The sequence below is a fragment of the Lemur catta genome, chromosome 1 (assembly GCF_020740605.2).
Source record: "Lemur catta isolate mLemCat1 chromosome 1, mLemCat1.pri, whole genome shotgun sequence".
Lineage (NCBI taxonomy): Eukaryota > Metazoa > Chordata > Mammalia > Primates > Lemuridae > Lemur > Lemur catta.
In genome coordinates, this window is record NC_059128.1 from 278,700,931 (window position 1) to 278,845,109 (window position 144,179).

The 144,179-nt window shown below is 40.4% G+C and overlaps 3 protein-coding genes and 1 non-coding gene across 4 annotated transcripts in view; 2 read left to right on the forward strand and 2 right to left on the reverse strand.

The window, feature by feature from the left end:
- Window positions 1-17,778: 17,778 nt before the first annotated feature.
- VPS26C (VPS26 endosomal protein sorting factor C) lies at window positions 17,779-67,794 on the reverse strand. The gene is made up of 8 exons (XM_045540658.1): window positions 67,454-67,794; window positions 35,878-36,021; window positions 34,430-34,579; window positions 29,207-29,287; window positions 28,174-28,248; window positions 23,447-23,597; window positions 23,038-23,190; window positions 17,779-19,312 (listed from the first exon to the last, which is right to left on the reverse strand). The coding sequence occupies exons 1-8, from the start codon at window positions 67,508-67,510 to the stop codon at window positions 19,230-19,232; spliced, it is 894 nt and encodes a 297-aa protein (XP_045396614.1). The 5' UTR covers window positions 67,511-67,794; the 3' UTR covers window positions 17,779-19,229.
- LOC123630736 (histone H3.3A-like) lies at window positions 24,052-24,841 on the forward strand. Its single transcript, XM_045540659.1, has one exon. It carries the CDS (start codon window positions 24,116-24,118, stop codon window positions 24,524-24,526), a length of 411 nt encoding a protein of 136 aa, XP_045396615.1. The 5' UTR covers window positions 24,052-24,115; the 3' UTR covers window positions 24,527-24,841.
- A 56,358-nt stretch (window positions 67,795-124,152) lies between the features above and the next one.
- On the reverse strand, window positions 124,153-124,280 carry LOC123630872. Its single transcript, XR_006732813.1, has one exon. It is a non-coding gene; the product is annotated as a small nucleolar RNA SNORA42/SNORA80 family (small nucleolar RNA).
- Window positions 124,281-143,329: 19,049 nt separating this feature from the next.
- Window positions 143,330-144,179, forward strand: part of DYRK1A (dual specificity tyrosine phosphorylation regulated kinase 1A) — a 119,398-nt gene continuing 118,548 nt past the window's right edge. Inside the window, exon 1 of the mRNA XM_045525750.1 lies at window positions 143,330-143,559. The gene's annotated coding sequence lies outside the window, so the exon portion shown is untranslated. The remainder of the gene's footprint in view (window positions 143,560-144,179) is intronic.

Genomic DNA, 144,179 nt, shown 5'->3' on the forward strand with positions numbered 1-144,179 from the left:
CCATGATAATCCAGGATAAAAAATCTCATCTCAAGGTCCTGAATTTAATCACATCTGCAAAGACTTTTTCTTTCCCCAAATAAGGTAATATTTATAGGTTTCAGGTATTAGGATCTGATATCTTTGGGGGCATTATTGAACCTACTCCAGGGGCCAGTGAGAAAAGTCAGAAGGAGGAAGTGTGTTCAACAGGACATAAGTGGGCTAAGACCTAGACCCCCGACCCACAGTGGGACCTGCCATATAGTAGAGGATCCTTGGAAAGGGCCTGGGAGGTTCCTCCGTGGACCTGAGTCTATGTGACTAGTGGGGAGATTTGAAACACTGTCAAAGAAGAAAGCAATCTGGGGGCAAACTCAGGGTATGAGAGTCCCCAAGAAATTGAGGGCTGCAGAAGCATGTGTGAGGCTTCGAGTTGTGAGAGGAGGTTGAGAACTGGATGGGGCCAGACCCTGGCGGGCCCTGGGAAAAGGAGCTGGTTGTCACCCTGTAGGGCAGTGTTTCTCAACATGTATGGTGCTGCACTCTGTGTCCCCTGGAGTGGGTGTTTTGGAGGTATGTGAGGGTGTCTGGGGCTGGCACAATGACGGGGAGTGAGGCAGAGGGCCAGTGATGGGGGATATTGTGCAATGAGCCTAGCAGTCCTATAGAGTGAAGACTGGTTCCTGGCCCAGTAAGATTTTCCAAAGTCTCACCAAACTCAGCCTACATCAGTGCTGCTGCCCAGTAATACAAGCCATATATAAAATTTTAAGATTTCTAATAACTACATTTAAAAAATGAAAATAAACTAGGATTTTAGCAATATATTTTATTTAATCTAATGTCTAAAACATTATTTGAATGTAAAATCAATATAAAAATTATTAATGAGGCATATTACCTTCATTTTCATCCCAGGTTTTTAGCCACATTTTCAATTGCTCTATTTGTATCTGCCTCTTCATTTCACATTTTGAGAGAATAATGGCCACCATTTGCCCAGCACTTTTTATGGGCCCAGCCCTGTGCCAGGTGTTTGAATCCTTACAGCAACCCTTTGGGGCGGGAGTTATTGTCCATGCTTTACAGATGAGGAAAGATTTATCTTTCTACTTGCCACAAAGGCAGGCCTGGTGATTTACATGCAATCATTTACTAAATATGGGTTGAGCTAATTTAGGTTTTAACCTCATCTGTTTTTCAAAACAATGGCCAATTCAACTGTACTAACCACAGGCTGGTGATCTCATTAGCTCTTCTCCAGGCTCTGCTTCTCATTCTGCTTATTCGACAAACATTTGTTGAGCACCTGCCCTGTGAAAGGCCCAGAGCCAGGAAGCATACAGAAGCCACTCATGCTCTGCAATGGGAGGTGGGCCCATGGGGGAGAGGAGGGAAACCTTGTTCCCCCCAAAGTATTGCTCCACATTTTAGGGTGAAGTTATCAAGCTGGTCAGAAAGCACCGTCCTCAGTGACTGAAGCTCCAAGGCTGCACACTGTGATCACCTGGGGAGCACTGAAGTTCTGGAGTAGCTGCTCAGGTTGTGGCCCCGCGGGCTTGTAAAAGCCCCACCCCAGGTACTTCCAACACACGGCCGAGGTTGAGAACCAGGGCGCCTGTGGGTTGCTGATGTTTGCCAGGCAGACAACTGATGAATCATGTGCACACCAGGCCTGAAAGGTGCTTCTTTAAGAAGTGCTCTGGTGACTTCTCCCTGAAGTCAGGGGTCTATGTGGGGAGTAGTAGGGGCTGGGAGCATGAGCTCCAACACACCACTGGGTAAACTTGGGCAAGTTACCCTCACCTCTCCATGCCTCAGTCTTCTCATCTGTGAGATGGGGGCACAACAGTACGTCCTTCACAGGGTTGTTGTGAGATTTAAATGTGTTAATAGGTGTAATGCTAGAGCAGTGCCTGGCACACACACACACGCTCTAGACTTTCCAGCCTCCAGAACTATTAGGAAACGTCTGTTCTCTATAAATAATTCCTGTTCATTATAAACTTCTGTTTGAATTATCTGGGTAATAGTAAAGGTTTTTTTGTCTCACGTATTTTGCCAGGGCAGCAGAAGTGGACTAAGATAACAGCCTTCCTTATTCATCCTGCTGGCCTCAATGGCTTCATCTGGGCACAGATGTTCCTGACCAGTGTGGACAGGGACCAGTGGTCATGGACATAAGTGTGACAGGGAAGCCTAAGCACTTGAAGGCCATCTTCCCTTGGACTCTCTGAGTTAAACAATCTCTTCTTCACAGGTCTCATTTTTTTGTTCTTGGTTTTCTAAGTTCTCTCAGTCTATGCTGTTTTCTTTGTTTCAAACAGGTTTATGTTAATCCCAGGATGAACTGTGTATGCTGGTAAAGCTTTAATGTCATATGTAATACGAAAATGATCATAGCATACTTTATCTTCAAAAACATTTTTGTAGGCTGGCTGTGGTGGCTCATGCCTGTAATCTTAGGACTCTTGGAGGCCAGGGCAGGAGGATTGCTTGAGGTCAGGAGTTTGAGATCAGCCTGAGCAAGAGCAAGACCCCATCTCTACCAAAAATAGAAAAAATTAGCAGGGTATGGTGGCATGTGCCACAGTCCCAGCTACCTAAGAAGCTGAGGCAGGAGGATCACCTGAACCTGGGAGTTTGAGGTTGCAGTGAGCTATGATGAGGCCACTGCACTCCAGCTGGGACAAGAGAGTGAGATCTTGTCTTAAAAAAGAAAAAAAAATTTGGAGATTCCTTTTTCCTTAATCTGTATGTATATTTGTATGTATGTATAGACATATGTACATATGTCTATATATGCCAGTGTACAGTCCTATCAGTGATAGTACATGAGAACACATGGCATTTTTTAAAATTTAAAATTGTTTTAAAAATGAAAAAATACATGCTTAGGGTAAAAATTCAAATAGTACACAAAATAAAAAAAAACCAAAACCAAAATTATTTCTCTGTATCCCTCTACTCTTGCCCCTTCCCTAGAGGAAACCACTTGTAAAAGCTCATTGTGAATACTTCCATATCCCAGTTCACTGTGTAGCTATTTCATATATGGATATGATGTGCTTTCTCTTCAAAATTCACAAATGAGACCAATATATAGGTATTATTTATATACCTTTCTCACTTTATACTATACCTGACCTTTCCATATTAGCACATTCAGATAAATTTATCTGATTTAACAACTATCTAGCATAACATTGTATTGATATTGATAACATAATTTGTTTTAATTTTCAAATTTGGAAAAATTTGCCATTTAAGTATTTTTCTACCCTGACCCAACACTTTTTAAATTTATTTTTCTTTTTCAGAGATGGAGTCTCACTCTGTTACCTAGGCTAGAATGCAGTGGTGCAATCATATATCCTAGGCTCAGGCAACCCTCCCACTTCAACCTCCCGAGTTGCTGGGATTACAGGCATGAGCCACTGCACCTGGCCCAACACTTTTTCTGGCACTTCAGTTTTATGTGTGTTAGACTACTTGACATCACCCCGCAGGTCACTGAGTCTTTGTCCATTCATTTTAGTCCTTTGTTCCCCTGCTCTGTGTTTCAGTCTGGATCATTTCAGTTGCTTTCTTTCAAATTCACTCTTTTACTCAGTAGAGTCGATTTGTTATTAAGCCAATCCATTTTTCATTTCAGAATTTTTGTATCTAGAACTCTGGCTTTTAAAAATATATTCATTTTCTCATCATGTTCCATGTTTTGCCATAAATCTGGACATGTTTTCAACAGCTGTTTTAAATTCCTTGTCTGCTAATTGGACCATTTCTGGATATGTTTCCTTTTACTGATTTTTCTCCTTTTTATGGATCATATTCTCCTGCTTCTTGAGAGTGGCTAGTAACTTTGATTGGATGCTAGACATTATATATTATGCTCTTGAGTGTCTGGATTTTGTGGCTTCCTTTAAAGAGTGTTGAGTTTGCTTCAGCTGGCAGCTAAACTGCTTGCAGATCAACTTGATCCTTTCAAGGCTAGAGTGGCCTTTATTCTAGGACTATTTTAGGCCTGTTACTTAAGTGTGACCCTTCTGGAATCCTTACTGAATACCTCAGGTGTTCAGTGAAGTCTCTTCACTCTGGCTGGCTGGAATTCAAATGTCTCCTGGCACTGTGTTAGCTCTGGGAACTATACAGTTTACAGATACCTGGTATTTCCTCCCCATCTGGAGTTCTGTCCTACATAAATACAACTAAGTTTTTAGCAAGATTCTAGGGGACCCCTTTCTGAAGAAATTTCTGGAGCTCTTTCTCTATTTAGATTTCTCTTGTCAGTATTCTGGCTCTGAAACTCCAATCTCTGACTTAGCAAACTGATGAGCTTTGTTTGGCTCCCCTTCCAGGTGCTGTGGCCCAGACTGTGCATCCAGGCACAAGCCTGGGTACTGACAAGGCTTATCTTGTTTGTTTCCCTTTTTCCAGGGATCTTAGTCCTGCACTAATTGTTGCAATGTCTAAATGCAGGTGTTTTAATCATTTTTCACAGATCTAGAAAAAAATAATTCTACCCTTCATATGGAACCAGAGAAGACCCCCTATAGCAAAAGCAGTCTTAAATAAAAAGAACAAATTGGGAGGCATCAATTTACCAGACTTCAAGCTCTACTACAAGGCTATAGTAACTAAAACAGCACAGTACTGGCACAAGAACAGAGAAATGGACCAATGGAACAGAACTGAGAACACAGATATAAAACCATCCTCATATAGCCATATAATCTTTGACAAAGCACACAAAAACATACACTGGGGAAAAGAATCCTTATTCAATAAATGGTGCTGGGAAAACTGGATAGCCACATGTAGAAGACTGAAACAGGATCCACACCTTTCACCTGTCACAAAAATCAACTCATGGTGGGTAACAGACTTAAATCTAAGGCATGAAACTATAAGAATTCTAGAAGAAAATTTTGGAAAACTCTTACAGACATTGGCCTAAGCAAAGAATTTATGAAAAAGGCCCCAAAGGCAATCACAGCAACAACAAAAAATAAATAAATGGGACCTGATCAAATTAAAAAGCTTCTGCACAGCCAAGGAAACTATCACGAGAGCAAACAGACAACCTACAGAATGGGAGAAAATATTCACATGTTACACACCCAATAAAGGGCTGATAACTAGAATCTATATAGAACTTAGGCAAATCAGCAAGAAAAAATCAAACAACCCTATCAAAAGTGGGCAAAGGACATGAACAGAAACTTTTCAAAATAAGATAGACTAATGGCTAACAAACATATGAAAAAATGCTCAACATCTCTAATAATCAGGGAAATGCAAATCAAAACCACAATGAGATATCACTTATCTCCAGTGAGAATGGCCTTTATCAAAAAGTCCCAAAACAATAAAGGTTGGCATGGATGCAGAGATAGGAACACTCACACACTGCTGGTGAGACTGCAAACTACTACAACTCCTGTGGAAAGCAATACGGAGATATTTCAAAGAGATACAAGCAATCCCATTTGATCCAGCAATCCCATTACTGGACATCTACCCAAAAGAACAAAAGACATTCTATAAAAAAGACATCTGCACTAGAATGTTTATAGCAGCACAATTCACAATTTCAAAGATGTGGAAACTACCCAAGTGCCCATCAATACATGAGTGGATTAAGAAAATGTAGTATATGTATACCATGGAGTTCTACTCAGTCACAAAAAACAATGGTGATCTAGCACCTCTTGTATTATCCTGGATAGAGCTGGAGCCCATTCTACTAAGTGAAGTATCCCAAGAATGGAAAAACAAGCACCACAAGCACCATCAAATTGGTATTAACTGATCAACACTTAAGCGTGCATATAATAACAACATTCTTCGGGTGTCGGGCAGATGGGAGAGGGGAGGAGGAGATGGGTATATACACACCTAATGGGTGTGGTGTGCCCCATCTGGGGGATGGACATGCTTGAAGCTCTGACTTGGGTTGGGCAAGGGCAATACACATAACCTAAACATTTGTACTCTCGTAATATGCAGAAATAAAAAAAAAATTAAATAAATGCAAATGTTTTAGATATTTTGTCTCGTTTTCTAGTTATTTATCATAAGAAAGCAAGTCTGATACCAGTTACTCCTCCATGGCTAGAATCAGAAGTTCCTAAAGACAACTTTTAAAATTTGTACCTTTCGTTCTCTATAATTATAAACTCTATGAGGACATAAATTGTTGAGCCTAAGAATGCTGATTTATAGAAATACCCCCCGTATTATTAGAGACAGGTATGATTTCAGAAGTCAAGCAAGGCTTTGCCTTAAAGGAAAATGTAAACATGTTAGTTTGCATATCAAAAGCTGCCTTGCCTCAGGAAGGTATCTCAATGGTCAGTAGCAGTTACTTTCCAAGGTGACACTGCTATCTGGGTTATGGCTCTCACCTGTTTTGAAAGACAAAGCAGGTCTTGCCTAGAGCCATAGGTTGCCAGAGCTGATCAGCAAAGACAGGCCGCAGGAGATGAGAGCTGATCAAATAGATATGCTACTGCCCAAGCCAGGCCCAGACGAACTATGCGTTTAAAGTAAATAAAATAAGGCACAGCTCATGTTGACTTCTAAAATCTCTGTTCTAACTCAAAACAACCAGAGCCATGATGTCTCTGTTTTTGCTAAATAATAGGCATATCATAAACCTAGAAGTTTACCCTAAGAAGATTTACCTCATTGTTTACCTAGGTAGAGTTAGTTGAATGATCTGCAGTAGCCTTTTAGAAGACTTTTGACCCTGAACCAAACTATCTATCATTATGTAAATCCTGTTGCCCTTCGCAACCGAGAGCCTGTATCTGCCTTATAAGTACCTGTGTAAAAGTTCAGTCTTTGTTGCATTTCCGCGGGAAGAGATTGTAACCATCCGGGCACCCTCCTTTGTCTATCTTCATAAATCTTTACTTTATAAACTATATCTTTGGCTCTGCGTATTATTATTTTTTTATTTCTGTTTCCTACTATTTTTTCATCCTTTGCGACGACCCCTGCCTGAGGGACCCGCAACCCTTTGCGGGGAGCGTAGCTAACTCCCCGCAATAAATGTTTATCTGTAAAGGTCAGGTTGTGTTTATGCTTAGAAAGTACAGAAAACACTAATTCTTTAATAATATGTCTATTATACTTTTTGTATCAGGGAGATAATAAATCATAGAAGCTATCTCCCAAACTAGAAACGTAATGGAAAACACAGAAAGCAAGAGGAAAGATGTGATTTCATTTATATGTAAAAATAATAGGCCTTAACTTGTAAGTGAACATTATTTAAATTTTTTAAATTAAAAATTAAAATCCATGTTCCATCAAGCAATTCATTTGAACCTAGAGGTTGACGAATACATTACATGTGGTTAAAGATTGTCTAGATTAAAATATTTAGCAGAAAGAGAATACTTTGTTTTTCTTTCATCTAATTAAATGATGAAAGAAAATGATTTATTTATTTTGTATTACTGATTAGCAAAAAGACACACAACAGAATTTGATGCTTATGATGGAGCAAAGCCAGGAATTAGGTTTAGTGTTCTTTGCTTGTCTCAATGGGATTCATTGGCAACAGGTTCTTTATCTTCTTGAGTCATAAATATTTTGTATCCTTTTGTTTCTGTTGTGAGCAGAGAACAGAAATTTGTAACATAGAGCCTGAACAAGGATTAGGCCATGTGATCTGCATTCTCACATTTCTGATTTCCTACAGTTCTGAATCAAAGAAAAGCCTTATAAATTTTGTTCCTACATTTCCCTTAATAAAGAGAACTTACCTTTCAATTTCATAGAAACCATGCTTTTTACTCCATCACTGGGTATCCATGAGCAGTGGCAGATAAATAGTATTGCTTGATAAGCATGTTTGTATATATGAGGAGATTAAAGATAACTTTTTTCACGTGTTTACTGACTTTGTGCTTTCCTTTTTCTTTTGTGAATTGCCTATTAACATCTCAACTTTTCTTTTGGAATGTTCATATTTTTCTTATTGATTTGTAAGAATACTTATATGTTAATGATACACATTGTGTGTCATTATGTCAAAAATATTTCCCCAATTTTTCTTTTCACTTTTAAATTATGTATTGAAAATTTTTACTTTTTCCAGCAATATTTTTTCTTGATGACTTTTGTCCTTGGTGTCATTCTGAAAGTTTCACCATCTAACAGCTATGTATTATCTATATCTTTTGGTATGGTGTCATTATTTACTTCTATGTCTTTATACCTTTGGAATTGAAGGTGAACACTGGCAATAACACAACTTACCAATTTTTCAACTAATTTGAAATGTCATTTTACAATACACTAAATTCTTACATATACACCCTATAGATTTTATATTTAACTGACTTGTCTCTTCTGGCACCACTACCACACTTTTAATTTTTTGTATCTTTTTAATACTATCTAATATCTGGATTGGTACTACCTTTTAATTCAAAATGTTAATGAAATTCTGACATATTCTTATACATGAACTTTACATCCAAAGAAAATATTACATTAGGATTTTGTACAGAATAAGGTTAAATGTTAAAATTTTTAAATTTGGGAATTGGTATCTTTATAATTGAGTCTTTCTACATAATAACACTGGATTTATTTCAATTTTAAAAGTGGTTCTAAATAATATTTTAGAGATTTCTTCAAATAGGTCTTGCACATATCTTATTAACAAGTTTGTTAAAATTATTCCTTGTATTTTACACTTTTGTCTCTATTGTGAGCAGAAACATCAATAAAATTAAATGATTTCATGTCTTTTGCAATGTGCATACCTAGTACAAGGAGCAGAAACTCAGATTAGCTTAGGTGGAAAACAAAGTATAGTTGACCTTTGAACAACATGAGTTTGAACTGCACAGGTCCACTTATATGTGGAGTTTTTCAATAAATACAGTCAGCCTTCCATATCTAAGAGTTCTACATCTGCATCCAAACGCAGATCCAAAATACAGCATCATGGGATGCAAAGCTTGCATATACAGAGGGCTGACTTTTAGTATCCATGGGTTCTGCAGGGCTGACTGCAGGACTTGAGTATGTGCGTGGATTTTGGTATCTGCATGGGTCCTTGAACCAATACCCTGAGGATACTGAGGGAAGACTGTAGTTTGTAAGGATACATTTAGACAGGAAGAAAAGCTGTCTGGTACCCAATTAAAGTCCAGAGACTTCATTTACCCGCTTTCACAGTCCCCGTAACCTCATGCATGGTGTGCAGGTAGATCTACATCCCTTTCCCTAATCATCAACTCATGAAAAGGTTCTGGGTGTCAGGTCGAACTACCCTGCCAGGCTATACTAGTTTATGTACCTGGTCCAATCAGTTAAATCCGGATTAAGAGCATTTGTTTTGTTAAAAACACACATAACCATCACTATGAGATCTCCTAGTCCATTTAACGAATCCTTCTCTTTTCTTATCTTAATGCATTGGCAAAGACTTCAAAGGCAAGTCTGAATAATTATTTAAGGAGCAGATACCCCTTAGCTCTCAAAATTAACAAGATATACCTAATATTTTATTAGGCAGGGTTATGTTTCCTATCAATTTTTATAAGTCTATTATTTAAGGTATTTAAAGTTTAAAAATGCTGTATTTTTCTTCTTTAGTGAATTATTAAATTAATAGATGCCTCGACCAATTGCTTTTTTGAATATAGATGCAAAAATCCTCAACAAAATACTAATAAACCAAATCTTCCAACATATACTATTGCTAAATGAGATTTATACCAGGAATGCAAACTTGACTTAATATGTAAAAATCAACTAACGTATCCTATTAGGAGTAAATGGCAAAAGTCACACGGTAATCTCAATAGTGGCAGAGAAAGCATATGACAAAATACACCCTTTCACGATTAAAATGCTCAGCAAACTAGGAATAGAAAGGAACTTCCTCAACCTTATAATAACATATATCATACGTAATACTGAAAGACTGAAATCGCTCACCCAAGATCAGAACAAGACAAGGATGTTCGCCCTTACCACTTCAATAAAATAATGGGTAAAGGGTCCAAAAAGATATTTCTCCAGAAATGATATACAAATGGCCAAGAAGCACATGAAAAGATGCTCAATATCATTAGTCATTAGGAAAGCACAAATCAAGATCACAAGGAGATACTGCGTCATACCCACTTTTTTTTTAATAATAAAAAAGATGGACAGTAACAGTGGTGATGAGGATGTGGAAAACCAAAACCATCATGTATTGCTGTTGGGTGCAGATGCTTTGGAAAACATTTTGGCAGTTCTGTTCTATTCTTAGATGTATATCTAAGAGAAAGAAAAACACGTCCACACAAAAACTTGTATATGAATGTTCATAGCAGCATTTCTTAACAGCCAAAAAGTGGAAGCAATTCAAATTTCTGTTAACTAATGAATGTATAAACACAGTATGATATATTGATACAATGAAATGTTATTTGGCAATAAAAAGTAATAAGGTACTGATACATGTTACAATATGGATGAACCTTAATACACTACACTAAGTCAAAGAAGCCAGTCCCAGAAGACCACATAACATATGACTCCATTCATATGAATAGGCAAACCTATGGAGACAAAGCAAATCAGTAGTTGCTTAGGGATAAAAGGAGAAGAGGGGTATTGAGACTGACTGCTAATGGATTCAGTGTTTCTTTTTGGGGTGAAAAAAATGTTTTAAACTTAGATTGTAGTGATGGTTATACAACTTTGAATATACTAAAAGCCACTGTACACTTTAAATGGGTGAATTTATGATCCATGAATTATATCTCAAAGATGGCAACAAAACAGAATAGATGTCTTTTGGGTATGACATCATCTATATGATTCTTTCTGTGTATGTTTGAAATCTCCAAAATATAAGTTAAAAGAATACATACTTTATGGCATCCATCAAGATGATCATGTGTGTTCTCCTTTAACTCATTAATGTGGTAAGTTATAGTAACAGATTTCCTAGTATTGAACTGTCCTTGCATACCTGGAATAAACCTTCCTTTTTGGTCATGATATATGAAGGGACTTCAAAGAGTTCATGGAAAAATGGAATTAAAAGTAAAAAAATAGAAACTATTTCTCAACTTAAGCTCCATCAAGTTCAAGACACTTTTGTAAATGATGATAGCAGCCATTTAGTCCATCTCTAAAGAACTGAGGGTCTTGGGAATTTAACCATGTCAATGCAGTCTTTTTTACATTATTAATTGGAAAAAAAAAGGGTACCTTTTAAAGTTTTTTGGCTTTTTTGTTTTGATTTGTTTTTTTATTTTTTGAGACAGTCTCACTCTGTCACCCAGGCTAGAGTGTGGTGGCTTAATCGTAGCTCACTGTAACCAGAAATTCCTGGGCTCAAGCAATCCTCCTGCCTCAGCCTCCTGACTCCCTGGGACTACAGGCACAAGCCACCACACCCAACTAAATTTAAAATTTTTTTTGTAGAGATGGGGTGTTGCTATGTTGCCCAGGCTGGTTTAAAGATTTTTTAAAATTGGGAAACAAAAAGAAGTCAGAAGGAGTCAAATTAGCACTGTGAGGTGGGTGCTAATGATTTTCCCACTGAAACTCTCACAAAATTGCCTTTGTTTGATGAGAGGAAGGAGCAGGAGCATTGTTATGGGAGAGAATGATTCTCTGGTAAAGCTTTCCTGAGTGTTTTTCTGCTAAGGCTTTGGCTAACTTTCTGAAAACACTCTAATAATAAGCAGATGTAATCATTCTGTGGCCCTCCAGAAAGTCAACAAGCAAAATGTCTTGAGCATCCCAAAAAACTGTTGCCATGACTTTTGCACTTCACTGGTCCTTTTGCTTTGACTGGACCACTTCCACCTCTTGCTAGCAATTGCTTTCATTGTGCTTTGTCTTCAGGATTGTGCTGGTAAAGCCGTGTTTCATCTCCTGTTACAATTCTGTGAAGAAATGCTTCAGGATCTTGATCCCACCAATTTAAAATTTCCATTGGAAGCTCTGCTCTTGTCTGCAACTGATCTGGGCACAATGGTTTTGGTACCCATTGAGTGGAAAGTTTGGTCAACTTCAATTTCTCAGTCAGAATTCTGTTAAAGTGAAACCATAGAGATGTCTATGATGTCGTCTATTGTTTCTGCCATTAATCATCAGTCCTCTTCAATTAGGGCATGAACAAAATTAATTTTTCCCTCAAATTGATGTGGATGATCTGCCACTGTGGCCTTCATCTTCATCATCATCTTATCCCTTCTTAAAACGAGTTATCTATTTGCAAACTGCCGATTTCTTTAGGGTTACCATCCCCATAAACTTTTTGTTAAGCATCAGTGGTTTCACCATTCTTCCACCCAAGCTTCATCATAAATTTGATGTTTCTTCTTGCTTCACTTTTATTAATAGCAGAATTCATGTTGCTCTGATAGGGACCTTTTCCAAACTGATGACTTACCCTTCTTAGTGGCTCAAACTAGATCCTGTTCGGACATGTTATAACAAGCTAGTGTGAGTTTATTTTGGTACAAAAAATTTTTGAAATCCATGTATAGTTTTTCCATAATGCACATTTTCCACGAATTTTGAAGATCCCTTGTATTGATCTTTTAATACACTGAAAAATCAACTTGCTAATATTTTTTTAGGATTACTGCACCCACACTGGTGATGTAAGTCTGTAGTTTTTCTACCTTATTAATATGGCAATGCTGCTGGTTTTCAGTTTTCCCCTTTTTCTCAAACCTCTGCTTTCTTCTTTTCTTTTAGGCACATGACAACACTGAATAAATACAATGCTTCTATGCAGCAATGTGTGGCCATGTCAGTAGTAAGTTCCTGATTACAGGATATAGGCTGATATGTTAGCTTCTGAAAACCTTCCTTAATAGAGAGCTGGTGCCTGGCCTTTGCTTCCCCCGCATCCTGCTGCCCAGAATGCAGATGTGATTACCAGAATTAGCCGCTACTATCCTAGACCATGAAGACAACGGCCAGACCTCAAGAAAAGGTGGCACAGTGAGCTGTAAGTAGCCTAGGTCACTAATGACGTCATGGGTGTAAGTTGACAAGCTAGCTCCCTACCTGTGGACTCCCTACCTGTGGACTTTCACGTGACTCTTACTGAAGCCACTCTGTGTGTCTCCCTTATTCACAGCTAAACCTAATCCCAACTTATAGGTCAGGTTTTGATATGAGGGCTATGCTGGCTTCACAAAATAAACTGGGAGGCTTTTCATCTTTTTCCATAACCTGTAACAGTTTAAAGAGCAGAGGAACTATCTGATTCTAGAAGGTTTGACAGAAACTTGCTGTAAAACCATCTGGGCTTGGCACCTTTTTTAGTAATATGTCTTTGATAATTTTCTCAATTTCTTCCATAGGCTATCATTTTATTCTGGTAGTCTACCTTTCCTAGAGTAACTGTGCATTTTATTGATGTTCCCAAATTTATTAATAGAGATGGTACATACTATACCATAATTTTCATCAGGCTCCTTTCTATCTGAAATTGTTCCTAGAGTTATATACTTTTCTCTTTGCATTTTGTTTCATTCTATTAAAGATCTGCCAACTGAAGTAAACTTTTCAAAGTATTATATTAATACCAACTCATGGCTTTATTTATAAATTTTCCAGTGTTTTTGCTTTCATATCCATTTAATTCTTTTTACTGTTATTCTTTCCTCTTTATTTTGTTCTTGTTTTTCTAGACTTTTAATCTGAATGTTTTACTCATTAGTTTTCATTTTTTCTGGTGCAATAATAAACATATTTAAGGCTATGAATTTTCCTCTGTGCACAGTGGCTAGCCATACTGCATACCTTTTGCTATATAGTATATTAATGTTCATTAAATTTTAAAGTTCTAGTTTTCTCTATGAAAAATGTTATGAAACTTATGAGTGGTCATAAGAAATTTGATTTTTTCTTTTGGTATTTCTAATTTTATTACACTATAGTAGAGTATGTGGCTTGGGCAATTTCTACTTAATTTTATTGGGATTTTCTTTTTGGCAGTATAATTGATTTTTACAAAACTTCCATGGATATGTATTTGTTATAAGATATAAAGGACCATGGTGGTGAAAATATACTCATTTCTTACACTTGCCTCATTTTTTTTATATATATATGGGATTTTTAGATTTGACTTTTGGTTTTCTTAATACATATTGATGTTGAAAACTGTTTTAAAACACAAGTGAATAAGATTTTAATTTTTTGCTCTTTTCTACCACCTTCCCACAGCTAAGTTTGAGTGCATCCTTTTCTTGGTATATCATGCAGCAGTATATCTGGGTGACTGGCCCAGCCTCCAGGTGACCTCATGAGTGACTACACATCTGCAGACAGAAAAGGTGGTCCCCTTCAAGACCCAGAGGTTGTGGTCTAGTTCTTGAAGTCTAGTCCTTGACCCAAGTGGGAGACAGTGACTCCCGAGAAAGGAAGTGACCATATCCCATCTTACAGTGCCTTTGCTAAACAAACCCAACGTCAGTAATCCTTTTCTCTTGAGCTGCTTTCTCCATAAGCCTTCATACTTAGCCTACCACAGCTGGATGTATGTAAAGGGAACCAAACAGAGCCATCTTCTCAGGAGATGACAGTAGATGCAGGTCACTGGCAAACCAAACACTGTGACATTATCCTAACCCTTGGTATTTCCCAAGCTGTCGCCCCCCAGAATCAGACAAGATGTTGCAGACAAGGGCACAAATTATGTCTTTGTATTTTTCTAAGTACTTAAAACCTCCACAGTATATTTTTTGTATGTTATATGCAAGGTTTTAGAGGGACTGGCTGGGTGTGGATATGAAAAACCCTATAAAGTCAGAATCATGCCCACCTCAACAGAGCTGGGGGCGGGTGGGGTCTGAGGCATTCCCATTTTACCAGCAAAATTCACAGAAAAACATAATGAGGCATCAGGGATCCTTGCTGAGTACCTCAGTCTGCCTTTTCCTCCTTTCTTTTGAATGATACACTCTAACAATTTGACTGCATTTTATACGAGTATAGTTGGACCAGCTTTGATTCTACAAATTAGGTGCCTTTATGTTTCTTAGTAAAGTCACATTTTCTGAACAGCCACTTTGATAGTCTGAAATATAAATAGCTTTTGGTGGCCAGAGTGGAAAATATATTGACCCAGGAGACTTATTCTCACCTCCATCTCTTAGACCCACATAAATGACTTTTCCCCCTACCAAAGTGGCTAGTTTTGACAACCTTGGGATTATAGAATTATTTAGATACTTAAGAAGGTCTTATCTTCATACAGAGTTTTCCCAGGCAATTTCTTCATCTTTACTCTTATTCAGAGCTCAAAAATGAGTTAGCTTGGATAAATCTCATAAGGAAAACAAATTTCTTTGCATAAACCTTTATTCCACCTTTTTGAAAACCAGCTGGAAATTAGGAAGAATGGCTTCAATAGTAGTGGTTCATGAAGAACTGACTGTGGCCCCATGAATAAGATCACACCCACACTACAGCAATGGCTATCTACTATAATCCTCTCTTGGTTGGAGTAAGTGGGTGTGGGGTGGGGGTGAGGGCGGGGATATTAGACCAGGAATCAACAGAGCTCTGTGGCTTAGGCAGGCCACAGCTTATTGGTGCCTCAGCTTGCTTAACTCTGAGGTGAGAATAATAAAACCTCCCTCAGAAGGCTACTGTGAGGTCATTTTACTAAAGGACATTTTAGTGCTTTGATACCCTGATATTTTTACTCTACATAAAGGAAATCCGGGACTGAATGTAATTTAGCTTGGACTTTCTGGTCATTTAATTACTCACCTCATTCTTAACTGAATCCAGCTGCAAAAGATTTCCTTAGTCTCAGGACTTCCTTTTCATTTAATTCAGCTGATCAAAACTGAGGCAATTACAACCACAAAAGAAGGCTGCAGAGCCCTTGGCTCATCTCAACATATGTAGTGACACAGCTAATAACTAACGTGTGACACACAAACAGGCAAATACATAGAAAAGCATGTCAACGCCATGGCAAAGGGAAACTCAAATGAATCAAGGTGAGGGGGGAATGGGCTTCATCGCAGGTAACACTGGACCACGTTAAAGGGACTGCTTTCCTGGTATGGGAGTGGTGTGTGAGGGGTCATGAAGAGGCGCCTGGCTCTCCCTGGACTACAATTCCCTCATTTGCAAAATGGGGCTAATAACAGTTCCCTCCTCACAAGGTCACTAGAACAAATAAGGTAACACACAGCACTTAGAACAGAGCCTGATCCAGAGTAACACTAACGTTCACACAGCTATTACTCTCACTAGACCAAAACCCTTACTGGCATCTCTTGGCACTTCGGCCACGGAAGACTCCCAGGGTTGAGCTCCGCTGAGCAGAGCAACGTGCATCCCGACCCTCCCCCCAAGTGGCACCTCAGAAGGCTCCCAGGGGTGGCCCTAGACAGCCCACAGCGTGCGCGGTCGCCCTGCCGCAGCTCTCCTCCCAAACCTCAGCTGAAAGGGAGAGGTGCGGACGTTGCCAAACCAGGTATCTTTGTTACTAAGCTGACACCTTTCTCTGGGAAAGCCGTAACTCACTCTCGTCTATCAGCTTAATGAAAGGCAACAGCGAAACCGGCCCGGTTTCCTCCCTCCCTGGTCAGAGTTTTGTTGGGAAGGGCTGGGCTAGGGCAGCGCCAGGAGTGCGTGGAGCACACCCTGCCCCGGAACTTGAGCACCGCCGAGGCCACCGCAGCCCGGGGCTGGCTCAGGGGCTGGGCAGGAAGACGAACGAGCCGTCGTTTGCACAACTCACGCGCGCCGCGGGCTCCGCGCGAGGCCCGGCGGGAGCGGGGATTCCTTCCCCGTCACCAGCGCCAGGCGGGGCGGGCTGTGTAACCCGGGCCCCCACCAAACAGCGGCGTAAACAGGAGTCACCTACCGGCTGTACCCGCCGCCCTCGTGCCAGGTCACCAGCTCGGCGAACTTGCAGCCCACTCACCTCCCGCTGCCGTCGCTAAGGACGCTGGCCCTCTGCGCATGCTCCGCAGGCGTGGCCCGCCCCATCACGTGCCACCGGGCTCAGTCACGTGACCACGCCTAGCTGCAGAAGTGCCCGAGAGACACCGAGGCCGCGGGGTCTGGGAAAATGCAGCCGTATTTCAGAGAAGGGAGGGGGAATCTGCTGCAGCACTCGAGTGACAGCAAATGGAGGCAATCTCAGCCCCCCAATTTTTAAAAAGGTAATTCAGACTGAATTACGGTGAGCTCAGGCAGAAACGGACCGGAAGGTTCCCCTTGCCCAGCAAGCTGCCAGAGCAGGTGGGCCCCTGAGCCCTGCTGTGGATGAAGCCCTCGCAGCTGAGTCGGAGCCAGGCCGCATTTCTGCTGCAGCCATCACAGCCGGGAGCCAACGTATATGTTCCTGCCAAAACGGCATTTCCAAGACAGCATGTTGTTTTAGATTCACCGTTCACAGCCTCTTCCCTTCATCTCCCCCTTCCTTTCTTCACCTCTTGCTCTAATTGGAGAACTTGACAACAATGAGCCTCCAACAATGGCCACCACCGACTCCAGCCAGGGCAATATTGGGACTGCTGCTGTCCAAGACTGCCAGACATCTGAGTTTTGTTTAATAATTGATCATGGAGATGTCAGGCCAAGAAGTGGAAAGAAATGGCCAGTGTGAGGCCCTTATCTGGGCCTCTCAGGGTTGAAGGAATTGATAAAGGAAGTCAGGCTGGCTGGCAGCTAGCTCTTCAGGTAATAATTATTCTCTCAGGAGAGCACTCATCATATTTGTATCTATATAATCAGTTTACTAAAGAAATAACATGGCAATATACATCACAAACCTTTTCTCAAAAGTGTCATTAGCTTTTTTATTCATTAAACATTTTGTTTTATTAAAAATGATTTCTTAAAAATTTCCTAGAAAGTATGGCCCCTTTATTTTCTGTTACTCAGTTTAAACACATCATTAAAGACATAATTATTAATGTCATGTGAACATAAGCGGAGATTTATAAACCAAAAATGTATTTTCTGGGAACCAACTGTCAAATGACTCAGATAATAAATTTTATCAGTTTCACTGGTGAAGCCGTAGGATAAAGCAGTGCCTAACTCAGGATTGATTACCTACAGCATTACAAGTCACCTGTCACTGTTACAGGACAATAGAAGTACAGCCCAGGAAGCCTTCAGCACTAGCTGACCTTGCCCAGGCCTGCCCAGAAGAACTATGACAGAAGGGCAGTTAGTGTGCAAAGTAGCATGGGTTATTTTAAGGTTCCATTAATTGTGAGCAGGATTTGAAGGAAGAAATGTATTGCAACAGACTCACCATATACTTCAAATCACAAAGGGAGACTGAGGAAAAACTGGCTTCAAGACAAAAAAACCCCTGGCTCAAAACACAGGTCCCTCACGTGGGTCAGATGCAGGCCAAGTTTATCAATTCAAGGACATTTTCCTGGCACCACCCCTGGGAGAGAGGCCTTCACCAACAAACCTTGGGGATGGGTCTCCTGTCGTTCAGAATACACCCAATAACAACAGGAGCAACCATATATTTCCCCCCCCCTACGTAACCTTCATTTAAATATATTCAAGAAATATGGTAGCACGAGACTTTTATGCCAGTTCTTGAGACTGCAGGAATACTCCAGCACCAGCCAAATCCCTTCAGTTCTGTGAGACCAAGAACCACTTTTTTCCAGTTGCCTAAAAATTCTGAAGTTATAGTGAAAAATATAAAAAGAACTACAGATTAGAGTGAAAGAAACAAAAAAACCTCTGCACTCCTCTCCTCCTTGGAGGGTATCTACAAACTTCCTAAGTAACAAATATGCTTATAGCTGTCCTGGATGCGGTCTGGCCACAGATCCTTTGCTGTGGGGCGTTCCAGGCTACGTTAGCCAGTTGGAGAGAGGTTTCCTGTTATCCCCATGATTTCATTTTTCTAGGAAAGCACAAATTGTTGTCACAACTGTTTCACTGTGCCTAAAAAGGAACAGGTAAGTCAGGAGCCATAGGAAATGTTTTCTGTGAAATGATCTTGCAAACAGCATTAAGAAATCCTGTTAAATTTCAAAGAGAATGTCTGATTAAGAGGCTCCTGGTGGAAGCAGAAGTCTCAAGGAAATGAAGAAAAGTAACTGTAATTTAAGGAGTCCATTTCATTTCTGATACAGAATAATCATGAAAACAAGTACATGCTGCTGGTTGTAGCTCCCTGAAAAAGTCAGAGCCCAGCTGGATTTCCACGCGGCCATGCTTGTTTTCTGTGCTTCCCTCCACCCGGGCTATATCCTGCAGAGCTTCAACGGGAAGTTCTCCGTGATGAGGTGATCAGCATGAAGGAGCACAACAATGTTAACCTCAAATTCTGCGAAGAGAGGAGAGAGGGTTTATGCTTACACTGAGCAGTGGAAACCAGACACCAACTCCTCTACAGCACAGCAAGCTCTATCAGTGAGGGGCGCCTGGGTGCTGCTTGGGTGTCTGTATCATGTCCCATGCAGTGTCACTGTGAACTTTCAGCAAAACCAGTGAAGACTACGACACTGATGTCTGACTGCCTTTGTAAACTTTCTCTAAGTAAATTTCTGACTTCTCATCTTGGAACAGTATGTCATCAGGCTTCTTCAACTACACTTTCCTTGTACTTTTTCTTTACTAAAGAGAATAGAATCCTTTCAACTCATTAGTATTCTTTTGCCTTATTTTTACATTTCCTTCAGTTCTTAATGGACTAGCAGACTCTGAACTGGCCTGGAGCTATCTGAATACATGTCTCCAATCCTCACGTGAGAAACCATCTTCAGAAACAGCATACAGTTTAACTGTTCCTTTGGACATTGGTAATTTATCTGAAACACCTGTTTAAACATTCACCAGTTACCTTTAGCAAACAGCTCTTTAGCTGCTATGGGTAAGCTCTGTTGATCAGAAGAGGGGTGTGTGTGTAGAGGGAGCTCCCTGAAGACAGGCCCCAGGTCCTTGCCCAGTGTGAAGGGGGTACTCTGTGTGACAGAGGGGCATGTGCCAAAGGAGAACGCCACACACCACGCTGCAGAAGCTCAGCTGTGGGAAGGGTTTTGGGGTCAATGCCCCACCTGGGACTGCGGCCCTCAGGACAACATCCCCATGGTGGGGCTGGGGCTGGGGGGACAGCTCAACTCAAACATAAACAGTGACAGGAGCTGTGCACCAGCAGCGCCCATCCCATTTCTTTCCTTCCTTCGTTGCACTACACTACAGCGGTCCTCTGGGCCCTTCCCGCCACCATTCCCTTCAACCGTTCCTCCACCCATCTTGGAAGGCAGGAGGCTGTGGCAGGAGAGGACAGAGAGCAGGCAAGTTACAGAGCTGGCGCTGGTTTTCCTTTTCAGCAGAAAACACTTGGCAGAGCAGCTGTGTCAGAACGGCCGTTCTACCAGGCGCTCGTTATGCTCCGAGTGAGTTCCCAGCCCAGGCCTGACCACGTATCTAAGGTCACTTGTGGCCAGCACCAACACAGCTGATGGAGGCTCATGCAGAGATCCTGCTCTCAATGCAGGATGCAGTGCTCGCTCCCGACCTCCCAACCTAGAGGAACCTGAGCCTTTTCGAATCACTGTCCACCTCCCTGAGAACTGGAGCCTAACCTCAGCCAGCCACACCTGCTCTCAGCAGGTGCACGAGGGCAATGCAGTGCTGGGATGCCACAGCTGCCCTTTCTCCAGACTGCCCTCCGCAGCCAATGGGAACAGCAACCCCAGAGCCTAACAGAGACCGCAGCCATTCAAACAGTGAGTACAGGTCACCTCTTTTCTGTAGAGACCTCCCCAACTACCAGCATCTGTCGTTTTTCAAGTCCTAAACCATACTACACTCAGCCACAAGGACAAGAGTATTGTTGATTCTCAAATGGTGGAATGGGGCATTATTTAGATGGCAGAATCAGAGGTACTATAAAAAGTGTTATTATTACAACTTATAATAACAACACACTAAGTGTTGTAAGTTATGGACACTTTATCAGATTTGCTGCCTCTGTAAAATTCTGATGAATCTAATACAAATAACATGCAAAATTTAGGTACTTAACATTTAGTACAGCAGACAAAAATAATTTTTTGTACCTTTTTGAAGTTTATGTAGGAAAACCAAGCTGAGAAATCAGTAGATAAGATCCTCCTCCTAAACTTAAAGTTAAGGTAGTCTGTGCTAAAAAACCACAAACTTCAGAGTAACATGCAGTGTGCCACGGAGAATAAAGGGGAAACCGGCCTGACGCCTGTCACAGTGGGGAGCAGCTCCAGGACGGCACATGGGGGGATGGGGGGCTGGTGGGAGGGGCTGTGGCTGGGTGTGGAGACTGGGTTGAGGGACAGGGTACCTTTGGGTTCTATACTGTGGGCATATACTACCTATTTGATAGTAATTGTACACGTGTTTTTCGAGAAAAATCATGGCACCTGAGCTTGAGTCAAGTTTGACTCTCTATGGTATCTCTCAGCAGACCTTTTATGTGTTTGGTGAACAGCTGAGTCTCTTGCCTTCTTTGCTCCTGACATAGGTGTCCTGACTCTAGTAGGCTTTTGCTGCGATGTAACATTTCACATAAAGGACCGAAAGAACTCCACAAATACTAAATTGTGCCTCTACCCCACTGGGCCAGCTGTGCTCTAGGACTCCCAGGCAACCGCAGAGGCACAGAAAAGTCAAAGCAGCACTCAGTGATTTAGTGGCAGATGCGACGAAACTTCCCTCTTGTAAAACAAACGTGGGTGATGAAAATGTACTTATGCTTTGAATTACATTATTTAGAATTATTTAATGTAAAATCATGGCATAATTAAAAAAACAGATTCTCACTGGACTAATAATAATGCACCCAGATTTGGGGGAATATGGCATTAATAGAAATGCATCAGCCTTGGGGCTAAGTTCCCATTTCTTAATGAAGCACTACCATGGCAGAAGCAACTACCAAAACCCCCTATGGCATATGATTTACTAGAGAGCTTCAGGCACAGCCAAAAAGATGTCCCAGGAAACTCTTTTTATGGTCTTTTCTTTCTCTCTCTCTCTTTTTTTTTTTTTTTTTTTGAGACAGAGGCTTGCTGTGTCACCCTGGGTAGAGTGCAGTGGTGTCTTTGTAGTTCACTGAAACCTCAAACTCCTGGGCTCAAGCCATCCTCCTGCCTCAGCCTCCCACGTAGCTGAGACTATAGGCATGTGCCACCATGCCAGGATAATTTTTCTATATTTTGTAGAAATGGGGTCTCACTGTTGCTCAGGTTGGTCTTGCACTCCTGACCTCAAGTGGTCCTCCTGCCTCAGCCTCCCAGAGTGCTAGGATTACAGGTGTGAGCCATCGTGCCCAGCCTGTGGTCTTTTCAGTCAGTCTGCAGAAGACCATGTCAGTTAGGGCTGAAGTCACACACCATCCCTTCCTACTGTGTCTTTGTTCCACTTTCTTGTACTGTGGGGTGATCTCCTAATTGAACCTCATTAACATGATGATTCTTATTAAGATGGATGTACCATTAAAATATTTTATAGGAATATTTAAAAAATGCAGAAATGTTCATGATATGATGTTGAGGGGGAAAAAAGCAGGATATAAAACTGACATGATTCAGATCTTGTGGTTAAAGTTCTTACACACAGATTCATGGAAAATGACTCGAGCCACCCTAAACTGGCGAGCTCAAAGCCTTCATGATGCTGAATGTTCACTTTGGGATTTTCACACATTCTGGGTCTGCGCTCCAAGGCCACCCCCTCTGTGACGCCGACCCTGCACTCCAGTCACACCACCCTGCCACTCCCGTGCCTCTCACTCATGTTAGTTTTCTCCGCAGGGCTCGGTGTTACCTGCCCCAGTCCACACTGATGTGGGTACTGTCTGTGTCACTACATTCCACAAGAGCCAGGACTGCAGCTGGCTCTCTCCTTGGGGTCGGCAGGACAACTCTCCATGAGGTTTTGTTGAGCAACTGAAGTAGGAATGTTCTGAGCTGTGTGACCGCAGCAGACCCTGGTGCCCAGCGGCCTGTGCCGTGGGCCCCGCCCTCCGCAGAAGCCCAGCAGGCCGAGAGGGTGAAGGTGGACGCGGCTTACCCACTTTGAAGTTGGTGGTCTCCAGTGTGGGGCAGGTGAACAGCCTGGGGAAGACCATGTATATGGGGACAGAGAGGCTCCTACAAACATCCCCATCCGCGATCTGGATGTTCTGAATCTCTGTGGCATCGCGGGCATAGCCTTCTGCACACCCTGGAGGAGACGGGGAACGTCGCAAGGTCAGGGAACAGCAACAGTCGGAGCGAGCCAACACTGAGAACCTGCATCAACACACTCACCTACTTTTCCATTTTGGTTACAAGATTCTAGAGAGTTCCTTCCCTTTCCACATTTCGCTTTCCCCAGATAAATATTTATTGCGCTGGAGAGCCACGCTCTCGCTCCTGTTTCCCCCACGCCCTCTCCACTGCTGACCGCAGGAAGGGGGCAGGCGGCGCAGGTCTCTTACCGCAGGTCTCCACACGCACCAGCTGCAGCTCGATGCTCCTGATGGCCGCCTCCGAGCTCTCCACCACCAGCTCGCCCGTGAGCGGCTGCGTGATGACGCAGTTGGTTGAGTTGAGATGGCCTCTGATGAGAAATTTGGGGAGCAAGGCTCTCTGAAACAGAATGCAAACAAATACACCAGGAACAGAGGGAAAAAGGAGAAATTACTTAACAGTACTTTGGTACAAATAAAAACTGGAAACAAAGTTGTGTAATTGTTACATGAATATAATCCGCTGGGACCCCCGTTTTATAAAATGGGAAGAAAGAAACAAAAGTACTTACATCTTGTTTCTGGACATTAACAGACTGGATTATTCAACTCGGTACATACGTGAGGCACCTACCTGACACTTCCTACACAGAATGACCAGATTATCTGGGAGAATTATCCTAATTTGACTCAGATCTGGAAAGCTCCTTCTTACTAAGCAATAAGGCATTGAAAAATAAAGTCTGAGGAAGTTGCTGTGGGTGTTCAAGGACAGTCACACATACAAAAGGTTTTAAAAATATTATCAATTTAAAGATGTTGTTTTTTTCAATTGTGTTCGCAGCTGCCGCCGCGCCGCCTCTCGCTCACCGAGATCCAGCCGAAGGAGAAGAGGGTAAGTGAGGAGCTCTTGCTGCCATGGCTCGTACAAAGCAGACTGCCCGCAAATCCACCAGTGGTAAAGCACCCAGGAAGCAACTGGCTACAAAAGCCGCTCGCAAGAGTGCGCCCTCTACTGGAGGGGTGAAGAAACCTCATCGCTACAGGCCTGGTACAGTGGCACTCCGTGAAATTAGGCGTTATCAGAAGTCCACTGAACTTCTGATTCGCAAACTTCCTTTCCAGCATCTGGTGCGAGAAATTGCTCAGGACTTCAAAACAGATCTGCGCTTCCAGAGCGCAGCTATTGGTGCTTTGCAGGAGGCAAGTGAGGCCGGTCTGGTTGGCCTCTTTGAAGACACCAATCTGTGTGCTACCCATGCCAAACGTGTAACAATTATGCCAAAAGACATCCAGCTAGCACACCGCATACGTGGAGAACGTGCTTAAGCATCCACTATGATGGGAAAACATTTCATTCTCAAAAAAAAAAAAAAAATTCTCTTCTTCCTGTTATTGGTAGTTCTGAACGTTAGATTTTTTTTTCCCCCCATGGGGTCAAAAGGCACCTAAGTATATGATTGCGAGTGGAAAAATAAGGGACAGAAATCAGGTATTGGCAGTTTTTCCATTTTCATTTGTGTGTGAATTTTTAATATAAATGCAGGGATGTGAAGCATTAATGCAAGTCAAATGTTTCAGTGAACAAGTTTCAGCAGTTCAACTTTATAACAATTATAAATAAACCTGTTAAATTTTTCTGGACAATGCCAGCATTTGGATTTTTTTTAAAACAAATAAATTTCTTATTGACGGCAACTAAATGGTGTTTGTAGCATTTTTAGCATACAGTAGATTCCATCCATTCACTATACTTTTCTAACTGAGTTGTCCTACATGCAAGTACATATTTTTAATATTGTCTGTCTTCTGTGCTGTTCCTGTAAGTTTGCTATTAAAATACATTAAACAAAACAACAAAAAAAGATGTTCCCAATTATGCAATTTTGAAAAAACAGGACATTCATTTCAAGGAAATTTAAAAAATAAAAACTTCCTTCAATGCTTGGTGAAAAGCCTATGGACCTTTATTTACTCTGTACACACAGGAAACTGGTCAAGGGCAATGGATGATGGTCTTGTGGAGACAAAACAGATCTAGACTTAGAGACAGTTGTCCCAGCAGCCTCAACCTCTGGTTGTGTCCCAGTTCCTGAAGGTATCAGAGTTCAGCATGCCACTGTCCAACAGAAACAGAGTGCAGGCCACATATGTGAATCACATATGGAATTTAAAATTTTCTAGTAGCCAGGCCAGGCGCGGTGGCTCATGCCTGTAATCCTAGCACTCTGGGAGGCTGAGGCGGGCAGATTACTCGAGGTCAGGAGTTCGAGACCAGCCTGAGCAAGAGCGAGACCCCGTCTCTACTAAAAATAGAAAGAAATGATCTGGCCAACTAAAAATATATATAGAAAAAATTAGCCAGGCATGGTGGCGCATGCCTGTAGTCCCAGCTACTCAGGAGGCTGAGGCAGTAGGATCGCTTAAGCCCAGGAGTTTGAGGTTGCTGTGAGCTAGGCTGACGCCACGGCACTCACTCTAGCCCGGGCAACAGAGCGAGACTCTGTCTCAAAAAAAAAAAAAAAAAAATTTCTAGTAGCCAAAGAAAAAAACAACAGGTAAAATTAACCAGTATATCTAAAATTTTAATACTTCCACATGTAATCAACATAAAAAATATGAATGATGTTTTACATTCTCTTTTTCATTCTGGTCAGTATTTACACTTATAGCTCATCTTAGCTTGGCCCAGCCACATCTTAAGGGTCAATGGTCACGTGTGGCTATGGCCACCAGACTGGGTGGTGCAGCCTAGACCTGAAGAGTGAGGGGCTCTGGACCTGGTGGTCCCCAAAAGTATAGACCTCGGAAGAGTCTCCATTGAAGACAGAGTTTTAAAAATAACAAAAAGTGAAAGAAGCTATTTGTTTAGAAAAATAAAGAGCAGTAGCAGTTCACATTAAGATTCTTTAAGGAAACTGATGAAAAAGAAAAGCTTTCAAAGTCCAGCTCAAGATACTGACTCATTTTCCCCTCCTCCCACTGACATGATATTAACATAGACAAATAAAATATAAACCCACACTATTTTCTGAGTCTGATCTCCAGCCTTCCTGTAGTTTCTGTAAGCTATCTTATATCCTTCCAATAAATCCTTTTTCTACTTAAAAAGCAAAACAAAAAACACCGGTGATATTTTATGGATAAGCAGTTTTATTTGCTTTATGTGTTATTTTCTCATATTCCAACAATAAACATGAATGGTTCTGTCATAATAAAAGTTCTTTTTCTTTTATAAATAAATCTACACCTAGACTAGCTGTAGGGAACGCTCCGTGGAGACAACCCCAGTGAAGTGGATCTGTCAGATAAAAAGTGGATTGACAGTGAAGCTCCAAGGAGTGCAGGGGACCCCAGTCCTCCTGCTGGCAGAGAGAACGGTGAGAGCGTGTGTGCCAGGCGGGGCCTGGTGATAACAGGCAGGGCCTGGGGCAGGGCAGTGGGGGTATCGCAGGAGAACTCAGCACAGGGGGTGAAGCTGGGAGAGGTTAGCACCACAGCCTCCCTCAAGGGGGACCTGCCACCTGGGAGACTCCAAAAGCAGCTTGGGGCAAGGCAGGGCAAGTGTCCCCAGCCGTTTCTGGCCACAGTGGAGGACAAGCAGCATCTAGACCCAGAAGACAAGGTACCTGCACACACCTCCCTGGCCCTGTGCAACACTCAAAGCAGAGCTCCTCTGGGCATGTGTGCTTATGATCAGGAGAGATTCTCCCCTGGCTTTAACAATGCCATACACACTAGATCCTCATCTATAAATATAAACCGACAACCAACAATCAATAAACATTTGAGGAAAATGGCAAGAAAAAGAGGCACGCACTCAACAAACAGAAGACCCAGCTCCTGGGAAACAGAATCAATATAGGAAACAAAGGAAAGGCCCCACATCTGTAATAACAGAAGGCGTTATCCTGAAGAAGAAATAGTTTTGAAAAATGGAGTTACATTATTGTTGAAGTACACCCTTCTACAGACAGGCTAAAGAGGTAGGAGAGGAATGGGACTGGCCACAGGGTCACGTGCTTTCAGAACTGGGCAAGGGAGAGAGGACGGGTGGACAAAGAATGGCCGTTTCCTCCCCACACCTCTGGAAGGGCTCCCCGTGACACACTCCTGCCCCAACTGTGCCTGCCAAGGGATGAGGCCAGTAATCTCCCCTGTGCCCTAATCCTCCCAAATGTGCCCTTAACCCGATTCTGATCTGTATGGGCCAGAGAGTAAAATGTAGACTTAGAGTAAGGAAGAGGTTATGTCCAGAAAGAACTGCTTTCTTTGAGACAGATATCATTAAAAAAATAAATAAATCAAAGTCTGGGGGAAATTGATGGCCCTGGATGAGAGCGCTAGACCGAGGAGGCCAGACACAGCTTCAGACGGGGCTTAACTGCTCTGTCTGCGCAGCTCAGGCGTCAGCTGAGGCTCGCCCAGGGGCTGCCATCGAGAGCCAGGCAGCCCTGTCCTCACGTAGGATGCGGGGCGCTGGGCTGGCACTGCCAGGGTACCCGTGTCCTTGAGCAATCTGCCCCTGCTGTGAGGAACCCACCACCAAGGAAGTGCTGGGGTCTTTACAAGGCACAAGCCCCCTCTGTGTGGTGGGGATGAGGTGGGAGAAGCCGCAGACTCAACACCAAGACAGGACGGCATGAGGCCAGGCGGGCAAGCACAGGCCGTGGCTAAGTACAAGGGCGAAGGGCAGTGGGGAGCTGGGGGCCCAAAATGCACCAAAACTGAGAGAAGACAGTAAAAAGTAATAAACATACACCCTCCTTGAAGAACTTTTAAAAAACATTCTTCTTTTAAGCTTCTTTACTGAGCTTGAAAAGGAAATCAAACTGAAAATACAGACTAATTTGGGTACAGACAACAGTTAGGAGTTTCCTGTCACTGATGACTTGATTCCCAAATAAAGAAAAACTGGGCGACAGCTGGGGTCTAGTTACCAGGCAAATGCCCATGGCCAGCGCGGCGGGTGTTACCTCTTTGACGTTCTGTAAGGTTTCGGGTGTGATCGTAAAGTCCACGGGACTCGGAGTCAACTTCCCCTTCTGAGGCTACAACGAGAGGTAAAACCTAAGTTAGTAGGGTTCGGCCAAGAGTTCTACGGGCCAGTTTCTTCCCCCTTTAAAAAAACGAGTGGCAGCACAGTGAACCAGGAAGGACTTGGTACTAAGAGGCAGGATACTTGGGTTCCCAACACAGTTCTGCCAGAAAACAACACTGTGCTCTTTGTCAAATTTCTCCATCCCCCTGGGCCTCAGTTTCCTCATCTATAAAATGTGGGGACAGACATCTGAAACTCCGAGGTGCCTTACAGGTTCAGAATTTTAAAATTAGATCTAAGACACAGAGTAGTTTCTGGGAGGCATTTATTTTAAACCTCTCTTAGAATAAGAGCGAACACCGGAGTGTCTGTTATGTGCCACTGAATCGGCACCATGACCCTCGGAGGTGCTGCTCGCACCTCACAGACGGTCCCACTTCACAGATGAGGGAGGTGAGGCACAGAGAGCTCAGTGACTTGCAGAGCTGAGCGTCAAGCCCAGGTAGTCTGGCCAGTGCTGTCCATGCTGAGCTACGCAGCTGTCTACCTGGAAGAATTTCACGTATAAAATAATGAATTGTAAATGTTACCCTAACATCATTAACAACAATCATCTCCATATTATATAATTCCAGAATCCATCAATACAGACAAGCTTCATTAGAGCCTGCCTGGCCATCCTTTTACTCAGGGGCTGAGATCCAAAGGGCCACAGCCACTGTAACACCCAGGGAGCCAGGTGGAGGAAGGGCACTGACCAGTGTGCTACAGGTGTGGTGTCTCTCTGGACCCATGGCACCAGCTGGGGGACTCCGGGCCAGGGGGAATGGTGCACGGGAAGATGCTCATGCTGTCCCTCACCCAAGAAACAGCAGGAGGCTAACTGATTAGTTTGTAACTAGTGAGAAACCCCAGGCCCCACAGGACAATCCCATTATTCAGCACCAGAGCCCCCAAGTGAAGCTTACAGCAGAGTGAACGATAAATTCACAGGTCTTTGTCAAGTCCTTGGCCAACAGGGACCGCCTCATGTCACAGCGCAGTGTATACTAGAGGGAACAGTTGGAGAAGAAAGGGTCATTTGAGCGGGATTTGCTTTCATCTTGGCATTATATTCACAGAGACAAGTCAGTCAACATATTTTAGGGAAACTTTAACTAATGTATGAAATTAGTACACATAATAGGAAATTGCAATATTATCTTGTTTCTGCTAAAGATAAGATGATTTGCTTGCTTTGTGATCCTGCAATATCAACATTAAAGAAATTCAATGTTCTTCAGCTTTATAACAGTCATAAAGACCACAAATATTTAAATATTTAAATATTTTAGATTAGAGGGAGAGGCATGAAAGGTTGTATTGCAGAAATTAAAAGATGAAAAGCAATAGCAAAGACAATTCTTTCAAGCAGCAATAAGACCTGGAAATAATGCCACTGAAGCAACTTATAAAGCAGCTTATATACTCGGGGAAAAAAAAGGGAAGCCATTCAGTGAGGTAGAATTTGTGAAAGAATGCATTGTCAAAGTTGTAGGATGCTTAGACCCTGATAACATTTCAAAGTAAGAACAACTGCATCTTTCAAAGAGAACCATAACTGACTGGCAGCATGAATTAGCCTTCAACTTAAGAGAACAACTTCATGCAACACTTCAAAAGGAAAATATATATTATTCAATTGCTTTGAATGAATCAACTGACACTACTGATTTGGCACAGGTTTTATAGTTTATCCAGGTCATAACAGAAGATTTTCGTTGCTATAAAGAATTACTCACTTTGGGCACTCTTGCAAACAGAACACAGGGAACAGATATCTTCAACAACTTTCAAGATAAATGTCATGAAGTTGGACTGAATTTGGTAAATTTAGTGAGTGTATGTACAGACAGCACACCTTCCACGACAGGAAAACATGAAGGGTTTACTGCACAGATTTAAAAAAAAGTATTAACAGATCTATATGCTCTCATTTCTTTTCATTGTATCTTGCATCAGCAAAACCTCTGTGCTAAAGCTACTATTTTAAGTGACACTTTGCAACAAGTTATAAGTATTGTTAACTATATTAGTTTCATAACATGCTAAAGTTGAAAGATGAGGAATTCAGTGTGGATTTGCCCTATCGTTCTAAAGTGTGTTGGCTATCACAGGGATGACTGTTAGCCAAAATTTTATTTCTGCAAGAACAGATAGTTAAATTTTATGAAGAACAGAATTAGCAATGTGAATTATTGAAAGAAGATTTCTATAGGAATGCAGCATTTCTGTGTGATATAATGTCAAATCAAAATGACCTGAATATTTCTTTGCAAGGTAAAACTAAGTTTATATATGATTTGTGGCCAAAAATCCAAGCATTTTGAAAAACACTATCTTTTTTCAAAACACTTTTTCTTCAAAACGAAATTTTGGATGAACATTTTCCCTCGTTCTGGCTTGCCTGGTCTCTCTTATTCTTTTCCCAGTGGGGACTTCCCCTTCCTCATTTTCAGTCTCAGTTTGGGTGGGCTGACCTCCCCCTCACACTCCTACCTGGGTGCAAAAGTGGGCAGAAAGCCAGAACAGCCTTGGCAACTACGAGAAAGAATTCCCTTTCTGCTGGGGTTGCCAACGCAGTAGACTGTAAACCTGCAGCAGCTTGCTGGCAGCGGCTTTGCCACGGCCAGGGAAGAGGCTGCCTGAGAACGAAGGCTGCACAGAAGCAAGCTGAGCTGAGACACGACTGGAGCCCTGGCATCCAACCTGGCCTCGCTGTTCCTCTGCAATTGCTAGTTCTATGATCCAATATCCCTTTTTGGCTAAGTCAATTTGAGCTGGATTTCTATAACTTGTGAATGAAAGGATGTGAATTACAGGCATCAACTTTTGGCCACTAACTATTTGCTAAGTGTGAAAGCAATAATTAGTAATATAAGGCAGCTGTAACAAGTCAGGGAGGGGAGGAGGGTTGAGCAAGGAGGAAAACATCATGTTACAGGGACGAAGTTAAGCTCGAACTACCTCAATTAATTCTAACAATACTCATATAAGAATTGTTGGGCTAATATAAGGATAGTCACCATTAATTCCAGCAAACATTCACTTAGCACATTTCATGTGGCAGGCACACTGTGCCCAGCACTTTACACAATTTCCTCATTAATCCCTGAGGAGACAGGTCAGGGAGGCTGCTCCAGGTCACAGAGGTGGGATTTGAATTTACACCTGTCTGTTGCCAAAACTCATGCCCTGAATCCTTACAAAACTCCAAGGCAGAGCTGTAATTCAAGCCCAGATCTGTCTGCTGCAAAGTCCTGGATCCTTTCAGTTTATCATGATCTTGCCCAAGTACTAAGGAGTGATCCAGGCCGTATGAGCAACAGGAGGTCAGAGGGGGCCAGGAGGATGTCAGACTTGAGCAGGGCATCGAAAGAAGGTGCAAGATTTGATCTTTTTCAACTGTCAATGAACGGAATGTGAACAGGAATAAAGGAAGACACCTGTCAACAGATTTAAAGCCGACTCCTATAAAAGGTATTTTTAACTGTGAAAAAGGATGACTACAATCTCTATAAATTAATTCTGAACATGAAATTTCAGCAGACATATTTTGTATTATATTTTGTGCTATATTTTGTGTTATAGTATAAAATCTTGCTTGTATGACCACAAGAGTAGAACAAACATAATAAAACTTGTCTATAATTTAAATAATTTTTTAAATAAAAATTAGCTGCACAAAGGACAATTGCAAAAGAATGACAGATTCTTATATGCAGTATCTAATAACAAAGGTGAAGAATGAATTCAATGTGACTGAGAAGAATAAGAGCAAAAAATCATGAAGCCTTGCTCTAAGAAATAACAAGTAAACCAAGCCTCTCTGCAAGTTATGAATTTAATATTGGCTATATTTTATTTCTGTTATTTTTTAACTTTTTTTAAGAGATGGAGTCTTGCCATGTTCCTAGGCTGGTCTCGAACTCCTGGGATCACGTGATCCTCCCGCTTCAGCCTCCAAGTAGCTGGGACTACAGGCGTGCACCACTGTGCCCGGCATGGCTATATTGTAAATCCTTTATTCTGTCTTATGATTTTTACCATTTTTACATTATGTTACAACACAATTCAAATTATAAATGAAAAATTTCTTTGCATATATGTAATTTAAGAAAGATATTAGGGTGTAATAACAAAACTTTCTATCCAAAGAAATGTACCTATGTTAATCTTCACAGTAAGTGTATGGGTATCAAGAAGGGGTGATGGCCTGTGGACCCCCATGCCAAGATTGGCCTGTGTGACCACAGGAGTCAATGTCCTGTCTCGGGGGCACATGCTGTCCTGGAAAACAAGGAAGCTAGAGAAAGACCTGTCAAGTAATGGCATGAATGAATGAATGTACAAGTGGGTGAAAACATATCAAAAAACTATAATCCTAGTTTCTTAAGAGGCACATTTTCTTAAAAGAAGTGATGAAAAATTTCAATATGAATGGGAAATTAAATGATATTTGAGAATTTTTGTTAATTTTGATAGGTGTGAAAATGTTAATTGTGATTATGTAGGAGAATGTCCCTATTTTGGGGGAGATGGATGTTGATGTATTTTGAGATGAAGTACCAAGATTCTGTAACTAACTTTAAAATGATTCAGAAAAAGTAAATACAGATTAACAAAGATAGCAAAATATTAATATAAGTTAAATGGCAGTAAGTATAAGGGTGATAAGCTCATAGAAAGCAAAGGTTAAACTAAGAAGAAATCTCATCATTTTTAGAAATTTGTAAGGTATTTGCAAAGGTATAGAATTCCAAGTTGTAGCATTCTGAGGCAAACCCCCAAGCAGGGATGGCTGTTCACTTCACTAAAGAATTTACCACCTGTTAACTCTCCAACTGCATTTTCAGTAGTCGCTGATTTACACACAGCTCTGCAGGAACACAAGCACACACGCTTTATGTGTGTATCTGTGCATTTTTCTTGGCAACATTTGGAAAAGGCTGGGATGTCCAATTTGATTTTAAACAAATTAATCTTCTTTTAATAAGTCATGATAAATATAGGAGAAAGTAACACGCATGATCAGTGAAAACTTTATCTTGTTCCATTCAGTTTCTAAGGAATATATTCTTATATTTTAAAATAAATAGTATTAAAGAACTACTGTGTGGATAACGCAAGCTGATGCTGATTCTAGATAGATAATACAAATAATTATCAAAATAAAATCGTCCAAGGCCTTTGGTATATCTGTATCTATGTATGTTGCCTGACACAGGCATGCTAATCATAAAGGACTAGAAACATGTTTTTTCTTCACAGAGAGATATTTATTGCAATAAAGTACATCATACTACATGTGCTTCTTCTTGACAGATTTCTTAAGCAATTCATAAAACCCACACGACAGACAAAGCTTTGGTGAAACCCTCACAGGTGTTTAGAAGATTTTTATTTTAAAGATGCTATTATTTTAAGCAGGGGGATGGTATCTATTATACCAAGACCAAATCATCAACTAAAACTTAATTCATAAATCAAAAGTATTCCTAACTTTCATCCCTCTTGCACATAAGACTGAATAGTTTTGTGCCATCTAGCAAGGAACTGCTGCAAGGCTATCACAAAAGTATCTTTCTTTCTGCTGAATAAAGGAAAGGCTTTTCCTCCTGCCCTGAGTCATGACTCCACACTGCTCCTGAGACAACAACAGCAACTGTGAAAGGCATCCTTAACTAGCAGAGGTAGACAGGAAGTCATAAATTCACTTCCCCTCATTGACAAGGTTTGCTCAATAAAGAATACAAGCCTATGTTAAAGTAGTAGCCTTTGGGTATTAAACAAAGAGATATTTATAAGTACAAAATAGACAAATTAATGCTGGTGCCAGAAAGAAGTTAGGGCATATCTGCTACCAAACAATAAAAGCACCCTTTACAGTGTCAGTGTGGTCTGAAAAGAACCAGAAAGAAACAAAGGAAAAAGAGATTATATAATAGTATGGGTCCTTCGGGGTTCCTATAAAAAATAATGATTATATATAAAATTAGTATTTTTCAGGGAAAAATGAGAAATCAACATAGAATATACAAGAGAGGTCTCAGCAATAAATACAGTATTAAATTCTTCAGTAAAAGAAAGACCGTGCTGTTTTACAGAAGAAAAATTATGAAGCTAATGGCATGGGATTAGGAAACTCTCACCTGAATGTTGACAAACACGCCGTGGTAAGTCTCATACAGAACTTTGTTACCCTTCACGTGCAGAGGAAATTCGAAAGGAACTTCTGTTTTGCCACTGGGAAATTTCCCTGGCTTTACCATTTCTATGGTGCTGTTGATAATCTGGATAGGCTGTAAACAAAAGCCAACTCAGTCCATCAGTGTGTGCTTGTAGATACCCTTTCACGTTACGGTGCTATTAATAATCCCTGTGAAGACACAACACCCTGAGCCCCTGGATGCTCCACGCTGGTTTCTTGGGCAGCACAGTGCGGGGTCTAGATTTTAACAGCGAGTCGGCTCCATTTTAAAAGTCTCTGGCACAATAATAGTTTGTTTACAACATTAGACACTTAGGTGCTTGGTACGCAGCAGTAGGAACTGAACTGATGTATCCCTCTCTCCTCCCCAAGTATCTCATTTAACCATCCTAACAGCCCCTCTCTCCAGCATGAAGAAACAGACACAGCACAGTGAGGCCACCTGGCTAGCAGGGCTGGCATGTGAACTCAGGTGTCGTCCTCGCCTGGCCCCGGGCTCTTCTCAACAGCGAGCCACCACTGCTCCCGACAGCCCACCAGCCTCCTCCGGGCCTTCCTAGTGAGGACACATAGGGACAGCAGCAGGCCCTTCCCTCAGCCCTGGGCGCCTGCACAGATCTCCTCAGCTGGGGCTCCAGGGAGGAAAAGGGTACTAACATTTGGAACCTGCCTAAAAGTAGGTTTTAGTGCTTTTTAAGCTTTGGTCTAGTGTCACTCTGGGAAAATCCACAACTTATGAAGTGAATCTCTAAGTACTAATGGATTAAAACAAAATTGTGGGAAAACGTGTGTTCCAAATCTGAACACTTCTAACATACCCTTCTTCACTCTTAACTTTCTCCCCCTCAAAACTTAAAGAGTTAGTATGTCCTTCAGGAAAAGAAAACTGTAAGTATAGAAAGAAAGTCACTCTAGAACACAAACCTTTACTCTAAATGACAGTAAGAAAACACTTCCCTGCTCTAACTGCATCTTAGCTTAATGTCAAATCCAACAGTAGCAATATGCATAGCTAATAAAAAATCAGTTCTGATTTGGGAAGGCAAGTACCTTAAGCCACGGGCACAACTTCTCAGAAAAGAGATTTGATCTTTTTAATGGCTAAAATTAATACAATTATAGTTCTAATCCTATTTATCAAATAGGAATAAATATAAGCAGACTTTCAATAACAGGATATATGTAGAAACAAAATATCTGCATTTTTTCAGATTGATTTGTAAGTATTAAATGTCTGACTATGACCAGCCCTTGCAAGACAACAATGGATAACAATACAGACAGACAGCATTCACCTACCACCGGGAAGGGGGGGAAAAGACAAACAAGTAAAAACCACCACAAACATTTGCATATTGAAATAAAAATGTGCAATCTAAGCATTCTTACCTTGACAGAACTATAAAAAGCTTCAAACACGCCCACACTTTTGGCGCTGAGCTGGAGGTTTACAGTTCCTTCCATTGTCAAAGACACCCCTTGGTGCTGGATGGAATCCTTACTAGATATGACCACCACACCGGAGAGTATTTCCTGGAAGAGAAAGACAGCCACCAATCCAATTAGCACGTCTCTTTCATTCACCTCATTTATCAGCAAAAGTCTCCTTAACAATCAATTCGTTCAAAGATCCAGACATCTACGGAGACGCCTGGATGCCAGGATGGAGAAAGCCCAGTGCCCACTGGTATTGACAAGGCAGGCTAGACACACACTGCCAGGGAGCACCGAGGTGCCGGCGGAGGAATCTCGTCCCATTGCTGCCTTCCAGACACATCTTCATTCCTGGCTGGGAGAATCCCAACAGATGTCTGAGTTCAAAGGCACAAAGAGAAGGGCCCAGGGCAAATGGCAGGCTCACAGTGATATTATGCATGGGCACGTACAGTGATTCCTTCAGAAGGAATACAGAAGAAATACAAGAAAAGGAATACAAGAAAATAAAACCCTGGTGTCCTTTCTGCCCAGAACCTCACTGCAGGCGAGACGAGGTTAACAACACAGTGCACGAGGGCAGCACAGAAGGACCGTCCTTGTCCCTTGTGTTCCGGTTCACTCAGGGGACACTCAAGCCTCGACTCCCCTGGTTCATAAATCACTGGAGAGGGACTTCACAACAGATCGTCTGTTCATTTATCTGAAGATAATTACTGAGCAATAGCACATGCACATTAACTGCTTGCTTTATTGGATGGCAGTTTCTTCCTGTCGCCATAGAACTTGATAGTCTCAATTTGTCATGGGCATGTGAGTGGAAGAGGAAATTGAGGAGACTAAATAGCATCAACAAGGGCAGAAAGAGAATCCACAATAAACACAAAAGAATGTGTTTCTGAAATGACCTTCAAAACGTAGCCCGACCGCCGTCAAAGGGTAATATGATGGCAGAAAACTGTTGGCAACAAAACCAAAGAAGAAAAACAAAAATTGGCTAGCAGATCAAACTGTCAAAACTCATCTCTTCTACTGGTGTTTAAATATGCTTACCTTCAATTTCCTCTAGTCATCCAGTGAAAAATTTTTATCAAGTTCTTATGTTATATGGAATTTTGGGAGCAGAGAATATTCTGTGTCTCTTAAATGTGCTAAGCATTTTGCTTTTGTTTCCCACTCCCCATCCCAAGGCCCTGAAGCCTAATAAAAACAAACACAATCATCTCCATTTTAAGCAGAATTCAAAGAGAACTGATTTTTTTTTTTTTTTTTTGAGACAGAGTCTCACTCTGTTGCCCGGCTAGAGTGAGTGGCGTGGCGTCAGCCTAGCTCACAGCAACCTCAAACTCCTGGGCTCAAGCGATCCTCCTGCCTCAGCCTCCCGAGTAGCTGGGACTACAGGCATGCACCACCATGCCCGGCTAATTTTTTTTTTCTATATATATTTTTAGTTGGCCAGATAATTTCTTTCTATTTTTAGTAGAGACGGGGGTCTCACTCTTGCTCAGGCTGGTCTCGAACTCCTGACCTCGAGTGATCCACCCGCCTCGGCCTCCCAGAGTGCTAGGATTACAGGCGTGAGCCCCCGCACCCAGCCTAAGAACACAAAAAGCCCATAAGCAAATTTAAGTGAAAGTGCCTCTGAAATAATTTAACTTCTAAATTGAATTAACAGTATATTCTTTTTTTTTTTTTTTTGAGACAAGGTCACCCAGGCTGGAGTGCTGTGGAGCGATCATAGCTCACTGCAGCCTTGAACATCTGGAGTCACGTGCTCCTCCCCCCTTCAGCCTCCCAAGGTACTGGGCTCACAGGGGTGAGCCACCATGCCTGGCCAATTAACAGGAATTCTACTAATTTTTGTACAACCCAAATCCAATAGAAACCTAATTTTGAAAAGTTTAAATTTACTAGCATATTTTCAAAAATTTACTTGACTAGTATGTCCCACAAATGTATGAGATAAAATAATTTTGTGAACTTTATCATATAATAGCACTTGAGGATAGTTCTGTTCCTATGTAATCATAACATTTTCAGTTAATATCATGGGAACAGATCTCTGGGTTGACCAGTGATTGGCATATTGTAATTATGATGCCAATAGAGCCTTTTTCTTCCTTAATCTCTGTGGCATAAGAAGGAAAAGGCTTGGAAGGAAGCAGAGTAAATATTTTATGACTCAAGGGATTCTTCATTCATTCTTTAAGTAAGAAACAATACAGCAGAGAAAATATAAAATGAATGAAATATTTGTAGGCAAATTAAGCATTCTTATTATTTACAGGTTTATTCAATTCCTACCAACCAAAGAGGGACACAAAATCAACCCAAGCATAGTCTAACACTTCAGAAACAGAAGATGGTTCAACAAAAAGTTAAGACCCATAGGAGTGAGAAATCAGACAATTCTTGATTAACCTCTGGCAAAGGAGGCAGGACGAACCTGAATAACTGAAATTAAGGAAAACCCAAGACCCCACCAAGAACTTCCCCCTCAGACTTTTGTCTAGACTTTCAACAAGAAGAAAATAAGATTTATGGTTCTGATTATCTAACGTAAAAAGCAAGGGCCTTTCACTGGGGGCCATGACGCCACAGGGGGGCCCTGCCTAGACTTTAGGATGGCAACAAACCCACAAACGATACGTGGAAATTACGTGCATACGTGCTACTGTTTAGGGAGAAGAGCCACAGCTTTTGTCACATCAAGGGGACCCTTGACTTGAGAAAGGTTTTATCATCGGCAACACAGATGAGGGTGAGACGCAGGCCCCAGGTCGTATGTGTGTATAAGACACACAGGTGACAGGGCCCAGGGCTCTAGACTGCATGTCACCCTTTACAGGGACTTGCAACTGTGGTCTTTGTCACAGAAGGCAGCACAGGTGCCTCGGATCCACCAGCAGTATGAAAAACTGACCTCTCTGTGAGGTGATGCACCCAAGAGAACCACAACACCCAGAGCCTGCGGGCAAGCTCCAGCCTCTGCCTGGAGGAGCTGAGTCCAGGGCAAGGCCCGGGGCAGCCCATGCTGACCACGGCCCACAGGGCCACCTGGGAACAAAGCATTAGGCGGGCGGCGGTCACCTCTGGTCCGCTCGGTCTCGCTGGCTCTTGCAGCAGAAACCACTACCACATTTGTCCAAAGTGGGGTAAAGAGACTACATTCTCTAACTTTGTCTTCTCGAAATGTAAAAGGTCACTACCAAATTACACAACTTTCTTTGTTTCCTTTTTGTTCTCTAGAATTAAAAAAAAACAAAACCATAGTCGGGTCTCTGGGTTTGAAGGGGTGGCGTCAAGTCAGCGCTCCCCGCTTGGCTTCCTGGAAATCACCCAAAAGAACGAGAAACAAAACCACAAGCTCTATTTTCAGTGAAGCCAGGAGACAGTTAAATACCATGAAATAGGTGGAAGAGCTGATAGAGTGAAGACCAAGCGGGGGGCACGCAGCGAGAAGCCGAAACCAGGCCCCTCGGCGGTGGAACACAGGAAGAGCCAGCAAATGTGCTTCTGGAAAGTGGGGGCGCCCCTGGGAGCGGCTGAGGCACACCCAAGGAGGACTCCCGTACAGACGCCACATGCTGGAAGGGGTCGTCTCTGTGGCAGTGGGGGCCACAAGCCCCTGTGCACGGTGCAAACCTCCCCCAGTCAGTTATCTCATGGGCTCAAGAGAATGAAAGATAAAAGAAACTCAAGCATAAAACCTCAGGCTTTTAGAACACTCCCAGCCACCCTGGCCTAGGAACAAATCCATCTCCTGCAGGAAGGAGACATTAAAAAGCACCAGCAGAGGAGCACACGATGTATAATGGATTAAGAAATGAGAGGGAGGAAGTGGGGAAAGGGGGACAAGGGGGGAGGAGAGGAGGAGGAGAGGAGGGAGGAGAGAAATCCAAGTGGTAGATGATGACAGATCATCACATCACTCTTCCACTTAGAACTCTAAGCAACTCCCCATCTCAGTTGGCGTAAAAGCCAAAGTCAGTGTGATGGCCCATCAAGGGGGCCTTGCCGCTCCTCCTGGCCTGTCTGACCTCACACAGTCCCTCCTGCTAGTTCATTACCAGGCCGCACAGTCCAGCCTCAGCCATACGCACATGCTCTTCCCTCTACCTGCTGCCCTTCCTCGCACATCTGCATGGCTCGCTCTCTCACCTCCATCAAGTCACTGCTCAAATGACAACATCTGAGTGAGGCCTGCCCTGATACCCCACCCAAACACTCAGGTATCCTCTGATCTGGTTTGGATGTTTGTCCCTCCAAATCTCATGATGAAATTTGATCCCCAGGGTTGAAAGTGGGGCCTAGTGGCAGGTGTTTGGGTCAGGAGGGTGCATCCCTCACGAATGGCTTGGTGCCCTCCCTGTGACAATGAGAAAGTTCTGATGAGTGAGTTCTTGCTTTATTAGTTCATGCGAGAGCTGGTTGTTTACAAGAGCCTGGCACCACCTCCTCCCTCTTCTTGCTACTTCTCTTGCCTTGTGACACGCCTGCCCTCACTGCTTCTGCCTTGATGGGCAGCTCCCTGAGGCCCTCACCAGAGGCAGATGCTGGCTGCTTGCACAGTCCACAGAACTGGGAGCCAAATTAACCTCTTTTCTTTATAAATTACCCAGCCTCAGGCATTCCTTTATAGCAATGCAAACGGACTAATACATCCCCCCTCCCCAGCTCTGCTCTGTAGCACTTATCACCTTCTACAATCCTACATATACATTAATACTTCTCTATTTTATTCATTGTCTGTCTCCCACCCTGGAACATAAACTCCACAAGGGTAGAGTGATCAGCAAGAGTAGGCACTCAGTGAATGTTTACTGAATGAATAAATGACCATTCACCAGAAAGAGCAGTACCATCAAGCAGATGAAAATGGTGAACATGCATTTATTTCCCTATGAATTTTTAAGATGTAATAAAGCAGTTGCTTCTATAAAGAATAAGTACAACCAGCCTGAGCAATATGGTGAGATCCCATTTCTACAAAAATAAATAAATAAATAAATAAAACGGAAAATTAGCCAAGCATGGTGGTATGCATCTGTAGTCCCTGCTACTCAGGAGGCTGAGGCGGGAGGATCACTTGAGCATAGGACTACGAGGCTGCAGTGAGCCATGAGGATGCCACTGCATTCTAGCCTGGACAACAGGGCAAGACTCTCTCCAAACAAAAAAAGAGGATGAGCACAAAACACAAAACAGCACTATAAGAGCTCAGGGATGAAACAGTAAGGCAAAAGTAAGAAATAAGAATAAAGAAAAACTTAGAAAAGAAGTGGAAAGGGAAAACTAAAACCACCACAGAAAAGCAGGTGAAATTAAAAGGGGCATAAAATACATACAGGACAGAAAAGTGAAAATCCAAATAAATTAAATGAAAATTTGAGAAAGAATTAAAAAAAATTGCAAATACAATAATAAAAATGAGAGACAAGGTGAAGAACATCCAACATATGCATAATGAAGTTCCCAAATAAGAAAACTGAAATAATGGAACCGAATAAATATTTACTGAGATAATTAAAAAATGCTGAAAGGCCCAATGGATCAGGAACAGTCAAAGAAAATAAAGACTGTAGAAAAACGATGCTAATTCAAAAAAGAAAGAACCCTTTAGGAGTTAGGGTCAATTTTAAGTTACTTAGAAGAGCAAAAAAACCCAGAATTCTCCACAGCAAAATGCCATTCAACAAAGCTAGAGAAATACAACAAAGCTCAAGGAAACAGAGTGATCCTAGAATTTTACACCTGCCTAAACGGTCATTCAATATAAATGAAACAGGTTTAAATGTGTAAAAAAGAAAAGCGGAAAACCCAACTAAACAAACAAACAAAAAAAAAACCCAATGAATAGTATATGAAAGTCCTTCTTGAGCAATTTACTAAATAGTAAACTATAACTAACTATCCAAGAGATGGCTAGAAAAAGTATGTCAAAAGAACCAATTGTGACAATTAATTCCATTTAATTGTAAGAATAAGACTAAGAGATATGTGATGATTTTTTTTAAGAGTTAGTCTTGCTACATTGCTCAGGCTGGACTCAAACTATTGGGCTCAAGTGATTCACGTGTCTCAGTCTCCCGAGTAGCCGAGACTACAGGCACATGTCACCATGCCCAGCTAGATGTGTGATAATTACGGTGGAAAAAAAAAAGAATGCAAAATATTAAGTCCTGACAGTGTAGAAATTATTTAATTAACATTAGTTGGGAGACTAAGGGAATAAGAATGTGGAAGGTAGTGTAATATATATGGTTTCCTTTTCTTTGACAGCTGGGATTTAAAAATATATTAATATCATTAAAACCATACTTTTCACAGGATGGTAGGTGTGAGCCGTATGTGGCTATTTAAACTTAAGTTTATATTAATATTTAACATTCATGTCAACCCATTTCAAGTGTTTAACAGCCACGTTATGGCCAGTATCCGACGGACAGTGCAGATAAACAGCAGATCCACATCCCGGCATCACAGAGAGCTCTACTGCACGGTGCTGATTCAGGATGGCTGACAGAAGCACTTCATGCCTGCCTCTACTAAGAACCAAAATCGTGTATGCGCACTCACACTTCAATTGCATTATCCAAGAGAGAACACTAGAACTCAACAGAGAAGTGACAGGAAACACCAAAAGTGGGGAAGCAGAAGGAAGAGAGGCAGTCTCCCTGGCCAGGATTGGCTGGGAGCCGGGAGTGGCTTCCCAATGTGGGGAAAGGGTGAGCGAGAGACTTTCAGTGGCCCACATTCCCACCAAGGAATCATGCAATCCTGGCCACAGCAGAGCCCTCTGACCCTCCCAAACCCTGAAACTAACGTAGGGAGCTGCCAGGAGACTGTGGGATGGAATTGCTCCAGGGAGGGAGCTGGTGCTAGGTCCCACACCCTTGCTGAGACCTAAGCAGCTACAGCAAGGGGACATTTCCACAGCTGGCCTCCGGCAGACTGCATGCTGTCCTGGGAGCCCTCCCACAGGTGGGCTGAGAAATGAGCACTGTGTGGGCTGCAGCCACCAGTGCGAGACTGGCATGCGAGCGGGGCATGAGCTACTGCTGGGACTTGGTCACAAGCTATACAGGGGCTCCTGCAGCTAGGGCGGGGGCACAAGCTAGGTGCAGGCTACGGTCACCAGGGCTGGGGGGCAAGCGCTCCAGGGACTGGTCTATGAGAGGGACACACATTCCTCACCTGCTGGCCCAGGCTGTGGCCACCAATGACGGCCCCACCCTCTGCAGTGGCAGAGCCTCAGCACAGCTGCTACCGCCTATGAACCCAAATGAATGACCGAGGCAAAATTCCTTATCAATGGAGGTTTATTAAGCCAAAATTTTGAGGAGATAGCCAGGAAAAAACAGGAACCACAGACAAGTTGTGGCTGTTTTTCAGAAGGGAGGTTGGAACCTTCAGCATTTCAAAGGCATACAGAGAGAAGGAAAAAGGCAGGGGCAGGCGTTGATGAGGTAGTGGCTACATTCTTGTGAGGCCTAAGAAATGGACATTTTCCATAAAATAACGGAGTGAAGGAAGCATCCATTATGTAGCTGTCCCTGGCAAGGTGGAAGAATGCCTGATTCCTTCTTGTGTCTAGTTCTGTTACCTGTAAGTAAACTTGTAATTCACTGTTAGTGTGGAATGGGATAAGCTTTAGTTTTGGGTGCTAGAAATAGGTACAATTTGCAAGAAACTTCCTTAATGAATGATGAGTGGGGCCAGCTCTTCCCAGGTGCCTGAGGCTGTGATTTATTTTCGGTACTCCCCCTTGTTCTTCAAAATCTTTCAGAGAAAGCATTGTAGAAGGCCTGAGTTAATGATTGTATTTTTTTAATTGAATCTCATGTCACTCTGAAGGTTCATTTTTAGGAGACCACGTCTCTTAGAAGAGAAAAAATTAAGTCAAGAAGAACCAACATCAAAAAATTGTCGGTGATTTTGTGTTTACATATCCCTCACCTGAGCACTCTGCCTGGAGCCTGAGGATCACCCCGTCCCCCTCCACCACAGCTGGTGCCTGATCTCATCACTGGAAGGTCTGAGCACAAATGCACCAGCCCAACTTCATACCCCCTTGTCCCCAAAACAGAGCACATAGCCTGGGGATTGCCCAGCCTATTCTACCACCTTGGGCACCTGAGCGCTTCTCCCAGGACCTGAGGTTGGGCCTAAACTCCTGGCCACTACCACCTCAGCTGGCATCTACCTGCAAATGCCACCTGTGGGCCTGGAGACTGGCCCACCCAGTCCATCACAGCCACTGCCCACACCAACTCACACTGCTCAGCACCCAGACAATTGTCCCACCACTGCTACTACCAGGCTGGCTGCCCAGGGGCCCAAGAACCTTCCCACCTGCCCAGTCCACTGCTGACAATACTGGCATCCAAGTCAGTCACTTAGAGACTGAAGAATTGGCCCCCCAGTAACTGCCAACACAGGTGGAAGTACACACCATGCTGGGGCCAAAGATAGGCATGTTCAGCGTACCACTGCCACCACTGAGGCCTAAAGACTGGCCCACCCTGGCATCCTAGTCCCCAACACAACTTCCCCTACCACAGCTTCCACTAATAACTGCATCATAACCCACCAAGGAAATCACAGATACCACTAACACTATTTATAGCCAAAGAAATCATACAGAGGCTACACTACTACACACATCCAGATTTAAAGCCAAAGTGCCCTACCCAGCCAATATCACAGATACATCTTCATGAAAAAGTCCTCCCCTATGAAAGTAAATTCAAACATAGGAAAAAGCAACTATTATACAAGATGTGCAGATATCAATGTAAGGGCACAGAAACATGAAAAAGCAAGGAAATATGACACCTCCAAAGGAACACAATAATTTTCCAACAATAGATCTTAACCAAAAAGAAAATTTCAAAATCCCAGATAAAGAATTCAAAATATTGATTTTAAAGAAGCTCAGTGAGATACAAGAGAATTCTGAAAAACAGTACAAACAAATGAAGAAAACAGTTATATGAACAAGAAATTTACCAAAGAGACAGATATTTTTTTATAAAGAACCAAACAGAAAGAATTTTTTTAATAAAGAAACCAACTAAAGAATTCATTGAAATAAATGAAAAACATATTTGAAATCCTCAACAGACTAGATCAGGCAGAAGGGAGAATCTCAGAACTTGAAGGTAGGTCTTTCAAAATAGTTCAATCAGACCAAAATAAAGAAAAATGAATATAAAGAATGAGCAAAACCTTTGTGACATTTAAGACAACATAAAGTGACAGAATATTATAAATTATTGGTATCCCCAAGGGCAAAGAGACAAAGGATTAGAAAACCTATTTAGTGAAATAATAGATGAAAACTTCCCAAGTCTAGCAAGAGATTTAGATATACAGGAGGCTTAGCAATCCCCAGGCAGATCAATGCAAAAAGGTTTTCTCCAAGGCACATTATAGTCAGATTGCCTAAAGTCAAAGATAAAGAGTGAACTGTAAATGTAGCAAGAGAAAAGCGTCTAGCCATCTATAAAGGAAACCTCATCAGACAAACAACAGATTTCTCAGCAGAAATTTTGCAGGCCAGGAGAGAATGGAATGATATATTCTAAGTGCTGAAAGGAAAAAAAAAAAGTCACAAAAGAATACTGTATCCAGTAAAATTATCCCTCATAAAGGAGAAATAAACCAGACAAGGAAATGCTGAGGGAATTTGTTAACACTAGAGTGGCTTTACATGAAATGTTCAAAGATGTCCTAAACCTGGAAGTGAAAGGACATTTACCATCATGAAAACACACGAAAGTATAAAACTCAGTGGTAAAGCAATTACACAAAAGATGAAGAGAAAGGACTCAAATGGTAACACTACAGAAACCCACCAAACCACAACAACAAATAATAAGAGAATAAAAAGAAAGCAACAAAGACTACATAAAATAAGTAAACAATTAAAATATGACAGGAAAAGCCTCATAAATCAATAATAATCTTTAAATACATTAAATTCTTCATGATTCGACTATATGCTGCTTACAAGAAACTCACCTTAACAGTAAAGACATACAGACTGAAAATAAAGGGAATGAAAAAGATACTCGACTCAAATGGAAACCAAAAGCAACCGGAGTAGCTATACTTATAATAGATAAATCAGATTTTAAGTCAAGAACAGTAACAAAGACAATGGAGGTCATAACATAATGATAAAGAAATCAATTTAGCAAGAAGATACAAGATTCTAAATATATATGCACCCAACACTGGAGCACCCAGATTCATAAAGCAAATATTATTAGATCTAAAGACAGTGATAGACAGAAATACAATAACAATGGAGGACTTCAACATCCCACTCTCAGCATTAGACAATTCATGTAGACAGAAAATCAACAAAGACACTTTGGGAGACCAAGGCAGGATGATTGCTTGAGGCCAGGAGTTAGAGACTAGCTTGAACAACAATGAGATTTCATCTTACAAAAAAAAATTAATAGAAAAATTACCAAGGCATAGTGGTGCACACCTATAGTCCCAGGTACTTGGTAGGATGAGGCAGGAGGATAGCTTAAGCCTAGTAGTTTGAAGTTGCAGTGAGTTATGATGACGCTATGACACTCTAGCCCAGGCAACAGAGTGAGACACTGTCTCAAAAAACAAACAAAAACAAAAAATAAAAAAACAAGGCTGGGCGCGGTGACTCACGCTTGTAATCCTAGCCCTCTGGGAGGCCAAGGAGGGTGGATCACTTGAGGTCAGGAGTTCGAGACCAGCCTGAGCGAGACCCCGTCTCTACTAAAAATAGAAATAAATAAAAAAAATTATCTGGACAACTAAAAATATATATAGAAAAAATTAGCTGGGCATGGTGGCGCACGCCTGTAGTCCCAGCTATTCGGGAGGTGAGGCAGTAGGATTGCTTAAGCCCAGGAGTTTGAGGTTGCTGTGAGCTAGGCTGACGCCACGGCACTCACTCTAGCCTGGCCAACAAAGTGAGACTCTGTCTCAAAAAAAACAATAAAAAATAAATAAAAAATAAATAAAAAAACAAGCACCACAACAAAGAAACATTGAATGTAAACTGGACTTTAGATCAAATGAACCTAACAAACATTTACAGAACATTCTATCCAACAACTGCAGGATATATATTCTTTTCATCAGCACATGGAACATTCTCTAGCACATACCATATGTTAGGCTACAACACAAATCTCAACAAGTTTTTAAAAACTGAAATCATATCAAGTATTTTCTCAGACCACAATGGAATAAAGCTAGAAATCAATACCAAGAGGAACTTTAGAAACTATAAAAATAATGGAAATTAAACAACATGCTCCTGAATGACCACTGGGTCAATGAAAAAATTAAGATAGAAATCAAAAAATTCCTTGAAACAAATGAAAATGGAAATACAATATACCAAAACCTGGGGGATACAGCAAAAGTAGTGCTAAGAGTAAAGTTTATATGCCTACATCAAAAAAGTAGAAAGATCACAAATTTACAATCTAACAATGCACCTCAAGGATCTAGAAAAGCAAGAACAAACCAAACCCCAAATTTCCGAATAAGTAATATCCATCAGAGCAGAACTAAATGAAGTAGAGATTTTAAAAAAATACAAAGAATCAATCAAAGGAAACATTGGTTCTTCAAAAAGATAAACAAAATTGACAAACCACTAGCAAAGGCCCAAATAAAATCAGAAATGAGAAAGGAGACATTACAACTGATACCACAGAATACAAAAGATCATCGGAGACTATTATGAACAATTTTATGCTGACAAACAGGAAAACCTAGAAACAGATACATTTCTGGAAACATGCAACCTACCATGATTGAATCAGGAAGAAATAGAAAACCTGAACAGACCAATAACAATTAGCAAGATTAAAAGTCTACCCCGCAAAAACCCCACCTAGGAATAAATTTAACCAAAGCAGTGATAACAATCTCTATAAGGAAAACTATAAAACACTGATGAAAGAAATTGAAGATGAGACAACAAATGGAAAAACATCCCATGCTCATGGATTGGAAGGATTAATATCATTCAAATGACCATACTGCCCAAAGCAATCTACATATTCAATGCAATTCTTATCAAAATATCGATGTCATTCTTCACAGAATTAGAAAAAACAATCCTAAAATTCACAAAGAACCAAAAAGGGGCCCAAATAACCAAAACAATCCCAAGCAAAAAGAACAAAGCAGGATGCATCATATTACCTAACTTCAAAATATGTTACAAGGCTAGAGTAACCAAAACAGCATGGTATTGGTATAAAAATAAACATATACTCTAGTCAGGGTGACAGAACAAGATCCTGTCTCAAATATAAAATGAAATGAAATGAAATAAAATAAAATAAAATAAAAAACACACACATAGATCAATGGAGCAGAATAGAGGATCCAGAAATAAATCCACATATTTATAGCCAACTGATCGTCAACAAAGCAGATAAGAACTTACAATGGGAAAGGACACCCTCTTCAAAAAATGGTGCTGGGAAAATTGGATAGCCACATGCAGAGGAATGAAACTGGACCCCTATTCTTACCATATACAAAAATCAACGCAAATGGATTAAAGACTTAAATGTAAGACCAAAAACGATAAAAATACTAGGAGAAAACGTAGGGAAAACTCTCCTGGACATTGGTCTAGGCAAAGAATTCAGTACCAAGACTTCAAATGCATAGGCAATAAAAGTAAAAATGGACAAATAGGACTGTATTAAGCAAAAAAGCTTCTATGAAGCAAAAGAAATAATCAACAGAATAAGAGACAACCTCTTGAATGGGAGAAAATATTTGCAAACTATTCATCCAAGAAGAGACTAATGTCCAAGATATACAATGAACTCAAACAACTCAATAGAAAAAAACCCCAAATAATCCCGTTAAAAAGTAGGCAAAAGACATAAATAGATACTTCTCAAAAGAAGACATACAAATGGCCAATAGGTATATAAAAAAATGCTTAACATCACTAATCATGAGAGAAATGTAAATCAAAACCGCAATAAGGTATCATCTTAACCCAGTCAGAATGCTCACTATTAAAAAGACAAAAAAAAAACACCAAATACAAACAACCAAAAATACAAAAAACTGAACAAATCAAAATTTGGTGAGGATACAGAGAAAAGTGAACCCTTATATACTGGTAGTGGGAATGTAAACTAGTACAGCCACTATGGAAAACAGTATGGAGATGTCTCAAAAAATGAAAAATAAATTACCATTTGATCCAGCAATCCCACTACCAAGTATCTACCCAAATGAAAAGAAATCCATATATCAAAGGGATACCTGTACTCACATGCTTACTGGAGCACTATTCACAATAGCAAACATATGGAATCAACCTAAGTGTTCATCAATGGATGAATGGATAAAGAAAATGTGGTATATACACAAAATGGAATATTACTCAGCCATTAAAAAGAATGAAGTCATGTTATTTGCAGCAACGTGGATAGGATTGGAGGTCATTATCTTAAGTGAAATAAGCCAAGCACAAAAAGACAGATACTACACTTACATGTCGGAGCTAAAAAATTTGATCACATGAAAGCAGAGAATAGAAAAATAGATAACACTGTGAATGGTGAGTTGGCAGGAGTGGAGAAGATGAAGAGAAGTAAATTAGAAGATACAAACATACAGTAAGATAGAAGGAATAAATTCAGTGTTTGATTGAGTACAGTGACTATACTTAACAAAAATGTACTGTACTTGGAAGATGAACACCCTAAAAACCCTGACTTGATCACTAGGTATTATATATGTAACAAAATTTCTTATGTATCCCATAAATTTGCGCAAACAAAATAAATAATTAAAATTAATATATCAAATAATATAGTACAAATAAACTTCATGAAAGTGAACATCAATAAAGACAATATTGTAAATAACTAAGATCAGGTGGTAGAAGTGAAGAAAAGGAGGCAGAAAGAAAAGAGAATATACTATATTTGTCATTGTTCATAGTAAAGAATAAATAATGTCTAAAACATGAAGATTAGGGCATAATAAAAAGTTATAAGGATAACATTCAGAACAAAAATAAAATTCCAAATGACTAGAAAATCATACAAACAACATAAAGCAAACAAAACAGACTGTAGAGAGAAAGATGTTTTAAAAGCTACTTAAAAACCACATCCTCCCCCCCAAAAAACACATTCCCCCCAATGACATAGCAATGGCAGAATTAATGCCAAACATATGTCATATTAATAAGTGTGCTAAATTAATGTCTATTAAAACATTCATATTACAAAGGAAAACTCAATTTTATGTTGTATGACAGAGAATCACCTAAAATGGCAAGAGTGAAGAGCAGATTTGGAAAGTATGAAGAAGAAAGGATAAGCAAAGATATATGAAGCAAATTCTAAGAAATAAATCATGGGTTGTAATCTTAATATTAGACAAGGCTGAATGCAGAAGATGAAGGATTAAACTAGACAAAGAAAAGTACTTTACAATTCTAAAGGATGCAACTCACGATAAACACATGAGGCATTATTATCTGTGGATCAAATAATATAGCATCCATACTCATAAAGCAAAACTATAGGGGATACAAGGAGAAATTGAGTAGAACACATTAGTTGTGGGAGATGATAATTTACTCCTTTCAGATCATGACCAATAAAGTAGACACAAAGAAGCAATGATATAGAAGACCTAAGTTACATATTAATAAGGCATAACTAACCAGCATATGTAGAATTCTATGCCCTGAAAACAGAGAATATACTCTTTTCAATGTCCATGGTATATTCACAAAAACTGACCAAACTGGGTCCTAAGTAAGTCCAACAGATCCTTCTCTGGGCGGGGGGGGGGAAGCAAAACAAATTATCAACTAATCTAATCAAGAAAAAAAAGACAAAAATCATAAACAATATCTAAAATATGAAAACTATCAGAGAGGTAATGAAAAGAATACTAAGAGAATACATTATTTAATTGCATATAAGTAAATTTGAAAAGTTAACAAAGTGAAATATTTTTCTAGGAAAATATAATTTACCTAAAATAATTCCAACGGAGACAGGAAATTTAAGCAAATTGATCACTATAGAAAAAATAAACTCATATATTAATATAAGTCCCCCCAAAAGCACTAGGCCCAGATAGTTTTATAGATCATTCTCAAATGTGTAAAGAACAGAAAATTCCAATATAAAACTATTCCAGAGCAAGGAACTTATAAAAACATAAAGCAAACATAACAATGCCAGCAAAGTAAAACAAAATCTATGTGCACAGATTGAGAGACAGACAGAGAGAGAGAGAGAGAGAGAGAGAGGGAGAGAGAGAGGGAGAGAGAGAGAACACTAGGCTATTCTTACTTATAAGTAAGAATACCAATGCAAAGGTCCTAAATAAAATATTAGCAAATACAATCCAGTAGTGACTTAAAGGAATACTATACCATAACTAAGTGGGACTGGGATATAGTTCAGGAATGTACAGATAGTTCAATATTGAGGAAAACTAATAACACAACTTACTCCATTAATAGCTCTTGAGACAAAAATCATAGTCACCTCCATAAATGCTGAAAAGACACTTGATAAAATTTAATATCCATTCTTGATGGAATTCTTAGTAAAATAAGAATAGAAGGATATTCCTTTTAAAATGACCAAATATATCTACCTTAACCAAAAGTCAGCATATCAAACTTAATGGGAAAACAAGATACAAACCATTTCAGTCAGAAACAAAACAAGGATGTCCACTATCACCACTATTAATTTACTGCAAGTAGTAGTTAATGCAACAGAAGTAGAGAAAGAAATAGCTGCAATGAAACTAGAGAAAGAATAAATATTACCTCAAAAGGAGGAGTTAAAATGATTATCTGCAGATGATATGACTGTATACCTGAAAAAACCCAAGGGAATCCACTGAAAACCTACTACCAACATGGAGAGGATGTCAGAAAAGATGATAGCTGAGTACAAAATTAACACACAGAAAACAATAGGCATCATGCACAAACCAACGAGCAGTGAGAAGATATTATGGAAGAAAAGATCTTATTTTCAAAAGCAACAAAAAGTTAAAATATTATAAATCAACTTAACAGGAAATGTCTAAAACTTCCATATGACAAAAACTTAAAACATGCCTGAAGGCCACAGAAGAAAACTTGAGCAAATGGAAAAATCACACTGTGCTTTTGAATAGGAAAGATTTAACACCCTTACCATGTCTACTGTCCCTGAAGTAGGTTTATAAAGGAAGGCAACCTAATCCTAAAGAAAATAACATCAGAATTGTTTTTCTTTGGGGTAGAGATGCTAGGGGTGGGGAGAATAGACTAGATAAGCTGATTCTAAAGTTCATATGCAATAATAAATCTTGAAAAAAAAATGAGGGAAATTAGCACTGTGAGATATTATAATGCTACAACAATTTACAAAGTATTGTACAGGGCACATGTACAGGCTGAAAGATCAACAGAACAGAATAGTAAGTCCAGAAATAGACCTGGATAGTACGGGAATTTAATATTTGATAAAGGTAGCATTTTAAATCCATAGGAAAAAGATGGAATATTCAATAAATGATACTGGAAAACTAGCCAGAGAACTCAACCAAAAAAATTAAGTTGGATCCATACTGCAAATCTTTGTACACACAAGTTCTAAATGCATCAAAGACTTAAATGTAAAAATTGAAATAATAAAAGTTTTGGACAAAACCACAGAGAATGATTTTTATCACATCCAAGTGGGGAAGGCCTTTCTAGGAATGACCAAATGCTGAACGAATATGGCTAAAAATAAGTTTCTGTTTGATAAAATGATTATGAACAACCTCACCATATAAAGGATAAACTAGGGAAAATAACTACAACTTAATATAACAGGCAAAGGGCTAATTTCCCTAATATTTTAAGAACTCCGAAAAGCAATCAATGAAAAAGATTAAAAACTCAAGAGAAAATGGGCAATGTTATGATCACAGAGTTCACAGAAAAGGGAATGCAAATTTTTCCTAAATACATGAAAATATGATCTTATAATCTCATAAAAATATGGTCAAAAATATGAGAATATTAAAATAAAGATCAAAACATGCAATCGCATTGTATTGAGGGAGAGGGCAACAGGCACCCTCACACATTGCTGCAGAGAACCTAAAATGTTACCACCTCATGAGAGCCATGTAGCAATATCAAAAACATGTGACAAATACATGGGTCCCCCAGATACATTTCAGATGTGAAATGACTTATGAACATAGTTATTCATTGCAACATTGTTTGTAATAACAAAAGATTGTCAACAATCTAAAGTCCAACAACAGGAAAATGGTGGTTTTTCCCTTTAACAATATCTTGGAGATCATTTGCATTAGTACATACGGGGGTACGGGCTAGTTTCCCTCATTTCTCTTCTTTTCAGAATTTACTTGCTATTGCATATGAATCAGCTCATCTAGTCTATCCTCCCACCCCAAGGCATTCTTTTTTTTAAGGCTATATATTGCACTATTTGTAGAAAAGGGGGAGAAAAAGAACATGTGTACATATTTACTTGCATGTGCATAAAATATCTTTAGAAGGAATCACAAGAAATTGACAGCTTTGGTTGCCCCAAGGAGAGGACCTTGATGGACAGGGGTGGGAGGGAGCTAGATGGTATCTATCTTGAAACTCATGAATGTTGAACCATGTGAATTGATTACCTATTAACATAATACATCTGTTTTTTAAAAATCCCTTAGTGGGTGGTCTCTAGACTCAAATTTACCAAGTTCTAAGTCTCTTAAATTTTGACAACCCAAGGGCACAGTGGTCTCGTCTCAGAAAAAGATCTGAAGATTTTGTGTTAAAAAGTCATATTTCTCTGGATTATTTCTTATTCTGGTTTGAACACAACTGCTAGAGAAATAAAAGCCTGTTTGTTAAATGCCTCAGCCATTCTCTCTCCAACACCCTTCCTTTCGAGGGTCCTGGCAGCCCACCTTTGTTCCCCAGAGTCCTCTGCGCATCTAAACAAATCCTTCCTAGAACCACCTGGGGTTCTCGTACCACATTTGGTCTAGAGATCTAACACTCTAATAGTGAGCCGCCTTTTTATTTACCAATGGGGATGGAATGCACTTAGTTAACTAACATGAAAACAAACCAGAAGGTAAGTTATTGAGCTGGGTGGGAAAACATGGGTAAGACAATTAATTGCATATTGAAACACTCTACTCTTTCTTAGTAGCACTTAGAGACCCATTTTGGTTGGAAATGAAAATCAGAAGCATTGAAGAGATTTCAATTCAGGTATCCCCATTCTACTCTCTATATAACAACTATTTTTCTTGTTTGAAAAACCGAATAAACAGTCACCAGATATTTCTCCACATAGTAAGTAATGGCCAATAGTATGTGGTATTTACTTGAGTTCCAGAAAGGAGGATTTTGAAGAGAACACACCATCTCCAAACTATCATTAAAACTGAGATAATGCAATGCCATTCCTAGATTTTGCCCAAGTGAAATGAAAGCTATGCTCACACAAAAACCTGTAGGCAAATGTTTCCAGCAGCTTTACACATCATCACCCAAATGTCCTTCTCTGGGTGAAGGGATAAATAAACTGTGGCACATCCACACAAGGGCAGGTAATTAGCAATACAAAGGAATGAACTGCTTGGACGAATCACAAACGCATTACGCCAATGACAAAGCCAGATTCAATGCCATTTACGTAACATTTTGGAAAAGGCAAACTATAAGGCTGATGGTGGGAGAGAGGGTTTGACTACAAAGGAGAACAAGGGAATTTTGGGGGGCAACAGAACTGTTCCATATCTTGACTTGTAATGGTGGCTATAGTCTCAAAGAACTCTACACTGAAAAGGGTGACCTATTGTATGCAATTATACCTCAGTTTTAAAAAAACATGGAAATTATCAAGTATAGAAAAAATACAGTTATACTTTCTGGACAATAGTCATTCTAAAAGTGATTAATATTTAAGTAAAATCTATAAAAATCAGTTCACTAACAATGGAACTGTAACAAAATAGCAAGATATCAATTTACATAGTTTCCATACACTTACTGCCAACATAGCAGAAATATTATCACCACTGAACATATATTCTAGGTATTCAGACACAGCGGTGAACAAAACAGGCAAAGCCCATGCTCTCAGGAGACATACATTCTAGTATAGTATCGCAATCTTATGCAGTTGATATGGTAAAACATAGCTAGTTTCTTCCAAGTATGGTACAGTATAAATACAGGTGTAAATACTAAGTAAAATGGGCTGACAAAAAGCAAGGCTAAGGCCAAGGTGGGAAGATCATTTCAGGTCAGGAGTCTCTACAAAAAATAGAAAAATTAGCTGGGCATGGTGGCACATGCCTGTAGTCCCAGCTACTCAGGAGGCTGAGGTAGAAGGATTGCTTAAGCCCAGGATTTCGAGGCTGCAGTGAGCTATGATGCCATGGCACTCTAGCCAGGGTAATAAGGTGAGACTCTGTCTCAAAAAAAAAAAAAAAAAAAAAAAGGCAAGGCTATTGTCTGATGGTGAGATCTAAAATTCCTAGTTCTAAAACTTTCTTGGGATCCTGGAAAAGAAACTTCAGCCACTAAATAAAAGTTGAGAAGAAAGAGGCAAAATAATATTGGCAATAGTATCCACAAAAAGTAAAAATTGATGAAAGTAAGTAAATATGGGGTCTTCAGCACAGGAGTAAAAGTCTAATCCTGGTGTGCTGTGTGGTTTCAGGTGGTAGATATTACATATTAGCAAAATTATGTGTTAACAGAGATTACCTGTTTTCAGATTTCAATATGGGTTGAGCATCCCTAATCTGAAAATCCAAAATCTGAAATGCTCTGAAACCTGAAACTTTTTGAGCACTGACATGACACTCAAAGGAAGTGCTCATTGAAATATTTTAGATTTTGGATTTTTTGATTATGGATCCTCAACCAGTAAGTATCTGCAAATATTCCAAAAATTGAAAAAAAAAATCTGAAATCCAAAACACTTCTGGTCCCAAGCATTGCAGATAAGGGATACTCAACCTGTAACATTAAAACCTGCAGAAGGTTTACAAGTGAGGTCCCCAACCTTTCTGGCACCAGGGACCAGTCTCACAGAAGACAATTTTTCCACAGATCCAGGTTGGGGGGGGGGATGGTTTTGGGATATTTCAAGCACATTACATTTATTGTGCAGTGAAATGGCTCTGCTAATGATAATTTGTATTTGCAGCCACTCCCCAGCGCTAGCATCACCACCTCAGCTCCACCTTAGATCATCAGCCATTAGATTCTCATATGGAGCATGCAACCCAGATCCCTCACATGCACAGTTTACAGTAGGGTCCAAGCTCCTATGAGAATCTCGTGCCACTGCTGATCTGAGAGGAAGCAGAGCTTATGTGGTGATGCAAGCAATGGGGAGCGGCTGTAAATACAGATGAAACTTCGCTGGCTCACCACCCGCCGCTCACCTCCTGCTGTCCAGCCTGGTTCCTCACAGGCCACGGACTGGTACCGGTCTGCAGCCCAGGGGTTGGGGACTGCAGGTTTAGAAAACTGACATTGGTTTGGAACCACTGGCACAAGTCCATGTAAAGACTCCAGACTATAAACCAGACATTTAGGAGGGCTCCAATTACAAAGGAGTCTGGAGCTGGCATAATTATATGCCAAAGTAATGACAGTGGACTATAGGGAGCTGGCCAAAGAAAACGCTTTGTATAGCCAGCCCACACTTACATAACGAACAACCCGCACAGCCATCAATTTGAAATCCAGTCAGAGTGAAATCATGTGTGAAGGATAAATAATAGCGTATTGTCCAAATCCGAGCCAAGACGCAGGCAAACTTCAGGAGTAAAAGACAGGAGGTGAGTCCAGCAGCAAATGAGACCAACGGCCTAAAGGGCTGTTATCATAAAGCAAGAAGAGCTCAGCAGAAACGCACAGTAGGGCAGGCTGTGTGCTAGGTAAGCAGCACAGAGCAGGGTCTCTGCTCCAGGTTAATCCAGAGCAGGCTCCCTGGGTTAAATCACCCAAGGTCACTTTAAGAACCTACTATGAGGGGTTGGCAATGCCACATGGTTAATTCTGGGGAGTGTTCATGGGGCAGCAGAGGAGAAGGGGCAGAAGAATGTTACTTTTCATTTGATACCATTTTGTATTAGTTGAATTTTTCTTAGCAAGTAAAAATATATTTTTTTAATTTGCAAAACTAAGGTTTTGTTTTTGAAAGATCTGAAACATATGGTCAAACTAACACTACTGTACTTTTTTTAAATTAGAAGAAAGTTTATTTTTTTCCTGATTATTATGAAAGAAAGGAATTTCTGCTCATCTACGCCTTGCTTTCCCATTGACAGGACTTCTGTTCCTTTCCTAAAGATGATCATTTAGGTTTTAGAGTAATTGTCTTTAACAGTACTTCCTGATAAAACAAAGGAAGGGCCAATTTTAGGCTGACATCATGCCTGGTATGTGACAATAAAACCATAAGCATAAATAATTACCACGGGGGGAAGGACAGCAAGGATTAACAGAGCTCAGCCATCCCTGGAAAGCATGTGAGCCAGTGCTGCACCGCCACCAGACACTGCCCAATAGATGAGAGGACAGCGGGTGTGACTCTCACCGTTATTCAGAGGCAAGTTCTATCTGAGCATCAGCATCAGGTCAGGATAGCTTGATCAAGCACACGTTACTATCAAGAGTCACAGGGCTGCGAACTCACAAACACAAGCAACGGGACAACAGCGAGGGTGGCCAGAGCCCACCAGCTCCTGTGGAGCCTGCTGGCCCAAGAACCCCACGTAGCAGCTTATTAGGGAGCAAACTGGCAGAAGACTAACCAAGGAGGGTCAGTAAACTGGTGGGTCTAGTCTTTCTTGGTTTAAATCATCCAGTAAGTAAAAGCAAAAAGTTCAAAGCCTCATTCCATGCACTGCATTATATCTGAAAGTTAATAGAGCCTATAAATTTTGGCAAAAGACCAAATAAAATGGTTGGTATGAAAAAACTTCACCCTGTTGGCTCTGGCTGGTCATTGCATCCTATAACCAGCACCCTAGTCCCATACAGACACGCGAGCAGCCACTCTGGGATTTGAGGAAGAGTCAGGGAGGTCAGGGGGAAATGGATATTCTCACTTCAAATAGAACAGCTCTGCTTTTATCTGTTTATAAAATAAACTATTTTAATATGTACATTTATAAAAATTACCATTAGAATTATATGTAAGACTTCATTTAATAAAAGAGTTTCATTGCTTAATTATTTGTGGAAGGTCTTTATCCTAAACAATGTTGATTTTATAGAGCTGTTTACGAGGAAACATTCATTTGTAACTTATAAGATGAAAGGTAAAATACATCTTCCATTACCTTGAGAAAGACGCCGTTTCTCGGAGCCTGGAGTTTTTTCTGCCTACAAGTGAGAGTAAGCTGCCCCTTCACCAATGCACTCTCTTGCTTTGTTGCTCACCATGTAAGTGTGTCTGGAAAATCCTCTGTGCAGGTAAATTAGAGGCCAATAATTGAAACTGATAAAAATTCTTCATTTCACAAAAGTATTTTATAAAAATTTCATCTCTACACGTTTGTGTTTATATGAAAAGACAAACTCTGCAAAGTGGGATTTGCTGAGGGAGTTTTCACGTTTTTCTTTTATTTATGATAACGTTTAAGTCTTACCATTTTCATAATTTAAAAAATGTAAACATGAAGCCAGGCACGGTGGCACGTGCCTGCAGTCCCAGCTATAGGGAAGTTGAGGTGGGAGCATCACTTGAGCCCAAGAGTTGGAGATCAGTCTGGGCAACATGGTGAGAGACTCAGTCTGAAAAAAAAATGCAAATATGTAAAGGGAGAACATGCAGTTTCCCAAAATGAGGTCTGGAAACAGCTGATCTAGAAAATTATCTGGAAAAAAGAAAAAAGGATCTGAGGTCAACCAGGTTTGGCAAGCGCTGCACCCTCACGCGTGAGAGGTGCATCCTTCAGCATTGTGAAGGCTCCACAAAGTCCTGCCAGGAGCAACGGAGGAACCCAGAATACCATGGCCGGAGAGCAACAGTGCCCAACACACGACCTACACCACACACAGGAACCGTGAGCCGGGACTGAAGCACATGTGTGCATTAACTGCCTCTCCCTGAGCTCTAGACATCCAAACAGGGCAAAGTTTATTTCTGGGCTTTGGGACATTGCGGGTTTCCTTGTCGCCATACTACTGTCACTTGATGATTTGTTAGCAACACTCTTCTGAAACAGTGTGGCCCGATGGCCCACCCGGCCCATGGCTAACAAGTCAGTCTGTTTTCTGAACAGAAGTTGAAACCTAGAAAAGTAACTGTTTGGGGTGTAGATATGTCTAATAAAAGAAGTGCATGTGTATATATTAACAACAACTACCTGATGCAAAAAATGCAAGGAGTTAAAGAGATACTCAGAGCTGGGGGTTACAAACTCAAGTGGCACTAGAATGAAAATGGGAAGCAAATGGAAAACTGGCTTCACCCACCAATTTTTCAGGACTCTGTCTGGCTAAGAAGTCGGCTGCTGAGCAACGGCAGAAGAGAGGACTGGAGAGAACTGGGCAGAGGTGCGACACTGAGCCCAGTAGAAGGAACACATAAAGGGGAGCAAGAGGGCACATGCCTTAGACGTGCAGGAAGACAAGGGGACTGGGGTGGGTGGGTGGTGCCACAGCAGCGATGAACTTCCTGGAACAGGCTGAGAGCTGGGACCGTCTGTAAAGGAAAGTCAGCCTTAGTTGGGTTGGAAACCATGAACAGGCAGACCAAGTACCACAGACAGGGCTCTGCTGGCTCAGGGTGGGACATTAATCAGGGAACAAGGCAATGAGGGGAAAGAAGAGGAGGAAAAGAGAGGGTCCATCTCCCCAAAACCTGACGGTGCTGCTGGCTCTCCAGCTTGTGAGCAGCATGGCTGGGCATTTAGCACTGGGGGAGAACTGCAACAGGAATTCGGCGGAGGGTGTAGGCTGCAGGTTTTGGATCACAGGGAGGGCATGGCTGGCAACACAGGGTAGAATCCAGGGCGATGCAAGGGCAGGAGGTCCAGACTAGACACTCGGCATTGGGAGCAGGGCAGAGGAAAAGCCGACCACCATGGCTGAGGGAGGTCTCAGCCTGGACGGAAGTCAGAGCAGCTTGCTGGGGGTGAAGGGTGTGCAAGACATGCTGACACTTGTCCAGCTGCAGAGTCTGGAAGTCAACACATCCCCAGTGGTCAAGCAGGCTTTAGGAACACTCAGGCCAGTATGAGATTTGCAGCAACAAACACAAATGAAGAACTACATTGGCAATTTTATCGCATCCCAGTTTTCAAAAAGGCTCAGATCATTCTGAAAATAACTCTTATGCATTAGGTAAGGGTTTAGGTTGTGATTCAGGAGACAAGCTTTTTCAGGAGTATTAGATTGTTAGTGAAAAAAGAGACCCACTTAAAGTTTAGATGATTGTGTTTCCTAAAAAGTTCATAGCTCCCCTAATTATCTTGAGATCCCTCCTAGCTCAAAGATCTACATTTTTATACCCTAAGTCCTTGCAACCACATTCCTTAGCAAATGATCATTCATTTACTAAGAATCCAGTAGGACAGTTACAGTAAAATAGTTAGGATTTTTTAAAAAATAGCATTTTAGCTTTGCAATTTTTCTTCATAATGAGCTGTTAGGTATGGGGTTTCTCCTCTTTTTTTTTAAAACAAGAAATTACATGCAAGCCAAATAAGGCAAAATGCAAATATGGAGGTTCTTGTGGTAACAGTAATCAGCCCACAGTGCATAAATCCCTTGTCATTATAACCTGGCTATGCTGGGGAGTAAATCTCCTATTTATGTTTTTCATAACTATAATATTTAACAGTGTCATTTTCATGAGTACGTGTGCCAGGACTTAAGAATGTAAAACATTCTGAATTTATAAAAACAAATGAATTATATTACATTATAGAAAGATTTACTGCAGGGTTCTTCTAACCAACACACTCCCCTACTGCATTGAAGACATAAAGTAGTTTATGAGATGCCTGAGTCCAACTTTTTGATCAAAAACATATCTACCACACCAAGGAATATACACAGCAATAGCAAATTACACTCAGCTCTCAGGGCCAAATGCTGTAACCTCTGTATATTCTCCTTGTATATTCTGTATATTCTCCTTGGTCAATGACCCTCCTTTCTCCAAGCTGACAGCGGGCAAGTATCTCACGATATACAAAGCACTGACAAGCACTCATTATATTTATAGGATGTACTAGCAACGTGATTAACATTGTGGCAGAAAAAGGCAGTTCTGGGGGTGTGGGGAAAGCCTGGCAATGCCACCATCATTTCTGAACCCTACTAGGGTTCAGAAGCTAAGTATCTTAAAACATTATCTCATTTAATCCTCAAATCACAACCTTTGAGTAGGTATCTTTTCCATCCTATAGACACGAATTAAGAGAGCCAAAGAATGCACACAATTCCTGGACTTGGGAATAAAAAGATGCAAGTTCAAATATTTGTTCTTATGGGTGCCCTTGGCACGTCCCCTGAGTTCTCTGAGCCTCAGTCTTTTCAACGACAAAATGGGGAATCACCACCTCTTCACAGTATTTGTGAAGATTAAAGCACTCTGTGAGCTGGAATGGGCTATACTAGTACGTTACTTTCAAACAGTATTAGTTAAGTGTTTCCATGGAAAATTAAAACTTCTGCTGGAAATATGGAATTAGGGAATTTTTATCCCACATTCCTGATTGTGTCACACCACACATGGGGCTTTGGAAACAGAAGTGAAGTTTCTAGACTTAACGGGAAGGATTCTTAGGGAGAAGGTGGCATGACAACAATGCTCAAGCCCTGAGAAAGGGTCTATGTTCACGCACAGCAACGTGCAATGGGACAAAGGCCCTGGAGGATCAAACTTCGGACAATTTTCTATTATTTTCTATTTTTGAGTTTGAGAGAAAACCACATGTCTAGGAATTCTGAAATCTCTACTCCCATATTTATTTGAATCATTTTGTTAAAAATGACTATTCTAAAACAAATGCAAGTAATAGGGAGTTCAATGTGCAGCTTTTGGGCTATGTCAGATAAGAATGAATCTTACCAACATCTGTCTAGAATATCTGGATTATTTATAATTACAAAGCAAAACCCGTAATGTGCCTCTAAGACCACAGTTTCCCCTTTCTAATCAATGCATTGAAAAAACACTGTTAGTCTTATGAACTCATCATTTAATAAACAGTTTTTGAGCACCTATTAAGTGGCAAGTACTTCCAGGCCTAGGAATACAAATACAAACAAAACAAAATATTTTAATTGAGTAGACTCATAGAACAAATTTATTACAGAATTTGATTACAGAAGGTATTCAGTACAATGAGAGAGGTTTATACATGTTTATAAACTATTACCATTACTACTGAATTACAGAAAACATTCCCATGTTATTCTGTCTTTTCCTGATAATTAGACCCGACATTCCTCTACTCCATCATAATCTCACCATTTTCTTTTTAAAGTTACTCTTTTCATAATTCTGCTCATAAGGAATTTTCTAAAATATAAATATTAAAGTTAGGAATTATTGTAAGCCTATGGGTGAAACAGTTGTTCTAATAGCAATTGAAGCACAAATTTCTAAATAACTCATGTCAAAAAAAATCATAATGGAAATCAGAAGATATTTAAGTTGTATAATTATAAAGGTACTACAAATCAAATCTCGTGGGACACATTTTGGGACATGGCAGAGGAGAATTATGGTAGGGTCTTCTCACATCCCCACAGAGCACAGGGCTACTAAACCATGAAAATTCATCAGGGTTCTCTGGAGCAGTGTCTTCTGCCATAATCTAGGCAGGGTGATTCTACTTCTTCCAATATCTCTCACTCTCTCTCTCTCTCTCCTGGTCCCCTGATCCTCTCCAGCAGGACCTGGGTGGGGTTACAAGGATGTTTGCTTTATAATAATTCAGGAACCTATTAAAAACAAAAAACTTAAGGGATGTAACTAAAGTAATACTTAATGGAAAATGTCTGCATTTTTAAAAAGGAAGCTACAATTTAATAAGCTATACAATCAACTTATGAAGTTAAAAAAAAAACAAAATAAAACAAAAGACATATTTTGGAAAGATAAAACCAGGTCTGATTAAAAATATGCTGTTACTGCCAAATTTAGAGGAGGATGAGCAACTGTAAAAGCTTGAGGAATAGAGTAAAAGAAACCTTTTCTGGACTCATATTGCTTCCCAAATGCCTACACATTCTTGTTCACTTGGCTGATACTGTCCCTCCTGCCTGGAACCACCGTGCACAGTGGGCAAGGAGACCATGGTCTAACGGTTTTTGAAGCTCCAGAAAGGTCCCCAGCTTTCCCCTCTCCTCCCCAAAATGACTACACCCCACCTTTGCCCTCATACACCACAGATGCTCCTATTGAAGCATTTTATTTTCCATATTTACCTATCTCTACTGACCTGTAACCTCGTGAGATCAACAGACACTGGTTGAATGAATTTGATTGATTAAAATAACAATTTAAAAAAGAATGGGATTAATGGAAATCTGGTGATATGACACGTATCCAAGATACACTATTAAGCAAGAATAAGTTTGTGTGTGTGTGCACATGTGTGTCTGGAATAGCACACACACCAGTGGATACCTCCAGGGACAGGACAGGGGCTTGCAAAGGAAGAAGATTTAACTCTTCCCTTTACCTCCTTTGTAGGATGTTAAAATTTTAACATGGCATTCATTACATTTATTTTTTTTAGTGCTTCAACTATGAAGTTTTTAAATCATTTTGTCAGTGATCATTTTTTTCTAGGAAAAACCCATATATCAACTTTAAACCCAAGTATAACAGGTTTCTCTGGTGTCCACAGAATCAAAGCCATTTCCAAATGCTTCTACAACAACTAAGAGACTGAAAAACATAGTCATAGAATCAGCATATATTCAAGGTGGAAGTCATATCAGTCTTTTATTGAAATATCACAATGTTATTCACAGCACTCCTAGGAAATGAATAACAACCATTTCTATGTTACAAATTCCTCCATTTTGCATAAAAATGGTCTTAGAGAGGCAGTATAATAGAGTGTTCAATGGACATGCTTTGAAATCTGACTGGGTTGGAACCCAGGCTCTGTCATTAGTTGGGTGATGAAATTCAACCTGGGTAGGCCTCAGTTTCCTAGAATGATGAGAGTGATGCTGCCTGCCTGTCAAACCCTACCCCAGTGCCTCTGCTGGAACACAAGCTTGCTTTATGTGCTTACATGGACAGATATGTTTCACTTAAGTGACAATCACTTATGACCTCAAGCAAGTGATAGTACTGCTTAGGACCAGGCTAAAATAGGTGGCAGCCACCTGAGGCAAACCATGAGAATTATAGGCACTGTGATCTGCCACATCTATGGATAAGTCAAATCTTTAGTAACTGAATCTTTACCAAAGCCATTGAGATACACTGAGAAAATACAAAATCTGTATGCCATTAGTGTCACCTATAGCCAGCTGAGGGTGGGGACAGTGGGAGAGAAGCCACCCCTCCTACAACCATGGTGCAAACTACACTTGACATATACACAGTCTCAGGTACTGAGAGCTAATTGGGGACCAGGAAGCGAGGGTCCTGCTACCTGGCACTTGGGAAGAGCCATGACAATGCTGGCTGCCTACTCCACCTGTCCCAAATCCCAGATCATGGAGTCTAGCTCATGAGTCACGGGCACACATGCCCACGTACAGATTTGAATCAATTGATTAGATTTACTGATTTAATAACTTTTTCTTTTTTGCTTTTTTGCCTTTAAAAAAATATAGCAACATATACTTAATAGAAGTTATACTAGTTTTTCTTTTACAATCATCAGATAAGGTCTCCTTTTAAAATGTATTTAAGTGTAAAAAGTGACTGAAAATTGAGAGACACCGCCTTAAGCAAACAACTGCAGATTCTGTTCCTGATACTAGCACAAGAGATGTGCTCTAGAAGGACACAGTTGACACCATTTTCAACTCTGCCATCCATGAGGAGTGGCCCTGGCTGTGTGTGACTTCTGCTGGGGCAACACTACAATTCCATTTCTTCCATCTTTTCTAAATGTACTTTTCTTGTGCCATATTTAAAACCACAGAAAACATCTCAGCTGGAGTAATATCTCCGAATAGAATGTGCTAACTTTTTAATAAAACAAGAACTAAAGTTAAATGTATATACTCTCCTGTCATTGTCCCCCCACTCTTATTCTGAAAATGTTCCAAGCTCCGGAAAAGTTATGAGAATACACAGTAGTGAAGAAGTTAGAACCCTCAAATGCTGCTGGTGGACTGTGAAGGGGTGCACGCATCGTGGAAAAGTTTGGCAGTTCCTCCAAAAGTTAAACATAAAGTTACGCAGCAAAATCCACTCCTCGGTATATACACCAAAGAGAAATGAAAACATTTGTTCACACAAAAACTTGTACTAGAATGTTCATATTAGCATTATTCTTAATAGCCAAAAGGTAGAAATAACTGCAACGTCCATCAACAGATGAAAGGTTTAACAAAATGTGTTCTATCCATTCAATGGAATATGAGGAACTGACACATGCTACAACATGCATGAACATTGAAAACATTATGCTAGGTGAAGAGAACCCAGTCACAAAAGGCCACATATTGAATGATTCCATTTATATGAAATCTCTAGAATAGGCAAATCCATAGAGACAAAGTAGATTTGTGATTGCCAGGGATTGGGAGGGAGGGGGAATGAGTAGTGACTGCTAGTAGGTTCAGGGTTTCTTTTTAGGGTAATGAAAATGTTCTAAAATTAGATAGCAGTGATGGATATACAACTCTGTATACTAAAAACTACTGAATTGCACACTTTAAAAGGGTGAATTTTATGGTCTTTTAATTATACCTCTATAAAGCTGTTATTAAAAAAATACAAAGGAGACCTATACAGCTTTCAACTACATTCAGCAATTATTAATATTTTGCTGCATTTGCTTTCTTTCTACTATACAAATACATGTATGAACATATGCACATACACAACTTAGGGCTGGACACTTTGCTCCAAAATACTTTAGTATATGGAATATTCTCCCACGTAACCAAAATTCAAAGATCACACTCAGGAAATTGAACACCAATACAAAACTATTAGTTAATATATAGCCCATATTCAAATTTATTTTTTATCAAAAATTATGCGTTATACTTGGTTCTCATGTGTCTTTAGTCTTTTTTAATCTAGAAAAATTTTCTAGCCTTTATTTTTTCATGACATTGACATTTTTGGAGAATCCAGGCCAACTGTTTCACAGAATGTCCCTCAATCAGGATATGCCTGATTGTTTCCTTATGAATCAATCTGGATTAAACATTTTGGCAGGAATTACTGCATAGGTGAGTTGTGTCCTCAGTGCATCATGCCAGGGGGTATAAAATGTCAGTCTCACTAGTGGGGATGGTAAAGTGTTCATTATTGGTCTTGGTTAGGGTGGTGACTACCAGATTACTCCATTACTAATTAATAATGTGGGGGGGGTGACCATTTAAATCTGTGTAAACATCAGGTTTCCCCAGTTGTCTTTTACTCCAAAGTTTTAGCATCCACTCAAGATCTTTGCCTGGTATTCTAACCCTTTTAAGATCGTTATGCACAGATGTGACCAACCACTGCTATCAATTTTATTCCACAGAGCACTGGAGCTGTGATTTCAACCCCAGATGCACGTGAGACTCACCCGTATCCTGGGGGTGGAACCCGGGCAATCTTATTTTTAAATTTCCCAGGGTGATATACTCTGATATAAAGTAAGGGTTAAGATTCCCTGAGTTAGAGGAACCTTACAACACCCTCATTTTACAAATAAGGACACTGAGGCCCAAGAAGGTTAAATGACTGGCCAATAGCACAAAACAATGGCATAAGTAAGATTTTACTTTTTCATACTTGTGTTTTAATGTGCCACACCTTCTGTATGTTATTCAAAGAATAAAACCAGAAAAATGAATAACTTTTGTAGCATGTTGTTAGAAGTCACCACCACCTTAAGTATGCTGCCGCCAGATGTACATATTTCCGCTTTCAGTGTTAATTTTGCCTTTCGTTCATTAGACCTTTGCGGTCACTTTAGGAGAGAGGGAAAGGGGAGTTTGGTCTTCGGGCTCCTCCGCCCTCAGGGATCACTGCAATCTCAGGCCTGGGGGCCCTATATGAGCGGCATGTTCAAGGGGCCAGACAGTCGAACCTGCAGCCCCGGCGCCAGGCGCTGGCCCCTGCTCGCACCGCAGACACGGCGGCGCCTCCTCCGGGTGCCCCTAGGACAGCCGGCCTCGCGCGGGACGCCCCTGGTGAAGATGCACCTGGCGGGGACGCACCTGGCGGCGCGCCCCTGCCCCGCCCACGGGTACTCCGACGTGCGCGGGGCGCTGGAGACCACGGAACCTGCAGGCCCGCCCACCCCCACTTACCCCGGCGTGATAAACCTTATTCGCTCTTTTAATCTTGATGTCGAGGGAGGTCCCCATCTCAAATTCTCCGCAGCAGTCACCACTTCCGGCAGCGCGTGATCGGAAGGGAACGGGGGCGGTGCCGCCCCGCCACCCTGACAGTACTGTCACGTGACCTCGCACCTACGTCCGACCGACTCCCCAGCTGCGAGAGGGCGTACGCCCCACGCCTTCCTCCTTCCGGCGCAGGAGCGGGCCTTTGCGCGGGCAGAGGGGCTGTCACCCTTCACCCCGCCCAGCTGCGTGTGAGGGGCGGGACCATACTAGCCCAACCCCTTCCGTAAGGACAGTATTACGCCGGAAGTACTCTTCTGCCTGGTTTGGGGGGGGAGAAGAAACTCTCTGCTCTCCCGGCGTGCCCCGCGGCAGGGGGCGGGGCCGAGGCCGTATTGCAGACTTGTCTCATGCTGGCGTCGTCAGGCGGCGTCAGGCTGTGCGGCGCGGGGCTGCAGTATGGAGTTGGCTTTAGGGAGGTTATAACTAGGAAATGCATTCCGTCCTCAGATCTCCTTCCTCTCTTCAACTCTAGCCATCCCCTATTTCCTCCCTGGGCTTCTGAGCAGACGGTGCCGCTCCCCGCCCTTCCCGCGGGAATCGTTCGGCTCGCCCCCAGGGGCGCGGCCCCGGCGCTCCCGGCCTGCAGGGCGCTGATTGGCGGGCGGCCCGGCTGCCCCGCCCCACTCCCGCCGGGCCTGGGGCCAAGGTCTCGGGCAGCGCTGGGTGACCTCCCCCTGCTGCGGGCCGGGCGCTGGGGCGGCCGCCAGCCGGGCTCCGCGGGGCCGCGCGGGCTTGTGGGTATTCCCCAGGCGCGTGTCCTGGAACCGGGTGTCACATTCCGAGCTGCGCGCCCCGCCGCCGGCCGCGCGCTCCCTGACGTGGGAAGGCACGGCTCGCAGGACCCGGGGCCCGAGATTGGTTGGCAGTGCAAGACTGTGGATCTGCCTATCCTTCTTATTCCCAGCAACAACTGACTGAAGTAGACTCAAGATCCATACTGTGGTTTGCCGGGGCGGGGTACTTCCTCCAGGCAAGGCAGGCAATGCGGTGTTAGGCAACATACTACATTTATTGAAATAAAATCTTTGTAAATCTTTTAAATGAGGACTTTTCCAATATGCAGAAGGTCAAATTTCATTACTTCAGTAAACGATTTAATTAAATAATGTGGTGAAGAAATGCTTGTTTAAATTCCTTGATTCCGATGCTTGATTTTTACAAGTGCATTACTTTGGGGATGACATCAGAAATTTTCTATAAAATGGTTTCATGAATTAATGTCACGAACGCCTCCCTCTTGAGAATTTAAGTGTTTTATACACCAGCAGTGATGGTACTACAGCTACAATTGCTTTTGAAGGTTGATAAATGTATATTTCCAAATATTCAGGTCTCAGTTTTCAGCTCCTGTCTGCCCTCAGGGCTTTGGTCTCTATCTTGAATATTTTCCTGGCAACTCAAACTTTGCAATTCTAGAGTAATCCATTAGGGACTTAATCACAGTCTAGTCTATTTGAATTCGAGAAGTGTATCCCTCTCTGCTTTACCATCATTTTCAACTGGTAAAAAATCAAATCTCAGTAGACAATGCAGGGAAACAGGAAAAGAAACATATGTGTCCACATTCTATACGTGTTTGCTCCAGTAAATCTGCTTTATGCTTATTTTGTAAAAGAGCACTTCTTGGTGCTTGAGGATGAGTGTGTCATATTTTACTCATCTTTGTAAGGTGTACACAATTTTTATGGAATACCAGCGCAGTGTGAAGAGCTCTGGTTCTAGCAGTTACCTGTGTAATCAGTTTATCCCTCTCCATGTGACAGCTTCTGAACTTAAAACATTTTTCTCCCATAGCTGCCCTTTTTAATCTTCCATCTCTCAACCACACCCTGGGTGGATACCTTAACTTTCTGGTCCATTTCAGTTACTAAAAATCAGACCATGTTAAAGTGTCAATCTCATGAATTGAGTTGAACCCTAGATCCTCAGTGAGGGTGGGAAGTTACAAGTTGTGGTTCTGGCTCTCAGACACTTCCTCAACATCTCTCTTCACAGCCTGGCTTCTGTGTTGAAACAAGGAAGAAGAGAGGACATGAGGCAAGTGTCTCTTAACTGGCCACTGCTGGAGTTTTCTAATTCCCACTTCTCTGGATAACTGGCCATTGCTTGAAACTCCTTTCATGGGTCACAGATGGGAAGGCTTAGTGGGGCCTTCTCCCTCTGTACAGTTCCATGGGGGATCTATCTCCAGCTTGATCTTTTCCATCACTGGCAGCACTCGGCAGTACTCTCAGTCTCTTAGGTGAGGTTCCAGCATGACAGCTCAGGACTATTTATATTCCACATGGTCTACTTGCCCCATGAGAAATACACACCATTGCACACAAAAGGGCGGGACTGAAGACTACCCCATGACCACTCTTCTCACCCCTGCCTTCCCTCTTCAGTGTTTTCATTCCCTCTTGAAATACAGACAGGGATAAATTGGCAAGAATGCTGACAAAACAGATCTGCAAGCAACAAATGGAATACCAGCCTCCCCTTCCAGTCAGCCCCTGATAGCTAGGAGAGATTATCATACAGCCCCCCCCCCCACTACATCGCTTCCCACCAGAAACACCGTACTCACCAAAACACTGACTGCCTCCTTTCCTTTCCCTGCCTTCTGTGTAGACTAGGAGACAGAGGATTAGGGAAGTATTTGGTGGAAGCAGGACTAGATCTGTAGCTTTCTGTTAATCCCTGGGGACAATGTCTGGCCCCAGTTGTAGGCATCTTTCATTAACGACGGGATACTATACCTGTTTTTCAGTTGTGAGCCTCCTGCCAATTCTGGGACAACAGGAGAGGTCCCACTGTACCTCCTTGAGTGGGTGCTGTGGTTTTCTGCCCAGACTCCTCCTTCAGGACTGAAGGACATGTTCCCTGAGCTGCCAGGTGTGTTGGTCTCAACAGCTCTCAGCTAAGTCACTCTTCAAAACTTCCCCTTAGCTGAAGAAAACTGCCTTGCCTAAGGTTATGCCTCTTTCTCAGGGGCAGCCCACACCGAATGACTAATCGACTTAGAATGTAAAGGCCTCTCCCCCTTGCCCTAGTTTAGGACAAATCCGAAGGGCCATTCCAGCTCCAAAGCTTCCAGTATTAGTTATATATCACTATGTAGCAAATTACCCCAACATTTAGTAGTTTAAAACAACACACATTATCTCATAGTGTCTGTGGGCCAAAGAACTCAGGAGGGGCTTAACTAAGTAGTTCTTGTTCAAGGCCTCAGGTAGTTGCAGTCAAGATGTTGTACAGCCGGGCATGGTGACTCACGCCTCTAATCCTAGCACTCTGGGAGGCCGAGGCAGGAAGATCGCTTGAGTTCAGGAGTTCAAGACCAACCTGAGCAAGAGTGAGACCCTGTCTCTACTAAAAATAGAAAAAATTAGCCAGGTGTGGTGGTGAGCGCCTGTAGTCCCAGCTGCTCAGGAGGCTGAGGCAGGAGAATCACTTGAGCCCAGGAGTCTGAGGTTGCTCTGAGCTAGGCTGACTCCATGGCACTCTAGCCTGGGCAACAGAGTGAGACTATGTCTAGAAAAAAAAAAAAAGATGTTGGACAGAGACATAGTCACCTGAAGGCTGGACTTGGGCTAGAAGATCCACTTCCAAGATGGCTCCTTCACGTGGCTGATGTCAGGAGCACTCACTTGAAAGTCCTCTCAATGTGGCAACTAACTTCACCCAGACCAGCAATCCAAGAGGAGTGAGCAGGGGACTGAAACACCTTGTATGGCCTAGTCTCTGAAGTCTCACAGCTACCTTTCTTCTCTTCACTAGAAAAGAGTCACTAAATCCAGCCTACAGTCAGGGGAAAGGCTCTACATTTGGAAGGGAGACCCAATGAACTTGTGGACATATTTTATACCACCATGTTCCCCATTGAATGGGGAGCCTCTGTTGTGATTCCATCACTGTTCAACTTCCTCTGCCCAATCCTGCTTCTTACACCCCACTCCTCTGCACTTGTTCATCCAGAGATCACCCCCAATAAACTTCCTGCACATTAAACCTCCATTTCATAGTCTGCTCTCTGGCAATCCAACCTGCAACAATCCTGCTACACTGGCCTCGTGACTTAGCCTCTCATAACAATTGTATGGTATAGAACAATCACTATCACCTCAACTTACAACAGGGAAAAACTTAGGCACAGAAAGATTAATGTACTTGCCCAAGGCCGTGTAGCAAATAAGTGGCAGCCACCCATTCTGACTCTGAAGCTCACATAGGCAATCACTGATCAAATGTGCTACATATATGTGCACACAACAGATGCCTGAATGTATAACAGGGGGGCTCATGAGATCTTAATTAAAAGACTGCGCAAAAGACTGCCAATCAAATATGAAAATCAAGAAGGGGTGCAATGTTGTAGTCAAAGGCAATCTGACAGAAAGGAATAGAGGCTCATTGTATCAACTGATAGCAAAGATACAATATTAAAACCATTGCAGAATAACACAGTGTTTTAGTTTGGCAGGATTTCCATAACAAAGTACTATAAACTGGGTGACTTAAAACAACAGAAATTTATTCTGTCACACTTCAGGAGGTGACCCCTTCAAAATCAAGATGTCAGCAGGGTTGGTTTCTTCTAAGGGTTGTGAGGACCTGGTCGGTTCCAGGTGTCTCTCCTTAGCTTGTAGACTGCCGTCTTCTCCCTGTGTCTCTGTACAAGGTCTTTTTTGACATGTCTTCACGTTCACATGGTATTCTCTCTGTATGAGTGTCTGATTCCAAACTTTCGCTTTCTATAAACACACCGGTCGTATTGGATTAGGGGCCCACATTAATGACCTTTTCAAACTTGCTTACTTCTGTAGAGTCCTTATTTCCAAACACAGTCACATTCTCAAGTACTAAGGGTTAGGGCTTGAATTTGACAGGAACCCACTTTAACCCAGAACATATCACAACAAAATATATACAACAAAACCATCAGACACCTGATGATAAAAGGACAGAGACAGTTGGTAAGAGATTTTAGCACAGTCTATCAGAGATTGAGCTGATAAAAACAAAGACGAGCATTTTAACAAAATAAGAAGTACAATTAGTAAGAAAGACAGAATCACAGCGAATTCACCTTTCAAGTGTCTGTGGTGCATTTAGAGGCATGATTGCTTATAAATCATGCTCCACCCTCATGATTGGGATTAGTATTTTATAATGGAAGGGAGCTAGCTGGTCCTTTTGCTCTTCTGTCCCTTGCTCCAAGTGAGGACACAGTGTTTGTCTCCTCCAGAGAATGCAGCATTCAAGTTTCCATCTTGGAAACAGAAACCAGTCCCTTATTTGACAAAGAACCTGCTGGAGTCTTGATCTTGAACTTTCTGGCCTCCAGAACTGTGAGAAATAAATTTCTGTTATTTATAAATTACCCAATCTGTGGTATTTTGTTACAGCAACCAAACAGACTGAGACAATTGCATACTAGGCCATAAAGAAAATCTCAAATTCAGTTAGCTTAGTATGTTCCAGATAACTTAACTACCAGAGCTTTAATCACTTGGCAATTAAGACATACTTTCCCAAATATATTAGGTCAAGGAACAAATAAAATACAATAACCGCCGGGCTCATACCTGTAATCCCAGAACTCTGGGAGGCCGAGGCAGGAGGATTGCTTGAGGTCAGGAGTACAAATTCAGCCTGAGCAAGAGAGAGACCCCGTCTCTACTACACCTATAGTCCCAGCTACTTGGGAGGCTGAGGCAGGAGGATCACTTGAGCCCAGCAGTTGTAGGATGCAGTGAGCTACGATGACACCACTGCACTCTAGCCCAGTCAACAGAGCAAGACTCTGTCTCAAAAGAACAAAACAAAAAAAGCCAACACACACAAAAAACAAAAACCAATAACCAACTTAAACTAAACTAACAAAGTGTGAATGCTTCAGGCCAAAACCTATAGGATACAGCCAAAGAAAGAATCATCTGAAAAATTATTAGAAAGAGTTTGGAAATCTGGCCAGAGTGAAATGATATGATATCTGGGATCTGCTTCAAAATAACTCTAGGAGGAGGAGGAAGAGGAAAAGGAGGAAGGGCTTTATTGGCCCTGCCTTTGTGTACGCTTGAATTCCACAATAGAAGGAGAGAAGATAAATATACACAGTAGGATACTATTTTTGAAATATTAAGCTGAAGTGTTTTTTAATTCCTTGTAATTCCTAGTAGGTGCCCCTAAATTTTTCCTCCATCCATTGTATACCCTGAGTCACACACTGTGTGATGAGAAGCACTTTCCCACAGACGTGGGACATGGCTGGTCTAGAGGAAGGGCTGTGGAAGGAGAGGGGAGCAGAAGCAGATCACGGGGTGGGGTCTGGCTGCCTGTCACCCTTAGAGTCAGTGTCCTGGTTAGGGATGGAGATGGGTCAGGCTATGGAAAACTCAGCTTGAGGGACAGAAGGACCAGGGCCTTAGAAGAATAAGCAAGAGTGAAGCGTGGGCTGGGTCAGCCAGTGGGGAGCTCAGGCTCACTCTAGCAAGCCCTCTAGCGTGTCTCTGCCTGTGTGGAGAGATGGGATTGCAAATTACTCCAGCTGGGACATTGGCAGACACCCAAGGTGCTGGCGGTTTTGAACCATATGCCGCCTCTCTTTCCATCCCAGGTAGAATACGTCAGGGGGAAGGGGAGGAGAACGGGGATGTGAAAAGAGAATTCTAAAACACTATCAACTGAGTTCCAACTGAATAGTGAGATTGATTCTCCACCCCCATCCTCAGCAGAGATGTTTCTGGGGAGCTAAACTGGGTTAATTTATAGAGAAATGAAGACTGTTATTATTAATACTTTCTTGGCCATTTATGTGTTGTGCCTGTAAATTTCAAAACAGCTACACATACAGAAATCGATAGGCATTTCTATTTAACAGCAATAACCAGTTAGAAAATAAAATGAAGCTAGGGAGTAGATTCTCAATAGCAATAAAAATATAAAATACTTGGATTAATTTGGATGTGATATATGTTTCAGTTACATGAATAAAGCTATAAGGCTGAATTAAGAAATATAAAATATGAAAAACTGAGAGATTTACAGTATTTGGGAATAGGAAATTAAATATTTTAAATGTCCAGTTGTATAAAAGTAATTTTTAGGTCTAATTAATTACTGTCCATAGCCCAAAACAATTTTTCATGAGGAAATTTAATGAAATTATGTTAAAATTCTTCTGAAAAAATAAAGGAATGTTTAAAACTGATATATATTTTTAAAAAGTTAATTGTAAGGGAAAGATTCTTATGAGGCACAAAACACAGTATAGCTGTAAGAATTAAAGCAGGCTCATTCGGCACAAGAGCAATTGGACAGGACAGGTAGGTAGTTCAGAACAGATCCCAACATGTTAGTGTATAAGATTTTATTTTATTTTTTTATGGTGTATATTTAAGTTGTATATAAGATTTTAATATATGATAAAAGAGGCATCACAAATCTATAAAGGACAGTGGATTACTCAGTAAATGATATTAGACTAAATAGCCTGATATTTAGCAGAAAAATTCATTTAGATTTTGCTATCACACCATAAATGAGAGAGAGAGAGAGAGAGAGAGAGAGAGAGAGAGAGAGAGAGAAAGAGGAGAATAGACCTAGTTGGATTAAAGAGTTCAGGAAATAATAAAACAAGTTAAGGCATAGACTTAATCGGAAATGTGAAAAACCTATATGAGAAGAACTATTATGTCTTGCACAAGACATAACATTAGATTTGAACAGAAGAAAACACATCCTATGCTCTTGGCTAAGAAGGTGTAACATCACAAAAATGTTAATTCTCCCCTACTTAATTTATAAATTTACAAACAATACTAATCAAAATATATTATACCATCTTCTCTTTATTTCTAGAGCTAAGCAGGTTGATTATAAAGTTTATTTGGAATAATAAATAAGCAAGTATAGCCAGAACAAGTCCCAACAAGAGATGAGCAAATGGGGAGGGAAGGGGTTCTGAGACTAAGCCTTCAAAAGGCCTGGGTCTTCTCCTTTTGCATATCGGGAGCTCTAAGCACCATGCACGGAGCCCAGCAGCCCTAATGGAGAGGCTATATTGAGGGTCCCCAAGGAGAGGGAGAGGCTCTGGACAATATGGAGAGAGGAAGATGGGATAAGAGAGGAGGGAGAGAGAGGAAGGCCCAGCTCCCCCACTGCCCCACCGAGATTGGCTTTCCTGCCAGCTCCACCAGGACCCAACATGTGAATGCAGCCGTCTTGGAATTTCCACCCCCACTGCCACATAACTGCAGTCACAGAAATGACATAAAGTGATTTGTTTGTGAGACCAGCAAAAGAATCACTCAGCCAAGCTGCAGGCAACCAACAGAATTGTGAAAAATAATAAAATGGCTATTGTTCCAGCCACTAAGTTTTGAGGACCAAGTCCGGTGATTACCTAAGGAGGAAAGACAGAGCAGGATGGATGGGCACAGAAGCTAGACTTCTCTGAATGTGCCATGTCATAGATTTTTGACTTTGGAACATTTTAGTTCCAAAATTTAATTTAAAAAAAAATTTAATTTTAAAACTTAAACCACACACAGAAAATATAATTGAATTGTTAAAACTTCAGTGGGGTGGGGGTAGAGGTAGAAAGAGTTTCTAACTGGAGACTGACAGAAACATATCACAAAGGAAAAAAACAGCCAGTTTAATACATACAAAACTTTACATGAAGGGGAAAACCCATAATAAAAAAGAATAGAACATAAAGGGAAATATATGCACCAAATATGATATGAAAAGATAGTACGTTGGTCACAGGGGGTGTATTAATTTTCTATAGTTGTATAACAAATTACCACAAACTTAGAGACTTGAAACAACACCCATTGATTAGCTCATAGTTCTGTCCCTCATAAGTCTGGGCGGGCGTAACTGGGTTCTCTGCTCAGGGTCACACAAGGTTGAAATCAAGGTGCCTGCTAGGCTGCTGTTATCTGGAGGCTCTGGGGAAGCATCCACTTCCAAGCTCATTCAGGTAATTGGCAGAATTCAGTTCCTTGTCATGCTCCCTTGCTGGCTGTCAGCAGGGACCACTCTCAGCTTTTAAAGACCTCTCTCTAGTCCTAGATCCAGGTTCCTCCATCATCAAAGCCAGCAACAGCACATCAAATCCTTCCTGTGCTTTGAATTTCTAACTTCCCTTTCTGCCTTCCTTTCTGCTACCAGCCAGAGAAAACTAAGGGCTTATGATGTTAGATTAGGCCCACCTGGAAAATATCCCTATTTTAAAGTTGACCATGCCAAAAAATGTAATATAATCTTGGGAGTGATATTTCATCATATTCACAGCTTCCAACCTTACTCAAAGGGGAGGGGATTATAGAAGGGAGAACATCACTGGAGGTCTTGATGACCAGAGTGGACAACATTCAAATCTATAAGAAGAACTCTAGGGCACAGCACATGAATAACAATTTGACAGAGAGGAAATAAAGTAGTTAGCAGACATATGGGAAAATTTTCAGTTTTAATAAAAAACAAAGAAATTTGAGTAATAATCTTCCATTTCACCGATTAAATTAGCAAAAATACCCAATATTGGCAGATATGTGGTGCGAGACAGGCGTCTTCATTCACTGATGACAGCAATGTGAATGGTACAACACAGGTAGAAAGAAATTTGGCAATGTGTACCAAAGGCTTTGAAATGTTTATATGCTTTCACCCAGTAATTTTACTGCTGGGAATCTATATAAAAATAATCCTAAATTTGGGGGAAAATGTCTTTAAACAACATGGTATTCACAGCAAATTATTAATAATGAGGAATTGGACAAGCTAATTGACAAAAATGGACCTGGTTTGATAAATTACATTTTCAAATATTTTGCAATCACTAAACACAGGGTTATGCTGAAAAAAAAAGTAAAGAAGACCTAATAAATGGAGAACCATTCCATATTTATGAAGTGCAAGACTTAAGATGCCCATTCTCCCACTCAAGGCAATTCCATTAAATAGACCCAGCAGCCTTTTTTCATTAAAAAAAAAATTAACAAAGTAACTTAAAATTCTATATGATAATGCAAAGGGCCTAGAATAGCCAACATAATATTTATTTATTTATTTATTTATTCGTTCTTGAGATAGGGTCTTGCTCTGTCACCAGAGCTGGAGAGCAGTGGTGTCATTATAGCTCACTGCAACCTCCGATTCCTGGGCTCAAGTGATCCTCCTGCCTCAGCCTCCCAAGTAGTTGGGACTACAGGTGTGTGCCACCATGCCTGACTAATTTTTCTATATTTTGTAGAGATGGGGTCTCACTCATACTCAGGCTTATCTCAAACTACTGACCTCAAGTGATCCTCCCACTTTGACCTCCCAAAGTGCTAGGATTACAGGTGTGAGCCACTGTGCCTGGCCCAACATAATTTTGAAAAAAGAGCAAAGTTGTAGGATTTATACTGCCTGACTTCAAGACCTAGTGTACAACAATGATCGGTGTATAAAGACAGACAAATAATTCAGTGGAACATATTAGAGAGTCCAGAAATACATCCATACATACATGGTCAACAAAAATCATATATGATTTTCAAAGGTGCCGAGGCAATTTCACGGGGGGAGGGAAGCCTTTTGCAACAAATGGTGCTGGAACAACTAGATATTCATATGGAAAAAAATGAACCCCACCGTTACCTCACACTATATACAAAAATTAACTTCAAATAGATCATAGACCTAAAAACTAAAGTTTCTAAGAGAATACATATGAGACAATATTCCTAACATTGGGGTAGACAAAAAATTCTTAAACAAGACATAAAAATCATGAATTATGAAAGGAAGAAATTGATAAATTACACTTCTGCTATTCAAAATATGCCACTGGGAAAACGAAAAGGCAAACAGCAAACTGGAAGGAAATATTAGCAGTACACATCTGACCAAGGATTTGTATTCATAATATATTAAAAACTCTTGAAAATCAATAATAAGGCAATCTAATTAATAAATATTCAAAAGATCTGAGTAAACACTTCACAAAAGAAGAAATATGAATAGCCAATAAGCACATTCAAAGGTCGTCATATCAGGAGCCATCAGGGAAATGCAAATTAAAATCACACTGAGATACACTACATACCCACTAGAAGGACTAACATTTAAGAGTTTGACAACACCCAATGTAGGTAAGGACGTGGCACAACCAGGACTCTCATATACTGTTGGTGGAGATGCAAAATGAAACAACCATTTTGGAAAACAGTTCGGTAGTTTCTTATAAAGTGAAACATACACTTACCATATGGTTCAGCATGTTCACGTCTAGGTATTTACCAAAGAAAATGGAAACATATGTCCATACAAAGACTTATATTTGAATGTTCTTAATTACATTATTCATAATAGACAAAGACTGGAAAAACCCAATGTTCATCAAGTGGTGAATGGACAAACTGTAGTAAATCCACACAATAGAACACTACATAACACCACCAAGGAACAAAACTACTGATACACACAACAACATAGATGAATCTCAAAAACATATGGAGCATAAGAAACTAGCCATAAAAGACTATATACTTAATATTTCAGGTATATTAAGTTCTAAGCAGGCAAAACTAATCAATAATGACATAAGAGGCTGGATGCAGTGGTTCATGCCTGTAATCCCAACACTCTAGAAGGCTGAGGCAGGAGGATCGCTTGAGACTAGGAGTTCAAGATTAGCCTGTAATTTCAGCTATTCAAGTGTCTGTGGTGTGCGAGGATCACTTGAGCCCAGGAGTTTGAGGCTGTAGCGAGCTATGATCATACCACTGCACTGGAGCCTGGGCAACAAAGTGAGACCCTGCCTCTAAAAAAAAAAAAAAAAAAAATATATATATATATATATATCATTACATAAAATGATCAGTGGATGCCTGAGAGGTGACTGGGGGACTGACTACTAAGGATCATGATGGACACAATCTGTATTTTGATTTTGGAAGTGGTTACACAGGTGTACCATTTGTTAAAACTCATCAAACTGTATATATAAAGTGGGTGTGTTTTATTGTATGTACTTTATACCTCTATAAGTTGACTTCAAAAGCTAAATAATACAGTTATGAAGACCATATTCTAACACAGAAAGTGGGTGTGTTAAAATAAAAGTTTAAAAAATACAGAATGATATCTATGATTGCAGATGTGAAAAACAGGCAACAAGCACACATGCAACATAAGTCTATATATACAGATATCTTGCAGAAAGCCTAGTAGAAAAAGAAATGCCCCGGAAGTCTTAACAGCGTCCATACTGGGGTGATTGGGACTATGGCTACCTTTTTTCTTCTTTGCAGTTCTCACAAATATGCATTATTTCAAAAACATTGTCCATTAAATTTAAAGTATTTACTATTAAAGTTTTAAAATATTTCCCATTATTGACAAGGGCAGAATTAGGATTGTTTCTACTGCAAGAGCCAGAAACCAATTTAAATGATCTTAAGCAAAACACAGATGTATGGGCTTTCCTGACTCAAGTTCGGGATGGAGTTGTTTTCAGTAAGTTATATACAAGATTAATTTACTAGTTTCTGGATATTCTTTCTTACAGAAGTTTCCTACCATTTATAGGGGAGAGATTTAAAATGTCTCGAATAGGCAAATTAATGAATACTATATCACACACAGTTTCAGTATTAAAGAGGCAATAAGGAAAGGAAAACATGTTAAAACTATGTATTTTATCTATTACATTAATTGCATTCTCACAGCCTTCCAATAACGCAACTTGTGTAAAGTTAACATATGGCGACATGTGTCCACTGTCCTGGTAGTGTTGTCTGCTTTCCATTTGCCCGCCACGAGGCAGGGTGTCATTTACCCTAGAGGAACTGCCCTGTTCCACCTGCAAACTTCCTAAAACACAACAGGGATGGACCTTCATGCCCCGAGAGTTTGCTCACGGGAGTCATTCCAAATTCAAAAATGTAAATCCACTGAAAGTCTATAACAAATGTAGCCTGAACTTACCAAAAAACAAGCCCCGGAAATGTGTGTTATGGGGTCAAACTAATAACTCTGCAAAGAGTAGGACAAGCCTTTGTAAAATACATCATTATGGGGAAAATCACCAAAATGTACTTGATTTCTTGCCATTGAGCATGAACGCCAAAGAGCGTGTCAGGAAGTGGAGCTAACCACAGTTGACCAGTGACTGTGGCCAGGTCCCTGCTCTGGCTCCTGTATGAGCTGCAGAACCATCCGTGTACTCAGAGCGCGTGCTGGCCCTGCAGGAAGAAAGTGGCAGAGGGCAGCGTGCTCCCTGGTGTGGCCAGTGCCCAACCTAAACAAAGACACTCCTATCAAGCATGACTTTCCACCGGCTTACAGATCACCCCCCAAACGCTGAAGGCAAAGGTGTGACCTCCCTTTGGGTAAGGTTAAATTTTCTACCACACAGATGCACTGTTCTACAACAAGAGAAGCTCAATTTTTAACTGAGCACAAAGCACCCACAATCATGAATCCCAACTCTACCAGAATCCCAGACTCCCAGGCATCCAATTGTGACCGTGTGACTAAATCTAGTCAATGGGACATAAGTGGAGGTGGCATTTGCCACTGCTGGGAATTGTCCTATAATGAATAGGGCTTGTTTTCCTCTGCCTTCTTTCTTCTTGCTGCCTGGATGAAGCTTGAGGAGCCAACCTGGCCCATAGGTAATGCTTGGTAGGGCAACAAGGTGGAAGGAGCCTGGGTTCCTGTTGATTGAGGCACCCTTCAGAGCCATACTAGGCTGCTTAGATAAGCCACTTCTATAATGTTTAAGCCACTGTCACTTTGGGTTTCCCACCATTTGCAGATGAATATAATTTCAACATTTGCCTGAAACTTACATTTGTATTGGTTACACCCAGATTTTCAAAACTCTTTGCTCATCGTTCACTGGATCCCATCTTTGATCCAACTCGCACACATGCTCTGAAATTGTGCAGGATCATTGTCCCTCTGTGGCAACTACTGCTTCTCTAGAACACTGGCCTTTATTCCCAAACCTTCATCACATCCAGGCATTTTATTTTCCATTTATAGCTGAGGCATGAGGACAGGAAGGGACTGTTTTCTAATTAAACAATCATCACACTTTCTGTGGATAACCAATTGGAGATTTGACTGAACTTTATCCCTAAGCTGTATCAATGTTCTATCTAAACTTTTAGGTCAATTTTTTGCTACACCTTTAAAAAACTGAATAACAGATATTTTTAAAATAAAAGTGAGCCAGGCACAGTGGCTCATGCCTGTAATACTAGCACTTTGGAAGGCTGAGGTGGGAAGGTTGCTTGAGGCCAGTAGTTCAAGACCAGCCTGGGAAATAGCCAGACCCCATCTACACAAAAAATATAAAAATTAGCCAAGCATGGTGGCATGCACCTATAGCAACTCAGAAGGCTGAGGCAAAAGGATCACTAGAGCTCAGGAGTTTGAGGTTGCAGTGAGCTATGATGATGTCACTTCACTCTATCCTGGGCAACAGAGCAAGACCTTGTCGAAGAAGAAGGAGGAGGAGGAGATTTATAGACCTTTCCAAGACCTGATATTTGAGTTTTAACCACATTTTGTCAAAATGTGCTGGGGTTCCCTATGTCCAATTTCTTGGCATCATGTATACAGAACACAGGATAAACATTGAATCTTTGCCTTTTATTTTTTGTTTTTGGTGTCTTGTCATCCTTTGTTCTTCATAAAGAACTTATTGCAGATTTTGCAAATGTCTCTAAGAAATTAATCATTAAAATATAAAGTATGAACAAAAACCCCTTTGTACATTACAAAGACAGGGATTTTATCCTTCCTCCATTAAAGAACCATGAAACATTGGGACAGGGACATGGTGTGGCCTCTGTCACCATGCCCCCTGTTTATAGTCTTGGATTGGAGGTTGGAAGAGGATGGAAGAAGTGGCATTAGAACCTGAAATGGCACTTCCAGTTTGCTTGTCTTAATGACTTAATTTTCTTATTTTCATGGTAAAGACAGATACACACATGTGTTGAAAACATATGACAGTTAATTTTCTCATTGCTATTAATACTTCAGTAAATATCAGTGACTTGTTCCTGACTTTACTCCATTACAAACGCAAGGGAAGGAAATATGTGTAACACCTGAAGAATGGAAAAGTCATAAAGCCTTAGCAGGGTTACCTAACAGTAATTAGGAAACAGCGGACTCTTGCCAGGGATATGTGTCCTCAGTGGAAAAGACTTCATGGAATTTTTTCACTGAAAGGAACCTAAGAATTTATTGACACAACTGTCCACCTTTTCCAGATGAAACAACTGAGTCTCAGGGAAGTCAAAGTAGTGCAAAAGGTCACCCTGCTAATTAGCAGCCAAGCCAGACTCAGGTTGTTCTGACTCCTGGGTGGGAGTTCTTTTTAACACTCCATATCCTTTTTATGATGGTCACAGAAGCTTCATATCATCAAGGTTAAGGTGAAAGATCTCCTCATAAGCTTTAGAGGTGCTTCGATCCCCCTCAGAAAACAACTGCATCAGGCTAACTCACTCTCTGATTGGAAAGAAAGTAATATTCTGGTTAGGCAAAAGATTTCTATCTCCAGAATAATGCAAAAAGCATTTTTCTACCAACCCAAACCAAGCCAACAGAAGAGCATTTAGGCTTCCGAAGACCGAAGATCATTAGCAATACACAGATCACCTACAGAATAACGCCAAAGTCATATCTTCTCTTGCAGGTTGTAAATTCCTTAAAGATGAGAATTACCCAACTTTGCATCACCTACAGCACCCAACACGTAGTTGGTGCTGAGATTTCTTTTTAATGAATGAAACATATAAATCTTTGCTTTGTATCCTGGCTTTATGCCTTTTTCAAAAGAAGCACTTAATAGACATGTGTCTAATTTCCTGTGCTGTCAGAAATATTATTTAATCACGCTGTTAAAAATAAAGAACTCCAGGGCCCACTGAACTAAATTCGCTAAGCCACTAGATGCTCTTTCCTCTTTGGGCCTCTCAGCTGTGCAGCCGGAAATGGATTGTGGGGAGAGGAGCTGCTGCTCTTCTGCAAATACCCTGGAATGCTGGCTATGTCAGGAAGTGTTTGGAGAATGCCTCCGAAGCCGAGAAAGTGTTTCCAAAGCAATATGCATACAAAGATATGTGAACCAGAGAACATCCATTCTGAAATAGACGCATGGAGAACATTCACAGAATATCAAATTTTCACCAGGTTTAGGAGCTGCAGTTCAGTACTCTGAACCAAAGAATTAAAGTAATTGTAAAAAATGAGTGCCACAGATGGTTGTGTTTGCAATAGGTTACTTAATTTTACATCAATCTTTTTATGGTAAAATACATATAAAATTATGATTACACTCATAGGCATATTATATTATAACATTATAATATGCCTATGAGCTTAATGTTATAATGGTTACCTGATAAATGCCACTAGCATGTTACATAAGCAATCATATCTTTTTAAAAAGATATGCAATGATTTTTCACTGAAAAATAGTTATCATTAATTGAAAGCTAAGAATATGAGCTGAGTGTTGAACCAAACAGTCATGCTGAGAAAACTATCCTCTTCCCTTTTCTACCAGCCTACACAATTGAAATGCTATGCAGGTTTCCTCTCAACTTATAACACCGAAACAGCAAGAAATAGTCTAGGTTTGGAATCTCTAGTCACAGGAAATATCCAACCACACCAGTGTGAAAACACTTTGTTTTGTTTCAGAGAGTTAAGAGAGCAAATCAAGACATTAGAAGGATCCACCCAATGGGATTCTCCCCTGCTACAAAAAGGAACAAACTACCGATCGACGAGACAGCACAGATGAACCTCAGACATTTTGCTAAGTGAGAGATGTCAGACACAAAAGACTACATATTGGATGATTCCATTTATAGGAAACTTCTAGAAAGACAAAGCTATAGATACATAGAACAGATCAGTGGTTGCCTGGAGCTGCGGGTGGGAGCAGGAGTAGCTGTAGATGGGCAAGAGGAACTTTCCGGACAGACGGGAGTATCGGAAAACTGCATGATGGTGATGGCTCATAAGTGTATCAGTTCATTAAAACTCAACAAACTGTACCCTTACAATGGGTGACTTCTATGGTATGTAAATTATACCTCAGTAAAGCTGTTTTTTAAAAAAGCAATTAAAAGAAAGGATCCTCTCATGACCAGCCCGAGACTGCTTTGTACAAACGGGTGGCCTCGCCTGTAAAATTCGTTGTAGCCATCGCACTTTCCAAGTGTGGGAGGCCCTTTCCTGAGCAGGGGTGCTTGGAGGTACAAATCCAGATACCGTTGTATCAACCAGGCTTCGTGACATTTAAAAAATTAGAATTTACAATTTCTAAACATAATTATATTAGTCAGTTCATAGTACTAATGCTGAGTCTAATAATATGAATACATGAAATGGAGGGAAACAAACAAAGCATTCCCCTAATTTGGGGAGATGGTGGCATGACTGGAAACCAAAGAGAGCTTTGTGGGCTTTTCCTGAACTAGGCAGCTGTTTGGGGCAGCTCTCAGAATGAGGAAAGGTATTTAGGGTGTAGACTTAAATGCCTTCACTAACAACTGTGGAATGCTGGCTATACACATCACCGTCACCGCAGAAATGTGGGGAAATTATTTTAGGAAATTTCATCTTGCTTAGAGGCAAAAGAATAAATGGAAAATTCTGGGGTCAACCTGACTGGCATTTCTGTCCACAGCAAGTGGTTCTCAAACTTGGGTGTGCATCAACATCTCTTGACTTGTTATAATAGAAAGGCAGATTCCCAGGCCGGGCCCCAAGGCTGTGGAATTGAAAGTCTGGGAACAAGGGCCATGGTCTGAATCTTTAACAAGCTCTCAAGGTGATTCTTACACTGACAGTCCTTAAAACACTGTTTAAGGAACACTGGCCTCCAGAAATAAAGATGAAGGTAACCGGTCAGTCTTTGCCAGTTACGCACCTCGGCTGAATTTAGCTTTACTTCCTTGCAAGCCTCTAACTTTGTCTCATGGCCACGTCTCACACTGTGCCTTCGTCCTCACCTGCCTTATAGCCTTGGTTTCAGGCACTGGAGTCCCACTCATGGTGAACTGGAGACAATTTTTAAAGGGTTTTCTCTCCCATCCCTGTCTAGTCCTGTGGTCCCCTCAATGAGACAAGACCATACTAGAGGCGGATTAAGCCTTTGCCCATTGGCCTGTAGGGTGGTTCTCACTTTGGGACCACTGCAGAGGAACCTGCAGGGGATTCTTGATTCTAAACCCCTGTTGAGGGGGAGGAAAGCACAGACTTGGCTGAATTTGACAACCAAGCCCGGGACATAACCTTAGTGAGGCCACCCGCTCTGTCACGTGGAAAGAGAGGAAGATCCTCCTGCCCGCCAGACCCTGCACATAGTGGTCCACTATGCTCTTGAGTCTTTACCTCTGGAAATACTTCTGCTTTCTATCCTCCTTGGCAGCAGCGCAGCCCGTGAGTGACGGCCCTTGGCTTCCTCAGCAGATCTCCCCACTCGCCCAAAGCCGCGGCTGAGCCTTTGGCGGCCATATTTGTACCGTGTGACCCCACCCCCTCAGTCACTGTTGATTGGACCGGGAGTGGATACGTAACCCAAAGTGCCCAATCAGAGTAGCTTTTCCTGGAAGTTTGCAGTTAGATATTCCCCTCTTGGTGAGCGCTGGTTTCTACTACAGAGAAGTAGGAAAAGCTCAGGGGCTTTAGGGTTGCTTTCCTCTGCTCGGGAGGAATGAGTCGTACAGAAGTCTAGATGAGAGGGAAGCAGGTTGTGTCACAGAGAGGGGGTCCTGGGGTGACCGCATTCCGTCACCCATTTTAGTCCCCTCCCGTGGCCCAGCTGAGGTCCTGAGCCTCAGTTCCATGAGACACTCCAGTATTATTGGAATAAAGAGTCCTTTATTGTTGCTGCATCCAGCACTGTCCTGCAGGCGAAGAGTCCTCACTAATACAGGAACGATCGCATTTCCCTTTGCTGTCTCTGTCCTTGTTTTAACCCGCACCCTCCTTACAGGACAGCAAACCACATTGTCTTCGCTGTGGTGCAAAATGGAAATTTTCCTCAAAACATTGATTGTTTTGAATTACTGACTCTATTTGTTGATAGTATGAAATTATTATTAATGTTTAAGTGCAAAAATGGAACTATGAATGGGCTTTATTTTCAAAAGAATCTTTGTCTTTTAGAGTTACGTATTGAGATATTCATGCCTGAAAATGGTAAGATGTCCCTAGGATTTGCTTCAACACAGTACAAGAGGGCAGGAAGTGAGTGAGGGTGCACTTGAAACAAGGTTTACCTTGAACTGGTAACTGTTGAATCTGGGTGATGAGGGTTCGTTGTACCAGTCTGCCTTCTTTGTGTATGTTTAAAATTATCCATCACAAGAAGTTTTAAGGATACTGATTTGGGGGAATACCTGTAAACATAACAAAAAACTACCATTCAAAAGTAAGGAGAAGTTTCTTAAATTAGAAGTCGAAAAGTGTGGCTCCAAAGGTAGTTACCCCTATGGGACAGGGTCTGGTACTGAATATGGCCACTGTGTGAATAAAAACATGCAGAGTGGGACCCTTTCTCTTGGATGAAAATAGCAACTTGGAGTTTGTGTTCAACTCATCTCTGAGGATGCAATCCAAAATGAAATATTCTCAGATCTATAGCTTTCTTTTAAATTAATTAAAAAACACATCTAACTATATACTTTGTAGATTTTATTAAATATTATTTGGTAGATTTAAGAGTAAGAAGTATTGCCTCAAAGTAGAACATTTTCCTAATAGGTTGAAAGCGTATGTGTCACAAAGTAAGGCATCTTGGGAGTTCTCCAACAGCTATAAAAAGCTCCATGTATCTATGCATACCTTCTTATTTAGAGGAGTGAGTGGGAGGTAGGAGGTGGTGGATGCTTGTTGAGTATTCAAGAGCATCTGAATTCATTTTTTATGTATTCATATGGTTAAGAGTGGTCTTTGTGGGGTATGGACTTGGGGAGAAATATTAAAAGTTTTTCTTTTAAGTTGTATTGGTCCATTTTATCCCCACGCCAGCCCATTTTTAAGGTGAACACGCTGTGGGGCCAGTGCTTCTTGTGGGACCCATCACTGTCTGATTCCATGGTTACTCTCACACTGTGGATGCACTTTGGGGCCCACCTCTGAGACCAGGTGGGCCCTTTAATGTCTGACTGTCCATGCCTGATCACTGGGGCGTGTGCCTTTGCTCCACCTGCCCCATTTCCCCTTCTCTCCATTCATGCTACAACGTCCCAGGTTGAGGCTCTTGTGTAGTTTGATTGGACTTTGCAACATTCCTCTTCCAAGTGGTCTTTCTGTGGTAGCCTTTTGTTCTTATAACACATGTGTATTCAAAGCAATGCATCCTACTAAGTTATGTCTCCTTTAGTTCCAGGAACTATCTCATGGAAACAGGAGTTCATTGTGAGGACACTTTTCATCAAGACACATTGAGACCAAAACAAAACAAAACAAAAACACCAAAAATCAAACACACACACAAAAATGAGTAAATAAACCCTATTTCTCTACTCAGGGGCCCAGTAACCCTTCTCGACTGATCCCCATGTGTTCATGAGTTGAATGAAAGGCTTAGAATTACAAGGATGGTCTTTTAAAATGTTTGTGTTCAAATGAAACATTTACACCACAAAAAAGTAAAGCAAATAATATAGCTAAGTCGTGGACCAATTAATAGTCGACATCATTTTTTTCACGGAGCCATACTCTGTTACAGAGAGAATATTAATATTAATCAGAAGTAAAACCTGGGCTAGGCCTCTCAACACTACAGCCCCAACCCAAGCTAAATTTTAGTTAAATTGCAAATTTCAGACCTTAAAATAATGTTTCATTTAAAATATTTTAAAGAAAAATGCAAAGGGCTTTCCAACCATAATTTCTTCTGTGGGTTATATCTCCAATAGATGTGTCTGACTATGAAACCAAGTACTATAATATAATTCCTTTTAAAATAACACACTAAAATTGCTGAAAGTAAGATATAAGAAGAACTTTATTGAATCTATTTAGCATGTTCAGACAATAATTTCATTTCTTAGATAGCTTTTGAGTATTTTTGCCCACCACCCCCAGTACGAAATATATTTTTGTAGCAGTACAGTAAACCCTGAAGTAAAAGTTATACAAGGGAATATTTAACTTTCTCCTGAAGTATTCTGATGTTTTCTATTCTGTCCTCTTTTGCTTTTAAAAAGGTTTTATTATGACCCACAAAACTTATTTCACAAGCCACCAGTGCAAAATGACCAAAGGTTTGGAAAACATTGCTTTGTTAACAAATAATGACATAGAATATTTAGTGATAACATCCTTGTAACCACCACTCAGCTTTGAAAAATCCTGACATTTTGCCATACTCACTTTGGATTATTTTTTAAGATCATAGTGGATGGCTCTTGTGTAGCCCTCTTTGATCTAATTCATCTTTCTACCTCCCAGCAACAAGAACTATTCTAAATTTGTTGATTTGCTATCCTCATGCCTGTTCTAAATGTATAGATCCAAAGGAGATACATCAGTGGTAATGGTCACAAATTTGAAAACAAATGTTATAATATTATTATATTATATTATTCTGCAAATTATTTTTTGTCTGTATGCTTTTAATATTTATCCATATAGATATGGTTGTTCTTGTTCACTCATTTAAACTGCTCTATGGTAACACTGTATGCATACTTCATGCTTTATTACCTATTCTCCTATTAATGGGTCTTTAAGTTGTTTATCATATTTTATTATTGCAAACAATATTGCAAAAACATTCTTGTGTATATCTCATTCTGTACTCAAGCTACAATATTCCTAGGATATATACTATGGAAGCGAAACGGCTAGATAATGAGCTTTACCACATATTGCCACATAAAATTGCTCTGCAAAGTGTTTCACTCCTACTAGCTGTGTATGGGACTGGCCACTTCTTTCCATCCTCGGCAGTCCTACAGAGGGTGTCCTCTGAGCCGTGGTATCTGCCGTGCCTTCAATAAGCCATTCCAATTTTCTGTCGGGCTGACTGTGGTACGGGATTCCACCCTTGGCCCAGGGCCACAGGTTCATCTATACCTTCTTTGCTGTGAAGTGAGTAGCTGGTCACATTTATGTGATGTGGGATTTCTTGTCTGTGGAACAGGCATTTTGTAAACACGAAACCATGGTATGGCCTGGAGTTCTGTGGCCTGGAAAGGTAAATCCGCATCCAGAGTAAAATCCGTGCCTGTGAAGATTAATCCTTCAGCACGGAAGGGACTCAGTGTAGACAATGCTTGCCAAGAGCTTAGCTGGTCTCCTGGAGGAATATTGTCACATCAGGAGCTCAGAATTGGGCTCTGTTGCTGGCAGTTGGATGTTTAGAAGTGGCAGTAGCTAGACTGGCCTTGGTAAAGGTGAGTCCGTGCTGTTGAACCCTCATGTAGCCTCCATCTATGCTGGGGGGCACTCTTATTCAGGTCCCTTTGCTATGGACTGAATGTGTCCCCCCAAATTCATATGTTGAATGAACCTCCAATGTGATGATCGTAGGAGGTGGGGCCTTTGGAAGGTGATTGAGTCATGAGGGGGGTTCCTCATGAATGGGATGAGTGCCCTTTTAAGAAGAGCCTGGAGAGCCCTTACTTCCTCCCTCTCTGTCTCTCTCTCCACCACTTAAGGGTGCGGCAAGACAACCACCATCTGCAAACCAGGAAGGGAAGCAAATCGACTGGCACCTTGACCTCCGACTTCCCAGCTTCCATAACTGTGAGAAATAAATTTCTGTTGTTTAAGTCAGCCTATCTGTACTGATTTGGTACAGCCAGCCAAACGGACCCCCGTCATGCTAATTCTGGAGTGGCCTGTGATGAAGGCTGGCTAATGTCAACAGGCTGAGTAATTTTGTCAACTTGGTTGTTCAGTGTCTCTCCTGTGGTGGGTGTTTTCCCCTTCTTTCCTCTCCTCCACTGCTTTATTGGAGTGTAATTGATAGACAATAAACTGCAAATATTTAAAGTTTAAAAAATGATGTGTTTTAACATAAGTATGTATCCACAAAACCAACACCACAATCAAGACAATGAATATATCCATCATTTCTAAAAATATCCTTTGGTCATTTTGTAATTTCTCCCTCCCTCTCCAAAAACATTTCAAGAGACACTTACTTGTTGGAATGTGCTCTTCTTAGTAGAATCTGACAAAATCGTTCAGAGTAGCTACCTGTTTTTCAGGTAGCTAGCATGTAATCCTAACACTGTAATCCTAGCACTCTGGGAAGCCAAGGCAGGAGGATCACTTGAGCTCAGGAGTTGGGAGACCAGTGTGAGCAAGAGCAAGACCCTGTTTCTACTAAAAGTAGAAAAAATTAGACCCCATGGCGGTGCTGGCCATGCTACTTGGGAGGCTGAGGCCAGGAGTTTGAGGTTGCTGTGAGCTAGGCTGGTACCACTGCACTCTATCCTGGGCAACAGAGAGAGACTATCTCAAAAAAAAAAAAAAAAACCCACACAAACAAACAAAAAACTGTTTTTCCATATCTCTAACTTACATATATGAGGATTGCTATAAGGCACACAGAATTACCAAAGAGGTATATTTTTCTTTTTAAAAAGTTTTATTAAGTCAGATGTGGTGACACACATTGTAATCCCAGCTACTTGGGAGGCTGAGGCAGGAGAATCACTTGAGCCCAGGAGTTTCAGACTAGCCTGGGCAACATAGTGAGATCCCATCTGTGAAAAAATGAAAAAAATTAGCCAAGCAGGGTGGTGTATGCCTGTAGTCCCAACTACTTGGGGAGGGAGTATCGAGTGAGGAGGGAGGATCACTTGAGCCTAGGAGTTTGAGATCAGCCTGGGCCATATAGCAAGACCCAATCTCAAAAAATTTTTTTTTATTGTTATAGCTCATATACCATAAAATTCACTCTTTTAAAGCATAAAATTCAGTGTATACATATAAAGATATGCAACTATTGCTATTTAATTCCAAAACATTTTTATCATCCGCAAAAAGAAACTCTGTACTTATTAGCAGTCAGTCCCCAGTCTCTTGTCTCTCCAGCCCCTCGCAACCACAAATCAGCTTCCTGCCTCCATGGATTTGTCTATTCTGAACATTTCATATAAGTGAAATCATAGAATATTTGACTGACAGACTTCCTTTCCCTTAGTATAATGTTTTTAAGTTTCATCCATGTTATATTAATAGCATGTATCAGTACTTCGTTCCTTTCTATGACCAAACAATATCCATCATATGGATATAATCACATTTTGTTTATTCATGCATCAGCTGATGGACATTTGAGTTGTTTTCATCTTTTGGTTATTGTAAAAAATGCTGCTAGGAACACTTGAATACAAGTTTTTGTGTGGATATGTGTTTTCAATTCTCTTGGGTATATACTTTTTTAGAGTAGAATTGCTAAGTCATGTGGTAAACTATATGTTTAACTTTTTGACGAGCTGTCAGACTGTTTTTCAAAGCAGCTGCACTATTTTATGTTCCCGTGAGCAAAGTATGAAGGTTCTAATTTCTCCACATCTTTGCCAACATTTGTTATTACCTCACTTTTCTTTTTTTTTTCCCTGAGATGGGGTCTTGCTGTGTCACTCTGGTAGAGTACAGTGGCATCATCATAGCTCACTGCAACCTCAAATGCCTGAGCTCAAGAGATCCTCCTGCTTCAGCCTCCCAAGTAGCAGAGACTTAGCCATCATGCCTGGCTAAGTTTTCTATTTTCTGTAGAGACTGGGTCTTGTTCTTACACAGGCTGGTCTGGAACTCCTGGTCTCAAGTGATCCTCCTGCTTTGGCCTCCCAAAGTGCTGGGATTGCAGGTGTGAGTGAGCCACTGCACCAGCCCACCTCACTTTTTGATGATAACCATTCTAATAGTGTAAAGTGGTATCTCACTATGTTTTTGATTTGCATTTCCCTAATGACTAATGATGTTGTGTATCTTTTCATATGCTTACTGGCCGTTTGTGTATCATCACTGGAGAAATGTCTATTGGAGAAAAGTCCTTTGCCCATTTAAAAAATTGGGTTATTTATCTTTTCCTTATTGAGTTGAAAGTTATTTACATATTGTACATACAATCCCCTTGTCAGATATATGATTTTCATGGTATTTTCCTCCCATTCTGTAGGTTGTCTTTTGACTTTCTTGATAAGGTACTTGGAGGCGCAAAAGATTTTAATTTTGATGAAGCCCAATTTATTTGTTTTGTCTTTTGTTGCTTATGCTTTTGGCATCATACCTAAGCATCCATTACCAAATCCAAGGTCATAAAGATTTACTCCTATGTTTTTTCTACAAGCTTTATAATTAGCTCTTACATTTAGGTCTTTGATCTGTTTTCATTTAATTTTTACATATGGTGTGATGTAATGCTATAACGTCATTCTTCTGCATGTGGATATCCAGAGTCCCAGCACTATTTGTTGGGAAGAGTATTCTTTTCCCATCAGTCTTGGCACGCCTGTGGAAAGTCAATTGTCCATGAATGTATGGGTCTATTTCTGGACTCTCAATTATATTCTATTTATCTATGTCTATCTGTATGCCAGTACCACACTCTCTTGATTACTGTAACTTTGTAGTCAGTTTTGATCTGGCAAGTGGGAGTTCTCCAACTTTGTTCTTTTGCAAGATTATTTTAGTTATTCTAGGTCTTTTACATTTCCATATGAATTTTAGGATCAGCTCATAAATTTCAACCAAAAAAAGGAGGGGCAGCTAAGATTTTGATAGGGATTGCATTCTATCTTAGATCAACTTGGGGAACATTGCTATCTTCACAATATTAAATTTTCCAATCAATGAAAATTAGAAGTATTTCCATTTATATCAGTCTTCTTTATTTCTTTCAGTGATTTCCTTTTTTTTTTTTTTAGTTTTCAGTGTAAAATTCTTATTCTTATTTGGTTAAATTTTTTCTAGTGTTTTATTCTTTTGATAATATTATAAATTTAAAAACATTCTTAATTTCAGTTCAGATTTTTCTTTGCTGGTATATAGAAACACAATTGTTTTTTGTATATGATCTTATATCCTGCAATTTTGCTGAACTCATTTCTTAGTTCTGGTGGCTTTCTTAGATATGTAACATCATGTAGTCTGCAAATAAAATACTTATACTTTTCCCTTTCTGTTGTCTTTTATTTCTGTGTCTTGCCTAATTCTTCTGCCTAAAACCTCTAATACAATGTTGAATAGAATGGCACTAGCAACCATCCTTGTGGTTGTTCCTTATCTTGGGGGTAAGCTTTCAATCTGTCACCATTAAGTATGAGTTAGCTGTGGGTTTTCCATTGATACTCTTATCAGGTTAAGGAAGTTGCCTTCTATTCCTAGTTTGTTGAGTGTTTTTATCATAAAAGTGTGTTGGATTTTGCTTTTTCTGCATCTATTGAAACAGTCATGGGGTTTCCCCCTATATTACATTAATATGGCATAGTATGTTAATTAATTTTCTGATATTAATTTACCCTTGCATTCCTGGCATAAATCTCACTTGGTAATGGTATATAATTTTTTATACATTGCTGGATTTGGTTTGTTAATATTTTGGTGAAGATTTTTTTATCTATATTCATAAAGGAAATAATAAGAAAATCACTAAAGAGCTAAAAACTTAGTGAGAAATTTTTTGGCCAAATTCGTGACAAAACTTGAACCCAAGAGATAAAAGGAATATTAGTGCACAAAAGATATTCTTGAGCTTTGGACTTTATAATACCACAAATTAGAGTTTTCATATTTTGGCTTCAGAAGGGAGGTGGAGGTCAAGGATCAGGACTCACTAGGATACCCACACTTGGCTGAAACCCCAAGGAGCTCCACACTCAACATTGGAGCACAATAGAACCAAATCCATCACTGTTGTCCCTAGTTAAGCATCTGAGATGATACGTGATTTTTAGAAGAAGCAAGCTCAAATCTTTTCTAAATGAAAGCATTATCACCCTAGGTAATATAGAAACAGCACAAATAATTTTTGAACAGGAATAATCAACAAGCAGGAATACAGGAAAACATTAGCTAAACACAACAAAAAAAGGATAGTAGAAACAGACCTAGACAGACTATAAATATTGGAATTATCAGACAGATTATTCAACTTTGATTATCATGTTGAAAGAAATGATGGATAAACTCAAACACATATTCATAGAATAAGAACCTAGTAAAAACAACTTAGTAAAATGAATTACAATGTTTAGATATAAAAAATAAAATAAATAAAATAAAAACACAAAAGAGGTGTTTGTCAGAAGATTGAACACTAATAGGAGAGAAAATTGGTGAACTGGAAGATAGATCAGAAGAAATTATACATTATGTAACACGGAAATTTGTTAAAAATGAAAAATAGAAAAGAGAAGTTGGGAGATACCTAAAATAAAGTCATAAATCTTACACATGTTTGATGGGCTCACATAACAAGAAAAATGAGAAATTAGGGAAGAATTCATATTTGAAGAAATAGAGTAAGAATTTTCTAGATGAGAATAAAGACATCAATCCACTAGTTTAAAATGACCAGCAATTTCAAAGTAGAATAAATAAAATCAATAACTATATATATATCATAATTAAACTTCAGAACACCAAAAAGAAAATCTTAAAAGCCAAGGCAGATTATGGAGACAGATTGTCTTTTTTTTTTTAAAAAAAGTTTATTTAGACTATCAGCTGACTTTTGAACAGCAATAATGGTAACTAGAAGAGAGTGGACTGATAACTACACTATGCTAAAAAATAAAATATATAACTGCTAACCCGTAATTCTGCACCCAGAAAATTCATCTTTCTATATTGAGGGCAAAATAAATAATTTTTCAGACAAAAACTGTAGAAGTTTATTATCAATACTACAGAGAGTCTAAAACATATACTGAAGCCAGAGGAATAATAAGCAAAAAAGGTGCTAATAGGTGGGGAAATTGAAGAAAATATTATTAATAAGTGCGTAAAACAGAAATAATAAAGTCTAGTGGAATTAGAAAAAAAATTAGAATACCTAACTACAGTAATACATAGGTTGAAATCAGAATGAGGGGGTCAGTGAGTGGAGTCAAGGTACTCTAAGGTCTTTATTTTATCTGAAAGAAAGGTAAAGGTTTTATTAACTTATCCTTTCATAAGTTCAATATGCATACTATGATTTCTAAGGTTACAACTAAAAAAATAGAAACATAGTGTATAGTTTCCAAAGTAGTAGGAGAAGAAATCAAATGCTAAAAAATACTCAGTAAAAAAAAAAGAAAGAAAATAAGGAGTAGAAAGGGAAACATAAGATGAGGAAATTATAACCTAGTTTGAAATAATGTGGCAAATTAAGTTAGAAATTTACCAAGAGTTACATTAAATGTATGCACACAAATTGCCATAGTTAAAAGGCAAATATTGTTGTACTAGATAAAAATATAAAATCCAACTATATGCTTCTGACAAGACATACCTAAAACTTAAACATGTAGAAAGCTTGAAAACAAAAGGTTGTAGAAAGATATACTGTATAAATATTAACCAAAAGAAAATTGGTCAGAATAACAAAGAGATTTGAAACAAAAGGAATTGTTCCAGACACTCCTTTCATAAAGGTTAAATTTACCAAAAAAGAAAATTTTTAAATTTGTGTGGGCCTAGTAATATAACCTCAAAATATATAATGCAATATTTGCAGAAGTATAAGGAAAAACAGACAATCTACAATTATAGCAAGAGATTTTATTTAATAAGACACATATCTCAGTAATTAATAAAACATCAGAAAAAAAGTATCGGTATAGATATAGAACATTTGAACAACAAAATGAACAAACGTGACCTAAAGGGCATATATAGATCACCACATCCAACAATTGCAGAATAAATATTATTTTCAATTGTACATGGAACATTTACAAAAGTTTAGCAAGTCTTGGACCACAAAGCAGTTCTCAATAAATTTCATACAACGGATTACATTAAGGGTATATTATCTGACTACAATGCTATTAAAATAGAGCTCATTAACAAAACAGTAATTTGAATATCCATAAATTACAAAATTAAGAAATATCTTTAATTTATAAGAAAAGAAGTAATCCTTTGAGAAGTAGAATTAAAAGATTCATAAAGCAATGTATCTTAAAACTTGGTGATTTTAGCTAAAATGTTAATTTAGGGAAATTTATAGTCTTGGATGAAAACATTAGAAGTAAAAAAAGATGAAAATTAAATTAAACATCCTCTAGAAGTAAGAAAATGAAATTAAATATCCTTCTCTATAAGAAAAAGAAATGCAAAATAAGCCCAACATAGATAAAAGGCTAAAAAATTTAAATATAAGCAAAGATATTATAAAATAGAAAGCAAGTACCAAATAAAAAGAATCTAAAAGTTGACTCTTCGAAAAGACAAACCTTTAATGAAAGTGATATTAAAAAGAAAGAGAGTCTGTAATCCTAGCACTCTGGGAGGCCGGGGCAGGAGGATTGTTTGAGCTCAGGAGTTCGAGACCAGCCTGAGCAAGAGCGAGATCCCATCTCTACTAAAAATAGAAAGAAATTATATGGACAGCTAAAAATATATATAGAAAAAATTAGCTGGGCATGGTGGCACATGCCTGTAGTCCCAGCTACTCGGGAGGCTGAGCCAGAAGGATTGCTTGAGCCCAGGAGTTTGAGGTTGCTGTGAGCTAGGCTGACACCACAGCACTCTAGTCCAGGTGACAGAGTGAGACTCTGTTTCAAAAAAAGAAAGAAAGAAAGAAAAATAAAATATAAAAAATAAGAAAGAGAAAGAATAATATCAGGAATGAGATAAGAAGACGTTACGACAGATAGGGTATACATTAAATAAATCATAAAAGTATATTTTGCAATTTTATGTCCAATAAATTTTAAAAATCAGGGAAAATGGAAACAAATCTGAAAAACATATATAAAACTCACTTAAATAGAAATTAAAAAACTAAACAATCCTATAACCATTAAAGAAATCAAATCAATAGTTAAAAATATTCCCAGGAAAAAAATCGATTCTTTTTTAAGCCAATATGGATTTTTTTATGAGTTCTATCAAACATTCAAGAAACACATGATTCTTATCTTATCCAAAACCATCCAGGTTATAAGAAAAGACTCCCCAACTCATTTTAGAAGGCTTAAGTAATCATGATACCAAATTCAGGCAAGGATAATATAAGAAATACAAAACTCCCAAACAAAACATTGGCAAACCAAAACCATGAATGAAGTATAATACATAAACAGTTGGGTTTTCCTCAGCAATTGGCTTATCTTTTGAAAACTAATTAGTGTAATTTCTTACATGAACTGTTTAAAGAAGAAATAACAAAATAGTAGATAAATAGAAATCACTTGACAAAATTCTACTTTAATATAGGTGTTTAAACATTAAAAAAATACTTAATTTCTTCTTTGAAGAAATAAAGAACAAGTACAATGAATACAAAAAAGTTACAACATGATAGATATTAATTGATCTGTATCAAAAAAACACTTTAAAAGTGAATGGTCTAAATACACCAGTTAGAAGACAGAGACCATCAGAGTGGATAAAGAAAAAAACAAAAGACCCATGACTCCTACCCATCAGAATGGCTACTATCAAAACAACAGAAAATAACGAATACTGGCAAGGATGTGAAAAATTGGAATTCTTGTGCATTGTTGGTGGGAATGTAAAATGTTGCAGCCACTGTGGAAAACAGTACAGTGGTTCCACGAACAGTTAAAAACAGAGTTACTACACGATCCAGTAATTCCACTTCTGGCTGTATATAAAAACAAATTGAAAGCAGAGTCTTGAAGAGATATTTGTATATCTATGTTCATAGCAGCATTATTCACTAAAGCTAAAAAATGGAAGCAAACCAAATGTCTATTCACAGATGAAGGGATACACAAAATGTGGAATATACATACAATAGAATATTATTCAGCCTTAAAAAGGAAGGAAATTCTGGCACATGCTACAATGTGGATGAACATTGCATACTAAGTGAAATAAGCCAGTCACAAAAATACAAATACTGTATGATTTGTATCTAGAGTAGTCAAATTCACAGAAAGAGAAAGTAGAATAGTGATTGCTGGGGCTGGGGGCCGGGAAAGGGGGAGTTGTTAATGTGTATATAGCTGCAGTTCTGGAGACTGGTTGCACAACAATATGAATACACTTAACATTACTGCACTGTGCATTTAAAAATGGCTGAGATGTGAATTTTGTGTTATGTGTATTTTACCACAATTAAAAAAAAACATAACCCAACTATATGTTGTCAAGATGAAGCCCACTTTAACTATAAAGACAGAGATTGGTAAAAAGTAAAAGGTAGAGAAAAATATACCATGCTAACACTAGTCAGAAGAAAGCTGAAGTAGTTATGTTAATTCCAGATGAAGCAAATTTCAGAACAAGAAAAATTGTCAGGGAGAAATAGGGCTTTATATAATTCTCCAAGAAGACATAACAATCCTTAAAATGTATGCAATTAATAACAGAGCATCAAAATACTAATGTCTAAGGCAAAAATGAATAGAACTGTAAGGAGAAATAGACAAATTCATTATTGTGGTTCAACACCCATCTTTCAGTAACTGATAAATCAAGCAGGCAGAAAATTAGTAAGGACATAGTTCAACTGTCTGTTAATCAACCATCAATCAACTGCACCATTAATCAACTGGATCTAACTGCCATTTTCAGAATACTTCATCTAAAAACAGCAGAATACACAGAATACACAGAAAGGAGACACAGATTACTACATTAGAAATGAAAAGGCCATCATCACTACTGATTCCATGAGCAATAAAAAGATAATAAAGAAATACTATGAACAACGCCATGTGACAAATTTGATAAGTTAGATAAAATAAATGAATTCCTTGAAATACACAAATCACTAAAGCTGATGCTAGGAGAAACAAATAATCTGGTAGGCCAATAATCAATCATTAATAATTAATAATCTTCTCCCAAAGTATATCAGGCCCAGAAGGTTTCACCAGAGAGTTCTGCTGAACATTTGAGGAAGAAATGATATCAATTTTTTACAGTCCTATTCCAGAAAACAGAACACACAAATTGCTTACATCTTTTTCCATTTTATTTATAAAAATTTAAACCTACAGAAAAGTACCAAAAAAAAAAAAACCCTTACTGACAAACTAAGAATGGAAGGGAAAATTATAAACTTTTATGGAGAAATATTAAAGAGATCCAAAATTTATAGAAAGATACATTATGTTCATGACTTGGAAGATTCAGTTTTGAGAAGCTGTCATTTCTTCCTGAATGGGTTTATACATTCAATACAGTGTCAGTTAAATCCCCAACAGTTTGTGTGTGTGTGTGTGTGTGCGCGCATGTGTGTGTGTGTGTGTGTGTGTGTGTGTGTGTAATTTGAAAAACTGATTCTAAAATTTTAACTAAAATATAAAGCACTAAAAGTATCCAAGACACTAGAAGACAAGGTAGAGGGACTTAGTCTTGTTCATTTAGTCTAGTTCATTTATTTGGTTGCATAGTTCCAAAAGCAGAAGGAAAGACTAAGCCCCCTTGACCTGGCAGTACAAGCCTCCACTTGTATTACATTTGCTATTGTTCAACCGAGCAAATCAAGCCAACTCCAGGAGGAGGCTACCCAAGGGTATTCATTCATACTTGGAGAAGAATTTGTGGCCAGTTTCACAATCTGCCACAACAAGGTCCCATAGCTGGCAAGTGGTGGAAGCTGTCCCAGTCAGGCCCAGGCAATCTGGCTCCAGAGTTAATCTTTATCTATTAGAGCTGCACTGTTCAGTATGGTAGCCACTAGCCACATGTGCTTATTTAACTGTAAGTTAATTAGATTTTAATTAACTTAATTATTAAATAAAATTATAAAATTTAGCTTCTCAGTTGTACTAGCCACATTCAACTGCTTATTACTGTAGATATACAGCATTTTCATCATCACAGAAAGTTCTATTGGATGGCACTGCTTTAGAATGTACCACCTCTCATAATAATATTGACAATTTTTATGTTGAAAATTGAACTGTAGATTAGTTGGATTCTTAACTAATATTCCATAAAGCCAAAAAGCTCTTTAAAAACCTAAGTGGTCCTGGGAAGGATGTGTCCTGTGTCCTCATGATAGACAGGTCTAAGTGACAACTGCTCCATCACGATATGAATATTACAATATTGCAACACAAAAGCAATATGTAAGTGTTCTCTAACCTAAAAAAATAGGAAGAAGCAAACATTCTTACAACTACATGTTGAAAAGTCGTGTTAAAGCTTTTTCAGACAGAAGATACACAGCTAAGGAACTATAATTACTTGACTGGACAGTTAACTACAAGTTCATTAACTTGATGGGACAATATGGGCCCAACTGTTTCTTATTTTGGCTTCAAAGAGATACCAGTCAAATGACAGCTTTGCATATTCATTTCGTAACCAAGGCCTGGGGGCTGTAACCCACATGTGATAGGAAATAGTCAACGATTAGCAATCATGGGATATGTGCTGGCAGTCTGAATAACGTCCATTCCCAGGCCCTTTTCCCTCACGGCAATTACTGCAGAGTCCCAGCAAGCTAAATCCTCAGTTTCCCAGCCTCGCCTGCTGCATTCAGGGGTGGAGATGACGCACAGTTGTGGCTTCTAGGGGCCTTGGTTCTGGAAAAAGTCTAACAATCTGACAGCAATAAACTTCCATTCCCTCCCCTTCAATGCTTTGTGCTGTTAATGTTATTAATACATATTTTACTGCTGCATAGGTCAACTCCACAACACATTATTATTATTTTTATTATTATTTTTTGTTAGACTATGCAAGAAGTGATACTGCTCCCTTGTCAATGGGGAGGAGTTGATTAATAAAAATGCTTTAAAAGGTTGTTTGGGTTTTTTTAAAAATAATAAATGGTTGAGAGTCACACTGCTGGAAACAGTCAATTATGTATATATATATTTTTTAATTTAAATATAGAGGAAAATTCTATTTAATTCATACCTATATATTTACCACTTCCAGTGCTTTCTATTCTTTTGTGTAGATCCATGTTTTCATCTGGTATCATCTTTCTTCAGTCTTAAGAACTTTCTTTAATATTTCTTTTAGTGCAGGTTTGCTGGTGACAGATTTGGTTAGCTTTTATCTGAAAAAGGTTTTTTTCCACCTCCATTTTTTTTTTCTTTTTGGTAGACACGGGGTCTCACTCTTGTGCAGGCTGGTCTCGAACTTCTGAGCTCAAGCAATCCTCCCACCTCAGCCTCCCAGAGTGCTAGGATTACAGGCATGAGCCACCACACCCGGCCCTCACCTTCATTTTTGAGGGATGTTTTTGCTGGATGTAGAATTCTAAATTCATAAGTATATATTTAAGATTTTAAAGATGTCCACTAATTCCACCTGGCTTTCATAGTTTCTGACATGAAGTCCACAGTAATATTATCTTTTGTTCTTTATGTATAATGTGTGTTTTTCCCCTCAGGATGTATTTAAGGTCTTTGATCTAATATTAGTTTTCAGCAATTAGATTAGAATGCATTTGGATTGGAGTGTGTGTGTGTGTGTGTGTGTTTATGAATCTTGTTTGGAGGTCATTGAGCTTTTTGGGTCTATATGTTTATAGTTTTCAAATTTGGATAATTTTTCCACCATTATTTTTTCAAACGTATTTTCTGTTCCCCTTTCCTTCCTCTCTTTCTGAGTTTCCAATTAAATGTGTGTTAAACCATTTATACTTTCTGCAGGTCACAAAATCTCTGTTCATTCTTCCCCAGTCTTTTTCTCTATGTACTTTATTTTAGATGGATTTGATTTTTTTTTTCTGATGGCAAATTTATTTTTTTTAATTTCATTATTGATACATAATAATTGTACATATTTATGGGGTGGAGTCTATTTCTATGTCTTCAAGTTCCCTGATATTTTATTCTGCAAAGTCTGATTTTGTGTTAGTCCAAGCCAGTAAAATTTTTGTTTCATGTATTGTATTTCCATCTCTGGAAGTTTTATGTGGTTCTTTTTTACTTTTTTTAAATTTCTCATTTCATTATATACATGTTTTCACTTACATTTCTAAATATAGTTGTATTTTCTGTTTTAATGTTCTATGCTACTCATCCCTTCATATCTGTAATTTTTGGGTCTCTTCCCATTGTGATTTTCTCCTGGCTACAGGTCACATCTTCCTGCTTCTTTTCATATGTAGAATTTTTCAATTGAATGGTGGACATTGTGTGTGTTACAATGCAGAGTATCTGGATTGAGTTGTCATCTTTTAAAGACTTTGTTTTGGGCTGGACATGGTGGCTTACTCTGTAATCCCAGCACTTTGGGAGACTGAGACAGGAGGATTGTTTAAGGCCCTGAGTTTGAGACCAGCCTGGGCAACATAGTGAGATCCAGTCTCTACAAAAAATTTTAAAAATGTTAGCTGGGTGTGGCGGCAAAATGCCATGTGCCTATAGTCCTACCTTCTTGGGAGGCTGAGGTGGGAGGATCACTGGAGCCTAGTAGTTTGAGGCTTCAGTGAGCTATGATTGCCACTGCACTCCAGCCTGGGTGGCAGAGTGAGACCTTGTCTCTAAAAAAATCAAAAAAAGCAACAAAAAAACCCACTTTATTTCTGTAGGCAATTAGTTTACTTGAAGTTATCAGGTTGAAGATACTTTCAACCTCCAGGAACTAGAAGGAAGAACATAGAAAAGGGAGAATTTTCTTTATATATTTCTGCATTTAAATTTTTTTCAATTTTTATGATGTTATAAAAATTAATTTAAAACCGTTCATAAATATAATAACATGTGGTTATACGTTCTTGCTTTAATTGACTCTACCACGTACAGGTTGAATACCACTTATCCAAAATGCTTGGGACCAAAACTGTTTTGGATTTCGGATTCTTTCAGATTTTGGAATATTTGCATATACACAATGACATATTTTAGGATTGGGATCCAAGTTTAAACACAAGATTCATTTATATTTCATATATACCTTATGCACATAGGCTGAAGTTAATTTTATATGTTATTTTTAATAATTTTGTTCTTAAAATAAACTTTTGACTGTCTTTTGACTGTGACCCATCACATGAGGTCAGGTGTGGAATTTTCCACTGTAGTGTAATATCGGTGCTCAAAAAGTTTTGGATTTGAGAGCATTTCAGATTTTGGATTTTTGGATTAGGATTGCTTAACTTGTGTAATTTAATCTTTATTTGTTGATGAATCATCATCATATGCTCTTCATGGTTTCATTATTTGCATGATAAATACATAGATATATGACTAGACTGAATGTATTCTGATGTGGAACACAATGACGGAGTTTTTTGGAAACCAAACCCTTTATAATGTTTATTGATTTCCCATTTACTTTTCTTCTAAATAGAGAGTCTATTGTTTTTTAAAGTTAACAGAAAAATTTCCCCCTAAAGTTATGAGAGATAAGGATGTCCTTCACACTGGCATTATTTGAAATTGTTTTGGAGGTTCCAATCAATGCAAAAAAGGAAAATATGTAAAGGGAGAAAGAAATTATTTCTGTGTGACAGCGCAGTCTACCCAGAAAATATGAAAGAATAAACTGAAAACCTGTTGGAACCTGCAGGAGAGGTCATTAAGGTCACCAGCTACTACATAACCACACCCCCTACCAACTACAAGGGGGAAAAGTTTCTATTTCATTAAAAATAATATTGTTAGGGCCTGGCGTGGTGGCTCACGCCTGTAATCCTAGCCCTCTGGGAGGCCGAGGCGGGTGGATCGCTCGAGGTCAGGAGTTCAAGACCAGCCTGAGCAAGAGCGAGACCCTGTCTCTACTAAAAATAGAAAGAAATTATCTGGCCAACTAAAAATATATATAGAAAAAATTAGCCAGGCATGGTGGCACATGCCTGTAGTCCCAGCTACTCGGGAGGCTGAGGCAGTAGGATCGCTTGAGCCCAGGAGTCTGAGGTTGCTGTGAGCTAGGCTGACGCCACGGCACTCACTCCATCCCGGGTAACAAAGTGAGACTTTGTCGCAAAAAAAATAATAATAATAATAATAATATTGTTAGATATATGCAGAAACCAATTAGAAAATATTCTTAAAAGGAAAAATAATTCTATTCCCAATAGCAACAAAAAGCGAAGAAAATAGTAAAAGTTTGACAACAAATGTTTGAGACCTGTATGAAGAAAACCACTACCATAGCTGAAAGACATTCTGAACATATAGCCAAGGTATATCTGTACTTGGACAGAAGGGTCACGTTTACGGAACATTTACTATGTGACAGGCACTGTGCTACTCACTTTATATGCATCATTACATTTAATTCTCATAATAACCCCATAGGTACTATTATTACTTCTGCTTTAAAGATAAAGAAATTGAAGGTTTCTGAGATTAACTAACTTACCAAAGCAGAAAAATTGACTTTCTAGGATATGTGTTTTTAACCATTGTTATATCATACTGCATTATTTCTTCCCAAATGATTAGAGATGCAATGCAATTCCTGTCAAAATCTTAGCAGAATTTTTTTAACTTGGAAGTTCATCTGGAATGTGGATGCTAAATATAAATACCAAATATTGCCAAGATGTTTTTGAAAAGAATGAGAAGGTAGAAATTGCCCTAGTAAGTATCAAAATGGTCTATTAAAGTAATATAACTAAAAGGGTTATGTGGTACAGAAACAAACTCATGTATTGACTTGATATTATTGGTATTTCAACTTCATGGTAAAGTAAATTCAGTAAGTGGTTTGGGGACAACTGACTGTCCAGCTGGGAACTGTGTAGGATAGATAGTCTTCACACCAAAAATTAAAATAAAGTGAAAGTTCTAAACAAAATAATGATAGTACCAAAAGAAAATATAAGAGAATAGGGATAGTCTTCCTAAATAAGAGATTAAACTCAGAAACAATAAAGAAAAAAATGTGACTGATTGGACTACCTGAAATATTAACATTTCTGGATAACGTAATTAGAAAAAAAGCTTAATGTCGCTGGGGAACAGGAAAATGCAAACAAAATCAAGATACCACTTTCCTACTATCAGATTAACAATTGTTTTTAAAAAAATTATAGTATGTAGCATTAGTGAAGACAGGGAGAAAAACCCTTATTGTTGGTGGAAATATTAATTGGTACAGGATTTTTGGAGAACAAATTAACATATCTATCAAAGTTTTAATACTCAATTTTTTTCACCAAGTAAGTACACATTTAGAATGGTAAATTGACCATAAAGTATGAATTCAATACTTATACAGAGGGTAAAAAGACAAAGGTCTCTCTCACTTTACCCCAGAAGTTTTACATACTTTGGTAACATACAAAGATTCATAGCCATCATATCTTTTTGGTGGGTTTTATCTTTTATTAATGTACAGTGTTCTCTTCATCTCTTTCTTAATGTGCTTTGTCATAAAATTATGTTTTCTCTGATATTAATATTGCTACCTACATTTCTTTTAGTTTGCATTTGCCTTTGTTTATCTTTTATTTTCAAAAAGCTTTTTGATTACTAATATGTCTTATGAGCATCATATTGCTGGATTAAAAAAACATTAATAGACTTCATTTTTTAGAGCATTTTTAGTTTTACAGCCAAGGTTAGCAGAAAGTACAGAGAGTTCCCATATATTCCTCTCCCCAGGCATAGCCTCCCCCACTATCCACATCCGGTGCAAGAGTGGTACATTTATTACTGTTGATTAACCTACATTGACACCTTAATATCACCCGAAGTTCATTAAGGTTCATTCTTGGTGTAGTACATTCGATGTGTTTGGGCAAATGTACCAACGTTACAGTATCATACAGGATAGTTAAACTGCCCCCAAAATCCTCTGTGCTTCATCTATTTATTCTTCCTCCTCCCATAACCCCCGATAACCACTGATCTTTTTACTTTTGTCATTGTTTTGCCATTTCCAGAATGTCATAGAGTCTGAATCATACAGTATGCAGCCTTTTCAGATTGGCTTCTTTCGCTTAGTAACAATCATTTGAGTTTCCTGCATGTCTTCTCATGGTCTGATAATTAATTTCTTTTTAGCTTTGGATGATATTCTATTGTGTGTACATACCACAATTTGTTTCCATTCATCTACTGAAGGACACCTTGATTGCTTCCAAGTTTTGGCAATCATCAGTAAAGTTGCTATAGACCTCTGTGTATAGGTTTTTGTGTGGACATAAGTTTTCAGCTCATTTGGGAAAACACCAAGGAATGTGATGCTGTATTATTTGGTAAAAGTATGCTCAGTTTTGTAAGAAACTGTCAAAATGCCTTCCAAAGTGGCTCAATCATTTTGCATTCCTACCAGCAATGAATAGAGTTCCTGTTGCTTCACATCCTTGCTAGCATTTGCTGTTATCAGTGTTTTGAGTTTTCGACATTCTAACATTGTTGTTTTTGCATTTCCCTAATGACAATTATGTTATTGCTGGATTTTTTCATGTTTTTATTCAGTATGAGAGTATTTCTCTTTCTAAAAATTTTTAATTGTGGTTAACGACACATAAAATTTACCATCTTTAAGTGTACAGGTTGGTAGTGTTAATTACATTCACATTGTTGTGCCACCATCATCACCATCCATCTCTACAAGTTTTTCATTTTGCAGAACTGGAACCCTACCTGTTTGTTAAACAACTTCCCATTTTCCCCTTCCCCAGCCCCTGATAACCCCTGTTCTACTCTCTGTCTCAGTGAATTTGACTATTCTAGATACATTGTACAAATGAAATCATGCAGTATATGTCTTTTTGTGACTGGCTTATTTTACTTAGCATAATGTCTTCAATGTTCATCCATATCATAGCATGTGTCAGAATCTCCTTCCTTTTTAAGGTTGAATAATAATCCTTGTATGTATATACCGCATCTTGTTTATCCATTTATTTGTTGAGGAACACTTGGGTTGCTTCCACCTTTTGGCAATTGCAAATAATGCTGCAATGGTCACAGGTATGTAAATACACCTTCAAGACCTTGCTTTCAAGTCTTTGGTGTATATACTCAGAAGTTGAGTTGCTGGATCATGTAGTAATTCTATTTTTAATATTTTTGAGGGACTGTCATCAGTATTGTTTTCCCTAGTGGCTTTTCCATTTTACTTTCCCACCAACTGTGTACAGACATTCTAATTTATCCATATCCTTGGCAACTTATTATTTTGTGGGGTGTTTTTTGTTCTGATTTTTTTTTTTTTTCTTTTAGAGACAGGGTTTTGCTCTGTCACTCAGGCTGGAGTGCTAGGGTGCAATCATACCTCATAGCTCACTGCAGCCTCAAAATCCTGAGCTCAAGGGATCCTCCTGCCTCAGGCTCCTGAGTAACTGGGACTACAGGCAGGTGCCACCATGCCTGGCTAGTTTTAAAACTTTTTTGTAGAGAAGGGGTCTTGCTATGTTGGCCAGGATAGTCTCAGACTCCTGGCCTCAAGCAATCTTCCCACTTCAGCCTCCCAAAATGTTGGGATTATAGTCATGAGCTACTGCGCCTGGCTGTTTTGATTTTTTTATAGTAGCCATCCTAATGAGTATGAGTTTTTCGCTTTAATAGTGAGTTGAACCCATTCACATTTAATATAGCTATTGATTCTTGATATCTTATTTCATGTTTATTTACACTACTCTGTCATTTCTTTTACTTCTCTAGTTTTTATTTGTCAATGTTTATAGGATAGATTAAATTTTCATTTTTCAACTCTCCTCTGGGTGTTTGGAAAATTACACATACTATTCCTATTTTTCTTCTTTTTTTATTTTTTTAGAGACAGGGTCTTGCTATGTTGCCCAGGCTGGCCTCCAACTCCTAGGCTCAAGTGACTCTCCCTCCTCAGCCTCCTGAGTAGTTGGGACTCCAGGCATGAGCCACCAGGCCCAGCTTTATTCCTGTTCTTCTACAGTCAGCCCTCATTTCTTTATCATTATGAAATGCTCATATTTATTGAACACTTACTACGTTCCAGTCTCTATGCAGATCTGTTTATACTGATGATCTCATTGAATCCTTATGACAACTCTGTGAGGTTGGCTTCATTTTTTTAAATAAACTTTTTAGTTTAGAATAATTAATTCTAAATTAGAATTTAAATTAATTTAGAATTATTCAGAATAAATATTTTTATTTTAGAATATTTTTAAAATTTGAATCAAAAAAGAAAAAAAGTGGCATTCATAGTACAGAGAGCTCCTAAGTACTCCCCATCGTCTCTTTTATTATTAATATCTTCCATTAATATGGTCCATTTGTCAAAATGAATGAACCAATATTGATACATTTTATTAACTAAAGTCCATACTTCATTCACATTTCCCTAGTTTTTGTCAAATATCTTTTATCTGTTCGAGGCCAGCCAAGCGCAGTGGCTCATGCCTGTAATCCCAACACTGTAGCAGGTGACCGGGGAGAATCGCTTGGGGCCAGGAGTCCGAGACCATTACCCTTAGTTGTCGTGTCTCGTTAGGCTCTTCTTGGCTATGACAGTTTCTCAGTTTTTCCTTGTTTTTGATGACCTTGACAGTTTTGAGGGGATGACCCTTAATTTAATAAAACTTTTAAAACATCTTTCTCCATAAGCATTTAGAATGAATTAGTATCTATAACTTTTCCATCTGCAGTCAAATAAGATCTTAAGTGTCTCATGTTTTGTAGGAATAATCTGAAATTTCTGTTCCAGTTTATCAATAAACTTCTTTCTACATCTCTCTCTTTTTTTAAAAAAAAATAATTTGTTAAATATCTTAAGATTTAAGCATAAGATTTTATTTAAGCTTAATATGCTTAATATTTCAGCATAGATTTTACTAGTTTATTTTTCTTACCACTTTTTCATGTTTTGAATTTTGTTTTCTTTCTTGATTTCCTTGTTTTTCCTGGAGGAAATTTGAAAGGATGGATGGGTGATCCTTTCTGAGTCCTTCTCAGCCACGATTTTCTTAACGGCAAAATGGAGATCACAGTATCTATTCCGGATTAAGTAAGTTCATACTTTACAGCTTGTAGCAGAGTGCCTGGTACTGCGTAAACAATCTTAAATGTTACTATTACAACGAGCACAGATTATTTTGTAATCATAAAGAAAAATAGGTACATACATAGGCAAGGAATGAAGAACAGTGGCAAAGAAGGTTATAATGAGGTAACAGATTTGATAGAACTGAAGAACAGGTGATGTAACCACTATTTTCAACTTGGTAAATATGGAAAAGGCTTGAGCATTTTTGCCAACCGGTTTAACCTGGGTCGTGCCGTCACCCATGGTCCAGAAAGCCACGTGGGTGTTACAGCCCATCTGTCTCCTCGGAGGTCACTGGAGTTTATCAGCTGTTATGTACCCTTAGCATGAGTCAGGACGGTTCTGGGGAAATGTCTTTCTGGTTGCGAGGACTGACAATTTAGTTCAAAGATTGATAAACACAAAATAACACTTGCGAAGCATATGTCATGTCAGATACAGAATGTATCTTCCAGAGGGAGGGGAAAAAAGCATCGGAGTCTTCTTTATACAGACCAAAATTTCTTCAATTGAGTCTTTGTTATTCATGAGCAAGGGCGAGAGAACAAATTGTTATGCCTGACACCAGATTTCAGGACTGGAATTTTGTGGTGTGATTCAGTAGCTATATTTAATATTTGCAGAGTCATACAGTAACCCCTGTCAGAGCCCAGGGAAGCCTTCACCCAGGGGCAACTCCCTTCTCCACTATCCGTGCTGTGCTTAGAGACCCTTGCAGGATGGTCTTGGTGTATCATTCACTGCACCCTTGCATGGCGGTCTTGTGACCCTGCAAACATTAAAGCTGGCAAAACACATCCAGGTCTTTCGTATCAACTGAAGAATGTATTGCCCTTATAAAGATAAGGCATTTACTGCTCTTGACCTTGTTAAAGGTCTGTGACCAGTATGGAATTTTTAATACCAGGACCTCTGGTAGTGTCCTGTGCTCAGAGGGTAGAATCCTGAAACGTAAGGTACAAAAAAAAGAAAGAAAAAAAAGAAAAATCAGATTTTTAAAAGTTTGTGAGTTTGTGATCATTAAGGTAGGATGTTATGTTCAAATCTTTTTATAATGTACTTGCAAACTTTGATGGCATAATATTTAAATAACAAAAGACATGGCTTCATCAATTTGTACTTTAGAAGCTTTCACAGGAAAGAGATAAAGAATAATGTGGCTAATAAAGGAAATGCTGATAAAGTATTAAGAAGAACAGGACGCTTCTGGGGGCACGACACCGGCTGGAGCATGGGAAGTACACAAACACAAAATACAACAGCTGGGGGGACTCAAAGGAAATAACAAAGGGGTCCCCCCACCTCTGCAATTCCCTCAAACAGAAACTAAAAGGGAAAATAAAATTGCTTCAAATCATGACAGGGGAACATTTAACAATTCTGATATTATAAATAGACATTCGGGCTGAGTTTTCCATGCACAGCTAGCATAGGAAATAAATCCTTAAGCATAAACTAAGAGAATAATAAAGAAATAAAAATATTTTCAGAGGTTTAATGTTGTTTTTTAAAAAATGCAAAAACAACCTAATGAAGACATTTTATCAGATGTCATATGTGACAACAAATGTACAAATCAGGATTTTTCCAAGAGCCAGTGCGATATAAAGTACTTTGAAATTGTAAAATGTTGTTCAAATGTGTGGCAATGTTAGCATTATTTGGGAAAATAAAATATCAGGCTGCTTCTCCCTTCTCCCATTTCCATTCTTTTAATTTACCTTAAAATACAAGAGTTTATTTCTACCCAATATACCTGAGGGGCTGCCTAATGTGAAATCGAACACACACAAACTGATTTTTCCTTCCTCTCTTGTTGTTCAGTTGTGACAAGATTTGCTTTTCCTGGTTGTTATTTAAAGATTGTTATGGAAAATTTCAAACAGATATCAAGTTAGAATTTTATTATGAACTTCATGTACTCATCCCTCAGCTTCAACACATTAGCGTTTGGGCCAGTCTTATTCTGTCTCTAATCCTACCCCTGCCCCAACTCAGATTATTTGAAACAAATGCCAGGTATCACATCATTTCAGCTAGAATTCCTAAAAGATAAGAACCACTCAAAAAAGAACATGAACCTTAATACTATTATGGCACCTTACAATAACAATACCACCAAAATCTACTCAGTGTTTCATGTCCCTGATTGTCCTATGAATTTTAAAACAAGTTGTTTGAATCAGGATCCCAAAAAGGTCCCAATCATTTTTATTGATGTTATCTCTTAAGCCTTTTAAAATCTAGAGGTGATCGTATGACATCGCTCTCTCTGTCCCTGTCTGTCTGTCTGTCTTTCTCTTTCTCCCCCATTCCCTCCATCCCCAAGCCCAGCAGGTCTGAGCCAAGACCAATGATTACCTGACTCAGTCTGCAAAGATGCTGCACATCTCTGAGTTCCTTCCTCTTCTATTCTTTCCAGACTCTAAGGGCTCTGAGGATTTGGCAAAGATGTTAGGATCTAGGAATGAATGAGAAAATGGTTTTAAAGGGCCCCTCCAAATTACTGAGGGTATTTACTTTTCCTTATTCTTTACTAAAACCTGTTTTGATCACTGGTCTAAGAAACTTGAAAGACACTCTAGTGGAAATTTCTGTGCAAATGTAAAGCAGTTGTTGGTAATGTTATCATTCGAGAATGTTTCAGAAGGGGAGATCTTTGCAAGGGGAAGTACAAGCAAAACTGAATCATGAGCAATTTATGTTATTACCTTCAGGGCAACTGTAAATTAAGCCAGATAATTATTCACAGGCTCTGAAAACTCTGGGACAAGAAGCCGTGGCTGTAAGCCAAGAAAGAAAAAATCGGATGTTTTCTCAATACTCATTTAAAAGAGGAAAAGCAGTTAGAAAGTAGATCCTGTAGGTAAAGGAAGATGGGGAAACACCATTAAGTAGGTATCTGCCAAGTTAGTTGATATGATGATAGTATAAATGATGCAAAAAATATCATCTCTTGATTCCCCCAGAGTTTCAGGAACTGGCTCCTTGAGTTTTTTTGAGAAGTAAAGCATTTTAGATAGAACTCAATCTACTGCTCCCCACCCCTGTCCTTTCCATAAATGAGAAAATGGAGGCCCGGCAGGGCCATGTGCTCTTCTCCAAGTTGAAGAGCCACTTAACTGCATTGCGCGTTGTAAGACATAGGCCACCTGATGCCAGGGCTTTTTCCATCTTTTCTCCCTTCTGTCTATCAGATTTTGAGAGAGAATTGACAAAGTGTTTGCTGTAATTTTAAGGAAATAACATCAGCAATAAAGGTAACCTGCTGTCACCAATAGTCTTGAGCCGAAGTTTCAATTAAATCTATTAAACATTGTTGAGTACTAGCTGACTATGAGAACACTTTGAGGTTTCCTTTGCTTTTCACATTAGGCTTGTTGCTCAGGTGATTTTCATGCAGCTTACTGTTGCATGCATTGCTGTGCCAGGTAGAGTCTGTCCTCAACCTCAGCACCAGTGTCCCCGCCATTGTCTCTTATTTGCCCTTCTCACTGACCCCCAACCCACCTCTTCATGTCCCCTTCACAGCCAAAGATTGGCCTGTGTTGTGCAGAGGCTGGCTGTGTCTGGCTGGTAGGAAGGTACAGAGGGACATCTGCTGAGGGTACACGTGGCTCTCTGCCCTTAAACCTCTACCTTCCTTTTCTGCTCACTTCAGAATTACAGTTTGAAAGGTCTCTTTCATTACCAACGTGCTCTAGCCCCCTCTTTTCACACATAAGACCACTGGAGCCCGGAAGGGTGGACAGTTTGCTCAAGGTCACCCAAAGGATCAATGACAGACCCAGGCGCAGAACCCAGGTCTGTGTAGTTCTCTGTCCTGGGTTCTTGCCTATCAGGCCGGAGAATCAAACCTATTCGGCTACCTGGGGATTTGTGCAACAGCTTCCATTTGTGGTTGAGATAACAGACACAGGAATTTTCAGTAACAGGATTTCTTGGGTAGGCAAGGGAAAAAATCCCCACTGGGAACAAATTTAAAATGAAAAGCTATGAAAATGTATGCCTCTCTGAGAAAAGGTGTTTAACCTGCTTCCTGGAGTGACTTATGTCGGGGAGGGAGTTAGTAAGCACATGCTGACCCAATTAACAGGGAGGCATCAAACTCCAGCTACAGGCAACCTGGGAGAGGAGTCTTCTTTTTAATAAGTGTAGACAAACGCCATCTTCTTTTATTCCGTTCAGTTTTATCTATTAAAGTAATATATGCACATAGGCACAATTCCAATAGGAACCTGAACCTAATCACGAGGAAACATCTAGCACATGAGCTGTTCTACAAGAAAACCAGGTTCTTGTCTTCAAAAACGTCAATGTCATGAAAAACAAAAAAAGGCCTGATGGGGCAGGGACTGTTTTATATTTAATTTAATTTTGTTTATTTATTTATTTCATTTATTGAGACAGAGTGGGCTAGAGTACCATGGTATCAGCCTAGCTCACAGCAACCTCAAACTCATGGGCTCAAGAGATCCTCCTGCCTCAGCCTCCCTAGTAACTGGGACTACAGATGCACACCACCACACCCAGCTAATTTTTTCTATTTTTAATTGCCTGGCTAATTTTTTTCTATTTTTTAGTAGAGATGGGTCTTGCTCTTGATCGATCGAGCTGGTCTCAAACTCCTGGCCTCAAGTGATCCTCCCACCTCAGCCTCCCAGAGTGCTAGGATTACAGGTGTGAGCCACCATACCTGGCCTGTTTTATATTTTAAAAGTTCAAAGAGACAAAACAACCAAAAAGTATGAAACTTGATGAAATCCTGGATGAAAAAAAGTATATAAAAGGTATTTGGGACCGGGCGCGGTGGCTCACGCCTATAATCCTGGCACTCTGGGAGGCCGAGGCGGGTGGATCGCTTGAGGTTAGGAGTTCGAGACCAGCCTGATCTAGACCCTGTCTCTACTAAAAATAGAAATAAAAATTATCTGGACAACTAAAAATATATACAGAAATAATTAGCTGGGCACGGTGGCGCATGCCTGTGGTCCCAGCTACTCGGGAGGCTGAGGCAGTAGGATCGCTTAAGCCCAGGAGTTTGAGGTTGCTGTGAGATAGGCTGACGCCATGGCACTCACTCTAGGCCGGGCAACAAAGTGAGACTCTGTCTCAAAAAAAAAAAAAGATATTTGGGACAACACTAAGGAAATTCCACTGTGGATTGTACATGAAATGATCGCAGGAGATGATTGTGAATCTCCTTAGATGCGATGGTGAGTCTCTGGGTATGGAGGAGAATGTCTTTGTCCTCAAGAGACACCAGCTGGAGTATGTATGGATGAAGTGTTGTGATGTGTTCAACTCACTTCAAATGGTTCAGAAAAACAAGAAGGAGAGATAAAGTTCAGGCAGAATCCAGGTTAGGGGTATGTGGGTATTCATTAAACTATTCTTTTACTTTTATATAGATTTAAAATTTTTCAAGATAATAAGGGGAAAAAGTCTAATGCAAGAAGGCTCTTTATAAAAAATGTGGTCTCCTGCTCCCATCCCTTTTCTTCCCCAGAATGTCTGCTTTCAATGCATCTAGTTGCTTGCTTTAGTACTTACTTCCGCATTTGAGAGTAATGCGGATACTGCTATTTCTTGAGTCTATAATTGTAGATATATCATTTTTTTTTATGACAGTAGGTGATGATTTTAGTTCTTTTCACATCCCATTTCCTTTCACTCCATCCCCTCAGGATTAGTATATCAAATTTTGTGTTGAGAGCCATAGTCAACATTTTCATTTTTATAACTAAACTACACGGAACTATATATGGATTAACAAAACACCATTCAATGATTACAGTTCCTTTATTGTAAAACCTGCCATTTTTTATAGAACTTAATATTTGCTTTCTGCCTTCAGTGACATTGCTTTTACCAGGTATTGTTAAGTGCTTCCTCATCTAAAGATATAATAATAGCTTGGTTAAACCCCACTCAATGTCATTCCCTTCCGCCACCCCGATTTCTATAAATTCCATTTTGCATGTGTGTATGTGAGGATCTCGAGCTCTCTGACCACCTGCTTTGGGCTGGATGCAAGCTCACCAGGTTTGCTGCAATTATTGACTGAGCCTTTCCTTCACCCCCACCCTGGGAATTCCCGCTGTGTCTCTCTCACGTGGGGTCCCCTTGCTCTCCCATCCCATGCTTCCTTTGCTTCTTTATCTTATCGCTATCAGTGTTGTGTTGAGAAGTTGAATTCCATTCCAATTCCTGACACTTTGCATGTGCCCTACTTTTTCTCTCTAAAAATTCTTGGGATATTTTCTTCTATCTGATGTCCTGAAATTACACCACGATGTTCTTTGATGTTGGTCTTTTTCACTCAGTGTGCTGGATGCTTAGTGGAAACTTTCGTTTGGAAGCATATACTCTTCAATTCTGGAAAAATGTATTAAACTATTTATTCAATAATTTTCTCCTTTCCATTTTCCCAGATCCATCTTTCTGGCACCCGATACCTGGAAAGCTGGATATGGAGCTTCCACATCAAACTTCTAAGTTTCTCACTTTTTTCCTTGGGACAATCACATAATTTTTGTTCTACATGCACAGAGATATCTTAAAGGTAATCTTTCAGCCCTTTACTATTTTATTCATTTCTGCTATCATATGTATTTATTTATATTTATAATATTTTTAATTTTTAACACCTCTTTCCTCTCCAATCTGTTCCATTTTTAAGCATCCTATTCTTGTTCCATGGATATAATATTTCTCTCATTTTTATCATGATTACTTTTTATATTTTATTGATGTCTAACTTATATATAATTTTTTTGAGGCAGTGTCTTGCTGTGTTGCCCAGGTGGGAGTGCTGTGGCGTGATCATAGCTTACTGCACACTTGAACTCCTGGGTTAAGTGATCCTCCTGCCTCAGCCTCCTGAGGAGCTGGGACTACAGGTGCACTCCACCATACCTGGCTAATTTTTTTTTTTTTTTTGTAGGGACATGGTTTCACTATGTTGCCCAGACTGCTTTTGAACTCCTGGACTCAAGCAATTCTTCTGACTTGGCTTCCCAAAGTGCTGGGATTACAGGTATGAACCTCTGCACTTGGCCAATTTATATATAATTAAATACATCAACTTTAAGAGTACATCTCAAAGAATTTATATATAAACACATATTTTATGTATATGTATATATAAATCTATGCATATTACATATATTTATATATAAATACATATATTATGTTCATTATATTTATATATTACTATATGTATATGTCAAATATGTATTATATGTTCATATATATTTTTATAATAAATTTTAAAATTTATATCACTATATAATACATTATTTAATTATACATCATAAATTATATATTATAATAAAATAAATCATATAACAATGTGATTTATAATAATATTATTTATAGATGATTTATACTGTTTATATATGATTCATGTTAATATGTTATATGTATTTACAATAAAGTACATATAACATCTGTACACACATACATAATTTAAATGCATCCACAGAACTACCAGTCAGATCAAAATATAAGAAATTTCCAACATGCCATCAGACTGCCTCTGCCCCTTCCCAGCCAGTTCTCCCCATGAAATAAAAACTGTTATCATCTCTATTATATTATTCCATTTTCCCCTTCTATTAATTTTTTTTTTTTTTAGAGACAAGGTCTCACTCTACTGCCTAGGCTAGAGTGCAGTGGCAAAATCATAGCTCACTGCAGCCTCGAACTCCTGGGCTCAAGTGATCCTCCTACCTCAGCCTCCCAAGTAGCTGGGACTACAGGCACATGACACCATACCCAGCTAATTTTTAAATTTTTTGTAGAGATAGGATCTCACTATGTTGCCCAGGCTGGTCTTGAACTCCTGGCCTCAAGTGATCCTCCTACCTCAGCGTCCCAAAGTGCTGGAATTACAGGCATTGTCAGGTCCGGCCTCTTGATGGATAGTTGTCCTGGTTCTTTGGCTTCTTGCTTGGAAGAATCAGAAGTAGGCCAGTGTGATGGAGTGATCACAGACAGGAAGCAATTCCACACAAATTGTTTTTGTTACAGAAAAGAAAGAGGCTATATAAAGTGAAAATACCTTCCAGAGAGAGGGACAGTCAGTCTCTATGAGTGGAGAAAGACATTAAGGACTCCCAGATGGTTCCCTTTTATTGGCCTGATCTGAGGGAGGGCTTATGGGATAGAGTGGCATGTTACCAGGTGATTGATGTACGTGATTGTCAGGTGTTCTGCATTTTCCTGCATTCCCTTCCCCTGATTGGTCCCCTGGCTTCTCCACCCCTAGGAACCACCCTTCTGGCCTGTATCTGCCACCTGCAGATTTGATCTCTGCCTAACAGCATGAGCCACCATGTCTGGCCTTTATTAACTTTTAATTATGCTATTCTTATATTTTTGTGTGTGTGAGAGAGATCACAATATATTCTTGACTTATTATGGTCTGCCTTGAATTAGTACTTTTACCACTTACAAACAATACAAGAACCTAATGCCGGCCGGATGTGGTAATCCTAGCACTCTGGGAGGCTGAGGCGAGGCGGGTGGATCATTTGAGCTCAGGAGTTTGAGACCAGCCTGAGCAAGAGCGAGACTCCGTCTTTACTAAAAATAGAAAGAAATTATATGGTCAGCTAAAAATATATATAGAAAAAATTAGCCGGGCATGGTGGCACATGCTGTAGTCCCAGCTACTCGGGAGGCTGAGGCAGTTGGATTGCTTGAGCCCAGTTTAAGGTTGCTGTGAGCTAGGCTGATGCCATGGCACTCTAGCCAGGGTGACAGAGCAGGAGTCTGCCTCAAAAAAAAAAAAAAAAAAGAACCTAATGCCAATTGAACCCTTTTTATCGCTTTGTGCCACTGTTGTTATGCTTTATACTCCTATATATGTTGTGGAACTCATAAGGCAGTATTATTATTGCTGATTTCTACAGTCAATGGTCCTCTATATTTTCCCATATTACCCTTTTTGGTGCTATCTGATGTTTCTGGCAGTTATACATACACTTCTTTCAGTGATCATATTACTTCAATTTCAAGAAGTTCCTAGGGTATTCCATTTGAGTACATGTCTGATGGCAACAAATTCTCCTGGTTTTTGTTTATCTTGTAATAATTTCATTTTGCCTTATTTTCTGAATGATATTTTCACTGTGTATAGAATTCTATATTGTCAGATTTTTTTCTTTTAGTACTATAGAGATGATCTTCCATTATTTTATGGTTTCCATAGTATTGTTGAAAAAATCAGCTGTCAGTCTAATTGTGGCATCTTAAAGACATATTTTTTTACTCTAAGAGCTTTCAGGATTTTGTCTTTGTCTTTGGTTTTCAGTAGTCTGGACATAAAATTAGTGAATGTGAACTTCTTTGTATTTCTTCTGCTTAGGGTTTTCCAAGCTTCCTGAATCTGTAATTTAATGTCTTTCATTCTCAAACATCATCTCTTCAAATATGGGTTCACTGTCTTTCTCCTTTCCATATGGGACTCTGATTTTACATTTGTAAGACCTTTGGCTGTGTCCCAGAAGTCTGTTATGGCAAGTTCTATTATTTTTTGCTCACTGAGTTTCAGCTTGAATATTTTTCTACTGACCTTTCCTCACATTTATTATTTCTATCTTTTGCATGTTCAGTCTTCTGTTAAATTCTTCCAATAAATTCTTAATTGCAGTATTGTATTTTTTGGTCCAAGAATATGCATGTTCTTTTTATAGATTTCAATTGATAAAATCAATTCTATATTAAAATTCTCTTTTTTTATCCATTTTATCCACCATTTTTTTCCATTTACCTTTACCTAGTATTATGGTTATTTGAAAGTCTTTGCCCGATAATTCCAATATCTGGATTCTCTGTTGATCTGCTTCTATAGTCTATTTACATTTTTATTTATTATTGGTTATATGATCTTGTCTCTTTGAAAATTTATTTATTTTTTATCCTATACGAGACATTGTATATAAAAGAACTGTAGGTTCTCCAGATGATATTATTTTCCACCAGAGAGGGCTTCATTTTTCTTACATGAAGTGTATGTATAGTGAAGAGCTAATCACTTCACTCCAGTTAGAGACTGAGGTGGATCAAAGGTGGGTAACAGTTTCAGTAAGATTCAATTCAACTCTGATTCATTCCTAAATCTTGGGTAGTTTTCAACCTGACTTACAGTATTTCATTGTTCTCTTTCAAAAGCAATCAATTAAAAACTTTGTTTTATGTGTTGGAGACTCTGAGTTGATACTCAATGAATGCCCCTTCTTCCCTACCCAACTCATGAACAGTTTGAAGAGAAATGATAGAGGCCAGAATATTATCTTTATTAGTGATACAAGCCTTGCTAGAGAACAAGACTTTAAGCTTTTTCAACAAAGCTTTCTTTTTAGCTTGTTTATATTAAATCTCAGATTAGGCAGACTTTCTTTGTTTTTCTTTTCTTTATTTTCTTTTTTCCTTTTTGAGACAGCATCTCACTCTGTCCCCCTTGGTAGAGTTCAGTGGTGTCATCATAGTTCACTGTAACCTCAAACTCCTGGGCTCAAATGATCCTCCTGCATCAGCCTCTCAACTAGTTGGGACTATAGGCATGCATCACAATGTCCAACTAATTTTTCTATTTAGTAGAGACAGGGTCTTGCTCTTGGTCAGGCTGGTCTTAAACTCCTGAGTTGAAGCAATCCTCCCACCTCAGCCTCCCACAGTGCTAGGATTCTAAGTGTGAGCCAACTTATCTGACCTCTTTATTTTATTTTTTGAGTCAGGGTCTCATCCTGTTGCCTGGGCTAGAGTACAGTGGTGTCACAGTAGTTCATTGCAACCTCAAACCCCTGGGTTCAAGTGATCCTTCTGCCTCAGCCTCCTGAGTATCTGGGACTACAGGTAACTGCCATCACAGCCAGCCAATTTTTTTTACATTTTTGTAGGGATGAGGTCTTGGTATTTTTCTCAGGCTGGTCTTGAACTCCAGGCCTCAAGAGATCCTCCTGCCTCAGCCTCTTGAGTGCTAGAATTACAGGAATGAGCCACTGTGCTTGGCCTAGGCAGACTTTCTTACCTAGAACCAGGTAATCCTGGATGGGATCAAGTCTTCTTATATGGGAGTACTGTGTAGCATGAGGACACAGCAGAGGATGTTTGGTCCTTCTAAGCAACTTCCTCCCAAGAAGAGGTAGGGCAAAGCTAAGCAGAGCATGCTCAGTTATCTTCTTAAATTTACCAATCAAATTTATGGTTCAACTTCCCTTGTGTTAGAAGAAAAAATATTTCCTCATTGGGGAAAGCAGGAGTGGAGAAAGGTATCCCTCCCTGCCCCCAACAACATGCACTGGACTGCGTTCTTGCTGTGGCCCCAACACTGAGGCAGAATCATCACCCTCAGTTGAGTAAATAGTCCCCTTCATGCACTCATTGCCTAACCAAGACTTACAAAATGGCTAAAAATTTGTTAACCAAAGGTTATCTTATTGTCAGCCCTCTGTACATTCTCCTACACCAAGGATTGAGAAACCAGCACACGAGCTATATGTGGCCTGCTCTCTCTCTCTGTAAATAAAGTTTTTTGGGGATGCAGCCACAACTATTTGTCCACAGTTTGTTTGCAACTGTTTTCGTGCTCTAATGGCAGAGTTGACTACTTGGGACAGAGACTGCATGGCCCTCAAAGCCTAAAATATTTACTACCTGGTACTTTACAGATACATTTTGTCAACTCCTATATTAGACTACAGTTGATTCTGTACCAACATTTTTCTCTCTCCTTGTTTCTGAGGTTTCTGAAAAGAAGGAGGGTATGACTGGATAAAAGGCCAGCTATTATACATTCTGCTCTGTCTATGAAAAATCTAGCCCCTGAGGATCTCTGAATATTTCTTGAAGTTGTTTCTTTCTGCCTTTTAAACATTGTATGTCTCAATCAGAAAAGCCAAGGTATGTGGTGTGGACCTGGGAGGAAACAGGTCTTCTGTGATTAATATCAGCCCTAGTTTTATGCAAAGCACAAAGTTAAGGAGATTAATCCACAGTTCTCCAAAGCAAATGGCAGTCAACTGGTCTCAAATGATATGAGGACCCTGAGTTTATTGTTTCTGAAGCTTGGTGGTCTCACTCTGGGCAGGTGGGACAGATGTTTCTACACACCTTAACAATCTCTCTCCAATCTGGCCAGGGACACCTTCTATACTGCTTGGCTCATTCACTTCAATCCATTCAGCTCATTTATTCTTGAAGCCATCACCAGGTAACACAAGCAGCAGGAGTTCTGCTAGTTCAAATGTGCTATTTCTCCTTCTGTGAAGACCAGTGGCTCGTGTTGGTTGTAGGTTTGAATATAGATTGGCCTCCTCAAATGTCTGCTTACCCAAGATTTGTACACCAGCATGAAAAGGAGAATGCTAAGAAAATGAGTTAATGTTTGTGCATGTTGTATCCACATTTTATTATTAAATTATCTATTCTTGTGGATGTAGGAGATGTCAGCACGAATGAACCAGTCCCACAGACTGTAGGGTGGGCCCAGAGGCAAACTCCCACGTGACCCACGCTCCAGCAGTTGCCATGAGTGGTAGTGGTGATCATGCTGCCCGAGGTAGATTGAATCACCTTCAATATGTTCGTTGCCTCTCTCGTGGGGGTCAGCCCCACGAGGCCGCTCCCTACAGCAGGATTTTCCTTCCCCTTTGATGTCACACTTTGCCATATGACTCGCTTCAGCCACAGGAATGTGTGTTGCATACAAGTAGACGTCTTAGGAGCTAGGACACGGTCTTTTCCCTCTACCTGGAGATTGATATGTCACAGATAGAGACTCCCCTTTCTGGCTAGGGCCTGGAATAAAGAACCGTGGTGCAGGGCCTTAGCTGGCCTGGGAGAGACATGAATTATGAGGGGGAGAGAAGACTTGATTGTAGGAAGCCACTGAGCTTTGGGGGTGGTTTGTTACTATAGCATAACTTAGTGAAAGTCAACCAATATGAAGATAACTTGAATTTTTGGTGACTGGTCTGTGCTGCTCAGAGTACCAGAGGTATCACTTCCCCTGGCCAAAAATAGGCAATGTAGGACAGAAGGTGAGTTTTTGTTTTTTTTTTTTAACTCTCATAGTGATACCTAATCAGTTAATAGTTAGGATGAGATCTACAGACCATCTATCCCCAAAACTCACCAAAACTTCCTAAGATAAACATTGAAGACCATATGAGTAATATTCTTAACTCTCTCCTCAGGTCATTAAGATAAAAAACATTGATAATGTTTTTCCAAAATATTTCCAAATTTTGCTTTTTACAATTGATATAGGTGAGCTATTTGAGCAGTTGGTATTACTTGGGAATAGAATGAGACACTCTAAACCCACAAGTGCAATACATTTAAATGTATAAAATTTAGATAAATGTTGCAAATGCAAATGAAATGCCAACATACTTATTAAATAAATATAAACACAATTTATCATCTCTTTCAGCAAAAAGTACACAGTATTAAAGGTAATAAAAGTTCTATTTTCTGAAGATTATTGGAAGGCCATTTGCAGACTTAGCTGGACAGAGAAAACCTTGAAATGCAGAGAGGCCAAGCAGGAAGCATGGGGTGGCCATGAGGAGAAGGCTCAGCCTACAGGGGCAGTGGCATCACCTGAGAGGCAGTGATAAGCCCACATGGCATCCTGGAGACATCAGTGACAAGGCCCAATGGCTGATGGCAATGAGGAAGGGCAAGTGAGAAGTGAGAGAGCTGGTTTAATGTAGTCTGTCCCTGGTGTGCCAGTCTGAGCAGCTGGTGGTGGCTGCTGTGAAGCAGGACTGGGAGACCACCAAGGTCTCAAGGAAAGGGCATCGTGAGCCATCAGCTGTGACATCACCTTGGGCTCAGGGGGAGTGATGAGGGCAGAAAACTCAGCTCTACCTACCGGCAGCATGCATTTGGAAATACCACCGATTCATTCCTTAGTGAGTCCACTTTTCCTTTTTTAAAGTACTTTATGGGGGATGCTATGTTTTTAACATTTATGTTTTCCCAAAATTCCTATGCTGAAACCTAATCACCAATGTGGCGGGGCCTTTGGGAGGGGATTAGGTTAGAAGGTTGGAGCCCTCAAGAATAGGATTAGTGCTCTTATAAAAAAGACACCAGAGAGCTTGCTTTCTCTCTCTCTGCCCTTCACCTTGCAAGGATACAGGTTAAAGGGAGCTGCCTTGCCCTCCCACTGTGTGAGGACACAGCACGAGGTGCCATCCGCAAACCAGGAAGCAGGCCCTACCAGACACCAAGTCTGCTCATGCCTTGATCTAGGCCTTCCCAGCTCCAGATCTGTGAGAAATGAATTTCCACTGTATATAAGCCGCACAGTCTATGGTATTTTGTTCTAGCAGCCCAGATGGACTAAGACAGGGGTATACTGACGTACAAACCCATGGCACAACATTTGCAATATTCTACAGGTGAAAAGTAAGTTAAATTCTCCTCTCACTCTTCTACTTCAGATATCTAGTTCCTTCCCCAGAAGCAACAACTCTTGCTGGTTTCTTTTTCTTTTCTTTTCTTTTTTTTTTTGCTTCCACTGTGTGACCACTTCAGTGCCAGCAGCCTACGGGTACAGAGGCCAGGCAATGGTTTGGGGCCAGTTTGCTCTGGCATGGGGCACTCTTGCTGGTTTCTTATGCAGCCTTCCAGAGACTGCCTATGGAAATAAATGCATTAACATATATGTCCTTTCATTTTTTCATACAAATGTAGCACGCTCTACAGATTTTTCTTTAATTGCTTTTCATTGAATATAACTTGGAAATCTTCCCATATTGGTATATCAGTGTATGTGAGTCTGCTTTATTGTAGTTAATGTGTGGCATTGTATTTCACAGGTGTACCAAAATTTATTTAATCAGAATCTTATTTAAATTGTTTCCAATCTGCTGCTGCTATAAACAGTGCTGCAATGAATATAGTTGTACATAAGATTTTGCACATGTGTGACTATATCTGTGGTGTTCTGGACCTTATAGACAGTTTCAAATTTTACGTAGTACACTTTGTCAATCTTTTCTTGCATGACTTGAGGTTTTTTTGTCATATTTAGGAAGAACTTCTCTACTCAAAACTTATTTAAAAGTTCTTCCATGTTTTTTCTAACACTTATAAGATTAAATTTTTTGCTTTAAAATTTTTTATTCAGACCCACAGCTACATCCCCTCTCCAGCAAAAAAAAAAAAAAAAAAAAAAAAATTTTATTCATCAGCTATTAATTTTGGTGTAAAATCCAACTTTTTAAAAATCCAGATGGCTATTTTGTTGTACCAGCATCATTACTGAATGACCCATCTTCTCCCACTGATTTAAAATGTCTTTGTGTTAGATATAAATATTATAATTCTTATGTATATAGTTCTAGACCCAGTCTATTACATGATGCCTGTCTTCTCATGTACTGATACCACACTCTTAACTATTGTAGCTTTCTAATGTTTTAATATGTGGTGCACTAGTAACCACTTTCTCCTCTTCTATTTCAGGATTTTCTTGGTTTTGGTAATGATAATGTATTCCATCTAAACTTTAGGATTAATTTATCAAGTTAAAAGAATAATAGTTTTTGAATATTTTATCACTTTAAGTTTACATATATTACTTGGGGGAGTATATATATATATCTTTATGTTATTAAGCCTACCTATCTCCAAACAAATTATAAACTTTCTAATAGCATTTAAACACTTTATTTATATAGATGTTGTACAATTTTGTGGTGGGTTAAACTTTATCATTACTTGTACTTGATAATGGGGCATTTTATTTTAGCAAATTAGCTTTTTGTATATAGGGAAACTGATTTTTTGTATTAATTTTTACCCAGCCACTTCATAGAATTCTCTTGTTCTTTGTAACATTTTTTTCATTTGATTCTCTGGGGCTTTCTATGTAAACAATAATAACATCTGCATATAAAAATTGCATAAACTAATATCCTTAGAAACTCTTAAATAATAGTTATGAGACAGGACATCTTTATCTTGCTCCTGACTTAAATGACAATGCTTCAGGCATTCGCCATCAAGCACAATGCTGCATTTAGGTTGAGATTTTATTGTGTCATGTTGTGAAGTACCCATCAATAGCTTTTACTGAGGGTATTTAAGAATACCATGGTGGCACAAGACCCCATCTCTACATAAATTTAAAAAGTTAGCCAGGTGTGGTGGTGCACACCTGTGGTCCCAGCTATTCAGAGGCTGAGGCAGGAGGATGCCTTGAGCCTGGGAGTTGGAGGTTGCAATGAGCTATGATGATGCCACTGCACTCTAGCCAGGGTAACAGATTGAGATCCTGTCTCAGAAACAGACAAACAAACAAACAAAATATTTTACAGAGTCACACTCTGAATATACAGGCAGTGGTAGGTTGAAAGTATAAAGATGGAAAATGACATGCCATGTAAACACCAGCTAAATAAGTTTGGTCTGGCAAATTAAGCTAACAAAATAGGTGGGAAGGCAGGAAGTACTGGTGGGGATAAAGAGGGGCATGTCGTAATACTAACAGGTGAGTTCATCAGGAAGACATAAGGATCATGAGTGTACATGTGTCTAATAATATATCTTTAAATTATAAAAAGGAAAATTTGACAGAAATTAAAAGAAAAATAAGCAAATCCATAATCATCTCTCTCAACTGATAGAACAAGCAAACAAAAATTAGTAAGGACACAGAAAATTTGAATAGCACTATTCTCCAAATTGATCTAATTGATATTTGTAAAACTCTTCACCCAACAACCTCAAAATACGTGCTATTTTCAAGTGCACATGAAACATTCACCAAAGTAGACCATATACTGAGCCACAAAGTAACAAATTTCAAAGGATTGAAATCATGCTGAGAATGTTCTCTAAAAATAGTGGAATTAAAGTTGAAATCAGTAACAAAAATTAACTATTAATATTTGAATATGAAGCAACATATTCCTGAATAACCATGTCAAAGAAAAAAGCACAACTAAAATTAGGAATATATTGAATTGAAATAATGATTTAAAAAATAATTAAAATATGATCTATCAAAATATGTGGGATGTAGCTAGAATCCTGCTTAGAGGGGAATGTATCACTTTAATACATAAACTAGAAGAAAAGTTAAAAGTCAATCATGTACAGAAGGCTGAGGCAAGAAGATGGCTTGAGCCCAGGAGTTCTAGGCTGTAGTGCACTATGCCCGTTGGATGTCTGATGTCTGCACTATGTTTCGGCATGAACATGGGTGACCTCCTGAGAGCAGGGGACCACCGTGTTACCTAAGGAGGGGTGAGCTGGCCCAGGTCAGAAACTGAGCAGATCAAAACTCCTGTATTGATCAGTGGTGGGATCTCACCTGTGAATAGCCATTGTACTCCAGCCTGGGCAACATAGTGAGACCCTGTCACTTAAAAAAACAGTCAATTTTCTAAACTTCCATCTGAAAACGCTAGAAAAATAAAACTAAATTTAACATAAAGAAAGTAGAAGGAAAGAAATGCTTACAATAAGAGGATAGATCAATGAAATAGAAAACAGACCTACAAGAGAGAAAATCAACAAGATCAGAACTTGGTCTTTTGAAAAGATTAATAAAAGGTAATGTAACATTTACAAGACTGAGTAAAAAAGGGAGAAAACAAACTATCAATGACAGTCACGAAAAAGAGATAGTATCACAGATCCTACAGATACAAAAAGGATAATAGAAAGAAATTAAGAACAACTTTATGTCAATAAATTTGTCAGGTTAAAAGTGCAGAAATTATTTGAAAAATCAATTTATCAAGACTGACACGAGTCTCTAAATTCCCTTACCTTAAATGTTAATGATGCTTACATTTGCTAGAAGTCTACCACTAAGCCCAAGAATATACTAGCCCAAGAATTTACCTATCAACACTTATAGGTAAATTAGTTTTGTAGTCTTGTCTTTGGCTTTTTGGATTTTCACTCTTATGTCACCTAGAGGGTTTTAAAGTGTTGGAGTGCCTGTCTACCTCCAGTCCTGTTTGGCCTAAAATATTTAATTGACTGTAAGCCCCCTTTCGGCTCTTCAGTCCTCTTGGCCACAAGGGTCCCACCGGGGGACTGGATGGACCCAGGGCAGGTAGCCACACCACCCTGGCAACGGATGGGACAAAATAAGAGTTTGGCCATAGATGCTGCCTCTGATATATCTTGGCCAAAAGGGGGAAATTGTGAACTAAAATAAAATTTTAAGTTTCACCCCCACCTGCTGACTGAATGGACCTCCTCGTGGCCAAAGTAATATCCTGAAACTAAATTGCCTGCCAGGAGGAGGGAAGTCAGACATGCCTTATCATGCCCCCTCCCTCCTTGGGGACATCCTTTGTAACGCATTAACAGGCCTAAGGGTATGCAAGACAAACCTACAGGTCCTCAATTTACACAACAAATGTATGTTTGGTGGCTTATCTCTGATAAACAGCAACTATGTTAAAACATTCCAAGCCTTTAGACAAAGCTTCATGTCTTTAACCAATTACAAGTCAAAGAATCTTTAAACCCACCTATAACCTGTAAGCCCTTCCCGCTTCGAGATAGCCCACCTTTTCGGGCCAAACCAATGTATGATTCCCACGTATTGATTTATGACTTTACCTGTAACCCCTGTCTCCCTGAAATGTATAAAACCAAACTGTAACCCAGCCACACCGAGTCCACTTGCTCAAGGCCTCTTGAGCGTGGCTCCGGGTCATGATCCTCAAATTTGGCTCAGAATAAATCTCTTTAAAATTAAAAAAAAAAAAAAAAGACTGACATGAGAAGGAATATAATATCCAAATATTATAATATATATTAAAAAGAATTGCAACCTGTTATTAAAAACAGTCCCTCATGGCCTGGCCTGGTGGTTCATGCCTGTAATCTTAATACTTTGTGGGGGCCAAGGTGGGAGGATCACTTGAGGCCAGGAGTTCCAAGACCAGCCTGGGCAACATAGCGAGACCCCATCTCTACAAAAAGCTTAAAAGATCACCCAGGCATGGTGCCATGTCCTGTAGTCCCAGTTGCTTGGGAGCCTGAGGAAGGAGCATCACTTGAGGCCAGGGGTTTGAAGTTGCAGTGAGCTGATTACGCTGCTCCACTGTAGCCCAGGCGAAGGGCAAGATTGTCATTAAAAAAAAAAAAAAAGCCCCTCAATAAAAACTTCAGGCTTCAGACCCAGGTGACTTCAATGGTAAATTCTTTTAAAAATTTAAGGAAGGAACAATACCAATCTTATATAACTCTTTCACAGAAAAGAGAAAAGGGGATATTTCCTAATTTATTTTATGAGGCCGGAGAACTTTGATAACAAAACCTGACAAAAGCATTGCAAGGAAAGAAACCTACAGACCAATATTCCTGATGAACACAAAAATCTTAAAAAAAAAAATCAGTACATTAAATCCAGCAATTTATAAAGAAGTTAGCACGTCATGACCAAGGGGGTATATTCAGGATTACAAGGTGGGTTTAACGTTTGAAAGGCAATTACTAATAGAAAATCTCAGGCAAAATAAAGGAGAAAAACCATATGATCATCTCAATAGAAGCAGAAAAATCACTTAGTGAAATTCAAACCTATTCATGACAAAAACACTCAGTGAAGTAGGAATAGAAAGAAACATCTTCAATTTGATTCAGGTATCTACAAAAGCGTATGGCTAACGTCATACTGAATTGTGAGTGTGAAATATTGAGTGTTTTTCCCTCTAGGATCAGACAAAATGTTTGCTATCCCCGCTTATGTTCAACATTGTACTAGAGGTTCAAGCAAGTACAGCAATGGAAGAAAAAAAGAAATAAAGAGCATATAGCTTGAAAATGAAGATTTAAAAGTGTTATTCACAGATAACATGATTGTGTACACAGAAAATCCACAGGAATTTACACACAATCTATTAGAACTAATCGGTGAATTAAGCAAAGCTGTGGGATACATGGTCAATACACAAAAATCAATTGTTTCTGTATTAGCCACAAAAAATTGGGAAATGGAATGTAAAAACCATGTCGTTAACAATAACAAATCTAAAATATCTAGGAATTAATTTAGCAAGGTCATTATGGTGAAAACTAATATAAAATGTAGCTGAGAGAAATTAAAAGACCAAAATAAATGAAGACATATCATGTCAATGGGTTGGAAAACTCAATATTGTTAACACATTGTTGTGAATTGCTGCAGTAATGGCCCCAGATTTGTTTGTACTCCTCTGATCCCATGTGGTTGAATAGATGTCCCCATACTGCCTTGGAGCTGGTCATGTGACTTGCTCTGGTCAATGGGACAGTGGCAGATGTGACGCAAGCAGAAACTTGGGCAGCGCTGTGTGTCGAGCTTGCCTTGGCCCATTCTCTCAGAACCCTTTGACTACACATGGATGAGTCTGAGCTAGCCTGCTGGTGAATGACAGACCATTTAGAAAGGGTTTCCAGTGGGCCCTCCTGTCCCATAAGAGGTCAGGTACTTTTCTTTGCATGACACTCTTTGCAATGTTGGTGACATAATGTGAGTAATTGTTTAATCCTGACCCCCTGCTGGACTGTTATAATAGTTCCACAGGGCAAACATGGCTCTTGTTCATCACCATAGTCAAAGTACCTAGCCTTGGGCCTGGCACATAGCAAGGGCTCAAAACCGTCTGTTCACAAATGAATGAAAGAGTGGTTTGGGTTAGGAAGGCCTGCTGCAAAACTTTGGCTTTGCCAGTTATTAGCTCTGTAGCCTTGAACCATTCACCCCAGTTTTCATAGCTTCAGGTTCCCCACCTATAAAGTGAGTTGTTGTGAGAGACAATCTTCATACAAACTCTTTACTCCTTTTCAGATTCTCATCCCCACTTTCTGCCAGGCATTCCAGAACTACCTGGATGAGTCAAAGATTATGAAAGAAAAACTTCAGGCCATTGACCTGGGATGCCCCAGACAGGGTTCGGCTGCTCCTTCCTTCTTACCCCAGAATTTATTGTGTTATAGTTTATTTGTTTCCCTTTGGTCTTCCCCACTGGTCTTAGACTTTTTCAGGTTTGGGATCCTTTCTAAATCATCTTTGTATCCCCAGCACCGATCAGAGTACTTGACACAGTGCAGACACTCAAAAAATGCAAGTGGAGGAAATAGTTATGCACTTAGCTGCGGGTAACCTGTACTTCAACTTGTAGAAAGGCGTTACAGGTTGTGGGGTTTGAGAGGACAGTGGCCACATCCGTGAAACTCCATCTAAGAGAGCAGTTTGGGGAAAAGATGAGTTCTGGCTTAACAGGTTGAGTCCTTTGGTGTTCTGTTCCATATTTTGGCCACTGTAGACATCCTTCTTGGAAAAAATATTTAATATACAAAATTGTGAATGGCACGTCATATTTGCTTTTATCTCTCCTCTCCTGGGCAAATAACCCCAGTCCCTTTAGCAATCCAGTGATCAGAAACTAGGCTATACTCTAATAAGGATGTCTTGGGTATGATGGAAGAATTAACGCCAGGGCACTCTATGTTGTTATATCCTGGGATTTTACTGGCTTAAGAACACTGCAAAATGGTGAAGCTGGTGTTCCTTCTACAGTTGTCTCCCTTTAAGAGAAATATATCTGTTTCTTGCTGTTGGAGCTTAGTGACTATTAGGGACCTCTGATCAATAGCCCAGACAAAGCTTGGGATACAGAAAATGTCCTTTGTATAATAATATGGAGTAGAATCAACTCATAGGAAACATTTGAGAGAAGGTTTAATGAGAAGGGAGGACATAAGCTTGGGTTTCAAGTACTTAGGGAAGTAAACAAAGAAACAAATATTTGTTGGGTGCTCACTAGACTCCTGGTACTCTGGGGCTTATTGCCACATATTTTTATTTCTGAAATGAGAAGTGGGAAGAAGCTTATTTTATGATACTCTAAAGAGTAAGGTCTCAGGCCATTAGATTATTAACAAAAACTATAAGGACTATTTTTTCTCCTAATTACCAATAGTTGATTGTAGAAAATTTGGGGTGGGAAAACACAAAGAAGATGAATTATCACCTGTAATTGTACCATCCAGAGATAAACATTACAAAAATTTGTTTTCTTATATATACTTTTTATTACAAAATTGAAGTCACACAAAATGTATTACTTTATAACTTCCTTTTGCCATCTAACAGACTGATTTTTCTCATGTTGTGAAATATGCCTTATCATGTGTTCTATTGCCACAAGTCGATATGTTACGTTCTTTAATTGAACCTCCACTGCAGGACATTTAGGTTATTTCCAAGGTATCACTTAATGATGTCCTTGACGAGAGTCACACAAAGGGTGGAGGACTGGCCTGGGGAAACATATTGAATGAGCAAGTGTGAAAAGAAAAGGTGTTTAGCCCAGGAAAGGCAAGACTCAGGTGGGGAAATCACAACTCTCGTCAAATATTTGAAGGTTGTCATTTGGACAAGGGGTAGGACACGCTCTGTGTGGTCTCAAATGGGAAGATTTAGAAACAACGGGTAGAAAGTGGGGAGTGCAGATTAATTCACAGTATGTGAAGGGGAATTTTCTAAAGTTCAGGGCAACCAAAGAAGGTCTGGGCAGCTTTAGGAGGCACGGAGTTATTAGCTAGTGAAGATGCTCGAACATAGACCAAAAATCACTTCTGTGAATACAGTGTGTTGAACACATTTACAGTCGAGAGACCCCAGCGCTTTGAGAACAGGAAAGAAGTTGTTTGTTTGTTTGTTTACATATTTATTTTTAAAAGGGGAAAGGATCTTAGAAAAGGCATCAAGAATTAAAATTTGAATTCAGTCCTCTTATTATTTATATTGGGGCCCAATATTTATACACCGACTTACAGTTTACAAAGTACCATAAAAACTCCCCTTTTAGAATGAGGAAATAGATTCAGAGAGGTTAAGCAAACTGCTCAAGTTCCTACTGCAAGGAGGTAGAGACTAGACTAGATCTGCACGTTCTCTGTCCTGACAACCACCCTTTTCTCCAGCTGCCGTTATTATTATCCAGGTCAACAATCCATTCTAGACAATCCAGACTCACAAGGCATTGCCAAGGCCCTGCCTCATTGCAAGAAAATGAAAATGTCTCTAACGAGTAATGTGAACAAAATGTCACTGTATAGTTAGTTCACAGGTAAGGTTTCCTGTGTGGAAATTCCACATCCTTTCTACCCCGCAGGTGCGACTTAATGATTAGGGTTTTTGACAGGTAAAGGTGGGGCTCCAACATCTATATGTGATTCTACAATGTTTCAGGTGCCTTCTGCTCAGGACAGGGCCTCCTTCCTTGGTGGTCTGAGAGCCTTGAGTGAATATACTCCCCAAGTTAGCCCTGTGTCTCATCCATACCTTCAACTCTGTCAACTCAGAACCCTGGAAAACAGGGCTTCCACCTTCCACTCTATCTGTCCTGCTGCAAAGCACATAGCCCAGGAATTTATTCCTGTCTCCTGAGTCCATCCTGAACCCTTGCCTCCACCCCACCCCTTTTGGGCAAGACAAGCTAGAAGGAAATGCCAAGGTCCCCTTGTGGTTACGGGAGGGGCCTAGCACCACCCTCGGTAACCAGCTCCCTGCTGCCACTCCGGGGCATCCTTTCTAGCAAGTCAGAGGGTCCTGGTGATAGTGACCCACCGCACCTGAAAGGCACCCTCCTCCAACACTCCACAATGCCACTGCAGGTTCCCAGCCCTCCCACTGACATTCCCCTGCTATCTGCAGGAAGCCTGCATCCACTCCAGAGGGAAAGGAAGGCCGGAAGCAGATGGCCATCCCTTCAACCCCAAAATGAAGTGCACTCTCCTTGCTTTTAACCATTTCCTGGCTTTAATTGCTTGCCTCCTCCATCCTGCTCTTGCTGTTTTGCAATTCTGTGGTGACTCTGTTCTTTCAAAATCATTTATTTGGTGCCCAGCATATACCAGACACTGGGCTAAGCCCTGAGGGTAAAACATGCAGGGAGCCAGGTTGTACTCGTGAAGGGTTTCCTTTTCTCTTGGCAGATGGAAAAGGAACCCACAGTGAAAATCAGGGAGGTAAGTGCTTTGACAAGGGAATGGGGCCTTCCAGGGAAGAAAAGAGATGACAGGAAAGAACCAGTTGTGTTCTGGGAGCATAAACTGGGGAAGCCACAGCAGAGAAGTCCTGAGAAGCCAGATCATGAAGGGATTGGGGTACCAAACTAGCATGTTCTGATGTCATCCCCAAAACAATGAGAAGTCCTTTCAGCTTTTGGCGATAATATGATACTGAATTTTAGAAAGAGTCCCCTGCAGCCTTGAGGAACAAGGTGAGGGAAAAAGGAGTCAGGGCTGCTGAGAGAAGGCTCGGACTCTTCATTGTATTCTTTTCTGTTCTGTTTAGAAATTTTTTTATCTTGAAAATAGTAATTATGTGGAAAATAGGATCAGTGGCTACTTTTATCTTATTCTTTATACGCTTTATGTTACATATTTTTTAAAAAAAATATAATAAATGATGTTTTTCTTTCTTACTTATTTTTTTTTTTTTTTTTGAGATGGGGTGTCACTATGGTTGCCCAGACTGGAATACAGTGGCTATTCTCAGGTGTGAGCATAGGGCACTATAGTCTTGAACTCCTGGCCTCGAGTGATCCTCTCCAGTAACTGGCATTACAGGTGAGCACCACCCTGCCAGCTCATGATTTTTGCTTTTTTTTTTTTGAGACAGAGTCTGGCTCTGTTGCCCAGGCTAGAGTGGGTGCCGTAGCATCAGCCTAGCTCACAGCAACCTCAGACTCCTGGGCTCAAACAATCCTTCTGCCTCAGCCTCCCAAGTAGCTGGGACTACAGGCATGTGCCACCATGCCTGGCTAATTTTTTTTATATATATTTTTAGTTGTCCATATAATTTCTTTCTATTTTTAGTAGAGACGGGGTCTTGCTCTTGCTCAGGCTGGTCTCAAACTCTTGACCTCTAGTGATCCTCCCACCTTGGCCTCCCAGAGTGCTAGGATTATAGGCGTGAGCCACCTCGCCTGGCCTGATTTTTGCTTTTGAAAGTCTGGGAGAAAATATAGAGATGGGAGTGGAAAGATGTGTTTTTTGTCCTGCATAAATGGACTTTTTGTTACTTGACCCTGTCCTTGAGCTGTGTGCAGGTGGAAGGCTATTTTTTTTGCATTTGGGATATAGAATTTTACAAACTTGGCCACACAGAGGTCCTGCCTAGGCCTCTGTCCAATGAGAATGCCCAAATCTATAGTTTCTCAAACTGGATATTGCCTGGATGAGCTGCCAACTGTGGCAAGGACACTGGTTTGAGAAACAGGGCTGTAACAGAACTAACTAGCTACATGGTGATCACTAACATTACTGTATCTCTTCAGTGGCATTTTCTTCTTCCCGCTTTGCTGACTACAACAATCTTAACACTGGCACTAGAGAAATTCTATCCATCCTACATGGGGAAAAAACCATTTCCTGCTTCTATACAAATCACTGGACAGTTTCCCCTAAAGTTTTATGGTTGTTGAAAACCTTATATAGGATGGAGAAAAATGGGGAAAAAATAACAGCTCATCGTTCATTTAAAAATACAAAGCAAAACAAAACAGTATTTACAATATGCCAGATATGGTACTTGTGATAAAAAGATGAAAATATATGATCCTTGCCCTAAAAGCACTTATAGTTTAGAAACACACATGCAAATACAATGTAATAAAATACTAGCACTGCTATAACCACATAAACATATTTGAATTGAACTGGGGCAAAAAATAGGAAAAAGGTTGAAGACAGTAGCAACAAACGTACATATCGATAAATACTGTAGGAATATCAATGTCCATTACATAGATTAAAAAGCCAAGAAAATAAGCAAAAACTCTCAAGAACTATTGAGCTAATGAACCATTGAAGGAAGTGATCTTTATGGAAGTCTGTGTCTCCTACCTAATTCTTAATCCATGTACTTAATTGTTTTTCATAGTTTCATTATGACATTTTCCTCAACCAGTTAATTTTGAGGAAGCTATTATATATATATGAATCAATATATAATAGTGGATTTCTTTTCAAGTCCTGTCCAAATGTTGCAATATACTATTTCAAGATATTCTGAAATAGTGTAGTGTGAAATAGACACTTTATTTTTATTTATTTATTTATTTATTTATTTTGAGACAGAGTCTCACTCTGTTGCCCAGGCTAGAGTGGGTGCTGTGGCATCAGCCTAGCTCACAGCAACCTCAAACTCCCGGGCTCAAGTGATCCTTCTGCCTCAGTCTCCCGAGTAGCTGGGACTACAGGCATGAGCCACCATGCCTTGCTAATTTTTTCTATATGTATTTTTAGTTGTCCATATAATTTATTTCTATTTTTATTAGAGACGGGGTCTCGCTCTTGCTCAGGCTGGTCTTGAACTCCTGACCTTGAGCGATCCACCCGCCTTGGCCTCCCAGAGTGCTAGGATTACAGGCGTGAGCCACCACGCCCAGCCTGAAATAGACACTTTAACAATTTCATATTTTCTATTTAACATCATCTTAATGTCACAGAAAAAGAAAATGTTAATGATAATTCATGAAATATTGGTAAACATGTTACAGATAAGGAAGGCAATGAATATTGTCCTCTTTTTTTAAAAAATGGCACCATTATAACTCTATTTGGCATAAAACCACCTTGTAATCTTAAGATGCTGAGGGGGGCACTTGGTCCAGGTGCTGGTTAAGGGATGCTGAGGTGGGAGGATCACTTGAGGCCAGGAGTTTGAGACCAGCCTGAGCAAGAGTGAGACTCTGTCTTTACTAAAAATAGAAAAAACTAGCTGGGTGTGGTGGCACGCACCTGTAGTCTAGCTACTCAGGAGGCTGAGGCAGGGAGATCACTTGAACCCAGGAGTTTGAGGTTGCAGTGAGCTATGATGATGCCACTGCACTCTAGCCTGGGTAACAGAGGGAGACCCTGTCTTAAAAAAAAAGGGGGGGGGGAGGTAGGAGAGCTGAGAGCAGGAATGGAGTATGGGCTGGTCCCACTTGGGAGATGGCTAGAAATGGAGATGGCCCCAGATAAACTGACTGGGGTGATGAATGTATGCCATTAATATCCATACACACATCTAACAATAGCAAATAGCCTTCCATTTTTCTTTTCTTTCTTCCTTTTTGTCATAGTAAAATTTCAAAAAAGAAATCAATTTAAGAAATGACACCTCTCCCTGCCTTCCCAAATATGCATCAGATATATACACGTAGGGCACAAATATCCAATAAGCATATTTTTAAAAAGACAATAAATGGTCAGAGAAATGCAAATTAAAACAAGAGAGTTTGGTAAGGTGTAGGAAAAAGCCATTCTCATATGCTACTTTTAGGAGTGCAAATTGGTGGAAACTTTCTGAGGGACATTTTGATAACATGAGTCAAAAGCTTTTTAAGGACATATACCTTTATCAGAAGGAAATAACTGGGCAGTGTTTAAAATGTATACATGCTGTGTTCATGAAACTTTATTTGAGCAACAACAACAAAGAAGAAAAACTTCCTTAAAAAACAGAGGAGTGGTTAAATGAATTATGGGGCCATTCAATTGATGCAATACTAGTAGCTGTTAAAATAATTATCTAGTCCAGGCGAGGTGGCTCATGCCTGTAATCCTAGCCCTCTGGGAGGCCAAGGCGGGTGGATTGCTTGAGGTCAGGAGTTTGAGACCAGCCTGAGTGAGACCCCATCTCTACTAAAAATAGAAATAAATTATCTGGACAACTAAAAGTATATATAGAAAAAATTAGCCGGGCATGGTGGCACATGCCTGTAGTCCCAGCTACACGGGAGGCTGAGGCAGTAGGATCGCTTCAGCCCAGGAGTTTGAGGTTGCTGTGAGCTAGGCTGACGCCACGGCACTCACTCTAGCCTGGGCAACAAAGTGAGACTCTGTCTCAAAAAAAAAAAAAAAATTATCTAAATTTCAATTGATCAACACAAAAATGTGTTCATAGAATAACTGTAAGTAAAAACGGCATGAAACATACTTGTATGTGTTGTATGTGTGTGAGTATGCTCATGTCTCCCTAAGAAAGTCTGGAAGGGTATATGAGAGCTGTCCAGAAAGTATCCAGCCATATACTATGAACAACAGAGACATTTACAGTTTATATGGGGCCATCTCCATTTGTAGCCATCTCCCAAGTGGGACCAGCGCATACTCCATTCCTGCTCTCAGTCCTCCTATCTCTTCTTTTTTTTTTTTTAGATAGCGTCTCCCTCTGTCACCCAGGCTAGAGTGCAGTGGCATCATCATAGCTTAGTTACAAGCAACATTGCACAGAGAACAATGACGCCTCAGTCCCCTTTAAAGTAGGCTCCTTGGGACCTCACACAGTTCTCCCAGTGTCTCTTAATCTAACCCCTGCATGTCCAACATTCTCAGGTGTTCTGCCTGTTCGCAGGCCTTCTGGAACATGGATCACTTTCAACAGATTCTCAACGATTTTTGAAGCGTTTGTGCCACACTATTATTTGCACTGCACTCACTGCATCATCCCCGAAAGCCTTCTGAATCATCTGAATAGTTTCCACGGAGGAATGTTGAAGCTTACTGCAAAATTTGGTGCAGATTCATTGTTCTACTCGCTCAGTCATTTTGAGCGTGATGGCCATACAGTGCACAAGCCCACTCAACGGCATCTAACGCCCCACTGACTACTACAGCGAAGTCCTCATTATTTATGCAGGTGCATCCCAGTCCACTCTCCTTCGCTGCCGGGTTACATCGGTGTCACACAAACTGCTGGGGTTATATCGAAAATGGCTGGATACTTTCTGGACAGCTCTCATAGACTAATGTGAAAATACTGATAAGGTTTTTCTCTGGGTGAGAGGTATGAGTAATCTTTACTGCTTTATTGTTTTCCATATCGTAAATAGTCTGTAATGACCATACATTACTTTTTTTTATTCTTATTTCAGCATATTGTGGGGGTACAAAAGTTTAGGTTACGTATATTGCCCTTGACCCCCCACCCCCCTGAGTCAGAGCTTCAAATGTGTCCATCCCCTAGACAGGGTGCATTGCATTCATCATGTATGTATACACCCATCTCCTCCCCTACCCACATCTGCCCGACACCCGATCAATGTTATTCCTAAATGTGCTCTTAGGAGATGATCAGTGAAACCAATTTAATGGTGAGTACACGTGGTGCTTATTTTTCCATTCTTGGGATATTTCACTTAGTAGAATGGGTTCCAGCTCTTTCCAGGAAAATACAAGAGGTGCTATATTACCATTGTTTCTTATAGCTGAGTAGTACTCCATGGTATACATATACCACATTTGATTAATCCATTCATGTATTGATGGGCACTTGGGTTGTTTCCACATCTTCGCAATTGTGAATTGTGCTGCTATAAACATCCAGGTGCAGGTATCTTTGTCATAGAATGTCTTTTGTTCTTTTGGGTAGATGCCCAATAATGGGATTGCTGGATCAAATGGTAGGTCTACCTGTATCTGTTTAAAATACCTCCATATTGCTTTCCACAGAGGTTGCACTAGTTTGCAGTCCCACCAGCAGCATACATTACTTTTATAGTTTGTGTTTGGACCTCAGGTATAGAGCATTGAGGATTAACTTCTTGGTTCATAGTATGCTACCACTGTCAGTTTATATAAGGTCTCTCTTTTGTTTTAATAAATTTTGCTTTCTTCTCACGTGTCCTATATACATGAATTACTTTTAAAATCAGAGCAAACAATAAAGCTTGTCCAAGGAGAGTAATCAAGGGCCTTCACCAGGAAGTCTGAAAGAACAGCAGGAATGTCAGGTACCAGGCCATGCCGCTGACCTGGAATGAACTGCAAATCGTTCACCTTCTCATCTGGTATGAGGGACACAGATAGTAGTGTTTGTTTGTCTGTCCTTGGAATATTTGGATTATAACTCCCAGCAAGATTCCAACTACTGAACTTGTAGGCTTAGAATAGTGCATCACCAAGAATGGTCCCTAACAGATGTGAAGCCAACTAAAAGAAAACGCCATCTTGGCTGGTAACTGTGTGTTAGCTTCCTTTAGTGCCGTAACAAAGTACCACAAACTAGGTGGCTTAAGCAACAGAAATGTACTGTCTCGCAATTCTGGAGTTAGAAGTCCAAAATCAAGGTGTTGACAGGGTTGGTTCCCTCTGATGGCTGTGACAGAGAATCTGTTCCATGCCTTGTTGCTAGCTTCTGGTAGCCTCAGGTGTTCCTTGGTTTGTAGATAGTGGTCTTCTCCCCATGTCTTCACCGTCTTTCCTGTGTACATGTCTGTCTCTGTGTCCACATTTCCCCTTTTAATAAGGACACCAGTCATTTTGCATTCGAGTTCATCCTAGAGACCTCATTTGAACTTGATTACCTCTGTAAAGACCTTACCTCCAAATAATCTTGCATCAAGTTGGCGTCGTGGAAAGAACACGGGTTTTGTAATTATACCTGGATTCGAATCCTGGCTTCACCACTTAACTGGTGGTCTGACTTTGGGAAAGTCATTTAATTACTCAGGATTTGTTTTCTCATCCATATAATGGAGATGTAATGTTGCTGTGAGCATTAGAAATACTATTAGAATGTGCCGAATAAGTGAAGGTTATTATTACCTATGAGTTGGGGAGGGTCTTTGCTTTTCAGGTTAACTTTTATGAATAGATGCATCTGTAAATGAATCTGATAGGGGAGATTCTCAGATGACAGCAAGGATTTAATATCCAAACTTGGTCAACACTAAACTGGCATCTGTTCTAGAGTCCTTCTTGCCTACATGTGTTCACTTGTTTGGAGCCAGCCAGAATTTATAGGTTACTTTTTAGATGAAGTCTATATAAAACCATTTTACAGCATTCCGGCCTGTACGTGATGGTTCATTGATCAATGTTGTGCAAGGCTGTCTTGCTGGGAGGAAAAAGAAGGGTGCAGCCTTCTCTATACGAAGACCAGCAATCCTTTCCACTCCTGCACGTCTATAATCTCAAGATTCTGCCTCACCCTGATAATCTAGATTGATTTGAAGACAAGGACACATTTCTTGAGATATTGTCCTATTCTGCTCAGGTTACCTAGAAGATTAATTATGCAAATTTCCTCTATTACTGGCAATAAAAATTTGACTCAAATTTAGCATTAAAGGTTGCAAATTCTTATGTGTTCTTATGGAAGTGAAACCCCGTGTTGTGGTGGGAGCAGGGAGAGCCACAAAAGCAGGGAGGGAGTTGGTTGTATAGGTGGAAGTTTGAGCTTGGGAGGAACCAGGTAGTGACCTTTCTTCTGAATAGGGACCGTCTTGGGCACTTCCTCTTCCTTCAAAACAATTAAGTTGAATGTGGATTTTTAATCATATTACCTGAGCAATTTTGAAAAAAGTCAGTAACTTTTGTCAGTCAAGGGAACTTTTTGATTTCATGGAGAATCAGTCTGAAGCAAGGTATTTGACTACTTTTTGCCTAATTTATTAAATCTTTTAGGTTTAGTCTGATTTCTTTCAGAGTCTGTGCTAATTTGAATGTTTGCCTTGGCATATCAACGTCCTATAACTGTAGGAGGGAGACTTTCGCTGGAAATGATATAAAGCAAGTGTCTTTCCTTGAGTCACATACGATAGAGACTAGTATTCATTACAAGTTTTTTTACACTTAGTATTGTTTATAAGATTGTATCTGTTGTGTTTGTGAACAGTTTCAGCTTTCGAAAAAAATGGCATGAACACACTCATAAGACAGCAAAATCAATCTTAGAAATCAATCAGTAGATGAGTGACTTGTGGTGTAAAACAGTATGTATACATACACCCTTTTTTTGCTATACAATTATTAAATGCCATTATATTAGAGTTGGTATAAAATACAATTTTTAGCTGGTGGCTTTTTACTAATTACAAAGTAGCCAGCACAGGATACTTCGGTTTTAATGCCTAGGGAGCACATCCAGCAATATTTAGCCAGGCAGAAAGGGTAGACAGAATAAAAATAAACGAAAGCCAGAATATTAATAAACAGTTTTGATTGTTAAGGACAAGTGGGCAAATTAAGAATCTGGAAACTGAGAAGGTGTATGGAAAATAAAACAGGGAGCTGGGCGACAAGGATACAGTAATAGCACAAGAGGATTCCTTTAAGTGGAATTCCGATGGAGGAGGCAGGCTGCGCCCAGAACCACGGGGAGGGGTTTGAAATAGATGGGAAGGTAGGAGAGAGCGTGCACAGCCTAAAAAAGTTTTAATGATGGCTCCGTCCGTAATTTTTGAAGGCTGGTATTGGGAGCTGCAAACACCAAGCGGCAGGATTTATCAAGGTGCCCGCCGCAGGGCCACCCCCGACTCGGGCGAAGCGTCCGGAATTCCTGAGACGTCTGAAACGTGGAGGCGGCCTCCTCCCCGCCCCCACCCCGGCCTCCGTGCGCATTTTCCGGCGAGGGGGGCACGCGAGCCCTTCGAAGAACAGTTTAAACGCGCGGACGTCCGCGGCCGGCGCGCTCCTCGGGCAGGAAAGCGAGCGCCGCGCCCGCACCGCGGGAAGAGCCTCGGGCCCGGGCGCGCCGCGCAGGCTGCCCGGGTCCCCAAAAGGCCGCGGCGCCCCGGCCCCCACCCCGCCCGGCAGCCGTGCGCCCCTCCCCCCGGCGCGGGCGGGGCTGCGGGCGCCCGACGCGGAAGCGCGGGGCTGCGGGGGCGGCGGCGCGGGAGGCCGCGCGCGCTCCCCGGGCCGCAGTCGGCGCGGCGGGCGCGGCGGGCGCGGCGGGCGCGGGGCGGGGCGAGAAGGCCGGGGAGGCGGCGGCGCTGGTGCACAGGCCCGGCCACCGCCTCGCCCCCCTTCCCTTCCCCTTCCCTCCTTCGGCCTGTCCGTCCCCCTTCTCTCCCCTCCCCCGGGCGAATCACGCGCCCTCCTCTGACACTCGTAGCGGGCCCGAGCTCCGAATTTATCCTTCACGTGACCTGAGGGGGTTGGGTGGTTGGTCGGGACGGAGGGGGAGAGGGAAAGGAGGGAACGGAATCTGCCGTTACCCGAGCAACAGGCCCCGCCCGCCGGCTTGGGGCCGGGGGGCGGGAGGAGGACGTCAGCACGTCAGCCGGGGTTTTGCGTTTTGATTGACAGTTGCTATAGCGACCGGGTCGGTCCGTCGCCATTTTGTTGGTTGGTTTTTTTTTAAACCCTTTCGCTTCCCGCCCGAATAATAATAAAAAGCCCCATTGGAGTGAGGCGGGGGTGGCGGCGGCAACCGCGGCGGGGGTATCCGGGGAGACTGCTGCCGTCGCTGCTGCTGATCGCGGCCCAGGTCGGGCTCAGGGAGCGGACACCCCGAGCGGGGGGTGCGGGCGCCGCCGCCGCCGCTTCTGCTGCTGCTGTTCCTGCTGCTGCTGTTGGTGCCGCTGCCGCCGCCGGCGAGCGGGCGGGACCGGTGTGAGTGTGCGAGTGTGTGTGCGAGTGAGCGTGTGCGAGGGCGAGTGTGCGTGCGTGTGTGTGAGTGTGTGTGCGAGTGTCTGTCTGTCTGTGCGGGGACTCGGGGGCGGGCGGTTCGGGCTCTCCTGGCGGAGGAGCCGCTGCCGCCGCCGCCGCTCGGGCCCCGGCGCTTCTCGCTGCGCAGGTTCGGAGCGCGCGCCATTTTGTGAGATTTACAAAATCCTCCTCGGGAAGAAGCCGCCGGGAGCGGCCGCCACTCGGCGCCCGGCCTCGCCGCCGCCGCCCTCAGAGCCGGGCCGGGCTGCGCGGCCCCGCTGCCGGGACTCGGGGTCCGGGGACTGCGGTATTTGCCGGGGAGGGGGCTGTCGCCTCCCCGGCCCCGGGCGCCGCTGGAACCGCGAGCCGGAGAGAGACTGAGCAGGCTGCGGCGCGGCCAGGAGCCGGGAGCGCCGGGGGCGGAGAGAGGCGGCCGGGGCGGCGCTGGCTGCGGAGGCCGCGGCGGGAGCGCAGCGCGGGAGCCGGAGGCTGAGACTCACCGGAGGAAGCGGCGCGAGCGCCCCGCCATCGTCCCGGTGAGTGTCCGGCCCGGCCGAGGCCCCGCCCGGCCCAGCGCTCGGTTCCTCCGGCGGCCTGTAGCCGGGCCCGCGCCGAGGCCGGCCGGGCGGAGGGAGGGACCTGCCATTTTAGGAGGAGGCGCCGCCGGCCCGGGGCCGGCCGCCGAGGGAGGGAGCCCGAAGGCCCGGTCCCGAAGGAGAGGCGGGTGCGAGCGGAGGGAAAGTTGCGGAGGGTGGGAGCGGGGGCCGCGGCCTCCCGGGAGCCGGGGCCTGGGGGGCCGAAGAAAGCGCCAGACCTTCACTGGTCGCCCGAGCGAAGGGGTGGAGGTTGTCTTCTTCCTCCTCCTCCTCTTCCTCCTCATCCTCTTCCCCCAGCTCCTCCCTCGTCCCTCCTCTCGGTCCCCACCAGTGTGGGAACCGCCGGGGTTCTTCGCAAGGACAATGCATGGGTTAAGAAAATGGGGCTGGCTGCCGGGTAGGCGAGGACAGCAGGGCCAGGCTGCGCGCAGGCGAAGGTCGGAAGCCCGCTCCCGCGGCGGCCCTTTGGGGTCGGCGCTGGAGCGAGGGGGACTCGGTGTGCTCTGAAGTTGGGCGGGGAGTGCAAGGAATTCCGGCCACTCGAGATGAAGAGATGACCT

What these genes read in the sequence shown, in the direction of transcription:
- VPS26C (XM_045540658.1), bottom strand. Translation starts at nt 67,510, where the DNA reads ATGGGGACCTCCCTCGACATCAAGATTAAAAGAGCGAATAAGGTTTAT. An exon ending in AATTTATCGTTCACTCTGCT is followed by an intron (nt 28,249 to 29,206) that starts GTAAGCTTCACT and finishes CTCTCGTTGTAG; the next exon opens with CCTCAGAAGGGGAAGTTGAC. An exon ending in GGTGCGTGTGGAGACCTGCG is followed by an intron (nt 23,191 to 23,446) that starts GTAAGAGACCTG and finishes CGTCTCCTCCAG; the next exon opens with GGTGTGCAGAAGGCTATGCC.
- LOC123630736 (XM_045540659.1), top strand. Translation starts at nt 24,116, where the DNA reads ATGGCTCGTACAAAGCAGACTGCCCGCAAATCCACCAGTGGTAAAGCA.